The sequence below is a fragment of the Macrosteles quadrilineatus genome, unplaced genomic scaffold (genome assembly GCF_028750875.1).
Source record: "Macrosteles quadrilineatus isolate MER2022 unplaced genomic scaffold, UCM_ALF_1.0 Scaffold_9__3_contigs__length_116548681, whole genome shotgun sequence".
Taxonomy (NCBI): domain Eukaryota; kingdom Metazoa; phylum Arthropoda; class Insecta; order Hemiptera; family Cicadellidae; genus Macrosteles; species Macrosteles quadrilineatus.
Genome location: NW_026542602.1, coordinates 25,345,538 through 25,489,716, shown reverse-complemented (window position 1 = coordinate 25,489,716; position 144,179 = coordinate 25,345,538). Strand labels below are relative to the sequence as shown.

Genomic DNA, 144,179 nt, shown 5'->3' with positions numbered 1-144,179 from the left:
GTTTTTGTGACTTGTCTCGAGATTCAACTATAACCTTAAATATTATTTTGAAAAGACAACAGGAACTGTACAATCAACCCTGTTCTAAAGCTCACAATGTTTGTTTTTTTTTTTACAAAAAGAACCCACTATCCTTTTAAGCGGTTAAGATTCAATAAGTGTGATTTTTACAAACTAGTATCAATATCGCATGATTTCAAAACAACACTTCATAATGATGTATATTTTTATTTAACAGTAAAACAGTTTTAAAGTTCTAAGATCAAGATTGTTTGTCTTCAATAAAGAAAAGATGTTAACTTGAAAACTAGGGCAAGCTAACGTCCCTGCAGCCACTTAAGTATGACAGGGTGAAATAAAAGTATATTAGAGTACGATTTTACATGTTTGTCTTTTCAAGGTGGTAAATCTTAACGATCATAGATACCTGAAATTTTTTTATGTAAATTAGTGATATTTAGGTTTTTTATGTTAATATTATACGATAAAACGTAAACTTTGTACTAAATTTATCCCTACCAATGAACTATTTTCAAATAGTCAACAATCATTACGCTTGTTACATGTAGAAAGTAATTTATTTAAATCAATAGTAAACAACAGTTTACCCTAGCATTTTAGCTTAACAATACGATTATGTATTAAACATATTCTTTTTCTATTGCACACTCGTATGAATGATAATTTACGCGTGTGTTATGCCATATTATTATTATAGGCATATCAATCAGGAAAACTTTTTAAATCTATCTAATAGGCAAGCATGTTTCTTTAAAACCTTTTTTCTCAGCTCGTGTGCATCGCAGGGAAAATCTACGCATACTGTTGGAAAGATATTTTCCTGTAGATGTGCAGAATGCCTTTAAAAGTTAAAATAGGCTAACAAATAAGCACAAAAATTAATTTGAAAACTTCAAAAAACTAACATGGACCATATGGGTTGACATGATGGTGACGAAATAACAACAAAATGTAAACAGAAAATCAAAACAAATGGAAGAAATTCCAATCACATGTTTTATTTACAGTGTGGGGAGAAAATAGAGAAGTCTGTACATTAATTATTTTTGGTCGAGTTTCGACCACAGGACGATCACTAATTACGTTTAATACAGACAGCCTCAGTGTTTATGTAAAATATAGCCAAAGTATTTTTGGTCTTGTACTGACTTATTGTTACGTAGTGCAAAAAGCTTCCATCTCTATAAAATAAGATTGTATTGTGATGAAAATAAATGTATTCATATTCCCGGATACATATTACAATGTAAGATTTCAATCTCAAGTAACTAGATGGCGCTGGTGAATACAGAACTACAATCAACTGAAGAGCTTTCGTCTCATGTTTCATTGATGACAAAGTTCTTATCTTCTCCTAAGAAAATTTCAAGAAGGAATCTGATGATATACAGGATGTTTGGTGACTCTCTACCAACCTTTTAAAGTATAAGTTCTGGGATTATAACACATTTACATTATTCGTACGTCAATGAATACTCACAGACCCACCATTGTCTTTTTTTCAAACTTTGTCTATTTTCAATTACCGTGAGACTTAAAACTTTAAAATTTGCAATAATATTATCATCAGTTTCACTAGTTCATAAAAGAAATTTTAAGAATTTCCAATGTAAAAATTTAAAATGGTGCCATTTTTCAAGAACTATAGAACCGTAAATCTTATTAAAGAAACATAAGAGTTCTGTTTTGTAGTAGATATAAAGTCAAACGTAATGACACATCAACATTGAAAATACAATAAAAAATAACTAAGATTAGACATGTTCGTGGTGCGCACCTTTTTGCACTTATGACACTTCTCATATTTGTTAGGTAGTTGTCAAATAGTTGCAGACGTATATCCAGCGTACATTAAACACCAATAGGCGCGCACCAACAAAAATAACATATCTTGGTTATCTATCTGTGAGTTGAATTTAAAGAGTAAGGAGCCGAAAGCAACAGTAACAGAAGCTTAACTAGAGTTCCAAATTTATTAGTGGTTTTGTTTTATGCAGTTTCTTTAATTAGACTCGTTTTAAATGTAGCTCAATGCAAAAACTAATTTTTTGACACTCTTGTAAATCATATAACAAAGCCATAAAATGAAATTTATGGCATTTGTTTTTTTGAAAGGTAAGTTTAGCCATTAAAACTACGATCCTGCTTAAAACCATATTTTAGTAGCATTCAAACTCTTTATGTGAATATTTTAATAACTATTATATTTATTTAAGACTAGTCTTCTAGAATAGGTTTATCTTTGGAAATCATAGGTTTGGTTTTATAATATTACATACAGTATATACTATTTATACAACCTATGAACCTTGATTATTTGGAAATATTTCGTTGAGAGAAAAAAAGTAAGAACAATAGTTCACATTTAATTGTATCAACTTTAATCAAATTAATAACATAAAAAACTGTATTGTTACTAATATAAATAATTATACTATAGTTTGTTTTATTAAATTAAATATGTGTTTTGTATTTGAGAAAATTACCCATTACTATCTTGAGCTGTTTGGATTGTACATTTTGTAATATTTACCCTTTTTTAATAATTACTTTATTAGGTAAATAGTTTACGTAAGTGTGACCTATAGTTGTCTGTTATGGCCTGTACGGTTGTTTCATAACAAACAATAATAACCGTAATGTCTCATAATTGTTCAGTTTTCCCCCTATTAGACTACTGCATTCCTTTTCTCCTTTCATGGTCGGAACGGACTGGCCTTGCAGACTTGTCCACGAAAAAAGATCAGCAAAATTGTAAACATATCATGATACTTTGTCGTGCGTTTAGAAAATAACACGTTAGAATGATAGGTTGAACTACAATACTTTTTTAAATGCCGTAAAAGTGTAGAATGTAATACTTTAAATGCAGTGCAGCTCACTATATTCCTTTAACTTTATTCAGTAGCCAATTAATTTATTAATAGATAACTATTTTTACTGTGTGTTATTTCCATTACAAGTTAAGCCAAACTTGTGTTTTATTCATGGTAGTTAGACAAACGTGTAAGAATCAATAGGAATTGATCGTCCATAGTTGTAAGGAGGATCAGTGGTCCAGTTGGTAGCACGAGTGCACGACGGACTGTGATACTGTTCCAACACAGCGATGTCCTGGGATTGCGTCCTGCGCCGCCACTTACATGTCAGTACAGTTAGTTCTCATAGTTAGTTCTATTACATAAATTTAATAACACACACTGTGCTGATTAAGAAATCGTCTATTTGACATTATAAGTGAGGGAAGATGTTGTAGTAAAATGTAAAATACCATTTCAATATTCCGTGATAGTTTTGGTAATTCTCTCAATAAAAATTGACTAGTAGCAGATTTATGTTAATACCCCCGCCACAGCAAGCTTGCAGACTTAGCGAATTTCGAGACCTACGGTAATAGCTACTTCCTTATAGGGAAATTCGCTGAAAGCAGGGTAATAGGTACTGTACAAATTATCTTAAGCTAATTTTCCTTTTTTATTTTATTACTATTCCATTTGTGAATTACGTATAACAACCTATTGGTTGTACTAAGTATAATACAAAACTTTGCCTTATTTCTTCACATTCAAGAAATTAAGACTTAAGTCTTATATTTAAGATAAGAATATAATTGAGCCTCAAAACAATCCTCATGAGCCCAATGACGCTACAAAGTTTATTTATGAATCTAAAAAACCTTTTGTCACTTAACGTAGCAAACTTCGTGGAAGGTGGGGTTATTGAAACACTCATTATGTATAACATAATTGAGCATTGTACAACTATTTTTATCAGATAATTTACGAAAGATCAATGAATCAAATAAGCCAAGCGGGCAGACATGGAACTGATTGTATCAAAAGCAATCCCACAGCCAATGAACATCTCTACAACCGTATCCTATCACTGAAATTGGTTGAACCTTCTCCTGAATTGTGGATATGACCTCAGCAGAAATACAAGAGAACACGAGAATATTTAATCCATTGTGGTCAATACCCTTGACGATAGAAAATGTTTAATTTGAGATAACCCTTAAGTTAATCCCTTTCAGTGTCCATCTTTTAATTGTCCTTAACTTTTTTAGCTTATTTCTCACTTCCATAAAGTTTTCTTTTTTACAAGCATTACTTTAAGGGAAGCCTAGCGTTGTTTTTTTTTTTTTTTTTTAAGCAATGAAACTAATTTATTATATAAGGCTCATTCAATGATAATTTATAATAAAATTTCTCTTTATTCGGTTTTTGTCCGTTGTATAATGACCCATAAAAAACGTGTAACTATTCAAATTATTTGTATATAGAAATAGAATTTAATTATTCTTACAACTAAATTTGATACGTAAAAAAAATTTTTATGTACAAATGAAAATGTAATTATCAGCAGTATTCGCTAATACATTAATTTTAAAGTCAGGAGCTTTTGTCCCTCACGAAAAACTTGGTGATCAACTGACAAATCGGCAATTAAAAAGTTTCCAGTCGAAGATGAGTGGCGTTGCAACAAAAATAACATCAACGCTAAAGTAACTTTCTTTGAAGATCCCACTTCGGTGGTACAGATCACAAACCTTTATAAATGCCACGATTTGCAGGGGGGATGTATTAACGTGTATATGAGTTTTAAACTCTACACATTACTTATTTGCTAAGTATAAAAAAGGTTGTATCCTTTAATTTGAGGGTAATACTTAAGAAATGAATGATTCCCAATGTAGTGTAATGGTGGGTTAACCTCAGGGCTCCCATGAGGCATACTGACATCTGCTTTGTGTGACGTAAGTCAGGGATTTAACTCAGCATTGGCTTGTAAAACCCAACTTTATTAATAGCCCATAACTAATATAAAAAATGCTAAGATTAGCAATAACTATAAGACAGAGTTAACTAGAACAGGGGGAATTTAGTGTAAAACAGAAACCTCAATTTGAACAACGACTCTAAACCCCAATTTTAGCTCAACTAAACCCAAGGCCTTAGGCTCCGGCTCCCCCAACTAAGCAAAACTCCCAGATCAAGTACAAGTACACCGACCTACTCAAAGCCACAGCCTTCTGCAGGTCAGAACGAACAGATCTTTTTTAACAACACTTCCAGTCTAATCACACACCATTGTCAACAACTTTATCTTCACAATATTTTATTTCTCTTATTCTAGTAGTATCAAATCCATACATACATACATAATATCATTGACTATACGCAGAATAGTCAAGAAATATAGTCAAGAATATAGAAAATAGTCAAGAATTTACCATGGAATTATTTTAAGCCAAGAAAATATATGATTCCAGGGCCATCCTACCAGAGTGACTAGTGTATTAAATAGTAGGTTAAATATTAATTAAAAACCATGCAGTATCATAGTAAACAGCTCAATGATATATCTCAACAGATTGGACCATATTTTTTGGCATCAAATCTTTACATTACATGAAAGAAGTCTAAGTCAATGATAATAGGTAAGAAGTGCACATGGCCCTCGTGTTTGTCATTTATCGTAGGATTTGAAGTTATTAATACATTTATTTTTGGTTATATTTAGTTATTAGTATTTTGACGCCAATTTGTAGATATAATGTGTAAAAATAAAAGTGTAATCAAAGATATAGTAAATTGACGTAAAACGTAGTCTTGAGAATTGCGGGGACAATAAAATAAGCAGTTGGTAGCCCTGTCATAAAACCGGCGACCAATCCAACAGCTGGCCGAGGACATAAAACAGCTGATTGACAAGAGCACTTATAAACAGCTGGCACTCACTTACATTGGTCTCTCGCACTGCAGTACTTTATTGATATAAAGCTACCTGTTTTGATATATATATTTTACTTAGTTATTATTTATTTGGTCTATGCTCTATAAATCTTAATCAATTACAATGCCGTAATGCTATTGATCATAGTGTTTTAGGTAGGTATAGGTAATCCTGCCACAGTAAACCAGCAGACTAAGTAAATTTCCATTTCACTCGTTATTTTAACTGGAATAATTCCTTAATATTATAAAATCTATTCTCTTTTTTAATTATTGAGTTGAATAAGTAGCCTACTTCAGTTAGCTAATACAACTAAGATAATGAAGTGTTTTTACATTGTATCTAATCTATATATCCATGTATAGGCCTATTATAATTTCTAAAGTGCTTTTTTGTCAGTAAGCCAAAACTTCCTTATTTCTTCATCAGTTTTCTTAAATGAGTTGTCTTTTAAAGCTTTTTTACCCACTATAGGCTACGAGACAAATATACAAATCACTCATTTTTCTGTAGTTTTTCGTAAAAACGATCTATTATATCATTTTGCAAGTAAATTAAACTGGAAATTTGTATTTACGTTATATTCGATCAGCTGAGTCATGTGAATTAAATTAATCAAAACAAACGAATATTTATTTCTAAAATCAGAATGTGTTGTTTATGCTTCACCCATGACGACAAACAAACTTAGTAAACTATGTGCGTTTTACGATAAATAAACCCAGAGATAAAATCAGATTATACACTTTAAAGAAGTCTAAACAATAACAACTCAAAAGTAAGTACAGCATGGATTCTTTAGTTTTTATATTTCTTTATTTGCTATATAGCCTTCATTTTGACACTCCTACCAACCATTCTATGTATATTTAATAATTCCATCTTTAACCATCACCTCTTATCTATTTCTGTAATACAGGTTTCAATTAATGGTTATGTTGTGTTGAATTTGTTACTGACAGGAAACGTTTTTATCAGTTTTTATTCGGTTCTTTTCTTAAGGGACGTAGAACGCTCTGTTGTATCCATTACAGTGGTTTTCAACTCGTTAAGCCCTTTAGGTTCGTTACCTCATAAACTCATGCTAAACAGAACTCTATTATTATGTTGATGAGAAACCTAAGCATAGTCCAAGATTGGTTGTAGCTCACTTGGGCACCTACACTATCAAAGCGAAGTTTGCTGACTCCGGTCAATATGGCATACTACGCAATAGTCCATAATCCTTTTAAACTGACTAATAAGGATTTTTCCTTAAAAAGCTACCTTTACCGTGATATAAAATAAGGCACATGGACAGACGCTAACGAAGGAAGGATTGCACGTACCAGACCCAGCTTTTTACACATTCAGTTTTTGTGGCTTTGTCAAGGGTACACTTTTTCAGTGATAACGATGTCTGTGTAAAAACAAAGCAATCAAAACAAAAATCGTATATGGCCATATTATTACTTACATAGTGTTCAAATAGGTCCTGTAAACATGTATAACGTAAATAACTTAAAATTATATTTTGAAAAGGTCAATTATCTAAAATGTAAGCCCCATCTATTCCTAAAGTAAGGACCCATATTTAAATCAATGATCCACTTACTATGCAGAATTAACTGTATGTTGTATACCTCTGAATAAGCGGAATTTGAGAAGGATTCAGTGCAAATACTCCGCACGGGTCGGCTAGTATATCTAAATAGCTCAGTATAAAATGAATAAAATTACAAAAATCAATAAAAGAATATATCTACAGTATAAACAAGCAAACCACAAAAATGTATTTATTCTCCTTAGTAATACCATGGGAACTTTAAATTTACAGTTTTTATATTATTTTTCTCTGGAAATTATTTGTTTAAAAACTTTAAACGATAAACAAAAAATATTAATTTTAGAAACATTAATATGTACTAAATATTGTTCTTCAAAAGCTTATTGAGACGACTTCAACAAGTGATTACGTGTAACAGCCCATCCAATAGTGATTAATATTTTAAAGCCATACAATCACATATTGCCATGCTGTAATAGAGAACACTGGTATAGTGGAAGGTCAGTATACAACAAAGCATATCAGGGACAACCTACAAATTGTTATGGTGACAAGTACAAGGCCGAAATACATCTTTGATGTTAGTTACTCCTTCTGTCATGATATATAAGCGATGTATCCTTTGACAAGCTCTGTGTGTCATCTAATATCCTCTGGTTAACTTTCGTGAATTGCTATCTTACTGGGCATTCGGATTTGGATGTCCTTACTCAATACAAGCACTTGTCTTACATAATAAAACCAAAATAAATTGTTCATTTAAGTTATTAAATTTATTAATATATTCCTTATTTTTTCTGACGACATGAATTTCTGATGACCGAGCATATCTCAAAGTGCAGTGTAATATCTTGCCTTTGCAATATTTTATTTATTTTGGATGTTCTGAGTCATTGTTTACAATAATCTAGAAAATCTCTGAAATGGATATTTTGATACTTTGCTTAATATACTAGTTTTACACAAGGTCTTATGTTTTATACAGTATTGAAATCATACTTTGATATAGTACTCACAATGGTAGGTAATACGTTTTGTTTGGGTTTGTTTTCAAGTTTAGTGTTCACTTGTTTAAATAAATCATAATCCGTATTATATTCCAGTTTCTCACAATATAATTGTTGAACTTTCTTCAATTGAAACGTATATTATCTAAAATATTTATAATTACCTCAGTTTTTATCATCAAACTCTAACAGGGGCATTATTCATTGATAAATTAAATGCGTCGAAACTAATTTACCAAACCTGGTAAATTAGCTTGTATGGTAAAAGAAACTTGTATTTTGGGTGGTCTAAATAGCACAGAAATATTCACATGCATTTAAAAACACACAGAAAACCATTACTAAATATACTTGTACAGGGATTTGATCAACTTATTAAATAACACATCCTAACCTGGCCCAATGCATAATAAGGTGTCATTATAAAGTTAGCACAATATTTATTAAAAATTAGTTCTAATCTTTAAACTACTTTTACAAGTGTAACAGTGTATTATAGTGATAACTTGCGAATTGACATTTATTTAGTAAGATAATGGTCTATGAGTGGTTGTATACAATTCATACTATAGCACTTATAGGGATGGAACTGCGAAATTTCAGAAAACAAGGCGTTCCAAATGAAACCCAAAAAGAAGGATTGTTTCGTAACAATAACTTTAGATTTATTAATCATGAAATGGACATACGTTCAAGAAAGCTATCAAGCTAAGATGAATTGAAGTTACTACAACTGAAATAAAATTGAATGCAATAAACCTAGCAAGGTACTTTAGAAATAGTCCATAAACTTGGACAAGAAGCTATCAAACTGTTTACAAACAAGTCGTTTAGGTCAGGGTTTTTATTTAATTTATATAAGGATTTATTCCTATAGTAAACGAAAGTGTAATAAAGTAAAGTGGGTCGTGTAAATTGGAAAATCGGCAAATCACAGCTACTGTAATAGCTGCCTTTTGGTTTCTGATTACTTGCTGTTTCTATAATTTAGAATAATTATTCTTCTCCTAAAAATCCTTCCTTCCTAAAATTTCGTCCTTATATTAGAGATTGGTGCAATGGACTTAAAACCAAGGACACATAGTTAGTTGAGGTTTGAAATGAACTGTCACCCAATATTTTTGTGTATGCTAGCTGTAGGTCGGAGTCCTAACCTTATAATATTAAAGTATTATTACTTTTTCCTGAAAACATTTCATTTACAACAAGGATAAGAGAAAAATATCTACATTACTTCTCCAGTTTGGGGGATTTAGTTGTTATGTTCTAGCTACTTCCTTAACAGTGGTACACAGAAACTATTGACTGCTTGAGAAGACTTTTTTAAAGGCACACTACGCATTTCAGTTTAATAACTTTAATTAGTTAGAAAATGACTGTATCAACCACGATCATCAATTGGGAAGGTGGTGACAGTTATCTTTTTAAAGGCAGTTTAAGTAATATAAAGTTAGACTATAAAATAATTTCCAGTTGTCTAACGCATTGTTCTATTGCGCTATTTGTTCTTTTGCGCACAGCATGGTCTTACTGCTTACAACATGTTCGTAGTATTGCTAAATGAACAGCAAACCTTACATTAAATTGTTTCAACTAACTAATTCAACTAAGAAATTTTACAATCAGCTAAATGGTGAAAAAGGCCCTTCTGAGTCTGTTTAAATCGCTGGACATGTGCGAACGCAATCAGTTTACGAGTGGCCGTGTCAATCAGCTGTTTATGTTCCCGCCAGCTGTAGGGTTGGTTTCCGCTTTATGGCGGGACTGCCAACTACGCCTTTATTGTTTCAACAAGTCTGCTGTGCGGTAAAAGTCATGCGTCCTTTAAGACAACTTGATTAGATTTATACGTGTATATATTTGCATTGACTGTTTGTTTAATGATCGACTATATTTATCAGTTTAACAAATAATAAAAATAGGAGATGATTAAGTTATGGCTTTAAATGTATTCTTCATATCACAAATAATCGTAGTCGATAATTTTGTTTTGTATGTTTAACAATATTTATTTATTTTTGTATAATTCTTCACACTGCAGACCATGCATGAAATCATATATAAAATTTTACCATATTTTATCTTCAATGTATACCATACACGTCGGACACTGTATTTTTATAACTGTATTCTATGGTTCGATAGTCTGTGACTCTATGTAGGAGCAAGATATAAAGTCAATGGTAGGAGGCGCTGGTCACTGAATCTAATCACATTTAACAGATATCAATCATAATTTTTTTGTCAAACTTAATACTGTTCTTAGGGAATATAGCTTTCATTATATCTATTCTTATAACTTGAAATCACAACATATAAAAATAATCTACAGAAAACAAATCATTGAAAACTCCTAGATCCACAATACCGTTTTTTAGGGTTGACATATAGATTTAAGGCAATATATAACTTTTTATATTTATTAGATTTGTATATTGCTCTTACTAATCAGTTGCAATTTTTAAAGGACTAAGTAGTTAGGCCAACCTCAATTATTATTAGGCACACCAACCGTGGAGCCAAATGAGCCTAGTTAGTGACATAAGTGTCCTTAGGCCTCCTAATGGTCCTTGCTAGGACACTCCTGACTCACCTTAAATTCACTTTAGTTTATGGCGAAGTGATATGTTTGATACATTAATACTATGAACTGGAATAACGTTTTTCATTCCTTACGGTAGTAATTTATATCTTTGAAATTTACTCTCCTGGTTTCGTAATATTTCTATAATGTTATTATAAGGTGTATAGCCTACATGATGTTTAACGAACAGTGGAAGGTGAATAGTTATTTGTGCAACTAGTGAGCAAAGTGAGCAATTGACTCACTCGAGAGAAATACCTACTCACGAGCCGTAGGCGAGTAAGGAAAGGTTTTTCGAGTAAGGCAATTGCACTTTGCACTCGAGTTGCCTATTATATTATTCCTACAGTTACCATAAAACAAAACAAATTGGTAAAGAAACGTGACGTATTTTTACACAGAAGTAAACTTTTAATATTACATTTCATGATACAACAGTACAACAGCTGACCAGCTGATTTACAGCCACTGCTGCCAACGTATTTCGCGCGCATACGAACTTGTCTGCATGTTACGCACTCACTATTTCGTGCCTTCACGTTGCAAATCTAGAGTGAGTGAGACAAAGTAATTGGAGTGAGACAATGTTAACATTGTCTCACTGATGAGCGAATTGGCCACTTTGCTTTCTCAAATCAGTGAGAGAACATGTACATTGTTAGGTAACTGTAGGAAAAAGTAGATTTTTCTCTGCAAACTCTGCTTTAATTATAATTCTGTAGTTTTTTTACTGAAATTTTACACACTGCAATACGAACACAGTCTCTTTTGAAATTAAAGCATTCATGACATTAGTTTGAATTAAAAATTGTTTTGAATTTTCAATTCATCTTTATAGAAAGCATGTGACCAAATTTTGTGTGTGAAAATCTGTTTACAATCACATAAAAGTTAAATATGATAATTATAAAGAGATTGTTTTAAGGTCTGTCCATTAGTACCTCCACCCCTTAAAAAAATTAATTTATGAAAATATTTATCTAGCAGTAGCTATAGGGCTTAAAACTGTCATTAGCTTTACTTAATAAAAGATTAATTGAAATAAAATGTATTACCCAAAATATTTTTTTACATTACTGAAGTACGATTTTAAGAAAGATGAAATATCATTTACCTTAAGCTAGAGATAAATGAAACGCGTTTTTTTATAAAACTACGTATAAAACTTAGACTTAGTAAACTATAAAACTGTTTCCCCTTCAATGTCAAGAAGCCTTATCTTGTATGGCAAGATTTTGTTGTGACACTTTATCTCTGTATTAAACCCCTCTTCTGCAAACCATAAAACCAGACAACTTTATTCCTCTGGCGACCCGAATAAGCGACTAAGTCCCCGTCAAGTAGATGCCAAGTTGACGATACATTGTTTTGTGTAACTCCAGCATTATTGGCTTAGTTGGTTAACATTAAGTCAAGGTGGCTCATGGTATCCGTATTTATACAAAATGGTTGTGTAAATACGTTTACTTCTTCTACCAAACAGAACAGTTTGAGAACAAGTTCTCAGTAGTCAATTTAACACCGTGCAGTAAAATATCAGTTTATATTATAGCAGGCATTGTTTCACAATGCTTAAAGGTCTATTCACACTCGTAAGTTTCAGCGCGTCACAGTTCAGTCACACCAGTCACGTCACAGGGAAACCAGGATTTTCTTTTGCGCTATCTACACTCATCAGGCGCAGTTCCGACGCAGGCCCGTCATTCACATTGTGGGAGTCAGTTTAGTTCTGATTTTTTCCCATCGAACAACCTTTATGACCCTCCCTGTAGCAGAAAACCTAGTTACTCTTTAAACCTAATTTTATTTAAATAGATTTAAATGCAAATTAAATCAGGCAAATGGAAATTCGCTTCGTCTGCAGTTTTGCTTATATATTTTGTTATTTAACCTATTCTAAAGTAAATAATTTTTAATCTGGATTACTTTTATAGATTGAACTTGCATATTGTTCGTATTTCACAGCATTCCTTGAGTGATTATTAAAACTTTCAATACATAGTCTACCAGTAAACGGTAGTCTAAACACTTTACACAAAAACCGTTAGTAAAAAGGTTATAAAATCTATTTTTAGTCTGCTTGTAGTTTAGTCAACCAAATACATATATTACAACAAAAAAAGACAGACTAAATCAAATCGTGAGATATTCCCCTTTGATAGATCTAAAAGCAGCACACAAAGTGGATTTTCATGGGGTCATAAGTATTTCTCACCACAACTTGAAAACATGCTTGTGTTGTAAGAGTTGTTAAATTTTATCTCAACTCAAACCCCATCTTCGGAAAACTCATAAAACAAGACGATCTATTCCTACCTGACCTAAATCTGTGAATCACTGAATCTGTTATATATTATTTAATATGCAGTAAAGCAAAAAATTAAAAAATCGGGCATGGTTTACATTTCAATTTCACGATATTTTATATGTGTAAATCATATGTTAAACCCTCATGTCAATCAACTGAAGTTTGCAAAAGTCCATGATGTTTGGCAAGATAAACAGCGAAAACAATAAGTAATACCCCCGCCGCAGCAAACCTGCAGACTAAGCGAATTTCCATTTACCTGGATTTCTACTAAAATATTCCCTAGAAATTGTCAGATTTATTTCCTATTAAAAAAACCATTAATTTAGTTAGTATTTAGGTTTGCTGCTACAGGGAAGATATTGAGGTGTGTTTGTTTTATTGCAATGTCGATAGCTTAGTAGAAAATAAACCGAATTTCCAAATTTGGTTAAAATATCAATAAAAATAACAAGCAAACTACAACAGTTTATTTATTCTCCTTGAGAATAACATGGGAATTTTAAATTTACAATTTTCGTAATTATATTCGTAACCGTTGGGCATACAACAACGCTTTAATATACAAAATTATTTCTTTTATTAAGCTCTACAAAATGGTTTGGAAAGGAGTTATGAAATTTTGTTTTTATTTGGGTCAAAAATGGGGAAAATCAATTTTTACCACATAAAACACTCCACGAACTCGTTTGTATAAACGTAGGTTTACATGTTTGCAAGTATTTAACCTTCTTAACCCCCTTTCTTACCCCTTCTTAATTTTTATATGTGTAGGTACAAATATAAAAATCCACAAGAGAGGTCTGAGAAAACTGTGTAGGCCTTTACACATTAATCTTTCAACGTATTTGTTTCCAAGGAAACAAAGGAACTGAAATTTAAGAAAAATATTTGTAAAGGCATAAGCCCCCTTCCCTGAGCCATAAACTAAGACAACACTATGTCCAGGAAGTCGTCAGACCGTAAGTACTCTTGAACTTGTTATTTTTCCCCAAAGTCTTAAATGTAACTCATTTGGTAAATGGTAAATAATTTTTGTAAACCCTTCGATATTTGTAAACTGTTAAGATTTACTGTAACGGTAATATTTTTGCGGAGTTAGGTATTTTTTTTACCAAACTGAATATTAGGTATACGAGGATCAATTTTCCTAACTTAAAATAGTAAAATAGTATAAAGTAGGTAACTAATAAAAGTTGTGATATAGGGATATTTTCATGATGATTCCTATATTTGAAAACTGCCTTTAAGCCGGATTTTCCAAGACGCAGAAGAGGAGCGCGGAGAGCGGAAAAGCAATTAACATGGTGTTCCGCTCCGCTTCTGGGAAAGCAGTAACATTACCTAAGACATGAGGAGTCCGCTCTCCGCGCCTAGGAAATCAAAGCTTTAGCAAATATAGAATATATCAGATTATAATTTTAATGTTAATATTGAACTAGGGCGTTCACGAAGGCGTCGCTAATAGGATTGTAAAAGGGTCGTGCGGGTCCAGCTGGTAATGGCCCTGCAGGTCAGTTTGGGCTGCCTCAAGTTATGGTGGCAAGAAATATAACACTTTAGCTTGTTCAAAATCCTACTAATATTATAAATGAGGAAGTTTGGATGTATGTTTGTGACAAGTAAACGCGAAAAATACTGGTCGGATTGGGCTGAAATTTGGTATGATGATAGCTCACATTCCCGATTAACATATAGACGCATTCTTATCTTAAAAGTCCTTTCGGGCTCCGCCCCAGTGGTTCTGGAGTTTCCCATGTTAACCTTATGAGTAATCGTATTTAAAAGGAATAAAAGAATTTTGTCTGCTGTTTCAACTACACAAGTTGGTTCTGTGATATTGAATAGCATTAAAAAGCTACAAGGTTTACCAACAGGGTGCAGTACTATAATTTTTTACATTTGTGACAACAGCTATCCTATTAAGGCCACAAAGGTAAAATGTTGTTTTTTAAATGGCTTATGTGTAACTATTTTATCAAGAGATGAAAAAATCAAAATGTTTCTATTTCGTGTTCTCTTCCCGTTACAAAGCACGGGTACAACAGCTAGTTAACTATAAGTGAATAGCTCAATAACTTTTGTTAAGGTATTGGATATTGCTTTGCTTATTGAATGAAGTCAAGAAATTGACAACTAAAGTTTGCGATCGGCCGATCCTTTTCAGATATATGCGATTTTATCTTCCTTTTTTATTATTTTAGATCCATAAAAAATTGCGTGGACATTAACGGTTTGTTATCAATTATGAAGATAAAAAGGGTTTACATTTAGGGAATTCCTAATTCAATTAATGATTGAATAACTCAAGCGTGTTTTTTCCTGAAACTAAATCAAAATTGATTTAGCTTCATTGTTTCTTCTATCTTGTCCCTTCCAGCATCCCGTTGGATCAGATTATGCTAAAGGTGCAAATTATAATTAGAGATTGATAATCTAGGCGCTGAGCCTGAAGAATGATTATGCAAAATGCTGGTATAAAACACATTAAACAAATTCTCTCATTTTGAAAATTGCTAAAGCAAATCCCTTATTATTTTGGTTTAAATAAGTTGCCATGGTTTTCATTTCAATGATTTTAAAACCTGAAAAAATTGCGGTCTGGATGGAATCTTAACAACGTTTTCATTTCTTGTAATCAAAAGTAAAAATTAATATCAATAGAAATACAGTACAGTTAGCACACTAAAAAGGATGAGGAACAATTAGTGGAATAACTGATCTGCGTTGTAAACCACTAAGAATCGACTGATCCCGTAAAAGTCCGAGTAGACGACTGGACGACCATCTTCCTCCGAGCTTTACCACTGACAGGTATCTCTTCATGAGTTTCAGCAGACCGGGTAACATTTAGTATGTTAAACCTCATTAATTGCACTGTGAGATCATATCTAATAAGGTTTACTTACAACTTATAAAGAAACCGTTTTCATACCTGTACCTACGGTCATGAAACTCTGGCAATTTTTGTTTGTTCTAGGACGCTAGGCATGACCCCGGGATTATTTTTAACATTACTTCAGGCTAGACCTAGTGGTTGGTTTGTCTCTTAGATAAAATCCATGGTGGGATTTGAACCCGGGACGGGCTAAAGTCCCACGCTCTAGATCAGCTCGCTCCCCGGCTATTTTGAATAAGAATATGCAGGGTGTCCACAGAAAATTTGTCATTGATTTCCATGACTTTCCATGACCATCCATGACCATTTATTTAACATTGATTTCCATGACTCACGAACTTTACTCGAAAATTATAATGTAACATACACACACAAAATACTGCCTAGACAAGTTATTTCAGAGAAAATACTGAAATATGTATTAACAGATAGCAATGGAGTAATACATTTTGTAAATACCCCCGCCGCAGCAAACCTGCAGACTAAGCGAATTTCCATTTGCCTGATTGGATTTAGACTAAAATGTCTCCTTAAAAATATCACATTTATTCCCTACTTAAATAGAATCAGTTTAACACATACTTAGGTTTGCTGCAACAGGGAGGGTAAAAGTGTTTTTTTATGCAAATGTTAATAGTTAGTAAGAAATAAAAACATTTTCCAAATTTGGGCAAAATATGTTAATAAACAAGCACACTACAACGGTTTACTTATTCTCCATAAGAATAACATGGGAATTTTAAATTAACAATTTTTTGGAATTTTCTCCGTAACCATTAGGCGCATTATAATGCTTCAATATACTAAATTATTTGTTTTTTTAAGCTCTACAAAATAGTTTGGAAAGAAATTTCAAAATTTTATGTTTTTTGGGTCAAAAATAGGAAAAACTCATTTTACCCCATAAAAGCCCCCATAAACCCCTGTTCCCATGGTCCGATCATGCTGGTTCGCGAACTCGTTCGAATAAACGTAGGTTTACACGTTTGTACCAAATTTCATCAAAATCGGATCATTTTTGCTTGAGTTATCGCGCTAACGGACACACACACATATATATATATATATATATAATAATCAAAATACCACAGTACCCTAAAAATATTTTATTTTATATTACTTACATGTTTCAGACATTAATGCCATGATCACAGTATAGTATATAACCTATTAGTTTCTTTTATTTACAAACATTATTAGATATTTCTTATTAAAGAACAGGTGATAATTTTTATATTAAGGGAAGGAGGTGTTTTCTTTAAGATGTATAATTTCATTGAATATTACGTTTTGATTTTGAATTTGTGTCAAGTTTAGTAAATTGTCTTTGTCATTAATATGATGAGTATAAATATAAAAGTCTTCCTTTGTATTCATTTTTTCACCTTTATTTTCAATATCCAGAATGTGCATATTTTTATTCATTTCTGAGTATGTATGGTCGGTCTGAAGTATATGTTCGGCGTATGAGGATTTTTGTGTTGTCATATTGTTTGATCTGATTGCCTGTATATGCTCTTTGTATCTGACTTCAAATGTTCGACCTGTTTGACCAATATAGTATTTTTCACAGTTGTTACATGATAATTTGTAAATTCCTGATTTCTTATATACATTTGGTGGGTTGGGTATCGGATTTGTTCTTTTTTGTATTATGTTAAAAGCGTTATTCCTTGTTTTATAACTTAGTTTAAATTTTGAGTTCGGTAATGTCTTTCTTAAGGTTTTGTTTAAGGAAGAGCTGAATGGAATACATATAAATTCTTTCTTTACGTTTTCTTGTTCTTCTATTTTCATTCTTTTTGTTTTTTCATTTTTTATTAATTTTTCAATCATTTTTTCTTTGTATCCATTTGTTCCTGCAATTCTTTTTATAGTTTTCTTTTCTATTTCAAAGTTGTCTTTAGACATTGGTATGTTAAGTAGTCTAAATACCATTGATTTGAATGTAGAAATTTTGTGTTGCCAAGGATGGTTTGACTCAAATGGAATGATTAGGTCAGTTTGGGTAGGTTTCCTATATATATTGAAATTATGTCGATCGTTTTCTTTAGTAATTGTTATGTCTAAGAAATTTATCTTCTTTTCTTGTGTCTCCATCGTAAATTTAATTGTTGGGGAGATAGAATTTAAGTATTTCAAAAAATCTTGATATGAGTCTTTATTGCCGTTGTATAAGCATAATATATCATCGACATATCTATACCAATAGATTATATCTTGTTTAAATGGATTTTCGTCGTTTATGATTTTTGATGATTCTAGATGCTGCATATATATGTTTGCTAGAATACCAGAAAGTGGAGAACCCATAGCCAATCCTTCTAATTGTTTGAAAATTTTGCCATTGAATTCAAAATAGCTTTGATTGATTGCTACTCTAATATAAATATAATACTCCTTCTCTTAATATAAAAATTATCACCTGTTCTTTAATAAGAAATATCTAATAATGTTTGTAAATAAAAGAAACTAATAGGTTATATACTATACTGTGATCATGGCATTAATGTCTGAAACATGTAAGTAATATAAAATAAAATGTTTTTAGGGTACTGTGGTATTTTGATTTGCTTAGTAACATTTAAAGTAGCCCTCATTGATGTATACAATAACAAAATATATATATATGAATTTGAACGGATGGTGTTTTTGGCCTCTAGGGACCTCAAAACGAAAAAAAAATCGGTCCCGGGTCCAGGTCTTACCATGAGTACTACGGTAATAGCTTATTCCCTATATGGGAAATTCGCTAAAATATGGTATTCAAAATATGGAAGGAAAAAAGAAACCCCAATCTACTCCGTCTCCATAGCTGGCCAAGTTCACTGTCCACTTTCCTTTTTCCTGGGTCTGACTTAGGGGAGGTACAAATGAGGCATTTAGTTCAAAATTCCTCCGTGAGCAGCGCTGTAGTAGAGAGCACTTTGGCAATGAAGGTTTACTAATCGCAAAAATAGTTCTGTTCATAAAATAAAACTATAAATGCCTCAAATTCAATTTTACTATTTTTTAATTATAAAATTAAACTATCATAACCTAACCGAACTAACCAAACTTGCTGATAAAGAAATAATATAACAAAAGTTTAGTAATCGGAAAAATAATTCTGGTTATCAAATAAAACTAGAAATTGCTCAATTAAAATTTTATAATGACTTAATAATAAAATTAAACTGTAATAACCAAACCAAACCAACCAAACTTGCTGATAATAAAAAAATCTTGGACAAAAAGTTAATGCCACCAGCGGGATTCGAACCCAGGACCTACAGTATATCAGCCCGGCACGCTAACCATTAGACCACCAAGGCCGTTGGCTGCTGAATGTTTTGTTACGGTAATGGCGTTCCCTCAGCTAATAAGAAGCCATCAGCTGTCATCGTAGCCTCTTCTATACCTCCCCTGAGTAAATACCCTTTTTCCTTACTGTATACTTGTTATTATTAATTTTTTATTGAGTTTACAGTGTTTCCAAAAATTAGCTTAACAAAAAAGACATAACTTAAGACAAATCAAAACATTATAACAATATTTGTATTGCAATTTGAGTTGTAATAATGAAGTTGTAACATTTTAATATACTGTACCTTCACTACTGTTGCAACAATATCCTACAAATATTAAATTAAATTATAAGATAAAGTAGGTACACAGATTGTATTGAACTATTACAAACTCGAAACTATCATAAACTAATACAAACACTGTAATAAATTGAAGTGTTGTGAATTTATGAAAAATACTGAAAAAAGCTACAATAGTTGGCGTTGCAGCCGACTAGAGTATTAAGTCTCGTCAAACCCATCCACCATTGGGAATTTCCATGACTTTCCATGACTTTTTGCCTATTTCCATGACTTTCTATGACCAGATTTTTTTCCATGACTTTCCCTGACTATCCCTGACTTTCCAGAAAGTGGACACCCTGGTATGTTACAAGCTACATCCGTTCCACAAATATTTGTGTATGGAAGTGGATAGAAAGGGTGTCAAAGATCGTAATGTCAGGAATGTGAGGCTAGACGGAGAGCCCACAGAGAAGTAAGGTACAGAGGAAACATGCTTATGGGACAACTGTGTGCTTTGGGCTCTGGTATGTTGGGGCGGAAATATACTTGTGACAAGCAAGGAAGAGCCCAAACGGCAAGCACTGTGTGAAAATTCCAATCCCACAGGGCATAGGGTCTTCCTCCACCGTGAGCATTGCAGTAAATGAGGGCAATCGAGGCAGTCGGGACATTGCTCTAGACACCAGCTCTAGAGCTAGCCACCACTTAAGTGTATCATGAAGTGTATCGTCTGTTTCTTACTTCTCTGTGGAGAGCCTCGCTACAATATCAACCGTGTTACTCTCAATGCTAGGTTTACGTTTTTACGAAGGGAAAAAAACAGGTGAAAAATAACAGATTATATGATAATTGTTGAAAATTCTGTCTCAATAAAACCAAAACGCAATTTATGAATTTATGTATAGTGTTTGTGATTTGTATCGCCTGCAAAAGCTAATGAGATAGAAATAATTTATAACATAAGACTTCTTACTATTAACAAATTTGGTACATATTTGTTTCCAGGGAAACAGGTTTAAAGGATTCTGAAATTAAATGAAAGATGCCTGACAGCTGTAAGTAAACTCTTCAATGGATATTACCTAAGACAGCGCTGTGAAAATTGTCAGATGGTGAGTAACGTTAACAGTGTGTCATATCATTTTCATCATGTAGTTTTGATCAAATCAAATTAGCCCGACTGGCGAGCACTGTGTGGAAATTCCTATCACACAGGGTACAGGGTTTTCCTCAACCGTGAGCATTTTAGTACATAAGGGCGAGGAGGCAGTGGGACTTTGCCGTAGACACCAGCACTAGAGCCAGCCAAGGGGGTACCATGAAGTTTATCCTATGTTTTTTTCTCTTCTGTTGAGAGCCTCGCTGCGATATCAACCGCGTTAATCTGCGTGCTAGGGGAAATATTACCATAGTACTATCTGTAACGGTAAAGCTATTTCTTTGATTACACATGAAGTAAGAGTACGATACCATTTGGTACAGCAATAAAAGATTATTATTTTGACAATTGATTCGGAGAAACTACTTCCGATAATCAAAGGTGTAAATAAAGACATAGTTTTTTAATGCCGCGTCCCCACCAAACATGTTTGTCGAACAGTGTTTGACGGACATTTGTGATGACCACCGAACACTGTTCCGGTGTTGGTTTGGTAGAGACGCCTTCTCAAACATTCTGAGCCTCATGGTGGGAGTAGTGGCATGAAGGTGATGATTTAATTCTAGAAAGAAGGTTGTTGCCCTTAAACTGTTATGAGGGTGAAAAATAACAGATTATAAGATAATCGTTAAAAATTCTATCTCAATTAAAACAAAAAGTAAGGGTTCTTTTAAACTATCTATAAGGGTTCGTGAATTAGCAGATGAGTAAGAAATCGATTTGTTACTATTAACTAATATGGTATTATTTGTTTCCAGGGAAACACTGGTTTGAAAGGATTCAGAAATTAAAAATGAAAGATGCCTGACAGCCAGCCGTAAGTAGTGTCTTCTACAGATATTACCTAAGACAGCGCTGTGAAAATCTTCATATTGTGAGTAACGTCAACAGTGTGTCATCTCATTTTCATCGTGCAGTTTTGATCAAATCATAGTAGTAGCCCGACAGTTTAAAGTACATATTAAAATTGTCACTACATTAATCTAAAAACATATCTGAAAACATTAATATAGCACAAGTATTGGGAGTATAAAAAAGTCTAATTTAATTTCCCACGATTAGGGTTGTATAAAAAAAGTAATTCTACATTTAAGCCTTGAACCAACACAGTTTGAATTCTAAGCATGAGAATTCCGCCAAAATCCTGTCAACTTCAAGAGTTTCAAAGTCTCTAAGCTCAATGGATGTTGCACGTAAGTAGTTATTATCATTTTGTATTTTAATTTAATATTATTGACATTAACTAGTGTATTCCTTTAAGATAACACGAGTACTGTACAGGAGGCATACAAATGTTTGTCTAGGAACCATTATAAATAACTATATTGAGTGATTGACTGATGGAGACTTCAGATCCCTTGCGATGATAGTGTTCTCCCCATAACGAAAGTATTCCAGACTCAAAGAACAAATCATGTCTAAGTACATAGTGAACATTTACTCTCCATTGCAACAATACTCAACTACTTGCCTTAAAACATTATCTAAACCTGTTGTTAACATAAAGGGATCAAGTTGAAACTTTGGTTGAAACACTGTTGCAATTGACAAAATAATATTGCAAATTTGTAAATAAAAAAAATGCACAAATCAAAAACTAATTTAATGAATTAATTCTATCTCTGTTTTTTTACAACCCCATATTAGTGGCAATTTTAGTTAATTTTATACACATCTTGAAACTTACTGACCATAATATTGATGTTCAGATGTTCCGGATTCCATGAAGAGAAGATGAAGTTTGCTTGGATCAAAAAAGAAGATGAAGTTTGCTTGGATCAAAAAAGAAGATGTATGGTTGTTTGTGTGTGTGAGAGTAAGGGGGTGGGTTTGATAGCTAGGGAATTCGTTGAAAACAAAAACGGACCAGAAAGATTTTTATGTTATCGTTTCATAGTTATTGAACAGGTCATTTGTACTTCCGACTACGACAGGGAGGGGAACTTGCTAGGCTAGCCAGGGAGAGGGAATAAAAAAAGTAGGTTAGAGGGGGGTTGTAAAGGGGGGAGGGTTTGAACATTTTACTTAGGGACGTGGGATGTATCATGGTAGGCTAGTCAGGGCCTGGGGTTATGGGGTGAAGTAGGCTAGAGGGGGGCATCGAAAGTCGGAAGTTCTAATGACCTGTGTATATACAAAGGCAAAAGATTTTAAAGAAATATGATTTTATCATGAAAAAGATTTTATGGGTTTAAGACATAGGGGAAAAGAAAATTGTTACTAAAATATTTTAATAACAGGTCCTTGGATCATCCATTTCAGACAGGGAGGGGGATAAAGTAGGCTAGACAGGGACGAGGGAACTTAAAAAAGTAGGTTATTGGGGGGTTTAAGGGGGGAGGGTTCATTTTTGAGTTAGGGAGTGGGAAGTATATTGGTAGGCTAGTCAGGGTCTGGGGTTATGGGGAAGTAGGCTAGAGGGGGGCATCGTGGTGATGGATGTTCTAATGACTTGATTCTTTTTGGAGGAATAATCCTGTTTATTTCTCTGGGAATAGTGGGAATAGCAGGGGGAGGGTGGTTCTAGGTCATCTCGATCTACATTTGAAGAGTCAAGACACTGGTAGAAGAGATGTTAGAAGAGGACGCCATTAGAAGATGATCGTTATGACAGTGGTGTGACAAGTCTGAAGTCAAGAAACTGAGAAAAGGATATCTGGAGCATTCCATGAGGTGTGTAAATATTTAAATTATATATATATTTAAATGGTCAAATATGCATAATCAGCACTATTAAGGTAAGTATTTTTCAGGAAGTTGGCTGGATTATTTGGCTAAACTGTGTTGGTTCAATGATAAATGTGTGCACTAGTAAGGGAAATATTGTGATTTAAAACACTTATTAGGTTTTTATGGAGGATAAGAAATTGTGTTTTTTACGTAGAATCTAATGATAAAAGGCAAAACAAATATTTAAATACGACAAGTGACAAGTTACGTTAAGAGGAAATTAATAAGTGTTTGCATTAGTACATTAACACATAGGTACCGGTGGAGAAATAATTTAAATTTTCACGGTATTTTACAAAACATTATTTTGACGGAAATGGATGACATTACTTGACAAACATGAATTTCTATTTCGTTTAAGATATAACTACAGTAGTGAGTTGTTTTCATCCCTCAGAGCCATCGGGTTCATTAATAAAATATCAGGAATAAAGAAGTCTTTGCCTTTTTTGTAATGGATACCAAAGCTGGAAGATAGCAACCTCATTTGAAACCTATCAAGATGGGCAGAACGACTGCGATGGGCTTATAATCACCAAGAATATTGAAGCGGTAAGTGATCAGTAATCAAGTCTAAAAGACCCTGACACAAATTGAGAAAGATATTTGCAAGCCCATGTTTATGACAAAGCCTCCTTTTCTATTTGATCATATCTCCATTCAACTTCACTGAGACTTTGAGAGATGAATCTAACTGGCCGCCAAATTCTGTTGAGCCATTGATCCAATACTCCACCAATCCCAAGGCCTAATGAATCTGCACAAATTCTTATAGGCAGCTCTGGGTCAAATGTGGCAAGCGACACATCATCAGTAGCTAAATTCTTGATGTTCTCGAATTACATCTGATGTTGATCAGTCCAAATCTATTCGTAATTTATATTAAGTAGAATTATAAGTGGAACTACGTGATTTAACAAATGAGGAATGAATTTCATGAGGTAGTTCACCATACCTAGAAAAGACTGCAGCTCCTTCACATTCCTTGGAGGTTGCGCAGCTTTAATCGCAGAAACTTCATGTTGATCAGGTTTTATTTGACCATTCTCAAACCTATGACCTAATAAATTCAATGACTTCACTTTAAACATATATTTGTTCTTGTTCCAAGTAATGCCTTTGTCTTGCATATTCTTAGTAGCATATCAAGTCTTTCATAAGGTAATTGACAACACCTTTCAGCCCCTCGATGGCCTTAATCATCTTTCTTTGGAAATGCTCCGGAGCTGAGGTAATTCCAAATGATAGTCTTCTAAAGTAAAAGTAACCGACTGGTTTGATGAAATTTTTGAGTTTCTAAGGTTTTTCATCAATCGCGACCTGCTAAAAACCGCTTTGAGCATCGAGCTTAGACATCACAGAGGCTTATCCTATATTTTCCCATATTTGCTGTTCATCTGCAGGGAAATTAAGCATTTCTCGGATGACAAACTTATTTAACTCCGTGTAATCAACACAAAGTCAAATAGCACCATCCTTTTTTGGTGCTACTACTCTAGGGGTACACCAGTCAATTCTGTCTGTGACAGGAACAATAATACCGGTCTTAATCATATTGTCTAGTTTAGCCTTAAGTTTAGCCTTTAAGAGTAGAGCTACCCGACAAGGGCTAGATACTGCAAACTGTTTGGCATCATCAGATAATTAAATGGTGTATTAATTACCTTTTACAACTCCCAAACCGTTGAAAACATTAGGGTACTAAGTCACCCACTCGACATCTGAGTCAACTTGATCCAACAACAACTCAACAATACCCCCGCCGCAGCAAACCTGCAGACTAAGCGAATTTCCATTTGACTAATTAGATTTACACTGAAATGTCTACTTAAAAATATAACATTTATTCCCGATTTAAATAGAATTAGTTTAACAAGTACGTAGGTTTGCTGCATCAGGGAGGGTAAAACTGTTTTTTTTTTTTTTTTGTAAAATGTTCATAGTTAGTAAGAAATGAAAACATTTTCCAAATTTGATCAAAATATGTTCATAAACAAGCAAACTACAACAGTTTACTTATTCTCCATAAGAATAACATGAGAATTTTAAATTTACAATTTTTTGGAATTTTCTCCGTAACCATTAGGCGCATAACAACGCTTCAATATACTAAATTATTTGCTTTTTAAGCTCTACAAAATGGTTTGTAAAGAAATTGCTAAATTTTGTGTTTTTTGGGTCAAAAATGGGAAACCCCAATTTTTACCCCATAAAACGCCCCGTAAACCCCCGTTTCCATGGGGTAGCGGATTTCTACCCCCGGATATTTACCCCCATGAAAAAACGCCTACGTCATTTTGACGTCACGAGGGGCGGGGCTTATACACGTTCGAGAAACAGCCCGCGACTGGAAATCTACCCCCGGACATCTACCCCCAGACATCTACCCCCGGACATCTACCCCCGGACATCTACCCCCGGACATCTACCCCCGGAAATCTACCCCCATTGGTCAGCTTTGCCGCGTATCGGCCAATATTCATTGTGTTGTATAATTGATTTTATAAATTGCTTTACCTTCTTATATCCAGTAGTAAACATGCGATATGTCGATGTCTGTTTTAACATTATCCATATTTATAATTCAATAAGTTGTAACAGTCCTTTTCAACCCGACGTACTTCACTGATTTTTACGATTGAGGTGTCTTTTAAAAGCTTAAGATCTAGTGCAGCACAAAATGGTAATTAAAAGGATATTTCGATTATGGCTTCAAAATGTTGACCCCTAAGCCTTTGATTTATTCCTAGATGGTGCTTCCAATGGTTGACCAACTTTTACACTATACAGTAACAGTTTAAAAGTGAAATGTGAGGAGTACTCATCAGATCAATTTTTAAGTCAGGTTGTGAAAACATGAATGATCGTCTGCAACTGTAAACAGGAGATGAAAAAGTTATGAAAATAATATAATATTGCGCACTTTTCACATGGTCAAGTGTTACATCGTACTGAACCATTGTTTTTACACACATTTCTTAAAGGATAAAGTGAATAAACTGTGGTGACCTTCCGGTTTATTCAATGTAGGCCTAGTAGGAATAATTGTTTAGTAAAACAAAACTCAGTTGTAAACTCAGGGTTGCCACCAGCCATGAAAACCTTGAAAAGCTTGAATTATACATGAATTCTTGTGACCATGAAAAAAGGCATGGATTATGCATGGATTTCTCCAACGGACCATGAATTTTCAAAATCAGGAATTATTCAACCAGTGCCATTAAATTCCAAATAAAAAATATTTCATATTTGAAAACAGTTCATCAAAACGAACACAATTAAAATACTACGTGGGGATGATTATTGGACATGTTCCACGATCAGAAATAATTGCTTAGTTCATTCAAAGTCATCCAAAGATGCTGATGTCAGGTGAGACTTCCTGAGGACTGTATTATGGTTTGAAAAATCATTAACCCCCGCGTATGAAAAAGGGGAATGGGGACTTAAATCACAAAAACAGAAGTTTACATGCACGGAATTGAAACAGGGTGCGCAATAAAACAGTATTTCTGACTCTGGCACCTGATTTTCTTGGCTTTTTGGATAAAACCATCATATCTTAGTAAATTGTGGAATAAGATAAACCAGAATGCACATTTTTATGATATTCTTGAAGGGGATAAAACAGGACTTTTTTGGCCGGGTGAGTGGGATCTTTGTTTTATTCCGGTGGAAAGACTGAGTTAGACCTAGACTTAATATATTTTACAATTATTCTCCAATATCTCATATAGTATAGCTGGATCTGTTTTGTTTTCAACTTTGTTTTGAATGTTTATAAATCACTCTAAAAAAGTTCTATATTAAGTATGAAAGGTTATTCAAAAGAAACTGCCTCTTTAACACCAGTTTATGAAATCAGCAAAACTCAATTGTGTTGATATTGTATAAGCGCATCGACCATGAATTTTTTTAAACTACCAATGAAAACCATGAATTCTGCATGAATTTTATCATCCTATTATGGTGGCAACCCTGAAACTGTTAAATTGAGAAAGAGGATCAATAAAAGTCAGGTGTATAATGGTAAATTTTTCATCATCTAGTAAAAAAAATAGTTTCTAAGATTTAAATGCGTACTAAGAAAGGATTTAAAGTATTTTCTCTTAAATACCTAAAATAAGACAATTCAGTTGTAAACTGTTAAATTGAGAAAGAGGATCAATAAAAAGTCAGGTGTATAATGGTAAATTTTTCATATCACCTAGTAGTAAAAAAAATTATATATATACGCCTAAATACCCCCATTGCAGCACATTCGCATATTCAGAGCATGTATAAAGTCTTATTGGAAAATCCTGCCTTAAAACAAAACTTGTCAACTTATGTCCATAAATAAGTGTTCAAAAGATTCATTCATAAGAATACCAAATAGGAAGTGAATAAGCAGGTTTCATGTTAGTAAAATGTTAAAATGAGGCATTTTAAGGTAGTATACAGAACAGAATTAGGTTAAACCCGTCGACACTGACGGTTACTTTCAAGGCTTATGCTAATTCATTTTATAACTGCGATAAATAGATTGAAGTAATACAAATTTTGAGCATTTAGCTCTTTTGATGAGTAATAAGTGTAAAAGCAATAATGACTATTGCGTTAGTTACAAAATATGGTTGATCATTCAATGAATAAAATATTTCCCATACCGTACGTCATAACAGTTATTATTACAATGTTAACCGGTTTCTCTTCTTTTGGAAGAACCTTTAAATAGTTTTAAAATCGTATTGGTCAATCTTTTGTGATAAACACTTCCGATCCGCGCTCATGCATGCGCTGTTAGCTGTTACTGTATGTGAAAGTTTGTCAACCATTTAAATCACTGTCTGGAAATGAATCAAATGCTTAAGGGTCACACTTTTGAAGCCCTTTATCAACATATGGTTTTAAATACCATTTTGCGTTGAGCTGAATCTTAAGATTTAAAATTAGACCTCAATCATAAATATCAGTGAAGTAGTTCGGGTGAAAAAGGGCTGTTACAACTTATTTTATTAGGAAGATAGATAATGTTAAACAAGGCAATGACATATCACATGCTTAATACTAGATATTAGAGGGTAATGATTAACCGAAGAGACGTTGATTTACATAAAACAATTAATAAAATCAATTACAACAATAAATATTGGCCGATACGTGGCAGAGTTGACCACTGGGGGTAGATTTCCGGGGGTAGATGTCCGGGGGTAGATGTCTGGGGGTAGATGTCCGGGGGTAGATTTCCAGTCGCGGGCTGTTTCTCGACCGTGTATAGGCCCCGCCCCTCGTGACGTCAAAATGACGTAGGCGTTTTTTCATGGGGGTAAATATCCGGGGGTAGAAATCCGGCGACCCGTTTCCATGGTCCGATCATGCTGGATCGCGAACTCGATCGAATAAACGTAGGTTTACACGTTTGTACCAAATTTCATCAAAATCGGATCATTTTTGCCCGAGTTATCGTGCTGACGGACACATATATATATATACTAGCTGTACCCGCGGGCTTTGCCCCGTTTAACTTCATACTTGAGCTCGTTCGCATGGCTCAATCACGTCCTGGTTGAAGTTCGTTCGCTACGCTCACTCACCTTTAGGTTGGAGCTCGTTCGCTGCGCTCACACGTCCTGGTTGAAGTTCGTTCGCTACGCTCACTCACCTTTACGGTTGGAGCTCGTTCGCTGCGCTCAATTGCCTTCAGGTTAGCTCGTTCGCTACGCTACCTCGCCTCCGGGTTGAAGTTCGTTCGCTACGCTCACTCACCTTTTGGTTTCAAATTAGCTGTTGTCAAATATTTAAAAAAATAATAGTGCTGCACTCTGTTGGTAATCCTTGTAACTTAAATGCTATTGAATATCATAGAACAGAACCAACTTGTTTAATTGAAACAGCTGTTATGATTCATTAATTCCATTTAAATATGAGTACTCATTAGGTTAACATGGGAAACTCCAGAGCCACTGGGGCGGAGCCCGAGAGTCCGATCAGAATAAAAACCACTTAGTTTTCCTATTTAATGCCTAAAGAATCAGTGTACCAAATTTCAGCCTCCTAGGTAAGTGGGAAGTGGGAGAATTAGTGATGAGTGAGTGAGTGAGTCAGTCAGTCAGTCAGTCAGTCAGTCAGTCAGTGAGGGCTTTGCCTTTTATATATATAGATAGATATATGAATTTGAACGGATGGTGTTTTTGGCCTCTAGGGACCTCAAAACGAAAAAAAATCGGTCCCGCGTCCAGGTCTTACCATGAGTACTACGGTAATAGCTTATTCCCTATATGGGAAATTCGCTAATAAAAGGAAAATATGAGCATAACGCAATGCAAACACACCCTCTTACCTATTTATCAAACGTATATATCAGTAAACAAAAACTGTAAGCTTTTTTATCTTTTTTGGTAGCATTTAATAGAGATTTACATTTGCTATTTTGTAAAAACTGTTTACTGACGTCGAAATGATCTCCAACCTTTGTAAGTATATTTTTGTGTTTTAATTAATGTGTTTATGTATATACATGAAACATAATATGCATTATATTTTACAATAGGGTAAAGAAGCGTTAAAGTTTAATTGTAATGCAAAGCAAAATTGGTACAAATATCAACTATACTCACGTTTATAAGGGTTTACTTTCAAGAAACCGACAGTATTCAAGTACCTTTTTTGATAAATGTTAGTTGTTTGTAACTGCTATATTTTAAATAGAATAACTAAATTACGGACATGTTGATTCTTTACTTTACGTACATTTTAATCAAATTTGTAAACTAACATGTCTCTTCTTGTCTCGTCGAATCCTGGAACCAATATAACATTTACACAATTTAAAAGTAAGGTTACTTACTACACTGGAGGTATGTTTTTGGATGAATTGTAAATATTTATACTTTTAACTGATACATTATTAGGTGGCTAAGATGATCAAAAATATATTGTTTCACCTCTTAAGCGCATGTTGTACAAACAAAAAGTCTACAAATATCTGTAGTGGTGTATATTTTTCTGTTTATTTCTTTATTAAACCACTGGTCCCGAGTAAAGAATCCTTTTCAATCGTAACCAGTCAACATCCTCAGGGTTGTAAAGATTCGTGATAAAAACATGCACAGGAATAGAAGGATATGAAACCCTGTTTTAAATGTTAGTAAAATAACAATAATAATAATAGTGGACCCTGTTGTTGCCACCAGATGGCGAGTCATGACTCCACACGACAAAACATACAATCGCATTCCATTTTAAATCAATAGTTTTCATACAATTGCAATCCCGATGGACCATTTTTAAATAAGAGTTATTGTTATTATTTTGACAATGTAAACAGGGAACCAATCTAACTGGAAACATTCCGCAGAGCTACAAAGTACTGCAGTGTTAGTCCCCTTAGGACTACTGGTTTGGTTGCTACAACATAATTCATCAGTTTACCTTTATTTAGCTGTGCTCTGGGCTATATTTACCTTAAGCTACACATGTATTAAGAAGCAACTGTGTATAAACCTAATTTAGATATATGCTGAGATGTGTAATACCAAACTTTTCAATGTTTCCATTCTTCAATTACCAAGATAAATCCTGAAAACAGAGATATTTCCAACTCGCGAGACAAAAGTTGACTCGGCATTATCTTCCTATAGCAAATCGGCTTTACACCCGACAAAGGCAGTGTTAATCTTTTTACCAACAGTCAAGAGGTTTCTTGCCTCCCTAAGATTAATGAACAAGTTTTGATCAAAGATGCAACTACAGTGAGTACAAAGTTACTTCTTTGTGCTCCTCGCTGAACGTGTAGCCTGTTTCCCAACTTAAGGCCTTTACGCTTTATTAGTAAAAACGTCACTTTTCTGATGCTTGGTGTATAAGAAAAGATTAAGTGTCTGCTCAGCATATCTTTTAGTATATTTTTAATTGATCTGAATTTTTAGACTTATAAATTATGGACACACTGTTTTCTGACTAAATACAATGTGTAAGATTTTAAAAATTCAACAATTTTTCCAAATAGATTTTGTTGCATGTGGCAATATAGTATTAATATCATCATCCTATTCAGCGAATACTGTAGCTACAAAATTATAGTTTTTATTGAAATTACCAGTTTGCCAGTTACCTTAAAGTTAATATTGTGTACTTTATACCCCTACCTTGTAGCCAATTAGGTAGTATACTTTAATTTAGGATGAATCTAATTTAAGCTGGTAGTAGAAGTGAGATAAATTAAAAGACAAAGTAGGCCAAAGATGCATTTATTTTACGGATGTCAAATTTCTCAAAATACACTTTCCAAATGAAACTAAATATCCAGTTGTTACTTCCAAAAATTATACTAAATAATAAAATAGTGGAAAGATCTTACTTTAAACAGAGACACTGGTTTAATGGTCAGAACAGGCACTAGCAGATACCATGCAAACTAGAAGTGGTGCAAAAAGCTACTGGACCAATCATAAGAAGGTGAACAAGAAGTGGTAGTACCAAGAAGTGGTTGATTTCTGTCTGAAAACATCACACAAACCCAATAAAAACTATTCTCTATAAATTCTAATAATTAAAAGTAGATTTAAGATCTTTACAACTTCTTGTGAAAATGTGCTTCTCCTAGAACAAAACTCAACAGGTCTGTATAAACTTTACTTGTTTTCTTTTCTTGTGAAATGCATTAAAATTGATTTGAAAACTATTCATTCCTTTTCATCTTTTTCCAAAAGTGATTTCTACAAAGCTATATACAATAATCAGCTAAAATCTTATTACTAAACAATATTAAAACTACTTACAATTTTCTACAGCAACCACAACTTAGATGACCATATTTCCAGTGAACTTAAACTGACAAAGTTGAACCTAGTTATCACTAACCACTACCAACCCTACAAAACTAAATCTTTTAAACTGCTGGACACTCTTTCTTAATCTTTCCTAGCCAATGATTAAATAATATTGATTTTGTTTTGTTATTTCAAATAAAAACTAACTACCATCGGTACAGAATTTCCCCTCCTTAACTTGAAATTACAAAAACAAAATTATACACTCTTTCTCAAAATTAATATTTACATTTCCTTTTAAAACAACAACTCTACAAAGGAAAATAAACAAACCTTTTAAAACAAATAATAAAACTCTAACTCCGTTTGACATTTCAACTGGCGCTACCTATCAACAAATTCTACAAACACTAACTCCTAGTTCAAATAGCCTCCACACGTTTACAGCACCTTACAGAACCTTCTACTCAAAACAACAACTTCTATTTACACAATTTTTCATTTTGAACCATTTCATTTTCCTATGACAATTCAAATATTATCAATCTTATTTACAAAATTTTTGCCTTAAAATAAAACCTTTCTTTAAAACCCCCAATTACTTAAGCGATCTTAAACAAGCCTATTTAAATCTCTTTTGAACTCTTCACATCCGCTCACAGTTCACTGACCCCTCCCAACATCAACTCCAGACAAGACAAATAACTTTCACTTCTCCAGTTTAGTTTAGTTATGTCGTTTGCGTGTGCTGTGTTTTTCTTTAGTTTTCCCTTAATTTATTTATCCCAGTGTGTTATATTCCCTGTTTTTATGTTCCCTCGTGTGTTTCGTGTGAAGTGTTTTGTGTTCTGTGTTATTTTCCCTGTTTACAAGTGCAAAATTAATCAAAATGTTATTGTGCGTCCTTTAGTAAAAATCCCACTCATACACTACGTTCAGACTCCATTTTAGATTCATACAGATTCATACTACCTTTTGCTGCCACAAATACTCACACATTCACCAATACATACACATTTATACACTCTCTTACTAAAAACACTTTAAAACTTTGAAAAATTCTTAAGAACCTAAAACAACTCCCACAGTACTAATTTACAAAATTTCAAATTCCCTCTTAGCTTGCTAAAATCCCTTAACTAATTAATATTTCAACTAAACAAATCTAACTTCTACTTTACAGACATTTCATAAAGACCAATTTAGCTTCAGTCTTCCGTAATCTTCCATTTAATTCCATTTTTCACATTTCCTCTTCCATCAATACATTGGTTACTTTTGGTCCTCTTCACTACTTAACTCTTCTTTAAATCAATTATATGAATTTTCTTCACGTCTTCTAACTTGCTAGGATTTTGTACTAGTACTGTTGAATCACTCAGAAAATAGCGTATTACGTAAGGTCCAACGTATCTAGGTGCTAACTTCTTGCTGAATTTATTCGCTGCATTACTTAAATAATGTGTCTTGATGTACACTTCCATATTCAACTTAAATGGATGGTTTCTCCGAGGATAGCTATATCTCTCCCTTCTTTGATTTCTGGCAATGCTTCTTCTGACGTTATTTATGGCTTTCTCCAAATTTTCCCTCCTTTGATCAGGAGTTAACTTCTCCGAAATAATGTCATTAACATTCCATAAGTTTGTCAGTGCATTGTTACAAGGATGGGCAAACATTAAACCAAAAGCAGTCGATTTAGTCGAACTATTTACAGCAGTATTCAAACTTGTGGCAATCAGTCCCAGATTTGAATCCCATTTATCATGTTGATTACCATAAAAACTCCGTAAAGCATTATTAGTCTCCCTCAAATATCGTTCCGACAAATTTCCGTTTGCTCTGTACGCAGCTAGCTTTCTGTGTTCCACATAGTTATTGAACATGAATTTCTTAAATTCCTTGGATGTAAAATAACTCGCATTATCAGACACAAGTATTCGGGGTACTGAGAAACTATCAAAAATTATCTTCAATTTTTCTATGATGAATTTTGTCTTGCAATCCTTCAGAGGGTACAACCATACAAAACGGGTAAATGCATCAACCACAATTAAAATGTACTGATTGAGTTTATTTGATCGGGGAAATGGTCCAGCTAGGTCAATAAACACTGTGTTTAGAGCTTGAGTTACAGGAACAGATATCAGTCGACCTTCAAACTTACGTTGTTCCGACTTAGACATCAGACAGATCTTACATTCACGGACTTTACCTTTTACGAATTCATTTAATTCAGGATGGTGAAAACTTTCATTTACTTTACTTTGAGTCCTAAAAATTCCCATATGACCACCAATTAATGAGTTGTGATAGAATGCGAATATTACACTAAACAGTTTCTTGGGCAAATAAATCTTCTTTTTAAACAATAAAACTTCATTTTTCAGGGTATAATTTTCATTATTAGTCTTATTCTTGATGCTTTCAATGATTTTCTTACACTCTTCATCGCTCTCTTGATGTACTTTAATGTCCTTAAGATCCAATGGTATTTCATTTAACACATTACAAAAATAGACTTCATTGTTGATATTGCTTAACAGATTAGTTTCGTGAATTTCCGTCTCACTCTCTTTCTCTCCACTAAACATACGTGATAACGCATCAGCTATTATATTCTCCGAACCTTTTACATGTTCAACTGTGAATGGAAGACTAAACAACCTTTCAAACCATCTAGACAATCTTCCACGGCTTTTTCGAGATTTGAGCATGAAACTAAGACCTTGACAATCAGTAACTAATTTAAAACTTCTTACTTCCAAGAATTGATGCCATTTCTCTACACACAATATTACACTATAAGCTTCCTTTTCGTAAGTGCTATAACGCATCTCAGTAGGTGTGAATTTCTTCGAATAGTAAGCAATAGGCATTAAATTCCCCTCCTCATTTCTTTGCAATAAAACACCAGCAGCTGCAAGGTCGCTTGCGTCGGTATGCAACTCGAATTCTTTAGAAAAATCGGCCATTTGTAGTATAGGCGGATTTGCTATCTTACTCTTTAAGTTTTCAAATGCATTTTGACACTCCTCATTCCACTTAAATTTTACACCTTTCTTTTTCAGCGCAAACAGAGGTAAACATATTTCAGCATATTTAGGAATATATCTAGACCAATAACCACACATTCCTATAAACTGTCGCACTTGCCTCACAGTTTTTGGAGCAGGAAATTTCATTAATGAGTTAGTTCGCTCGGGATCTATAGTAATGCTATCTTGTTTAATAATATGTCCTAAAAAACTTATTTCCTTACAAAAGAATTTGACTTTTTGTGGATTTACTGTAAGTCCGTGTTGTCCTAATCTCTTAATCACTTCTGTAACATGCTCAATATGGTTTCTCTTATCAGGGCTATATACAACAATATCATCACAAAAGTTAATCATATACTGAAATTTGATGTCATTAAATATTTTGTCCAAATAATGTGATAGTACGCTACTGCCTATTTTCAATCCAAATGGAATTCTCTTCATACGAAATTTACCAAAAATTGTACTAAAAGATGTTAAATCTCTGGATTCTAAAGCTATGGGACATTGTAAAAATGCTTTGTTTAAATCTATGACTGTAAAATATCTAGCTCCTTTTAGATGCTGATACATATTCTGCATATCTCCTAGCGGGTAATCTACATTGATTAACTTCTTATTGAGTTCAGAGTAGTTAATTACAAGTCTGTCATCTTGAGTCAAAAATGCAGGGGCGCTATAGGGACTAGTGGAAACTTCCGCGACATCTTGTTTTATCCAGTCATCAATTATAGCTTTCATCTTCTCTACTTTGGGTGGACTTAAAAAATAAGGGCGGATACTAACTGGTTTATCATCCGTCACTTTAAGCTCAATTTCCAAATCAAGTGCTGATCCTATCTTATCCGTAAAAACAGTAGGAAAATTCTTAATTAACTTCTCAGCTTCTTCACACATTTCAACATCTCCTACTTTAATACTACTTAAGCTTAATTCACTCAGGTTTGTACTTGGAATTAACTTAATTTCATCTTCAGGTTTAAATGTAAAATAACCCATTTGTCGATCCATATTTAGGTTTAACTTGCTTGCACACATAAAAGGGTATCCTAAAATCATGTCAAAATATTTTAACTCAACCACTAAAAATGTTTGTTTCCAGGTAAATGATTTTATCTTAATCAAAGTTTCACATTGCTTATTTATGTTCAAAGGTTCATTGTTTGCAGCAACTATGGTTCCCTGCCAAGTATTTTCACTCATAATTAATTTATTTCCCAATAATCTATTGTACAAATCCAAGCTTATAAAGTTTTGACTAGCTCCAGTGTCTAACAAAGCTCCCACATTTAATTTGTTTCCTAAATCCACAGAAATACAGGGCAAATGTGTTACAGTTTTAGCTTTTACTTTCTTTAATCCAGGTGAATTTATTTTATTAAAATCCTTAACAACTCTTCTCAGTTCAGACTTAAAATTGGGACTATGAGAACTATATACAGGTTTATTATTTCCGAATTCTTTCTTGCCGTCCGGAAAAACAGATTTGTAGTCTAGGCTACGTGTTTTTCCTGGCTTAACTAGTTTTTTGGATCTGGTCTGTAACAATTACGAGCAATATGACCTACTCTTTGACATTTGAAACAAACAGGCCTCTCATTGTTACGATTTGAGTAGTGACTTTTAGGTCGTTGAACTCCTGGGTTAGGTTTATCCATCCTAGGCTTATCATCAGTTGATAGATAAGGCTTGCTAACACTACTATTACTAACTGGAAAACCTTGATTTCTGAGGTAATCATTGTATGTTACATTATTTAAACTTATACAAAGATGATCTAAGTCTAAAAATGTTTCAGGGTTCTTCTCAAATATTAGTTTGTTGCGCAAATCAGGATGTATTCCATTCTTAATAAAACTAACAAGTTGACTCTCAGTTAAATCACACTTTAATACCTGGTGGTTTATTTTTATTTCATGCACATATATAGACAAAGGTTCAAGGTGTTTTTGAGGTCGAAAAATTAAATCTTGTTTCAGCTTTTCCCTTAAGGTGATTGGCAAAAATGTAGTGATTATATTAGCATGCAACAAATCAATTGATTTTGATTCCCTTTTGAATTCTAATATTTTATTCACTAATGGTGCTGTAGAATAAATTGGTAGAATCTCATACAAATCTTGCTCAGATAAAGAAGTTTCATTACGGACAGTAACTAGGTTTCTCAAAAACTGCAACAATGTGTTTGTTTCTAAACCATTACACACAGGAAAATTTTTTAAATAAATTTCCAATGGGTTTGACAACTTTGTAAAAAGGCTACTAGGACTTAGGCTACTATTTACACCTGTACATGAGTTTGGTTGATTATTTATGACTTGACCCGGCACATTTTGTTGAAAACAATCCATTTCTACTTTTTGAGGTGTTGATGAAGTGAAGTTTTCCGTTGGTGGAACTACCGATTTAGACTGATTTAATTTTTCCCCAATTATTTCATTCTCAACTATAGAGTTATTCAGCTCCTCTTCAAAATCCCCCATCTCCTGGTCTGAGAAGGTATGCATTGTTTTAAATTGCTCAAAACTATTTAAGATTTGCTGATTTAATTTGTCTAAACTAACTTTCTTATCTGGATCCAGCTTACATTGTAATAGATTAGTAGTCCGGTTTTGTACATGCACTAGTTTAGCCTTGATTTTAGCTATTTTGAGTTTAGTCACATTTTCCCTACACTGTTCAATTAGAGAATCAATTTGTTCACACTTTTCCCCAATTATAGTTATTTCCCCAGATAAAGTGTATGAACCTTTTAAATTTGTTAAATCGGTATTCTGGTTAATACAAGATCTTAAAGTTTTTCTTAAAGAGTCTACATCACTATCACTCGTTTCTTCCCCTCTTATTCTTATCTCGTACAGAAGTTCTTCTTTGTTTAGATAATTTAAATTGTATTTTGACATCTTGAAAATTTTCAGCCTCTACTTGTTTGCCGTAATTCTTCTAACATAGGCATAATCCTCAATAATCATGTAGGCCTATGTATTTCTCACTTTTACCAGCTTCTAATTTTAAATGATTCATGAGCAGAGTCGCGCACTTGTATACCCCTACCTTGTAGCCAATTAGGTAGTATACTTTAATTTAGGATGAATCTAATTTAAGCTGGTAGTAGAAGTGAGATAAATTAAAAGACAAAGTAGGCCAAAGATGCATTTATTTTACGGATGTCAAATTTCTCAAAATACACTTTCCAAATGAAACTAAATATCCAGTTGTTACTTCCAAAAATTATACTAAATAATAAAATAGTGGAAAGATCTTACTTTAAACAGAGACACTGGTTTAATGGTCAGAACAGGCACTAGCAGATACCATGCAAACTAGAAGTGGTGCAAAAAGCTACTGGACCAATCATAAGAAGGTGAACAAGAAGTGGTAGTACCAAGAAGTGGTTGATTTCTGTCTGAAAACATCACACAAACCCAATAAAAACTATTCTCTATAAATTCTAATAATTAAAAGTAGATTTAAGATCTTTACAACTTCTTGTGAAAATGTGCTTCTCCTAGAACAAAACTCAACAGGTCTGTATAAACTTTACTTGTTTTCTTTTCTTGTGAAATGCATTAAAATTGATTTGAAAACTATTCATTCCTTTTCATCTTTTTCCAAAAGTGATTTCTACAAAGCTATATACAATAATCAGCTAAAATCTTATTACTAAACAATATTAAAACTACTTACAATTTTCTACAGCAACCACAACTTAGATGACCATATTTCCAGTGAACTTAAACTGACAAAGTTGAACCTAGTTATCACTAACCACTACCAACCCTACAAAACTAAATCTTTTAAACTGCTGGACACTCTTTCTTAATCTTTCCTAGCCAATGATTAAATAATATTGATTTTGTTTTGTTATTTCAAATAAAAACTAACTACCATCGGTACAACTTTTAAAGTATTTATTTGAGTTTAACATTAATTGGACACTAAACATGAACTTAGGTAGAGCGTAAATTATTACGATCATTTTCAGTAGTCAGATAACATGTTATACGTATATTTTTGTATTTGTCTTTAACCATATAGACCGGCTAAAAAGATAGTAATTAAGTAGCAAAGTTAAATTTAACTTCACTTAAAATAAACCATTCTTATTTTCTAAAAACCTCAAATTATTGTTGCATAATTCTTGAAAATCAAACCGAAGCACAATTATCTCGGATAATCACTTTAAAGGGATCTGGCTAAACTCGCTTTCAATTTCTATTGGCTAAGGAAACCTCTAATCCGAGGGACAAAAGATGATTGATGAGATCTGTTTGACCGAGAACAATCGCGCCGGGACCATCAATTCTGGCGATTGCTGCGATTAGCCACCTTCTTAAATCAATTAGGCCCTAACGCTTCTGAGGTCTGTGCTCCAGTCAGTAGGTGACCTTGAGAAGTGGGAGGTCGACCGGCGTTGCCTCACTGGGACCACGTGCCGGGCGAAGACCTTCCGCCAACATGCTACAGAGAGGAATAATCCATTGACCTTTGGTTAGTGATGTAGACATCTCATCCTTGGACCAGCTGTGGCCGAATTCTTATCCTGGTAAAATACTGTTGGATTGCCTCTCAGAGTGGCTACCGATGAAATTTAACTTTTATAACCTCAATTTAACCTTTTAAAACTGGAGTATATACATGCTATCATATGGTCAAGATTTGGCGTATTTTTGTTTAAAAAGAATATACTAACAATAATCCATTCACAAAATACGTTACACTGTCAATTTTATTGTCTCGGTGAGAGTTAAGACCAGATGCAATACTGGACAATAAATTGTATTTCCGATTTGGTTTTTAGTGGAAGAATATTAGGAAAATCGACCTAACAAATTCGGACTAAGTGGAAACTTTGCACAGTTGTTAAGTAAGCGTAAATAAATAAAATATCAAAAGTCCCCATAAATCTTGTCTGTGCTTCAGCCGCTATCTTGGAAAATGGCGGCCAATTTTCACTTTTTTGAGAATATTTCACAAACTATTGGTATTAGAGAATCTTCGTAAATACAAAAGTTAAAGAACGTCTAAAAATACGTCTTTTTTATATTTGAAGGTTTGCTCTAACTCTAACGGTTATTGAGATAAATAATAAAAGTTAGTATTAAATTTCAAATTCCAATGCTATTCTTATTGAGGAAAATAAAATTGTTACAGTTTGCTTATTAATGGATATATTTTGATCACACTTGGCAAATTTATTTATTTTATACTAAGCTATTAATATTTAACCTAAATACTCACTTTAGTATCCTCCCTATAGCAGTAAACCTAGTACTAATTAAATTTAAAGTTATTTAAATAGGGAATATATCTTACATTTTTAGGATATATATTTTAGTAAAAATCCAGTCAAGCAAATGTATATTCATTTCTTACTCATATTAGCAATCATTTTTTCTTATTAGTATTATGATTTAAAGCCCACTTACTATCTTGTCACTACTATGTAACTACTCAAAACTTATTAGTACATATTTACTCCCGGTATATTTTTTTTTGTCGGTAAATATTAGGAAATTGAACCTTAAAATCCGGACGAAATTGAAATTTTGCACAGTTAATATAAGCACAGTAAGCCTAGTTGATGAAAATGGCAAAAGTCCCCACAAACTCCGGCTGTGTCTCAGCCGCATTTAGTCCGGATTTTAAGGTTGAATTTCCTAATATTCACTGACAAAATAATTACACCGGGAAGTAGGCATACCATGTAAGTAGTTATGTAGTAGTGAAAATATATTGAGTGGGTTTTAAACTTTAATACTAATAAGGAAAAACTATTGTTAATAGGTCAAAAAATAAATTTCCATTTGCCTGACTGGATCATTACTAAAATACTTCCTAAAAATGTAAGATAGATTCCCTATTTAAATACGGTAGGTAACTTTAAATTTAATGAGTACTAGGTTTACTGCTATGTGGAGAGTAATAAAGCGTTTATTTATGTTAAATATATAGCTTAGTATGAAATAAATAAATTTGCCAAATTTGATCAATGTATATCCATAAATGAGCAAACTGCAGCAACTTTATTTTCCTCCATAAGAATTAACATGGGAATTTTAAATTCAATACTTACTTTTATTATTTATCTCAATAACCGTTAGAGATAGAGCAAACCTTCAAATGTAAAAAAGATGTATTTTTAGACGTCCTTTAACTTTTATATTTACGAAAATTCTCTAATACCAATAGTTTATGAAATATTGTCAAAAAAGTGAAAATTGGCCGCCATTTTCCAAGATAGCGGCTGAAGCACAGACAGGATTTATGGGGACTTTTGATATTTTATTTATTTAGGCTTACTAAACAACTGTGCAAAGTTTCCACTTAGTCCGAATTTGTTAGGTCGAATGGCTTTTATATCCCTAAAATTCTTGGACTATTTGTATTCCACAGAAATGATCAATTTACTTTCGTGCATTCTGTTAGTGCCTCAATTTCTATAAGTTTATTTTCTTTAAATGCCTTCAGATTTAACTTCACATTATATCTACCATTATAAATGTTCAAAGTCTAAATGCTAAAAAATATAAAGTCTAATCTCTGCTAGATGCTGTGGGAAAAATAAAGTGTTGAAGAGTTAACAGAATATAAATATTTTATTTTGCACCAATTGGCAGTTTTAGATGAGGAGTAGTATTGTCAATAAAATAGTGCATTAATTATTCTGGAGCTGCAAGATTAGATTGAGTAATCTTCTAGCTTGTTTATTGAGTTTGAATCGATTGAAACTTTTTAAATGTCTCATAAATGTACCATTGGAATGCTACATTTATGAGACGAATATTTGAGTTGCACTAAAAAACCAGTACTATAGTCACCACACGGCTTTGAAAATAGCATATTTCCAGGGGAGGACCCCCAGACCCCCCCCCTGCTAGTGTGGAGCACCCCCGTTAGCTCCCCTTTGACAAAGTCCTAGAACCACAACTGTTTACATAACAATTATATGAATTTTTCAGACAATATGAAATAACAATGATAATTTTTATATTAACGGTGATGTCTTTACTCTTGTACGGTTGTAGAAAGTACGGACATTTTTTAGTTATATTTATTAATAAAAACACTAAAAAGCAAAAATCCAAATCACCTAATAGAATTGAAATAAACTTTAGAAAAACTTTAGTTCTATAACTTCAGTTTTAGTCGATTATCGAGTAAAATTGCTTTTACTTCAAATTGCACCCAATTCGGAAAATGATTTAGGGATTCATGGAAGCGTTCGAAACAATCCGAGAAGTAATCAAATCTTTCCACTCCATTATCCAAAATACTTTGATGTGATTTACGAAAGGATATTGGAAACCAATGGTGAACCGTATGTAGCTTCATCATCTCATTGCGTGGTTTGTATTTGTTATTGCTATGGAGGATTATGTGATCAGTTGCGCTTCGTATTTACGATACATATAAGTTAAATTTGTTAGTATGGTAAAATGTTAGTGTTTGTGAGAGCTAAGTAAGTCACAAATCCAATTTTAAAACTCATATAGTCGTAGGCCTACTCATCTTTTAAAAGATTTAATACCAAATATGTTTTTTCATAGCTTATCCATAGTACTATGGGAAGATCCACTTTAGGGCGGGTTAAATGAGAAGATTAAGTGTAGAACGCCTATTCTGAAAGCGCGGGTTCAATTCCCACCAATCAACAATGACCTTTATCCAAATGAAAATACCAGGTTCAGGAGGTTTTGGAGTTAGCATTAAGCTGTAGCTTATTTCCAAAAATCAAGTCAACAAAACAACTATGGCTCTCAGGAAAAGAGTTCTTTCTCTCTTTTAGAGATAAATCCTTACTAATTGTTGTGTAAGCCTAAAAAGGCTTCTTCAATAAAGTGGACTGTAAATGAAGGATAATGAATTTAATTTCGTTTACAAAAAAATACGGACTTTTAGTTAATTAGACACGATCAAGCTAATATACACACGAAGTTCTGAGTCAAAGGTCTGGTAAAGTTTGGTCATACCATTTTGCTTCATTTGTAGTTCGATTGAGAAGATGTCCAAAATATGTTCACACAATTTAGTATGCGCTCAGTTTAATCAAACTAAGTTAGGTTATTTACATACACAATAGAAAAAGTTAATTTCAATAAAATCAAAATAGAAAAAAAATGAAAGATGCTACACAAACAACAAGAAATTAGGAAGGTAATGGAACTTTTTTAAAGGGAATGTTTATATTATTAATTTGTTTCGTCGTATCGCGTGTTGCGGCCATATGGATTGTGAAATCTGTTCTCTCACACACACTGTCATAAAGATCAGCTGGTCTGCTAATGAATACTGAACAATGATCCATAAGATAATTAATTACAAAAAAATGTTTCGTAAAATACGAAAATACGATATGTAAGCGTTACTAGGGTTTTACACATGTAAAATTACATTATATCCTAAATCGATACTAATAGGTATTTAACAGAATAACACCTTGCTTAATTGTGTAAAAAAACTAAATACTAAATCCACTTTTAGTATTTAACGAAGCTTGTTCATGAAGTATCCTTGTTAAAAAAAATTAAATACTAAACCAGAAAGGATAGAATAATTAAATAACAGTTTTAATCTGTTGAGCCTCTCTTATGGCAATCTATTATCAATAGATTAATGCAGATAACTACAGTTCTAAATAAATTTCTAAAAGTATTCACGTATGTTAATTAAATTACATTTTGGATCCATCACTTGCAGTGAATGTTTTCAGAAAGAAACTGATACGAAAAATTTAACTTAAAAGAGTTACAGCAATACCTACTCCGTAACGTCTTTCTCTGACAATTCAATCGTACTGATTTCTGTTTACAAGAGAAACTGTAAACCGGCTAACTCTCAGTGACACTCTTCTCTTGGTGGAGGGGTAATGGAGTTGGGGGGGGGGGGTGTACAACAGATTGACTGTTGTCAATACATCATCCGTCGGACTGTCATGGATTGATGTTTTAGCTTAAAAACTGCGAAAATCTGAGAGGTTAAAAGATTTCTTCGGGACCACTTAGCGAAAAGGTTTTCAGTCCACGTTATTGATCTTCTTTAAAATTTGTAACAAAGATTGGTAAAGTTTACAACCTCTTTTATCTACGAGTTTAATAAACGTCATATACTGGACGTTGCTGCGTGGAACTTCTTTATTATGTGGTGGAACTTATAGAAGATTAATCGTGAGAGGTGAAGCTCATTGGAACAAGCTGTGTAGCTTAGTGGTTATAGTCCTCGCCTAGTGTTCAGAAGAGAGAGGTCACTAGCTTTTTGATGTTTCAAAACTTCTACCAATTGCCCTTCAATATTGGGCCTTTGTTATTGCTCCTGAACAATGAAATAGCTGGTCTTATTTAGTAACAAAGCTAAGGTACAAAGACCGTCTCACTCCATCACTCTACAGTCACATTTCAGTCATATTCTGCTTAAAATATGTAACTAAGTGAGCTTAGCTGTACAAGATTGATGTTAAACAATTAATTGTTAAAATAGTAACATTATAAATTATTATTACGATAAATAATGCATTAACTCGCGCTGTCTCTGTTGTTAAGCATAGCAGTGTCGCACACTGACTATCTACCTCAACCTGTATGAGTAGTAGCATATTAAGTTACAGGGAAGTTACAGGAAGAAGGTGTTTGTGAACGAGTATGACAGTTCCCGAGAAATTTTACTGAAAAAACGTGCTTTATTATCTTTCTTGTAGCAGCAAACCTAAGTACTCATTAAGCCATTACTCATTACTCATTACTCATTACTCATTACTGTTATTTAAATAGGGATTACATCTGACAATTTAACGATAAATTAAAGTGTGAATCAAATGAGAATGAAAATTCTTTTGTTCCGCAGGTATGTGATTCAGGTATTTATATTCCAACCTGCATATGAAATATTTTTTACGCCACACTAGATTATTTTGACGAACTTCCCACGCAAGGATTTAGTCCAGAAAACAGCTGTTTGCCACCAGCTTATTCAAATGGGGTTTCATTGCGTACTACTGTGCTGCAATGAGTTTTGCCGGACACCAATCAGCTGATTATACTGTATTTAGGTGGCAGTGAGTGGTTATAAACAAAAACATAACCTCTCTTAGAGGTTATGACTAGTGATTTTTAGCCCTTTAGTTGGTGGAAATATATAAGTATTTGTACGGATTTAGTAGTATGGCGTAAACTATCGTACGTAACTCGTCCAAAATGTGTGTACCGGACTCGTATGGTAATCCCGTACTCGACTTCGTCTCGCACGGGAACGACCACACTCGTCCGGTAAACACTTATTTTCAGGACTATTAACGTAATATACTATTTTTATTTATGCTCCTTGACAAGATCAATCAATTGTACGTGTTTGCCAAAACATCAATAAAAGTCTCGTGTGTTACTGGAAGTTGTTCCATAAGTGAGAAAGTATTTGTATTATGTGGTTTTACACCTTCACATTTCAAATTTCTTATCATGTGTATGGGTCTGGTGTTATGTATTATTGGGTCAATGATCTACTTACATAACACTATTTTGACAAAGTTTAGTCTCTCAGGTAATCCTCATATTTTGTTAGCCGAAAACCAACCGCACAAAAACTAGTTATAGAAAGTAAAAATATACTTAGATGAGGTGATTGTACTAGCTCAAAATTAGCTATGTATTATTGCATCAGAGGTCAAGAAAGAATAATGGGACAACCTAATATACTTCATGATGGTTTAGATTACTTAAGTGTCGAGGGATCCCTCTTTATTAATAAAATTACAACGGTTTCTGATTGGTATTGTTTCATCTTCAGTTGTCACAGACAGGGTATCAATCAAATGACATCCAGCCTATGGCATCTGTCATAAAAATTCACAATATAAGCGAAATAAGGATCTTAGAAGTATAAAACCAATTATTCAACAGCTTAGTAATCTTAAAACTGTTTGATTATTTCAGTCATCCAGAGGCTAATTTACCATAAAAAGGTCTTCTAATTTCAATTTTCGACTCCGAATATCGTTTCTCCTTTACTCGTACCTCAGCTTACTCACAAGTCTTAGCAAGGCGTTTTGTTTGGATATTCTATGAATGTACACGTTAGACGTTTGATTTCAATTCCCTTCAGTTGTATAGACATCACTTTGAATCAAAGTAACAGCCTGCCTTATCTACCTAACTGCATGTTACTTCTCTCGCGTGCATTTGGCGTATAATTTGACAATGTATATGCCAGTATTCAGCAAGGCCTCGGCGAATTTGCACATCATCACGTTGATTTGTAAAATAATTACAGTCTAATTGTTTCCAGGTGATAAACAGGTCGAAGGCCATTCGCTGCTCTATGAGGCGTCACTTACCATCTCGGGCATTGCGGCGATTCAGATTATGTCTTCAGTCAGCAACTGCCAACACATCACTGCAAGTACAGATTACGTACAGTCATTGACTTCCTGGACATCATTGCGTTTCATGTCTTCATGTCTAGTAAATACATCTGTTCCTTTCACTTCGTTCTCAGGGATCAGCTCCATTGTCCCAATCCTGGTCTTGTTTTATCTAAAGTAAACCTAGTGATACAGTAGATGATATCATCAGTCCAATGGCAATGGCCAATATGGGTTGAATCTAACTAGCTTGAGAAGGTAGAGTGACCTGAGATTAACAAAATGTATTTTGTCATTGATCTCTGCGCATCACAGTGAATAAAGATTATGTCCACAGTCATTGACTAAATGCCTACCCGAGGATTACTGTAGTTCCAGATTATTTATATAGTCAATAACTTAATAGACATCACTACAAGTACCAAATCACGACAATAGTGATTACTATCGAAAGTAACTCTCGGAGCATCACTGGAAGTAGTAGCATGATCATATCTCGTCTATGGATTGTTTCTAGGCCACTTGGTAAGAACAAAATACTGGATGTTGAATTTTCCTCTGTGGATCTTTACCAGTACAAAATCATGCTAACTTGATATGTATCATTAACTTTGGTTGATGAGGTACTTCGTGATCAAGATTCTAAATATTCTTATTCCACAATCAACATTTGTGCACAGCATCCAAGATCGATTGATGTAATCGAAACATCGCCTTAGGACATGTTAGATCATTTTGCACTCCCATAACTGGAATACAATGGTTGCGATGGGACATTGTTTTTGTTTCTTGCTCGATTCAAATGCCGTAACAACATTTTACATATAGGCTATTGTGTGCCAAGGTCATCAACAACGGTTTTTGCTGCAAAGCTGTTTTGATACTACGAGTACATGTTTTAATTGACATACATATTACTTATGTTGTATTCTGTTCAACCGTTTATTTCTTTAATCGTACAATAGTGTCTTCTAATTTTAAAACTCAAATACTGTTACATTTTTTTCATCCACAGATTATTTTAAGCATCTATCCTGCATAATCTTTTTAAATAGAAATTTAAAATATAGTAATTTTGTATACTAAGATTTTTTTTCTTTGAATTTAAATACACAAAGACGCTCAAATTATATTTCTTTTTGGTGAATTCTACTCTAAAGGTTTTTTTTTATTTGTCTACTAAGAAAATAGCGTTGGATTAATAAATAAATAATTACAATTTGGTTAAGAATCTTTTGTTCTCAGAATCAAATGAGCAGAATTGAGATTTAAAGGCGTTCATTAATCTTCTGGATCCAAGCATAACATTTTAGATTTTTTTCAACTGATTTGAAAATTTAAAAAAGTTTGGCCTTATGGGTTGCTAAGTAACTATGTTGGTTGAACAAAATAACAAGGAAAAAGTAAAAAAAGTCTTGTAAGATGTGTTTATAACAAGCCATCCACGGTATACTAGCAAACTATAATAAACAGTACAAAGGGAAAACAGCAGTTGTTAACTATTGAGCAATTATTACACTGAAAAGTAGTTCCGATCAAATACTGAATATTTTACTTGGCTCTCTCCTACCAAAACTAAACACTATGAGGCAATTAATTGTTAGCAAACTTTGATTTAACAGTGGAATGACAATTTAATATTATTATATTTATTTTATGTAAAATGTCAGCTGTTTTAACTTACAACCTGTCAAAACAATGTTTATGAAAGTATAGGATATTATAAACTAGTGAATTTTACCACCAACTGTAAAATAAATTAGTTTATTATGGATTGTGAAGTAAAAATTTCCTTCATAAGAAATTGAAATTCCACTGAGCCTTAGATAAATAAAAACTGAAATAATTTGTAAATACAGCGTGAGTTTCCTTTATATTGCTTTTACAATAATGTAAACTATACTGAGCCATGTCTCGGTCCTTGGGTACTTAAATATAAACAGAGGGAATAATACATCGTTTTTAAATTTATCAAGGGGATCAATCAATATTTAGGTGTATATCTCTACTTCGAAACTTATGACATCCAAGGAGCGTGTCTCAGTAGATTTGTATAAAGTGAAATAAACTATATGTCAGCCTATTTCATAGTATATCTTTTTGTAAACTATCATTCCAGTCATGGTGGTTTTCATATTCACCGGAAATAAACAAATAAATACAAAAATGTACAGACAAACTTTAAAAAACCTCTATTGTTTCATGATTCTGTAAATGAATATGGTCTGCATTAAAATTGAAGGAGAACTCAGAGAAGTGGTTTATTGAAAGGGCTATGTAAACTGGTGACGGACTGGCAAGCTTTCTCATGTGTACTTTGTTGAAAGAATACACATCCCGTGTCCACAAGGCGACAGTGTAGACAAACATGGTCCTGTGTAGGATTACGTACCTAAGCGATATCACCTTTCACTTAATATCTAATAATGTTTCACTCAGTTCTCTACCTCTGGCATAAAAGGTTTGCATTTCTGCAGTTCATAGTATCAAATGTTTCCGTTGATCTAAAGATTGCTATGGATTACCAGCTATAAAATTATAGTTTGGCAAAACTTATTTAAGCTCCTTACTTATTGTTGTACGTGTTAGTATTTATTGTGTATTAAAATATCTTTCAGCTTCAGGATCGAACTTCGATTGTCATTGGATCGTAATTATTCAGATGACAAAAAATCATTCCAAAACAATCCACAAATTGCTAACCCTTTTCGAAGTTGTGTTACTAAACACACCAGTTCACGGAGTAATTCCTGGACAGTTTCCAGTAATAGAAACTAGTTACTGTAGGGGCATTGCGTGCGGTGACAGTTCGAAGTGAAGAAAGAGTGAAATCCGCCGATGGAAACCTGCGGAAGTCTAAGTCATTTGTTCATATTTTTCAACTTATACAATAGTTTTAACAGATTGTTCAACATAACAGCTGATTTAACAACTTATGTAATTGGTTCTTTTGCAACCACGAACATTTGCATAAACAAACATGTGATTAATAGTATATTTCGCACCTAGGGCCGAAAACGAGGTTTTTCCGGCTCGAGATAGTTTTAAGTTTGAGACGAAGTCGAGAACTTAAATCGATCGAGAGCTGCAAAACCATTTTCGGTCCGTGGTACGAATACTATTTTTCACCACACTACTACTATTCACAATAATAATAATGAACTGATAGTCAACGAAACTTTAAGGTTATGTGAAGAGGTAATTTCAGGAATCGGCAAAAATAATAATAAACAGTTGCTAGGCAACGGTGAAAATAAATCAATTCTATTTCAATGCTATGGATACTGTTTGTGTAATTAATATGCAAGCAGACAGCTGATTTTGCGGCCCCGGGATGTAAAAACCTGCTCGGTCCCCAAATTACGATGACAGCTGGCATGACCAGCAAAACGTAACTTTCAGCCACCAATTAACGTATGTAATACAGCCAAAAAAATCATAGTGTGGTGAAAAAAATTTTAAATTGAAATCCACAAGCTCGTCTCAGTCCACATTGAGACAAGTCAACTCGCGCATACACTACTCAATACGATGGTGGTCTACCATTGTGTTGTTTTTTTGCGTTGGCGCAAAAAGGCTTTTCCAAAGTCTTCTGTGAGAAAAAAAAGCATCCATATGTATTTCCATTACACCAAACCTAATAAACTAAACTAGCTTACTTTTTTCATTTCAAGGTATTTGCCATGGATAGATCATTACAATTAAATCTTTACAGTGCAGTATACAATACCTGTTTAAATAATTACAGTAGCTCCAAAATAAAACGTTTTTCTCTTCTGTTGCATAATAGGGGAACCCAACAACTACTTACTGATGAAGTTTGAAATTACAATTGTGTACAGATTCCGAACAAATCATTTTCAAGGATAACAAATTCGAATATTAAAACATAAGTTTACTGTGATTTCTAATTGCTTTTGTACAGTAACAAAACATATAATCAATTAAACCGAGTGTGGAACTTTCTCCCCAATTAAATTTGCAGATATATAACAATACATGAAAGTCCGGAATCATTTATTTTATATTGCAGCAAAACAATTCATTGGCAATTACACGAGCGCTACGTGTAAATTACATTAGCGTTAATCCGCAATAATACCCTTTCTAAAACCCGCATTTTACAACGTGTGGATTTATAGCATTGGACCTCTCATGCTGAAAATTATAGTTATTGATTTGCACTGGCGCAATACATAGTAAGTGGATTCTCGAGAACTGTTCGGAAATTCCATACTTAACTTTTGAAAACGCTTGCTAAAAAATCAGGAATGCAATTTTTTAAGGTCAAAATGTGAAATTATAACCCAAACGGAACAAACAATTGGTTGAAATATGCATGTTAATTCGATTGAAATGTCTAAAACCAGTCTTTCCAATAGCGACAAGGGGAGTATTGGATAAAAAGTGTTGGATTCATTACAATTACTCACCCAATCAAAATTATATTCTAAGACTTTGGCTAATGAAACAAGGTTTACTTTGAAATATCAAGTACGGTTCCGTACTGGGACGTGGCTGATGTATTGGTTAGACCACAGCCACAGGTTGCAATTCTGTTCTGGCTGGAGGCCCGGGTTAAGTATATTGGCTTTTGCCTATGTGATATTGCCGGGACCAGACGATTCTGTGCCTAGCACAAACTGCGGGTATAGATATCAATAACACAAAGATAAGTCTAGCATGAGAGGTAAGAAGTCCCTGTCTTCACAATAATTGTCTTCAGATAATAATGTCTCTTCACAATAATTGTCTTCAGATAATAATGTCTCTTCACAATTTTTGTCTTCAGATAATAATGTCTTTTCACGATAATCTAAATGACAAGTCTTTGCTCTGTGTATTCAACATAATGTTTTTCTTTTGAACTGTATTTTTTAATTTTTTTAATAAGCAAGTGAATTGCTTACAAGCATGTTTTATGGTATTGTTGTTTAAAATTTTGATGATATTTCGTAGCCTTCTTATCAAAACATGAGACTAAAGTCAAAATTTATTATTTCGATAAAAATATGAGGTAGTGGTTTCATGGCAAAATGAGTTTTCCTAAGGCTGTGACATGGTGAACTTTATGGGGTAAAATTGGGGGTTTCCATTTCTTGCCCTCAAAACATTATGCGATTCGTTTCAAACTATTCTTTAGAGCTTAAATACCAAAAAAAGTATATTGAAGCGTTGTTGCATGCGTTAGGGTTATGGAAAAAATTGCCACGTTATTCTTATGGAGAAAACCTCTGTCTGTCTGTCTGTGTGTAGTCTTCTGTTGCAGAAAACCTCAGTCCTCTTAAAAACTAATGTCGTTTTAACACGAAATAAGTCTGCCAAATTTAAAGGAGTACTTTAGTACCTAGGCAGGTAAATGGAGATTCGTATTGTCTGCAGCTGTTTACTTTTGATGTTATGTGTACTTAGCCCGGCAAGTTATGTATTTGAACACGCTCTTTAACTTGCAGTATGCCGGAACAAGAATATAGACACATTTTCCTTGATTATAAATTAGCTTCTTGTAAATCAAACTAATTATAATCACCATAAAATCAATTTCAGCAATGCTGTGTCATTGGAGGGGATGCACGCCTGTTTGCCCTTCCATTCTCGATGTCAACAGAATCTCGCAGTCAGTGCGCTCGCCTGGCCTGAGCAAGTTGCCAGCAACATTCCCGAAACGTCAACTTTCGCGCAATATTGTTTACTTTCAGTATCTGTTTTGTAGTTCGTTTCTAGCTGAAACATTATTACCGGTGAGTAAAACCTAGCAATACAAATACTAATTAAAATGTTTTTTGAAATTCAAACTGTATAATGGTTTTAATTTTAAATTACAATTTACGAAGAATGATGTGTTATTTTATTTTACAGTAATAAACCATTTCAAATATTGAATTTGTCACAGTATATGGATTAAAATATTTAAAGGTTTAAAGAAACGACACATTAAATCTGTTTCTAATTTCAATACCATTATATGTTTTTAATAAAAAGGTGTACTTAATCGTTATTTTTCTAAATATAAAACAAGCTGAGCAAGAACTAAATATTTTCAAAATATTTTTATCTTAAATAGGTTTATAAAACATGCTTTAAAAAGGGAAATCCGATAGGATAGATATTTTCAAAACAATTAATTTATGACGTATTCGACAAGTTCTACGTCTCATTCAACAAGCGAACGATAAAACCAATATTTCTTAGAAACAAGACGAAGTTTATGACATTTGATATATTTTATTGAATTCCTATTTAACAACATCTAAGTTTACGGTCGATACCTGATATGAGCATTATTTTAACTACTATAGCAAGGCATGTCCATTTCATACAGTTTAAACCTGTACAGCCATTAACAAATTTGTAATTGAAAATTAAAAAAAAAACTGCCTATATGTAAAACAAATAAGCTACATTATGTCACCAATACAATAATAATTGTATGGAAATCATCTAATTACATTGCTAATAATAATGCTGGGTCGTGAACTTTTTAACATTTTAAAACTAATTGTGTATATTGTTATGTATAACAATATATATTGTTAAATGTATATTGTTTTTCTTTGTCAACTGTCTTCTTTCTTAGTTATTTTTTTATTTGTCAGTACGGGTTATTTGCAATCAATGAATTGTTTTTGATTATGTAAAATGAGACCTTTACAATTGGGTTATCTCCCCCAATGAACGTGTTGTCAGGTAGGTAAAACCAACGAACTATAGTTCGTTGGGTAAAACTTGTGATAGATTTTAAAGCTCAAAACTACAGAATGAAACAAATGCATCTTAATGACTCCAAATAAAAGTATTATTTTGCAGGCCTGAAGCCCGAAGGTAGATATCTCACGTGTACCAAAACTAATATCGCAATGCCAAAACCAAGTGTTTCGAAACCACCAATTATCCTATTTCTGTCGTTCAGTAGAGTGGTTATTAAGAGGTGTGACAAGGTAAACAGCTGAGGATTGGTCTCATTCTCTGCAGCCGACAGAGTAGAAGTATCGGTAATCACCAATCAAGCTCACTTTTACGATCTTTGTCAATTGAAGTAAAAACCAAATCAATTTACGAGCCATAACCCACTTCGAGGCAGAAAACACACTCATCTTAATGACGTCGTCAAATCACCAAGCTAGTAAATTATTTAAACTATTTAGTAAATTAATTAAAATTAGTTAAAAAATTAATTAAAAATTAGTTAGTTAAAAATTTGTTAAAAATTTAGTTATATTAGTTAAAATTAGTTGGTAAAATTAGTTAGTAAATTATTTTTGAGAATAACTACTATAAAACAGCTAAGCAGCTATTGTTATTCATATGTACCGGTACAATATTATGAAACTCTGGAAGATACATAGCTCAAAACTAGACCCAGCTGTCCTTGATCTTGATCAACTATTAAAAAAGTCCATACACAGTTCGGACTGATCTTAGTTAGCAACACAGCTAAGGTACGCATCTCGATTACTCCACAGTCACCTTTCATTCGTACGTTAGTTTAGTCCCCATAACAATATTCTTAAGTGATACTTACTATCAACATATACATTATTTTTCAACAAAGAATATTTACTACCGGTAAAAAAAGAACAAGTGTTTTAATAACCAAAGCGACTTGCTACAATATGACAATTATTGTTCATACGACCCTAACTTCACGAAGATAACTTCGTAGTCTTACTTTTGACTGTAGAGTTCTTCTTGCGAGGTTGCAAAACCGAGCCCTAAGGTTTGTCTTCAATCTGAGGAAGTTTGATCATATCTGCCTATCGCAAACAGGCTAAGGTGCTCTCTTTGGAAAAACAATGTTTTCTACAAACTGTTTTGATTGTTCATAAGACACTGTCTTCTAATTTGCCTCCCTATTTGAAAAGGAAACTTGTGCCTCGAACATCGGTTAGGAAACACTGTACTAGACAGGACGGCTTGCTTGAAATGCCGAGAGTGCGGCGTGAGACAGGAAAAAAGGGGTTCTCATACTTTGGACCCCAGGAATACAATACCCTTCCAAGAAATATGAAAAGTCTGTCATGTAATTCTTTTAAGGCCAGATTAAAGTTAGTTTAGTTTCGCCTACTGTTTGTACCGTTTGTAATTATTGTGTAAATGTATTGTGACTTGAGTTGTCTTAAAAACCAGTTTTGACTGAAGACCGCTTTAAATAAAGGCATTTTATTATTATTATTATTTTAAGCAACATAAAGCAGTGCTCAATTGTAAAATTTCATTATTGCAAAGCTATTTTTTTAACCCTTAGTCCCTTAGTCTGAGTCAGTCAGGTCATAATATTTTATACATTTTTATTATTTAAAAATTATTCTTAAAGAGCATTGAATGTTTTATCACAATGTTACTAAGATCTGATAATTTTACTTGATTAATCACAGGGGCTCTAAAAATAAGAAATTAAGTGTTCTCTGGGAATATTTTCTAAAAAGGAGGTACAGTATTGATATTCTTTAATTTATCTAAGTCTAAGTGCATTTCAATCATTATGAAACTACAAATTTTCATACAAACACTCCTTGTTCACATATATTAGTATTTACAATAAGAATATTAAAAAGTAACTCTGAGACTTTCATGCAAAATGCATAAAATACTAACAATATAAAGAATAAAAGCAGTATGATTGAATTATAGTAAAATTGGTCACCTTAAATTAAATCTAACCTTAATTTCAAAATTTCAATATATAAAAATCAACGGTCCATTCTTTATAAGTACACTCAGTTTTTTTATTGTCATGTTTGGCAACTTATTTCCAAATAATTTTGTATATATTGATGAATGAGATATTTTAAATGCAATGAAATAGTGGTTCATGTCTTCAAGGCTAATAACAACACACAGGCTTACCATTACATCAGATTTATTTATAAACATTTATATCAATTATACGAAGAATATTACCTCAAAACCATTTCCTTTACTGTCAAAATATGGTTACTAGTATTTTTAATGCACAATGAACAAATCAATTGTTTGAGTGTGTTAGTTAACGTACAATATGCCAATATACCATCAACCAGTGAAACAAGAGAAATGTCCCAATGATGTGTTATGTTATCCCTTCACCGGAACCATAGTCTCATCCTGTGTTGCCACAAGTCATATAATGGCGCAAGAAGAATGTCAATCAATCGGTTATGGAGATTTCATGCACAAATGTACTCGTCCAATTAAAGAATGTTACTGGTGGAACATTTTAACTTTAATTTTAAGTGAGATACTATGTTTATTACACGCAAATAATGCTTTCTAATGAATATTAGTAAATATATTAAAGTACTAATTTCTTAAAGCTTCAAGATTTTCAAATTCCAGTTTACAAGTTTTATATCTGATATATCCATCAATTATAGCATTGACATGTCTTGAATGAGCACAAATGTACCATGTATATTTTTATTTACAAAGTAATCTCATTCAAATGCATCTTGCACTACTAAATCGTATGTCCTAGTCTAAGAAATTTTATGTCCTAATCCTGATCTTACATTCCTTTGGGCATTTTAAGTTATTCTGAGGTGAGGCTTTAAAAGTAGAATCGGAAGTAAATATTGATAGGTTTCCATGACATTATACTGTATATTTCAAAACCTGCAGTGGTTGTGTACTGATATTTACACTACCATGACATCTGAAATGAGCAAACAAGAATATTTCATCTACTAAATACAACAAGTAAATTTGTTTTTCGACTGGTCAAAAAATAGATAAATATCTAAAATATGGCATTATGGATATTTTAAAACACACTTGATTTTCACCACCGTATATTGTTTCTAATCATGAGTAATAACGTAATAATTAAACACTTGTAAACAAAATATACAGCATATAAACTCTTCCAAAAAATGTTGTTAATTTGTATGAATTTAAAGTTGTATAGTTAAGAGTAAGTTTACCTTCTTACGACGCATTACGGTTGGTTATTTTCTTTGTCAGCGACTAATATAAATGCCATTATCGAGGATAGCATATCTTGTTATTAATCTTTCATCCATCGAGGACGATACTAAGTGTGTTTATGTGTGTGGCGAGTATGTCAATTAATAACTTTAAATAATGGAGTACTAATTGAGATCACCACTAATGATTGTCTTTAGTGTCCTCTAGTGGCTTCTGGTATTTTACTAGTGTTGTTGGACGTTACTACGGAGTCCCATTAGCCGAGACAATTAGTCCACTAGTACAAGTTGAAGCCACTAATATCCCTCCAGAGTCTAGAGCAGTGGAGGGTTTGTTAGCAGAGGAGTGTAGTGGCAAAACGTGTATACAACCGAATTAAAACCGCATTTCAATGAAATAGATAAAAATGAAAATAATCTGGGACATTTTGCATAATCCTACTTATGACATATTACTTATAAAAATTTTTAAGCGAATGGACATAGCACACAAACTTCATATAGTGAGCAATTTTATATTGTAGAAAATATTGTAATCCATCAGTACATAACTAGAGAAACATTTCAAAAATAGTCTTAACAACCAAACAGTCACGATTTACTTAAAATTGGTGGGTGCTTAAAATTGTATTTACTTTTAGAACTGTTATTTGTCATGCGAAAAAAATTTTATTTGTTGCAAAAGTAAATAAACCCTTGTTTTTCTTATTTTTACACGAATAATGCAAACATTCAAAATTATTAAGTGCTTATTAAGTATTTTGCGTATTGAACGGGTCATATTAGACATTAAATTTCCAAGTGTAGTTAAAAAATGAAGTTTATTGGCTACCTGAATTTTTAAGTAGGCCTATAATGTTTACCTAAATTTCCTTTAATACTTAAACTTCGTAAGTTTAAGCTTTGTAATACATTTATACCTGCCAAGTATTTATAAGGTGAAAACAAATGAAACAAACATGTTAATTTAACTTATAGATGAAGGTTATTTACTGAGCAAGCAACGAAACTACCAATACAAAGTTTATTATTGATCTATTAAGTAGTTTTACAAGGTTAATTCGCAATGCTCAACTTTCATTTTTAGACTCATCTTTTTTGCAAGTATGCAAAATGTAACATGAACACAGTCAACAATTTCATCGTTATAAAAAATCTACATTCGGACCGGAGAAGTATATTTCCCTGAGGAAATAAGAGGAAAATAAAAGACATGTCCTCTTTACAGCCTGCATTGCCTGATCTGGCAACTCAGTTGGCCTGTTTGCCTGGCAGGCTGGGTAATCAGGTCTGGGGAGGTAGAATGTCAACTTACAGACAACCTCCAATGATTAAACTCCTTCTTTCCACAACAATTGAAATCTACATAAAGGTTTGCTTTAGTTTACGGTAAAGTTAGAAATATTATACACGGAAGGTTTAAATATGAATTCAACGTAAAATTATATAATATGAGTCATTTACATGTATTTGGGGTTCTTTAATCAAGTTGATGGATATCTAGTTTTGGTTAACAAGTGCCGAAATATATTCTCACCATATATGCAGTTAGTATATTTGTATTTTATGACTGATCAAACATCACAATAATTTATTTTTTGTGCTTTGAAGTATTGAAACAAATCTTTTTAAGATCTAACTAATCTAAAAATTGGTTCGAAATCAGGATTACCTTAAAATAAAATTGCATTTGGTAGTTATTTTCACTTAATCTCTTAATTGTTATTTTATAAGCTAAATAATTTCAAATAATATTAAAATAAATGGAAATTTCAAATACAATCTTATGTGTTTCTTATGTTTGTGTATCTTTCCAAATAATATATTTTGAAAGTTTTTTCCTTAGGAAATCAAAATATTTTCCTTTCGAAATCACTTATCCATTGTTGATCAGAGTTGAGAAAATCCCTGTATAAAAATTAATAATTGCTTTAAGGTCAAATAGACCCTTAAACCCCTTAAAAGTTGCTTTGGTTTTAGATCAAATATTGGTCTAATAGAAAATCAAGGAGAAAATAAGGAGAGTTCATTTTAGGTGTAAGCATGAATTTGACTTGTATCACTTGTGAACGATAAAAAGAAATATTGCAAGTCCCTCCGCACTTGGAAGTGTATTGCACATTAAACTTGTAAATATTCGTCTTCTGTAACATTAAGGCGGGAACTTGATGAAATTCCCTCCAAAACTCGCGGACTGTCCCGGGTACCGCAAAGCCGCCCCGAGCATGAATAATGCGTAGTTCTATTATAATTTAACTTTGTTAGCAACACAACAACCCCCAGAACAAGATTATTAGGTATACATATTTATCACCCATCAACCCCATGGACTTAAAATCTAATATTATAAAACTATGCAGCATAGCAAGTTAATTGCCGTTCCAATGAGTCTTCTGTTGCCGGGACCGTTCGGTGACTATGATGGCGTTTTATTTATTTATTGTGTTAAGTTGTTTTTTTTTTTTTTTTAGAGCATATCCACTATGGGGAATAAGCAATTTATTTTCATTAGATAGGTGGCACAGCATTATTTTGATGTCCCCACCCTGTTGCTTTGGTTTTGACATTGTTCAAATATTGGTTTTTTTTTTACTTTAACAATTAAAACGTTAAACTTTTACTACACCCATCAATGTAATATTTAAAACGTAGGCTTGGAAAAATAATTGTTTATATTTGAGCGTTGTTGTATACGGTCAAAGGTTACGGGGAAAACTAAAAAACTACACATTTAAAATTACCATTTTATTTTATGAAGAAAACGTTAACTTCTTCATGAAGAAAAGAAACGTTAACTGTTTTACTTTATTCACCTAATTGACTTATTTTATACCATACTATTATCATGGCACACATTGTTTTCTCTCCCTGTAGCAGCAAACCTCGGTACTCTTAAAATTAATATTATTTCAATAAAGAATAAATCTTACAAATTTTTATAAATGTTTCATTTTATCCAACAAATTGAAATTCGCTTAGTCTGCAGATTTACTGTGTCAAGATAATATTTTCTTCCATTTCATGTAGATTTTTTCCTTTTTCAAACTTTTACAAAGTTGAGTTTGTAACTAAACTAATCAGCAACATTTTGCTGTTGAATATTGGAACCACATACGTAGATGAGGCACCTCTTTTTGTCATCAAATAAATCCAAGCCTTTTAAATAGTTGTTACTATTTAGTTTTAATATTATTATTTTGCAATTTCCAAAAAAATATGGTATAAAATCGATCTAACTAGTGAATAAACTTGTAATAGATTTAAAGATAATATATAAAAAATTATTAACTTTGTATTGGTTGTTTAAAATTTTTAAATATTCATACCAAAATTATTTCGTTAACGTGATGTATGAATTTAGCCTCTAATCATAAAATATAAGATTATTTATTTCGTTAATAAATTTCAAACGAAATAGTAAAACCACTTTATCGATAAAATATAGGTAAAGCAATAAAATTTGTTTATTTATGTATATCAGTAACACTAAAACAAGCGTTACTGCAAACCACCTGTCGACCAATCGGAGAGTAATCAGGAAAACTACGATTAAATTGCCTTTAAACACCCTTTGGGAAATTTCCAGGAATTTCAGTGACCTCAAACTCTACCACTGTGTATAATGTGTCAAAAGCTTCTCATTTTATAAATGAATGTGCAATGTCGGTGATATAGTTAGTATTACATCGACTACATGATTATTTCAATAGTAATCATGCAATATAACACGGGTTCAAAGCAAAGCGGATTAGAGATGTTTTAAATGATCATTAGGTTAACTTAATCCATATGGATAGAATAGAATATAATTACAGTTCTTCTATGCAATTTTTAAAGTGATTAGGTTTGTTTGCGTTTCAGAGTTTTAAAATCCAAAACTAGTCTTATCTCAATTTCTGTCTTCCTGTTTTATGTCTGAATTCCTCTCTGGAATTGTGTTTGTAGGGCAAAAATGTCAAAATACGCGGCCTACTCCAAGAGATCTAGAGTACAGAACACGATTCAAACATTTTCCTGTGTTCACTGGTTTAGTGGAAATGTAAAATTAAAAAAAATTTAAGCTATTAAAACATGACCTAACCAAATAAATAAAATAACAAAAGTCCAAGCCCAATTTTGTGCGATTCTTTTTTGCCTCATTATTTAGTAATGTTTACTATAGTCATTTATTGAATTCCAAATATCTGTTTATAGAATTCTTCACCTATGAACAGTTTTTCGGATAAATATTCTTTCTTCAAACTGTCACTGATATGATATTAAAAGGTGTTATATTTACCATAGGACCACATTTCAGGTAGTTGCTTGGACAGGAACTAATGTGTAACACTTCGCTGCATCGATGTAAAGAGTGAACTCACGCCAGTGAAAGTGCATTTCTTACGTATAATTAGAAGAACTTATCAAGAGTAAATCGGGATATCCAACAAATTAAAAAGAATATAAGTCCTACTACTTATTTGATCCACCCTAGTATGAAGCTTTAGTGATTTCTCTTATAGCAAACAACATTGTTATATTTAAAAAACATTGACTTCAACTTAACAGAATATCTAGTTCCATTCATGGCCAAAGCTATTGTACGAGTATACTCACCTACTTACTTGCTACCAAGAAAATACCAGAAAGCTAAACCTCTGCAATCATTTAGATACATAACTCAAAGTTGAGTAAAGGAGGAACGTGTTCGATTCCCGGCACACCCACAAAACATGTTGGTTTTGGAAAGCTCGCTCTAAAAACAATTAAATACACTGCAAATTTCTCCCTGAAAAGTTGGCAACGATGTAGATAACAAGAAAAAATTAACTTATTTGACCTTATTTAGACATTTGAGTCGGGTAAAAGAATAGAAATTTTTTTAAACAGTTGTTTTGAATTTACTAAAACGATGGATAGGATATTTTCCAGTACTGTATACTGTAATTTAGTTAGACCAAACAGCGGAAAGGGAAATAAGCCGGTAGGACACACCAGCTATGTGCAACTTTGTTATTATCCTAAACACAAGTATTTGATACATATGTCAACAAAACTAATAATAATTAATAGTCAGAATTAGGTACGAGATTATGTTTACCTTGGTTGATATTGTTGTATGTTTAAGACCTATAGGCCATGCGTATTTTTGTGTGTAAACGCAATAATTGATTCCACACGACTCAAAAGATTCAATTTATTGTAATTATAATTGCTTGATTTAGTGTGGATAGAAAAATCGTTCGTCCTCTAATGTATATTAGTAACGGTATTTAATTAAACTTTCTGTAAGCCTAACACTTTATAAATTAGACAGAAACTTTATAAAAGTTTTGACACAAAATCATTAATTTCAGTAGAGATAAGGACAGGATGATAGATGTTCGGCTTGTGATGCTCACCTGCTTCTTTCATGGCCATTACAATCTGTTAATGACAACGGTTTGGCTTTGGCCTCCTTTAGCTTTTTAAGTTTGAAAATAAAGATGTTTTTACATCAGTAAAGGGGTTTTGAAATACCTCTAAACATACCTAAAAAACTAACGTTTTAAGATGCTGCAAAAAATGCGATAATTATAGTAATTAGCTTTTCGATGATAAATAAACATGATATTGCTATCACACGAAGGAATCAAATGCTAACAAATATTCTCTTAAACGGGGTCCTGTCCGAAACTACAGTTTGTTGCTCGCACTAAAGGCAAATACTGATTCTGAGTCCACCCTATCTCATTGTGGGAAACTGTAGGGAAGAATATTTCCGAAACCCCCTCGCTACTGGTGGAACCCGAGTGGTGGTTTAGCAACCCTGCGAAACTGACTCTTAAAATCCGCTCTCATGATGGTGGTGGTTTAGGTATATTTAGGTGGTCATAAAACTCGTAACGGCTAAATATTTCCCCTATAACCACTCGGCAACTAAGTTACAGGGTTCAGCATAAAAAGTTAACATAGCTTTTTCATACACTAGGAAAAACTGTAATCAAACATAAATTTAATATATAGGCTATACAGGGTCTACAGAAAAGACCTTAGATAGCACTGTCGATTCACCCAAAATCTTATATCTCATATCTTTACCTACATTAATGAATCTTATTATAAACTAAAATATTCAGAAACTTATGAAAACAATAAAACATCATTGAGTGTACTTGTGCTTTAAATTGGGTGATAAACTTCCCTATGTTGAGGCTGGAGAAGTGGTTGAGGGAGGGTTATAAACAACGAGACTACAATGGCGCTATAAACTTTAATGGCTAGTGTTGCCATTAACATGATATCGTCGGGGGCCCTTTTCATACAAACCCCTATATTGACATAAGTTATCGTTAACCCTCATCCCTTGCCATACGTGCAAGTAGCAATGATGTCACAGGATGGAAAAACGTGCAATATTTGTGCAAGGGGTTTTATTACTTTCAGAATTATTGTGAAAAATAAGCGAGGTATGATTTTTTCGTTGTCATCTGTCTAGCTAAAATAGCTTTTTTAGGAATAGCAAAAAAACAAGGCTATACAGATACACACGTAAATGGAACGTTCTTCTGTAGCTAACTAAAAAATATGCAAAAATGTTTTTAAGAATTCATTCTGTGAAACTTGCGAGCATTTCAAGTGCGCTAGTGATGTTTGTACGATCAATTTTCGATTTAATAATTACAATTAAAATTACTAGTTCTTTTTTTATCCACACAAATCCACACGCTCCCTTGGAGAAATTCATTATCTATGATTGTGATATAGTAATAAGAGACCAACTAATTTATTGACGTTGTCCTACGTGATAAGAAATTAAACAGTCACACTTGATAATAATTGCTATCTCTATTAGGATAATTTACAATTCAATAACACAAATATCAATATTAATTTATTTGTAAATAATATAATTGACTAACTCACGCTTTTGAAAACTTGCAACTTTTTTTTAATTCATCATGTATTTTATTATTAGAAAATGATTATTTATAGTTGAAGTAGAATTAATAATATAGATAAATAAGGTATTTAAATCTTAGATAGGCTATATAGTAGATATTTTTTTGGTTTAGCTTGGTATCTTTGTCAGTTTATTGATCAGTTAAACGTTATTTATTTCTAACATACGAGTTTTATATATATTAGTTCGAAGATTCCCAGTTATCTATACTTATTTAATTATATTTAAAACTATTACCATTGACAATATACTACATAAATGCTATAATTACTATTGTTGTACCACGAGGGCGTGTGGTGGTGTTTAAGAATGTTTGTTTTTTGTTGTTGCGATTTTCGAGGCATAAAATATAAATAAGTTTTATTTCCTTATAAGAACGAACAAAAGATTTTTGATCGATTAAAAGTATTACTCTATTAAATTTTAAATATATCTTAACAATTTTACTATTTGTTCAGGTATAATTTAAGATATGTCGAAGAATTCAAACATTGAACGGACATCAAGATATCACATCCACGACCAGTTGGTCTATAAAGCGGGATTTGGGAAACTGGTTGCATTAATGGTGGCGCAAGTTGGGCCAATGTCAAGGTCGGAGGGAACTGGTTCACCGCACGACCTTGGCCAACCGTAGAGGTCATTCACTGTAGCAGATGTTACACAACCGAGGCCGGCCACTAGCGGCACCAGCTGCTGTTTGTTTACATTTGTATACGTTTTGAAACACCTACTGAAGCTGGTTGAAAATTAAAGTTGTGCCTAGTCTACGTAGATCAAGGACTATTGAAACTTATGATTTTTTGTTCTTTTGAATTACACTGTAGCACTGTGGGTTGAAGGTAGCAACGGTAAGTATGTATTCATGCAGTGGTGACGTGAGGAGTTCTTATTATATAACTTGAATTAAAATACTACACTATAATTAACATTTTACTCCTTTCACGTAGATAGTAGTTTTACTTCGATTTTAATTATTTATATATACGCGAGACTTTTCTGCGGAAAGCCGACTTGAGTAAGTTTGAATATGTACAACGGCTCCGTCCGATAACCCTAAATATCAAAACCATCAGTTGTTAATAAATTATATCTTCATCAAACTGTTTATTTATGTTTACTGTGAAGATAATCAAATAAACCTTACAACCGGTGTGCTTGTCTGTTGGTCTGTAATTCCATTCCAGTTGGACGCATTTCAAACTGACAGGCTCACTCTGTACCCGCCAACTAGAAGTAATTCGATTTAGCAATGCTTTGCCACCAGCAGGCGAAAAAATTTCTGTTCGACTGGGTTTTCATCTTTCATTCAGAAAACCTGATCATTAGATTATCACTTTTCCCTTTGAAAATCGCTTCATGTGAAATTCTTCCAAACACATTAATTATCTCTGTCTGCAAAATATTTTATTAGTAAAATTTATTAAAAATGAAATGACATATAATTTATTTAATTTTGTTTACAACGTAGACCTGGATTATTTTATTATCATGGTTGGAAATTAAAGGAAATTTTCTAAATATACTGCATTTATGTAGTACTAGAATTGTGTTGATAAAAAATTAGATTTTACTATATTAAGAGGGTGGGTCCTAAAAATGATAACTGACAAAAGAGATCAAGGTGTTCACACTGGCTTATATCAGTATTTTTCAATGCCATGAGTTGAAACTCAAATACAGTATACCAGAGAACGTTCTGCATTTTATACATGCATTTCATAGTCTTGAAGTTTAGTTATTTTAAATTAATAAAAACCTCAGGGGTTGACTATTCAGCATTCCGAAACTGCACGTAAATGATTCTTGGGAATACTTACAAGATTGAAAAGCGCTAGCTATGAACTCTATATACTTAATACAATAAGTGGTTTCCTGCAACATTCCTATTTCGGCCGTCTTACTAAATTGGTTTATACTGTTTTAAAACATTTTAAAGATTATGTTCTAGCGGAAAGACGAGTGGTAACTAAAACAGTAACTTTTAGGGCTTCGCCCCCTAGCTTTCGATTCATTTCTGGAGTTCAGATTCAAAGATCCAATGATGCCGGGCAACGAAGCAAGTCATTTTACGCCCCAGTTATGAAATATACAATAAATATAAAATAGCTTAGACTAATTTTATTCCCTCCTATTTTAAAACCTTTATCACTCAGAATGGTATCAATCTTCACTTTGTTCAAAAATCGGCTAAAAGTTATTTAATTTTTCAACCATTATATTATTCTTATACGTATAATCTTGTACTAATCCCCGCCAAAACCTATACTCATCTCTACGTATGATATTGTGAAACTGTGAGGAACGTTAAATAATTAAATCGTTAGTTCATAAAGATTATAAAAATTAAGTTAAGATAGAAAAATGAAGTTAAGATTGAAATCTGTTCCCATACCAAGAGATTGACAACGTCCTTGCAAGAAACCAGAGTAAAAAGATTATAGCAACAATCTTTCCACTAGGAATGTGCTCCGTCGGTTCTCTGGTCAAGAATGAAGCAAACTCCAGATACGGAGGCAATTTCAGAGATCCCCATCCGTAGGTACGTTGAAATGCTGACGACTTTGTATAGCTATCCTTAGCTGTTGTGGAACAGTCGAATGCGTTTGTTAAAAGAAATAATTTTTTTTAACACACATTTTACGTTTCAGGGTACTTAAGACAAATTCTCAAAATATGCTAGCACTTTAAATTTTAAATTTAGTGGAGCTGTTTATAGAATGTAAGTTGGTAACTTTCAAGGGAAAATATAGCATGTATGACACTTGCGTTTTCTTAAATAAGGGTTTAAGTTTTAATTCAATCTAAAAAATTGAATAAATTGTATTAGTTTAGTTTGTGTATATTAAAATATTGTAATTGAATGCAAACATTCAAACCTCAGAATAATAATATTTTCTCCAAGGGTTTTGTCCCAGATGTGAAAATATCCAACAAACCCTAACTAAATATTATTTATTTTTTAATATTTACAGTAAAATCTTAACACGAAGCTAAATCGTTTTGGAAAAGTTTTCAGCAGTGTTATATTACTATTTAATTGATCCGTTTATTTTAATTATTTCTCTTCATTAACTTAACAAACTCTACAAACGTATTAGGTACTACAAATTCAAGAGGGCGCTTATAGTTCTAGAATGCAGGTTAAGTTTATTAACAAGCAAACTAGTAAACTAATGTGGAATAAACTTCTCTTAATCATCTTGAACTCCATTCTACGTGCTTGACTTGAGGAACTTAGTAATACATTTCTCTAAGTAAGTTTATCACACTTCCAACTTTATATAATACAAATTAAATCATTACCAGAAATGTTGAGAATTTCAACAATTTATCATGGAGATTCTAGTTAAAATAAACCAAAATAGAATTAATAATATGCTTAGTATTGTGATTTAGAGTGAATGGTTGTTAACATAATTTACTCATTGATCGATAGATCATATTCACTTAGTTAATAAAGAAAGTTAGTGAAATAAATGTCACCATTAAATAAAATCCCGGCAAGGTCACATAAATACCTTACTTTAAAATGTTTGTACATATTTTTACAGTAGTGAAGGTTTTATATTAACTATTTATTTTGGAATGTTTTGAATTTTCGATGTTAATAAATGCATTAGTACCGGTAACACGTAATCAATGTTCAACATGTATTGTGATTCCTTTTATGTGCCTCAGTTTAAATAATCTGTTGGTTTGGCTGGAGAAGTTTTGTTTTGTTTTGGAAGCTTACTGTTCTCGCTACAAACTCGCAAACCAGCTGGTTATATATTTTTGAAATGTTTACCTTAGAGGTCGGACTTGGATCTCAAGCCTCCAAAATTGTAGATTTTGGTTTGCTTATGTGGAAACAAATGAAGGTCGTTCAGGTGAGAAGAACTTATTCTGCAATGGAGAACTCTTTCATAAGGTTACAAGACAGTAACAACAGTTAATACATATATGTACGTCTGAGAAATGTATCGGATAGAAGAAATGTGATAATTAATATTTCCATTATATTGTTAATCAGTGTTTCGATTAGTGAAGAAAGCTATGATTTATGGTCGCATTATATTGACATTACGATATTAAAATGTCCGAAACTGAATAAAACTGATCTTTCTCATTTCAACTTTACGACTTATAAACGCAAAACGCACAATAAAGAAAATAAATGAGAGGAGAAAAGTAAATTCGTTAACCATAAACATTTTTTATTGCTGATATTAGTAGTATTCATCATTCTAAACTCGAAGAATTTCATTTTACTGCGTTGTCATTTTGGAAGACATATTTTCATTTATGCCTCGCTTGTAAAGAATTTTATTGCTACTAAAGTATGTCAAAGGAATGATTTCTTTCATTTTATTTTATACGTGAATTATTTGCTGTAAATAACACCCTGTGTAAATTAAATGCTCTCTGTTTTACATAATTTTTATTAACTTATTTGGCAAATCTTTGGTATCTATTAAATTAATCCTTTGTAAACTTCTATCCAGTTAAATAACACATTATACAGATATTGTGTAAAGTTTCTATATCGGATTTAAAGCAGGAAAATTGATAAATTATAAAATGCATGTATTCTTCATAGTTTGAGTTTTATATTACATCAAACAAATTTAATTTGTATACTTAGAGGTGTTCCTTTAATCATTTAATTTTTACTTTCATAATTAATTTTTCTCATTAAGCATAAAAATTTGTTAAATTAGTCTCAACTTAAACGCCTTACATTCGTCAAACCCATAAGTGGACTTTCTTTTGGTTATAAGTGTACCCTAAAAAAACATTAAAAATGCTAATAGTATGAAAACGCAAAATAACTTAAACGTTACGTATCAACTCTCTTTTGACATGTGAATGTTGGATTGGATTTGATAGGAGTGATTGGAGTTGAAGTTCGCGAGTCACATCAGACAACCTGTTATGTACTGACTGCCACAGCGGCTCACTGAGTCAATCAGTCATTCCGTCTGTTGATGTCAATTCTCCTTTGATCGTCAATCATTGACATTGGCAGTGAACGCTTTGATCTACGGTTTACATGTTGTAAATTGCAGCATCTCTGTGTGATTAGGTTATTTAATGGGATTACATCCTATTGCAACTTGATCTTATTTATTGTCTTTTGAACTGACTTGATTTAGGGTCAAGCATGGGTATTATCTTTGATTTAAAGCTGTCCTATCAAATTACCATTTTACCAACTCCAACGTTTTGTTATGTATGCAAGATGTATAGATTTGATATAGGTTTGGTGCAGGGAGTTATCCTAGCCCGAGACCCATCCTGTTTCCTAACAGATTCTCTTCAGCTATATTTGACTTCCCATCACTGGTTCAGCGTTCACAAATAAGTCATTACTGGTTTCGATATTTAATAATAATTGCTATAGAACCATCAGAACAGCCCAGTCTCGTTCAAATCTTACAATATGTGTACCTGAAAGACGTACAAGAGGAAAAAAAGGTTAATAGCTATTGATAACAGCGATGTTACGACGGGGTTGTACTGTTTTTAAGCAAACATTATTTCCTGACTTCTTGTGAACCGATCCCCAACGAGTTTCCTATCGGGGAAGGCATGAACACAATGAGTTATTTCAAAGTATATTCTACAACTAACTAAAACTACAATTTAATCGCTGGTTTAAGGTTGCGTTAATTTACTAGATGAAAAAGGTAGTTTACTAGAATGTATGTATTAAAGATCCTGAAATGTTTTTTGTCTACTATATACAGTAGAGTGTCTAACCTTGAAGTGAGAATCATGCAGGGGTTATTTTGAAAAGAAGAGAGTTGACAAAATTTTTTTTAATATTAGGCCTATATAATATGCAGATTTACATTGGTGCAATGGTTTCTGTGCCATAAATTGTATTTCTTAACAATGTTATAACATAATACATAAATTTTACCATTAGGAAGTACAAAATAATGCGGACAAGACGTATAAACTATTCTTTACCATGGCTTAGGGGCAAATGTAAGCAAATGTGAAGATTTTTCAGTTTAAACTAGCTACCAAACTTATTTCTTTCTAAAAAATAGAATAAAATAAAAACGCAAATGTAAAATACCCAAAACCTGTTATGAATACTAAAGCTCGTGGTCATGAACATTCATCCCATTCCTATCAATGTTCAATAAATGTTTGAAAAATACATGCCACAAAGTTTTCTTTCCATTTCACGTGAAAGTATTTTGGTATGCGCATTACTTCTCTTGTTTGGTATTTTGCGCAAATAAAATATTCGTATTTACAACCAATTATTTAACAAATCAATAGATCCTAAAATAATGTATAAATCTATACATGTAAAAGTAGGTGTGGGTTTGTTTGTATGTTTGTATATTTGACAGTAATAATCTTAGACACCGCTGGACCGATGGCCACGAAACTTGGTACATAGGTATGGAATTTCATGTTATATGTTTATACACCATCAATTTTGTGATCCGTCCAAACAGCTCCACCTCAGTGGCTCTGGAGTTTCGCCATGTTGACCTTATGAATACTTATATTTAAATGGAATTAAAGAATCGTAACAGCTGTTTCAACAAAACAATTTTTTCTGTGATGTTCAATAGCATTAAAATGTTCAGAATATATGGATTTTTTACAGTTTTATGTTTATGTAGCCAGTTAATACTGATAGTAAATTCATAAAAGTCTATCTACAAACAGCAGAACTAGGGATAATAATAATTGTTCTCTTTAGCGTTCTCAAGCTGCTTGCCATTATTTTCAAGAAACTAAAATTTGTCTCTTCTGCATCTTGACCCCGTTGCAAGGCACGGGTAGTGGCTAGTATACTTTTAAAATCCATCGAACGGATTTAATCTATTTTATTAAAAAAATTGTGTTAAAAACTTCTTAATTCTACAATATTTGCACAATCTATAAACGATCCCTTCATCTTTTTATCACTAACATTTTCCTCGTCCCCAAATAGGATTCTCGTAAATTACTTTTACTTTAAACGTAAACAAAGTTGTTTGAGTCACTCGACGTTCCAAATTAAACCAATCCTGTATATCAAGTAAATGACATTCTGTATAATCAGCTGTTTGTAATCAAGGCATCGTCAAAGACCTCTGGAGAGAGTGTGTTTGACAGGATCTAAAGCTTTATAGGTCTCTGACTGTGAGCGTGGAGTAATATACCTCGACAAATTATACTTGCTACCTAATACGCATATATTGCAATATCAATCAAGTTCGCTTAGTCTAATTGATTTATTTAAAATTAGAAAAGTTAAGTTTAGTAACCCAAATAAAATTATATTCATTGTAATTTGTGTTTTTAACCAATTGAATGCAATTTACAACATTGTATCTGTTTTGGTCGGGCTATTGTATTCTGGTTATTTGATCCACTGATGTCTTATCCACTCTACTCTAACTAAAAATGAAAATCCAAGAAAAATGATGAGTACCTTTTATTTAATATGTTTCAAAGTTGAGGTTAATAGTATCAAAAACACACAATTATAACTGTTACATTATGAAAATAAATATTTAATTATCTATGGATTAGTAAATCGGACTTAGATAAGCGTGAAACATTGTCATGGTCTCATGTTCTGCATAATTCAGACCACGAAAAAGATTGAACGAATAGTGTTTTGGCCTCTGGGGTCATCAAAATGAAAAAGTGAATCGGTACCGGGCTTAGGTCTTACCATCCCAGATACGGTAAAAGCTAATTCCCTATAGGAAGATTTGTTGAAAAATTGGGTTTTCTGGGTCGAATTATTAAAATTATTAGCTATAGTGCAACGTATGTGTCTGAAATTATATCAATAAACATAATTAAGTTTTCAATCAGATAAACTCTAATAATTTCTAATTGAGATTGTTACATGCAGTATGTTATACTAATCTAATGATTTTGTTGATGTTTTTACAGTTTTAAAAAAGAGTTACCCAGAGAAAGTTTTGAAAAAACTTACTAGTTTAACTTTGTTATTTCCAGCCTACTGTTCTACTCGATGAGTTATTAATAAAATCCATACGAACCAGATTGAATTAAAATGCATCTAGTTGAAAATGAATTCCGTTTCACAACTTAAGATTACCCTGGCAATGCATTTCCAAGTTATCGATTTGAATTTTAAAGACCACATTAATCTTACTCCAAGACAAGTCTTGAAAAGTCGCGTTCTTCTTTGTTAAAGTTAGACAGGATCTAAGTTCTCGAGGGTTTGTGACTTACTAAAAATAACGATTTTAAGTTCTTGGTGATGACATTTAAAATTTTCATTTTTATTAATAAACTACATATGATATATCTTTATAGATTCATTATTGTAAGATGTTTAAGATATAGCAATGATTTTTAGACTCGACGTAGTAGCACTTAAATTTGGACCCAAACTGTAAGTTGTTATTGGTATATTACGATTAGTACGACAAACAAATTGTTGTACCGGTAATGTATTTTTTATAATTTTGTGTTTGTGTTTATGTCGGTGGCAAAGTTTATGGATATAATTTATAGATAAAGCATACTCCCTTAGTCGATTTCTCGTCCTTATAGATCAGCTGAAGACAATTTTATTGTTAGTTTCGTCATCTGCACTGTAGTGGTCATGTTTTGTTTACAATTTGTTTCTTGATATTTTAGTAATTTCAACCCTCGTTTAGCCAAATAAAACGATCTAATCATAAACAGTAATTTGCCCCTTAGTTATATAACCAAACAGTAAAGCACATATCAAGAAATTAGCCCTATAATAATATAAACAAAATCTCGTCGACACTAGCTATCAGTGTCACCGGACCTAAACAAGACACGAAAACGAGCTTCAAAATTTACAATGATATGAGAAGTCTATATGATATAATGTTCGTGGTCAGTAATTTCTAAACAGAATATTACCCAAACTACCGAATTGTCTAAGAAACTTACATAGAAAAAGCTAAAGTAAATTTATAGAAGGAGTCTGAAATTCACAATTAGTTTTCACTTGTCCTGTCAAAATTTACATACAGATGTGTGACATGACATATTTGGACGATCACGTGGTTGACACAAGCGTAACGATTCCAGTTTTGGTCTTGCCCAATACCGGTCGAGCTTGCGCAAAGTGAAACTTGCCAAGTAAAAAGTTGCGACAAAAAGTGGCCTCAAGCAATCAGAGCATTCCATACTTTGTTGACATTCCCCTCGTTCTCGCGAGCGACTCCAAGGAGATTCCTCTAGATTCCGTCATTCTCAATTACAGTAGAGTCTCGATTATTCAATATTCGGTCACTCGTCCCTCCGTGAGTCCAGATGACACGGCTTGTTTTAGGCATTTGCATTTCCACTTGTGGTGCATCCATTTGCACTTTGTGATTGTTTTACCACGCAGAATTCTACCACATTGACTAAAGAAAGATACTACACTGTTCGTCAACTCCGCGTTACTGCTTACTTCTTTGCTGTTTCTTGCGTATAACAAATACAATTTAACTTGCTTATAATCAATGTCTTTATCACTTCAAAAAATGAATTCCATTGCATTGCAATCATTAGAAATTAGGCCTTTAATATTTTACGTTTAAACAACCAAAAGGTGAGGTGTACAGTTCTTTTAAGTAGGGCTTGCAAACATTTGCCTCCTGGTTTGGGAAACGATTCAGGAAATTTTAATACTACATGTATATGTTTCTAGTCTCCAGATATCATTGTTTTTTGTCTACAGGTGTATTCCTGGTACTATGTGTGTCTGATCTCCTAATATAATTTGTTTTCCACCTACAGATGTTCTCCTGGTACTACATGTCGTATTTTTGCCTACATTACATATTTTTGCGTGTCTCCTGATAACATCGTCTCTGCCTACAGCTGATCTCCTGATCCCCACAGCAGGATGACGGAAGGTATACTGGAGTGGTATGCTGACCAGACGGTGCTGGTGACTGGTGGCACTGGATTTATGGGCAAAGTTCTCCTGGAGAAGCTGCTCAGAGCTTGTCCAGACATCAAGCGCATCTACATATTGTGTCGTGCCAAGAGGGGCTTTTCACCAACTACAAGAGTATCAGAAATAACTAAGCTTCCTGTGAGTAAGAGTTTATATTTATATATCAGCGAATGTAACACGCATTTCCGATGTCAAAGCATACACTAAACGGACTAAGGACTATAGGCTAATAAATAGAGACTAGAATCATCATAACAACAGTAAAATTTGTCAACATTTTAGCCTGTTCCAAATAAAAGAAAATTGTAATCATTTTTAACATTTTTTATAAATTAGTAGTTTTTGTATCGAGACATTGCTATTGATTTGCTATATCAAATGAAGATGTTGCATAGAAATAACTGCAATCCAAACATCTGACCTGCAAGCAAACCTCATCTGTTAAATAACAATGCTGTAAAGGTGTAAAGTGTATGACTACACTCATCTTACTAGGTATATCGTGAATTGTCTGATAGTTTGTTTTAACTGTAGCCATGCGTCTACACAGTCAAACGGACAATCAATTTTACTTAAAGAAGCGTATTACAAAAAGTTACACATTATTTATAAAATATAAATCAGTCCAAATCTGACCATGGTAATCAAAGTATTTTCTATTCTCATAGTTATGGATCAAAGATACCGCATTCAATTACTTTATTTGTATTATTCGGACATGTACTCATAGCTCTTGCATAAATAAAAATATTATAGTTATATTTAAGAATTATTTTTCTAAGTGCTGACGGGATCACGTCTTACAGATTTCATTAAATATTCTATAGCGAATCCAACAAAATAGTATCTTGATCTTAAAGACTGTTGAAGAAGCAAGTCGCTATCTTAATGTCGTCTGACGCCTCCAGTTCCGGTGAGAGCAAACAAACTTGAAAGGTATCAGGGGACTCTTACTTCTGTAGGTTAAACGTTAAACTTAGCCCATCTAATATACTGTATAGATAGTTGTTATCACGTCTTGTAACAATTACAATGCGAGCACCCTTTTTTAATACAATTATTGTAATTTTATGTAAAACATTTGAAGGACCATATGCCTACATCTGTAAAAAAAAAAACAATTTATTTTAGAGATTTTTGTATGCACTGCTAGACAGATATGCAAATTAAACGTATAGGTACGCACGTACAGTAACGCACAGGTATTAATGGTATTATGTATATTTACAACATATTAAATACAAGTTTTCTTAGCTAAATAAATTGTTATTGGATTTATCACAGTCCTTGACACTAGGTTCAACGAATGGTAGCTTTGATATTGGTTAAGATCAGCTTGTTTTGTAGACCTGATAGTTAATTATAATCCTAAAGATAGAGGACAGTGGGTTCAAGTTTGCAAATTGCTAAAATGCTACAAAACGGTAACTGGAATTCAATCCGTAAATGTAGACTATGAGTAAAGAATCTATCTAGTGAGTTAGAAACATCTCGATGTTTTAAAGATATCAAATACAAAATATTTAGTAACAATAAATTCTAGCCTTAAATTCGAACTGAACTGACATCAAACACTAAAGAGCACTAAAAAAATCAAAAAAGGACTGTGTACCAGCGGAGAACAAATACAAAACTTTCTAGAACCACAGATAAATAAGATAATATCTTACTTCTCTGTGCTAGAAACGAAAACATGCCATTTTTAATTAATTATTTAAAAAATAGAAAAATGAATTATGGAACAGTAAACGCCAAGATTCTTGCGTGATTTCTCAGATAACACGCAGCCTAGTTAGTGTTAATACAAGCGAAATATACACTGGTAAATGCCGAAGTAAAACATTAACTGTGTTTTATCAGCCCTCTGAGTCGAGGGTAAATTTAGCTCTGCCATGTTGGCAATTCGTCATGCGGTTGACAAGTTTCACAAAGCTCACACAATAACGATGTGCCAATATTTGTTCACTAAATTCCCACATTGCCCCAACCTTGTTGAGCACAGATTTTTTCCACCATTCAACATCGTGCTTTGCCCGTTTTTGTAAATTACTGTACTATAATTATATTCCTTAATATCAAATAGCATTATTTTAACAGGTATAAAAAACACCAGATAATTTGTATTGAAAACTTCTACGGTCAGAGTAGGTTGTGAAATCTGGATCCTCTGGAGATGATTCTGTCGTCGAAGGTATTCGCTCACGTTTTGGGCTGCATAGCACTAATCCTCCTTCTTCGACACAAACTACAATTAAACTCAAGATTTGAATAGTAGTTTGTCCTAAAGATATATTGCTGTCGAGACCAAGAGCAGATTTAATGTCCATACAATATATTTACTGAATAATATTACACAATTGTTACACTCTAGCTATTCGACCGTCTTCGCAAGGAGAACCCGGCGGTCCTCCGCAAGCTGGTGGCGGTGGAGGGAGACCTGACGGCGGTGGACCTAGGTCTTCGCCCTGACCTGAAGACTCAACTGCTGCGGGAAGTCACCGTGGTGTTCAACGGGGCGGCGTCCCTGAGGCTGGAGTGGGGACTCAAGGCAGCCATAGAGAGTAACACCCTGGGAACACTGAGGGTGCTCGAACTGGCCGAGCAGATGAGTAACCTACAGGTAACTAAAGTTCAAATTAATTTAAGTAGTTATTTGGACGAATTGTCGGAACGATTCCTTTATGTTAATCTCTAATTTTAATTATCTGTTGGCTTGTTCAGCCAGCCTAAAACAAGGTTTAAGCTGATAAAACCTTAAAGTACTTCCGTTGGTTTGTCATTATAAAACCTAAAATTAAAAACTGAGATCTCTTTTGAAAGCTGCATCGAATAAACTCTAGAGGTCTAGCTTGCCCATTTTTTTACTTAGCAAGCCACCTGAGAGAGCCATTGATTATGAGTTACTGTAATTACAGCTGACAATCACTGGGTTCAAATTTGCACCTCTCGTCATATAGGAACCGTCTTGTGAAATACTGAATACTAAAAAAATGCGATGTATTTCCGTGCTGTATTAACTCTAAACCGTATCGAGTACATCAAGACATCTTCTTTTTTCCTGTATTCGAAATATCTTGAGTGCCAATGGCTTTAGACACATTCTAATGGTCATACTGTCTGATTGTTTGAGCGCACTGAAAAACATGTTTCTTATAATCCTAAACCAGCAGAGGTGTCTGGTAACCCTAACGTTTAAGTTGCAGCGTAAATGTTGAACTTTGGCTTAGTGGATGAGTATTTTTTGCAGTTACAGTTGAGGTACTTTTCCTTTTGAAACTTATTTTAATATACATGTTAAAAATATAAACCTGGGGAAATGGTGGTTGTAATAGAAAACTAATCAATGGAAGTCCTCCAACGCGTTTAGTAACGGAGAGTCCTTATTGATTTAATGATAATCAATACCTTTATAATGAGGGATTTTATATTTTACCTTTACGCTCATGCGGTCATTTGGTCATAAAATGAACGTAAGGTCGGCTAGGTTAGGTCAGATGGTTGACGCTCGGATGGTTGAGTATATTGTGGTCTCTTCGGACAAGCAACAAAGATAATTTAAGCTGACAACTCTCTTATCTTAAAATAAAATATGAAATAAACCGATATAGAAATCCGCCTTAATATAGCTGAATCGAAGGAAGTCACCTATTGAATCACTTAGCTCACTCCAATCAACTGAAAAATCCACCAGGGGGAGACATCAAAAGGCAATCATTGACTCTGCCCACAATCTATAGATTCATAGAACTACTTAATAATGAGATTTCAATGCCATATTTGGCTATAAATACATTACTACAGTATCAAGTGTTAGTTCCACTGCCTAGTCAAAACTTTTTCCAGTTTTAGAACATGAAAGAGAAGTGGATTTATGCTACCGAATAATGCGATGCCTTAATTTTTAGGTTTTGTTATGTACACCAACCTTCCACTTTGTATTCATACTAAAACAGAACAAAAGTTAGTACACAGTAATAGTACAGGAATAACTTTTCTTGAAATAACCAAAAAATATTTACATACCAAAACAATTAATATTATAATCTCTGTTTACATAGAAAACCATTGATGCAATAAAAAAATATTTTACGATTGAAGTAGAAAACCCAACAATATTCAGGGCTTTCTCAATATGTTGTAGGTAATTTTCTAAGAAGGTATAAAATTCTCACCGAAATACATAATTTTGGTTTTGCATACAGAGTGCATTTGTTAGTTTAATCAAATGATAACACTTGATAATTAAATAACGTTTTACAATTTTTACCGGATTTATATTTTGCCCAAGGAAAATCCCAAATTATACAGTGTAGCAAACTAGACTTACAAATTTGTTTAAAACTAATAACCTGCAAATAAATTCGATAAAGCTATTTTAACAACAAAATGCCTCATCAGCAAAATGTTTTAGTTGTTTATTTTTAAATATGATATTTGTTAATTACAATTAACATTTTCGTGAATAATTAAAGTAAGGACGTATAAATAGTCCAGGAGCTGAGGGGGTTTGAGCATGCATGAAAGTAGTACGCAATGTTATTGCTGATTATTGTAATATGGACTGTGGTGATCAAAATTACGTATGTCGCCTATTTCAAAAGTGGTCGATAAGGTGGGGGGGGGGGGCAAACATGGCGGTTTGCGCTATGCGTTAAAACGCTGATAGTTCGTAAACGGTAAAAGATAGAACATCGGTTAAAACGTCGTTGGAATTTTAAAAATGTGGACAACAATAATGGTTATTGGGTCCGAGGTCGTATCTCTATAAACAAACAAGTTATTGTATAAAATATGTAAAAATGGACTTTTCGTGTAGTTTTTTAACCGAAAGTAGAATTAATTTGTGAGTGTCGCAAAGAAGTAATATCAAATATCTTTGCTGATAGTTGTAATATGGACTGTGGTGATAAAAGATACGCATGTCGCCTACTTTTCAGGTGGTCGAGAACTTGTGGGGAGGGGGGCAAAGATGGCGGAACGCGCTATGCATCGAGACGACTGTAGCTCGAGAACGGTACGAGATAGGACATCGGTTAAAACGTAGTTTTAATCCAAAAAATATTACCAATAGAAAAGGTCATTGGGTAAAAAGTTGTATCTTAACTAATAAAAAAGTTATAACAATTATAAGTTTAACAAAATCTACATCGTACAGCTATTTTTTTCGAAAATCGTATGGATTGTTGATAAATAATAGTGTAATTCCTTAATTACTCGGCTATATATTAACTAGATGCATTTTCTTATAAGAAAAAAATATATTATTACGAATACATTTGGTTTAAAATGTAAAACAAGGCCTCCAAACTACATATAATACTTGGGGTTTCGCCGCAATCAAATGCATAATACAGACTACCACTACAAATCCAATTTTAATTATTATAAAGTTGTAGGTTATTATAATATGATTATGTAACAGATTCTTATTCAGTTATGCCAGTTATTCAGTTCTTATTAACAGTTGCGCCGATATCAGCAGCACTGCGCAGCAATTATGACGCAACCTATCGGACGAACCCCAAGGCGTTTGGAGGCCGTGTTTTACATTTTAAACCAAATGTATTCGTAATAATATATTTTTTTCTTATAAGAAAATGCATCTAGTTAATATATAGCCGAGTAATTAAGGAATTACACTATTATTTATCAACAATCCATACGATTTTCGAAAAAAATAGCTGTACGATGTAGATTTTGTTAAACTTATAATTGTTATAACTTTTTTATTAGTTAAGATACAACTTTTTACCCAATGACCTTTTCTATTGGTAATATTTTTTGGATTAAAACTACGTTTTAACCGATGTCCTATCTCGTACCGTTCTCGAGCTACAGTCGTCTCGATGCATAGCGCGTTCCGCCATCTTTGCCCCCCTCCCCACAAGTTCTCGACCACCTGAAAAGTAGGCGACATGCGTATTTTTTATCACCACAGTCCATATTACAACTATTAGCAAAGATATTTGATATTACTTCTTTGCGACACTCACAAATTAATTCTACTTTCGGTTAAAAAACTACACGAAAAGTCCATTTTTACATATTTTATACAATAACTTGTTTGTTTATAGAGATACGACCTCGGACCCAATAACCATTATTGTTGTCCACATTTTTAGAATTCCAACGACGTTTTAACCGATGTTCTATCTTTTACCGTTTTCGAACTATCAGCGTTTTAACGCATAGCGCAAACCGCCATGTATGCCCCCTCCCCCCACCTTATCGACCACTTTTGAAATAGGCGACATACGTAATTTTGATCACCACAGTCCATATTACAATAATCAGCAATAACATTGCGTACTACTTTCATGCATGCTCAAACCCCCTCAGCTCCTGGACTAAAAGTAGTTTGTGAAAGATTTAAAACTTATATCAAGCACAGTGTAATACTGAAACTGTGTATCATAATCTAGAGGGTCATAAACCAACGAGCTCATGGTGTGAACTCGTAACAGAGCAAGTTATTACTTTGTTAAAGAATCATTACACATTATTAAATGACGGCCATATAATGCATCTCTTTTGAAAGAGAATCCATACAAAAAATTATACTATTACCATATAAAAATTTAATTTTATATTATCCATGGGTTTTCTTCGCTGTAAACGATTACATAATTTCTCTAATAAAAGCCATAGACATATAAAAAAATTTAATATAGTGTAACTGTACGTTTGGCCGATGTTGAAATTTTATAGCTTCAACCAAGTAAGTTTTTTTAATTCCCAAAGAAAACACATACATAATGCATATTACGACCACAAAATAATATACAACACGATAAAAAAAAATGAAAACCCCTGTTACTACGCTCTTATTATCAGTCTGTACAATCCAAGCTAGAGAAAACTACGACACCCGACGGATTGAAAAAGTCTATGTTACCTTAAAACTAAAATAATTATCCTTCGTAATTTTCAACTTATAGACACATTAACATATCACAGTTGGAATTAGAAATTAAATATATAACATTTTAAAATGTAATGTTAATGAGTTATATAACATTTATAACATAAAACAATATAACATTTTTATTGCTATTTGTACAACCACGCAACATTTAAGTATTAAATGTGTAAATACCTTATTACATTTTACGTTATACAAGATTATGATTTATGGAAAGTAATTTTGTAAAAAAAGTGGTCATTTTCTATTTTCTATTTTTAATTTACAAGTTTTATTGGAAAAATAAAAATAATGATATTTTAAAAAATTTTTAAGACACATACAAAAATGTATTAAGCTATATCTATCGTTATTGGTCAATTACTCGTATTACCGAGTTAACCAAATACATAGTTTAATGTATACCATTTGTTTATAATTAGCCAGTATTACTTAATTTGTTCATGAAATGGAATAGAAGTCTATACTTATTCAAATTCAGCTAGTTTTTGAATTTTCTTGATCAGTGGAAAAAGTGTTAAGTGTCTCATGCCTTAAGAGACTAAGTTTAAATTGATTCTTAGTTTATATAAAATACTCGTTCATTAAAACCCAATCTTCATTCAAGAACACGGACCTTATTTTGCATTAATCAAAGTTTGTCTTTTATAAGTATATAACAAGTGAACAGCTTCCACAACTTGTAGATAGACCAGGTAAGTAAATTCATTATTTTGGTTATTGAAAGAAAATATCTCTGTCTACTAATCTATGGAAAATTGGAAGATAAAATACTAGAATTGTACTTCAATGTATTACTAAGATAAGTGCTGGATTTCTTCTCCCTAAATAAGGGGGCCAGAAATATCTATTACGTTTGTAGTATTAACACTCACTTGCTGTAAGATAAAAATTTTTTATCCAAGAATCTCCAGCATAGTTGATCAAATTTGCTAAACCTTGAAAATAATTGTAATGGGTTGTTTTTCTTTGAAGTTTCTGTAGAAAACAGTTATAAAATAACCCTCCAGTCCTTAATAGTGTACAGAACCTTGAGTTACAGGCAAAAAACAGCGCATGATGTATCTACTTATATTATCTTGGAAATCAAATTGGATAAGTTCCTTTGCCCTAAATTTCATCACTGGAGATGGACTTATGTAAGTTTTGGGTTGAAACTAAAACATATACTTTTAAAACATGTACCTCATTTGTATAACGTTACCTCCAGTTTTATTCAATGGGTAAGATCAATTGTTTATGTTTGATGTATATCTTTGTACACCGATAGTTCTAAATGTTGATCTGTACCGATCAGATTATTTTAATGTGTGATTAAACGTTCAATTTCGATGCAATTTTAAATTGAATTTATTTTACAAACATCTACATTAAAAACAGATATAAAGTGCGCATTCATTTACACAATTCAGACACTGAACTTAAATATTAAGACAGTGGTTAATATTTAAAACAAAATATTTAATAATGATTCCATATTTTTACTATGAACACGTATATAGCCTACAATCTGCAATGGGACAATCTTCCGATGCCCATAGGGAAGCTCTCCATTTTTATAGCAACAAACGTTAGCTCAAAGTGTAAAAGTTTCATTTCCGGTTCTACACCTAACAACTTCCGGTGGGTAAAATGGGTTTTCAAAGCTCCTCTTCTGATGATCAACCTAATCTCACGTAGATTTTACATTTATAAATCTAGAAACTGGGTTTGTTTGGCTAAGAGTCACTTATGAATAAACTATTATAACAAATTAAAAGTAAACGCTCACCCGAAATGTTTACCATAAAACTTATATACTTGATTTTTTAAGCCTAGTATTTAACGTTTTTCTATTAAAACTATACGTCTTATTTAAAATTAACTAATTTAAGAAAGCAGCATTATAAACAAAACGTAATGTGTCCCTATGTTTTATTTACATTTGTATCCAAAGAAATTGAACATAAATAATATAATATAATAAATAATATATAGTGGGGTCGTTTAAATGTTATATAGTTGATAAAGTTGAATGGTTATAAGTAAGTTCAATTAGTAGGATGTGCAGAATAGTATGCTCTCTCAATATCGAAACCTGATAGAAATCTTATTCAACGGTTTAGTTAATTAATTGGCCTGCCATACCATATCTAGTTTGGACTCGATTGGGACAAATGCCGCAGTTCAAACTTTATTAGTATATGGAACTGTTTAATTAGCCTTTACTTTTTATAAAATCCTCATCACAATGAGCAACAGCTAAAGCTTAGTAATTCTGTGCAAGCTTAACAAAACTTAACAATAAAAGTGCTTAGTCATAAAAGTGTTCAAATATGTCCACAGATATAAATTCTAACTAAAATTGTGCATCAGGTTTCTTCACTTTTTTCTAATCGACTAATAATGCTTTACATCATCCAAAAACAAATAACACCGTTAAGTGCTATAATAAACAACTAGGTGAACCCGTGCGAATTCACACGAAAAAAAAATTAGGATATTATAGCAACGTCGTTAGAAGTTGCGTCGTTGTATCGACGTTGGTCTTGGGCTCGATCGTTGACTATATGAATTATTCTAAGTTCTTTTTTCTGTTCAATATAGGAATATTTTGCAGAACGGAGCTAATCATGCTGAAAACTTGCGCGTATGGATTAATATCAACCAAATGATGAGTCAAAATGTGCATGAGTTCAGTGCTGCAAGAGCCATTATTAGCTTTGTTTAGCATTCTTCCTTTAACAGTGGTTTCGACGTCCATAGATATAAATTTGGGCATATGTGGGATGCTCCCCTTCTGACGGTTGTAAGGTGCCAATTGATTGTTAAATTGTGTCGTGCACCTTATACATGAAAGGCCCTTCACCGTTGTGTTCTTCAATTTTAGCTCGAGTGCTGACCATTGCGAGCGCATTTAGATAACGATCTAATGTTATCTTTGTAGTTTCAAGTGATTTGCTCCATTAAGGCTCTGAATATAACAGATTTCTGGATATGGTGGTAAATTCACTTTTCCTTTATGGCAGCAGGATGAAAATCCTTCACCTCGTCCTTCTTTAAAATGTAGCGCACCACATTTCTGACATTTTAATGCCATCTCGCCAAGTGAATGCTGCTGAATTCTTGTATTTGTCAGTGTAATTTTGTACGTTGCGACTAACTGTTCCAGCTCCTCGTCTGGTCTCCTTACGTTTTTCATAGCTTGCCGTATGTTGACTCGCCGTGTCCGACCAGCAATATTTCTTTGTCGTCGGGTCCTTGGCATGTTTAAACGAAAATATAATGTAAATCTTTTCTCCCGTCGTGTTCTATAGGTAACATTCCGTTGTCGGCTTTCTAATATTTTTCAAAACATGCAAACTGTCTACATTTCAAAACCAAACAAAACAGCTGGGATTTAATTTTTGTTCATCTAATGTATTGACATCTGTTTCATAATAACATTCAAATCAATCACAATGTTATCCTTATGGAAGGAACTTTGAGGGCAGCCCACGCCCTTAAAAAGATATATTTCGAAAATCTAAAGCCAGTTTGCACATCTACACACCCAGACGAAGATTTCGGTATGTAAAATGTGAAAAGCCTTATTGTTCACAAAGTTTCATGTAGCGTATTAAATATATGGATTAGAATATAGTAATACGTTTAACAATTTGTGAAGTGTTCTTCGTGTTCTACCTTAAATAGTTTGAAAACAAATAGTGATTCATTTACATTGTATTGCACGTTAGTGAGCAGCCTATCATCTATTATAGCATTATAACACCTGATTTACTGTTCCATTATATTGCAATGAATATATTACAAAGAATCTCTGTAAGAATAATGCTCAAAGAACTTTAAAACCACCACAAAAACTATGTTCTTTATTTAAAGTGAAAGCTTTCGAAATCAATATCAAACTAAAAATATACACCATTTGGTTCAATGAACGTATATAATTTACAAGTAGGTTACAAAATTATGCAAATTGCGAGTTTACATATTTTCTCATTTTAAATATCAACCACCTAAGCAGTAAGCCGCTATTTCTGATTATTTCTGAAATTACTTTTTAAACCAAACTAATTAGGTACGAAATATTACACTACAGGTTTTACCTCTTGCATACTACATTCTCTACAGCATTAAAATTACTTTAGTTCAAGTGCCAAAAATTGCCACCCGTTGTGACATATATGTCTACCTGAAAATGTATATAGAAAATATTTTCAAATTACAATTTCTATAAATCCCAAAAGTAAGTCAGATAGCGTATTGTAACAAGCCCTAAATGTGTAACCTGTTCGACGTCAAAGTACTACATTTTGATTGGGTTGGGTGGAGGTCTGCGTTTTGTGGGTAAGTCCCAGACTTGTGCGGTCATTAATGACTTAACATTGGACACTTAATTAAACTTGGACTTACCAAAGACCAAGATGGATCAGTATATATTCTGGGTCAAGTGACCGTTGTAACTTCTACCTTTACTCAATTGTCACCTGACTATCATTTTGAAATTTCCTCATTCCATGCAATAGCAAAACACATAACCAATAGATTTAAAAAATATTAAAAAACACTAAAAGGGTAAAGTGCATCTAAAATTCTTTGTCATTATTTTCGCTTATACGAAAATTATTCATGGTATATATTTGGTTATTTATCGTAGGTTGATTTTTTTGTGGCAATCATGATTTTTAACGTGTAATTAACAAAAAAAAACTTGTAACAAAATACAGGGTGTCCGGTCATAAGTGTTGAATACATCAAAACCATACGGAAATATATCAGCAAGCATGTGTCTTGATCAATGCCGTAAAATTAAATGGCATTTAGAACTAAATACAAACATGGAATATAAGGGTAAGGTAAGAGGAAGGTTAAATCAAACAATTAAACAGAATACACATCATGCAAATTCAAAACTATATAATCAAAGCTGTAAACGAAGGGTAGTTATAATATCAACAACAATAAATAATAAACCAATTGTTATCATTGGTTAACCTCTAGCTCAATAAAACTTAGAACGGTTTCTAGACTATTTATGTTGTTTAAATTTTATTAGTTTTTGTGTATATAATGACAAATACATAATTAATTTTAGTAATAATAATACAGGAATACAAGCAAAAATGTCCTATAATACGTTTTATTACATATTACCAATGCATAATTGCAGATCCATAAACCGATCCCTAATGATATTTTTGAAATTTTTAAGTATGGTCTGTATATGTAAACATACTCCGACATCTAAAACACCGGTTGAACACATTTCTCCCTCAGATATTTCTTATTCAAAGACTCCTTTTGTGTATTCGTCATATTTGACCTTTTTCAATCTGAAATGGAAAGCATTTTCCATTATTTACTTTCCTTTGCCTCTTTATTTCACAAGACATCGTTTCAAAAGGGAACAACGTGAAAACTGTAGTTAGTACATTAAATGTAATATTAATTATATTGCATAGTAATTGCAAAAAATACAGCGTTATGTCACCGTTTTTAACATTAGAATTCCTTTTAGATATAATTTCATTTCCAAATCAAGAGAACCTTCTATTGAGTATGCTACTTTCGAAATTATAATGGTTCTCCTCTTGATTCTCGATGTAAATATTACAACTCATTGTAAGAGAAATGTAAATTTTAATTATATCATTATCTCTCTAACCTGTTTGTGAAACTGATTCATGCATGTTTGATATGGTAAAAATACACTTCTCTAAAACAAATAACACTTTGTAATATACATCTAAATACCATGTTAACTTTGTCCTGTAAGTTTTTTTTTTATCAAACATGATGAAGTGATTAATTAAAGCAAGCAAACAAGCTCAGACAATGATATATTACTCAGAAAATGCTGATACTAAAGATAAATGTGCTGCTGATGGCTTCTTAATTTGTTGGTTTGTGTTTCGCATCAGTCTCCTTTTTTGTTTTTGTTCTTTTGCAACAAATCTTTTGCTTGAAAGTAAGGGTGTTTTTGAAGAAAGTATTTAATCAAGAAGCTATGCATTCTAAATTTAACAATATAATAGGCAACGTCCAGTTGACTTAGAAAGGCATTATAAGTACCAAACAGGTTAATTATAAAATGAATACAACGAGTAAAATTATATCAACTCAGTATTGGAATCAGGAGTATGGTCTCTGTGTTTTATCTTGAAATACGGCAAAATATTTAAAAAATATTGATTATACATATTGTGTATATTCTACACCGATTTCATGATCGTTTAAAACACAATGCTTTGAACTTTCTTTGACGATCGTGTACGTTGTTTTTGTAATTTATTCATAAATAAAAATATGTCTATGCCGAATAAACAGTAACCCCAGATAGACATTTGTTTTATTTCTATGAACTTTAAAAACTCTTTCAAAATACTTTTTATGTGTTAAATTCTATTTTATATGGATTATTGTTTTAAAATACGACAGTAATCGTGTCATGTGATTTTACAGGCATTCGTCCACCTGTCTACAGCGTTTTGTCACTGCGAGTATGATACTTTAGAGGAGACGACCTACCCCTCCCCCGCCAACCCCCATGATATAATCCGCATCTGTCAGTGGATGGACGACACTACTCTGGAGCTGATAACTGCAAGGTAGGACGGAACTCATAGAACAACATACATAAAGTAAAAAAGACACTAGGCCTATATTAGTTTGTCTTCTCCGTGACGTAACCAATAAGCAGTGTCAGTGTTCGTTAGTGGCCGTGTGAAGATTTATCAAGGAATTGTATCAAACCCCCTTTCATCCGCAGTACAAAGAGTTTAAGTGTGCACCTGTGCTTGCCAACTTCCATATAGATGTTATGATCAAGCAATTGCTATTAAAAAATTCAGTGGAGATATAAAGTTTCAAATACTGTAGGTCGAGATGTTCTTGAGCTTATTATATATCTTTAACAACTTTTTCTTGGATAGTTCCTAAATCTAAGTGCCTCATAGCTCACACATGCATTTACATAGTTATTTAAGCATCAGCAGTAGATGTATAACGCCGATTGATCATCATGAGAGTACGAGGGAGTACGAGGCTGACGTAATGGTATACATGAGGTCAATCAGGGTTATCAGGTGGAGCGCGTATCAGTTGGAGAGTATTATTAGAGAGTATCAGTTGGTCGAGAGTATCAGTTGGTCGAGAGTATCAGTTGGTCGAGAGTATCAGTTGGTCGAGAGTATCAGTTGGTCGAGAGTATCAGTTGGACGAGAGTTTTGGTTGGACGAGAGTATCAGTTGGTCGAGAGTATTAGTTGGACGAGAGTTTTGGTTAGACGAGAGTTTCGGTTGGACGAGAGTATTATTTGGACGAGAGTATCAGTTGGACGAGAGTATTATTTGGACGAGAGTTTTGGTTAGACGAGAGTTTCGGTTGGACGAGAGTATTATTTGGACGAGAGTATCAGTTGGACGAGAGTATTATTTGGACGAGAGTATCAGTTGTTCGAAAGTATCAGTTGGACGAGAGTTTCGATTGGACGAGAGTATCAGTTGGACGAGTGTTTCTGTTGGACGAGAGTATCAGTTGGACGAGAGTATCGTCAGTGATAGTTAGCTTTAGTTAAATATAAACAATGAATTAAATGGGAAACGCTGCACCGACTGATCGTAGTCGTAATATCTTTAAGTGTTCCAAACTTATTTTCAAGCGTACACGGATCACGTGCATCTACTTGTAGTATCCAAGTCAATGGTATATCCGCTTCACATGAATGAGAAATCTACTTGCAGTATCCGAACGCAATGGTGCATTTGAATCACAAATTGTCTGCTTGCAGTATCAAAACTCAATGATACATTCGGTACATGTGAATAGAATGTCTTATTCCAAGATCCAAAGTCTAAGGGGTACCCAAAGGGTATATTTTGTTGACATATAGAATGGTTATTTGGAGTACCTAATAAAGTCAATTGTGCATTAGCCTAATTCTGGCAACAAAAATATTGGTTATTCATTTTGTAGTAAATTATGCTTAATGAAGATGTAATTTGAACTCGTCTGATTACAATAAAATTATGTGATAATAATATACATGACCTCAATCAGTGTTATCAGGTGGAGAGGTTATCAATTTGAACTCGTCTGATTACAATAAAATTATGTGATAATAATATACATGACCTCAATCAGCGTTATCAGGTGGAGAGGTTATCAGTTGGATGTCAGTAATATCGTCAGTAATAGTTCTTTGCTTCTCTTGGTAAGTACATACTAGAGTTAGCTTCTTTTATATTACAAGTTCTAACTTAGATTATTGCTAGTATCTAATAGTATCAGATAACTTCTATTTCAGACTATTGATAGAAGGTCTATTAAATAGTTAATGGTTATATTTTACGGACTTTGTGACTTTACACATTATAATTTTCTTACAGTTGTTATAAATCATACATTAGTCTTTCAAACACCGTACTACACGTTTTTAGGTTAGGTACAAACATTGAAGAAAGCGCAATTTGTATTTCAGGATTAGTTTTGTCAAATGACATGGAGGCTTCTAATTTACTATGGTGAAGGTCTACCAATTGAAAAAATAGATCTGTTCATAAAATAAATGTATAAATGACTGAAATTCAATTTTATAATGTTTTAATTATAAAATTAAACTGTCATACCTAACCAAACTTGCTGATAATAAAAAAATCTTGAATGAAGGTTTACTAATCGACAAAATATTTCTGATCATAAACTAAAATTATAAATGCCTCAAATTCAATTTTAATTTTTAAATTGTAAAATTAAACTGTCATAACCTAACCAAACAAAACCAAACTTGCTGATGATAAAAAAAAATCTAATGAAGGTTTTATCGAAAAATAGTTCTGTTCGTAAAATAAAACTATAAATGGCTTAAATTTAATTTTATAATGTTTTAATTATACAATTAAACTGTCATAACCTAACCAAACCAACCAAACTTGCTGATAATGAAAACAATTTAGACAAGAAATCTGTGTCACCAGTGGGATTTGAACCTGGCACCTTCAGATTATCAGCCCCTCACGCTGAAATAGCATTTAATCATTTTAAAACAAAAGCCACTCTAATTTTTACCATTTCAGATTTATATCTTCCAATAGATGGTTACCATGACTGTGCTAAATTTTGAGCGGATCGCTTTAGCCATTCAGAAGTTATTTGTAAAACAAAGAGTAGTATAAGAGCTTTGCTTGCTTCGCTCAATATTGATTTCAAAGAGCACATAAGTTTGTTGCAACAGAAAAGATAATGGGATATTTTTATTAAACATTCAATGGTACATTTGGTGCATGTGAATGGAATGTCATTTTGTAGTAAATTATGCTCAATGAAGAAGTAATTTGAACTCGTCAGATTATAATAAAACCATGTGATAATAATATACATGACGTCAATAAGCGTTATCAGGTGAAGAGGTTATCAGTTGGACGGGAGTATCGTCAGTAATAGTTCTGTGCTTCTCCTGGTAAGTAGATATATACTAGAGTTAGCTTCTTTAATATTCCAAGTTCTAAATTAGATTATTGCTAGTATCAGCTAAGTTCTATTTTACACTATTGATAGTATCCATTTTTTACCTACCTAAACATTGTGCTCAGTATTCTTTAGCTGTTGGCCAAATTTCATATCAATTGGTCAATCCATTACATTCTGATGCTCTTACAAAGAAGTTACAAAGTGAGGGAAAGTGAGCTTCGCTCAATAAATTTACCTTTACATTTCTCACCTGAGCTTTTTGAAAGCCTACAGGGCAGAGTCTTAGAGTAATATTGAAGCGGGAATAGTTCTAATCAAAACACAGGTTGACTACTTTTTACTATAAACTAAAAATTATTACAATAGCTCCAAACCTGCCTATATTGTAATTGTATTCCTGTTTTCATCAAATATATCTAGAAAAATACTCTCATAAGCATAGTTCAAAATTTAGAATAACAGTAGAGCCAAGGTTGATATGGCAATGGTTGTAGAATTATGCTTATCTCCTACATCAATGAATATTTTCTTTTATTATTGACTTACCTTATTTTATGTGTTTGAACCAGCTGCGAGGAATTATACGATCAAATACATTTCAAAGTTATACTTGTTTACATTTAGACATCTAACCATTTTAACCATCTACATTTTACCAGTATTTTTAAATATATTTTTTTTATTGTAGTTATTCTCGAATTGGCTTTTTCTTTCAACTAAATTATTACCAATTAACTGTCATGTCATGTTTCATAAATATCTATTTTTTTTTCAATTTCTAATATTTATTTCCTGATAGCGGAAATCTCTCACGCACGGGCAGTAGCCTATGTGAGAGGCATTTCATATTTAATTACTAAGTCAGTATATTATTATAACCATTGCATAACTATAAAATTGATACTGACAAAGTATTGTAACAATGTATTACTTACTGAAATAAAAAATGATTTTGATTTGATTTGATTTGATCTAGAGTTCGCTCTTTGTTGCCTTGGGGACTAATCCCTTTTAAATCTCACCTTAAAACCACGATCACCTTTAATCCATTTGGCGTGGTAGAATTGGCATCACCGAAAGTGGTGCTGTTTATTGCCAGTTGTTTTATCAGCTAAAATGACAGACAGGGGATGCCCTCTCATAAGATTGAAAATAAAACATATAGTGATCTAAATTAAAATAAAATTAATTGAAAATATATTTCTGTATATTACAAATTGAGTCAATGCTTTTAAAGCCCAGTAACCAAGCTTTCGTATTCTTAACAAATATACAAATATTTTTAGAAATAGTTTTAAATCTGGAAGCTTAGAAAAGTTTCAACCAGGCTATATGGCAACCAAACGTTGTCACTAATGTAAATAGTAAAATATTTCGAGCAAGCATATTTTTAAAATAAAGCTCATGCGGACAAAAAAAAAACTGTATTTATGAAATTAATTTTAGATGAACCTTATTTAACGGTGAGACGTATAAATGAGTGCGTGTATGCTGTCACATTAGCTTCCTCCAAACAAAATGGCACTACTGAGTGTTATCACTACGAATGCTGCGGTCTGGATTTAATTTGTATTGCGGTCTGTCTGGTGGTTGTATCAGAACTTTAAAAGCCCACGGAGCAGAATTCTAGTTCAGTATCGAGGCGAGAATGGTACTGTAAGTATCATCAGCTTAGCTGTATTAGTTTTGAATTCAAGCCCAGTCTGTTCAGTAAATTTTGTGTTTAGCGCGTACGAACGCCCACACACACACACACGCACGCACACACACACAGACAGACACCACATCTTCAATAGTATAGATTGATTGTAAAAAAAATATATATATATATATTTCGTTAATGCCTTTTTAATTGTATATTATAGATATATGAAATGGAGTTAATTAAGATCCTATGCTGTTTCTGTAAGAAGATCATTTCCAAATCAAATATATCCTATCATGAAAAAATATGTCGAAACAATCCAAAAAGAGCTAATACTCGATATAAACTGAAGATGTGTGATGGTTGTAATAAATATATCACGAGTCAAAATTTCAAACGGCATTTGGAATCATGCATGAAACAGGAACAAACTTCAGATTTATCAAGACCTAGTACAAGTGGAATTGGTGGTGTAAAACGAAAACGGCTTTTACCTGATGATGCTTCGTCTGATGAAACTAATATTAACATTCAAACTCCTAGAAAAAGGGCCAGTATTGACTATAAAAGAAAATGTCCCCAGTGTGATAAATTTATAAGAAACTCAAACATGAGTTATCATTTAAAAATTCACACAGAAACTAAACTAGTTACAAAGCGTGGTGGCGGTGTCATTAATGATGACGGGCCGACCCCTGCACGGCGACCACGGTTTGATATTCAACCAACGCAAGACAAAAGATCGGTTTTCAATATATTACATGGCGCTGCTTTTTTAGCGATGAACACCATTGTTAACCTTGTAAAAGGACCATCTACTGGTACATATGTACCTCCACCTGAAGAAAAAGAAATAGAACTTTCACGAACTGCGTTCAACGGGCGTTTAAATGTCTATACCATAGAAAATAAATATAATATGAAAGATCCGGGTCTGTTTTTGAATAGGTTAAAGCAAATTGTTGTTAAAAAAATAGAGGAACATAAGGATAAGGCTGAAGTTAAAACGCGAATGGTATTGTATTTGGATTATAAAAAAGCAGAAGTAATTGAAGAGTTTAATTTTAAAACTAAATATTCACCAATCCTTTCGAGTACGGATGTATCAGGTTATTATGACTTTACTAAAGACATGTTATTAAAGGAAATGGAAGAATTTCAAGGCCGTGGTTCTGGGTGGACGCTAAATAGCATTGATGAGTTGGAAATTCATATACACAGCTATAAGCCACTTCGTGGAGGTTCTAGTTATATACCCCTACCAAAAGAAATTGCAGAGAAGAAAGCTATAGTTAACGTAAAAAATACTGATCAAAAATGTTTTCTGTGGTCAATTCTAGCAGCGCTGCACCCTGTTAGTGATAATCCAAATAGACTAAGTAAATATAAACAATACGAACACGAATTTGATGATGCATTGAAGGACATTCATTTCCCTGTCCCTGTATCAGCAAGTGTTTTATCAAAATTTGAAAAAAGATCTGCGGTATCTGTTAATATTTATGCTTGTGATTACTTGGGAGATATTAAAGAAAGAGATGACTTTGAAGATTATCCAAAGAAACAGAGAAAAAACAAGATTAAAAATATATATGATATTTACCCTTTATACATAACAAATAATGAAAAACAGGGGCGTCATGTAAATCTCTTATATTTGAAAGATGAAAATAAAAACACTCATTATTGTTGGATTAAAAGTATGAGCAGGTTAGTAGGTAGTCAGTTATCAAAACATGGACACACAAAATTTATTTGTAATCGCTGCCAACAATCCTTTGGTACTGAAGACTTATTAAATGAACATAAAAATATCTGCAAAGAACCGATAAATGACGAAATCAACTCTTTGATATGTAATCGTTGTTTGGCAGAATTTGAAAGTGAACCAACACTTATTAAACACCGAGAATACTGTATCAGTCATGAACCTGTTAAAATTGTAATGCCGCAAGAAAATGAACATGGGATCCCTCCGAGTGTATTTTTTAAAAATCAATATAGAAAAATGAAAGTTCCGTTTGTGGGCTATGCAGATTTTGAGTGCATATTAAAACCGATATCAGATGAAGTGGAACATCCAAAGAAAATGTGTACTTATAAACCTTGCACAAAAAAATCCTGTGTATATCATAAGAAATCCTATACTAAAAAATACCAATCACACGAGGTTGCTAGTTTTTCTTTATACATAACAACTGCGGATAGTTATGAAGTTCCGTTTGATTTATATCATGAGAGTTTAGGTCCTGATACATCGAAAGTTTTTGTGGAAACCGTTGTTAAAATGTCTAAAGACTTGCAGCACTTGTACAGTAAAGAAGCTGCTAAACCGATGATATTAACAGAGGATGATATAACAGTGGTTGAAAACAGTACTTGCTGTCATATTTGTGGAAAAGAGTTTAAAGGAAATAACACGGATAAACGTGTTCTTGATCATAATCATTTATCCGGCAAATTCAGAGGTGTTGCGCATAATTCTTGTAATTTGAACTTTAAAAAGCCTCACTTTATACCGATATTTATTCACAACCTGAGCAACTATGATGCGCATCTGTTTATTAAACTATTAGGCTTTGAACAGGATAAAATTGCAGTCTTGGCTACAAATGAAGAACGCTACATATCTTTTGAACTTAAAGTAGAAAATGGCGTCAACTTGAGATTTTTGGACTCATTTAGATTCATGGCCTCAAGCCTAGATAGTTTGACAAAGAACCTCGCAAAAGAAAAATTTACCCATACATCGAAATATTTTGATAAAGACAAAATAGACTTGGTTTTGAGAAAGGGAATTTTCCCCTATGATTTTATGGATAGTATGGACAAATTTGGCCGTAAGACTCTACCTCCTAAGGAATCGTTTTATAATATATTGAATAAATCACATGTTGAAGATCAAGACTACGAGCATGCCTGTAAAGTGTGGGACAGTTTTAACGTCCAAAGCATGAAAGAATATACATTATTATACAATAAAACCGACACTTTGTTACTAGCTGACGTTATGGAAAACTTTCGCGACGTTTGCATGAACACTTATAAACTGGATCCTGCATGGTATTTTACATCTCCCGGATTAGCTTGGGATGCCATGTTGAAAAAAACCGGTGTTAACCTTGAATTACTGACTGATACTGACATGGAACTGATGATCACAAAAGGGATTCGTGGTGGAATTTCTCAGTGCTCTCACAGATACGCCAAGGCAAATAATAAATATTTAAAATCTTATGACCCTGAAAAGCCTAATGAATACCTTATTTACCTAGATGTTAACAACCTATATGGATGGGGAATGTCAAAGGTTATGCCTAAAAGCGGGTTTAAATGGTGTGATAGTGCACAATTACGTCACATTGAAGAAGAAATCAAAAATAATAGCATGATAAGTGACGAGGCACATATTGGTTATATTTTTGAAGTCGATCTAGAGTATCCTAAGGAGCTACATGATACACATAAAGACCTTCCATTAGCACCAGAAAACATCTGTCCTCCTGGATCCAATCAGAAAAAGCTATTAACTACATTGTATGATAAAGAGAAGTACGTGGTACATTATCAAAATTTGCAGCTTTACCTTTCATTAGGAATGAAGCTCAAGAAGATACATCGAGGCATCGAGTTTTATCAGTCGGCGTGGTTAAAAGAGTATATAGATCTGAACACAGACATGCGAACGAAAGCCACCAACGAATTTGAGAAGGACTTTTATAAGCTCATGAATAACAGTGTTTTTGGAAAGACAATGGAAAACATACGTAAACACGTAGATATACGTCTGGCTACACATGATAAACAAATAGACAAACTTGTGGCGAGACCTAGCTTTAAATCGGTAACGATTTTTGCCGAACGATTGGCGGCTGTACATATGGCCAAGACGAGATTATACTTTAACAAACCAATTTATGTTGGTATGTCGATATTGGACATCTCCAAGATTGCTGTTTATGATTTCCACTACAATGTTATCCGACGTAAATATGGTGATAATGCAAGATTACAGTATGAAGACACGGACAGTCTTACATATAACATGAAGACAAATAATATATATGATGATATGAAAAACATGATTGATCATTTTGACACTAGTGACTACAAAGTGGACAATCCTTACGGAATGCCTCTTGTAAATAAAAAAGTTATTGGAAAATGGAAAGATGAACTGGCAGGTGTAGTTATGAGAGAATTTGTTGGGTTAAGATCAAAAATGTACGCATATGAAGACGAGGGAAATAAAACCGCGAAAAAATCCAAAGGAATAAAAAAGTCTGTTGTAAGAAACGAACTCACAATTGATGATTACAAGAAGTGCTTATTTGACCATGAAGAAAAATACAAAACAATGAATGTTATAAGAAGTAAACATCATGACTTATATTCAATCACCCAGTGCAAAAAGGCTCTATCACCACACGATGATATACGGTATATTTGTGAAGACGGTATAGAAACACTTCCGTGGGGACATTATAATGTACCAAAGAGGGAAGTAATAAATATTGAAATCAATGCAGCTTTGGATTTGGATTAAAAAATGAATTGTTTGCTCCTCTGTTTTTAAATAACCAATATCACTTTAAAATCATCATTGACATAAAAAATATTCTTATCAAAAGACCCCAATTTTGTTGCTTAATATGTTTTTATATAATATCTTAGGAAGCGTTTCTAAAACTTGTTTAAAACATTTCATGAGTATAAAAACTAACTCAACAGCTATATTGATTATTAAAAAAAAATTCAAGATGCCCAAGAAGATTTCAGAGTACTGTACAGTAAATTGACGATTGATTATAACTTGAAAAAAGGAAATTTGTTATTAAAATACTTTTCTCTGTTCAATTGCACTGACATATTACATAATATTAAAGAGAGTTTTATCTTGTACAGTTCATAATACAACTTTTCTAAATATAATTTAATAGAAATTCAGTTAGAAAACAAAATATAGATGTAAAGACTTGTTATAATTGATTATTGTAAACATACACTCAATATGTTAAAATGGTTATAGTACTGATTTTATATTATTCTGGATTGCCAAAGAGCAGATACTTATTTACAATCTCCAATATGACAATAAACCAGATATGACAATGAACCAGATATGACAATAAACCAGATATGACAATGAACCAGATATGGCAATAAACCAGATATGACAAACCAATATGACAATGTTTGCTCAGATTGAAGTGAAAGTTTTGTCTAGAGATGCTGTTAATCTTCAGTAAAGAATGGTTGTTTTTTTTTTTTCTTTGTTGGTTGTTCGCCCCACTAGAGCGATTCAAGTGCCTATCTCTAATGGGGACTTCTCCAAAACAAAAAAAAAAGAAGTACTCTGTTGCAGGTGAGAACTTTGACGTAGTAACAGAGCTTTCCACTAATCCTCACCGGCACTTGTTAATTTAGTTCCTTCAATCATTATGATAATTTAAAAAGCAGGTACTGACATTTTGACATTTTTCTTTATACTCCTAATCAAGTTTATTTTCATAATCGTAAATAAATCTTTCTATTAGTGTTTGTGTTTGCTAAACATCTCCCAAATATAGACATTTCACGCAATACATCCCCAGAAAACAGCCAGTAAGAAAATTGTGATGTCCTTATCAATATTTGCTGATACATGCAGATTATATCCATTGGCAAACCTAAACCATTGATTCTATTCAGCATAGGCTAGTGTATATAGCGATAAAATCTCTATACATAGCTTGTATCAGTCAGTACATCATTAGGTACATGGTGTTCATTCCTAATCAATGATTCAAAATTATTATTATTTACTTTCATTTTCCTGATATTACTGGATATTTTTCAAATGGAATAATTTATTTATTATTGGTGGATCTTTCTAATAAATACACTTAGTACAATTTATATGTTAAATAAAAGACAACAACTCAACTATTGTGTTTTACAAATAAATGGTACCAGCAATTTGGCGTATACTTTCTCCCATAAGCTTTTCAACAATTTTTTTTTTCATGAGTAAGCGGCGGGAGTAACTCTGATAATTTTGTTGGAAAAATCACAAAAGTTGCAATAACTTTTGAACCGTAATTATTACAGTAATAGGGGTTGTATTATTTTGTTTAGAACTATAAGGACCATAACACATTAAATGTAATCAAAACCAGGTTTTTCCAAATCAGATTTTTGTAATTTTATAGGATTTTTTATGAGAAAATAACATAATTTACAATAACTTTTGAATCGTAATTTTTCGAAAATGTGATGTTAACCATTTTTTTTTAAATCTAAAGGACTATAACATGGTAAATTTTGATGAAAATCGTTCAGGCCATTTTCGGGAAAATCTGTTTTTCCCTTGTTTTATGGTTTTTTATAGGAAAATCATCATTAAAATTTCAAATAAAAAAAAAATAAAAAAGCCTGCAGATACTACAGATTAGCAACTACATACCAAATATCATAAAAATTGGGCTACAAGTGTAGTCTGTAGCTCTGTACACATCCACACAAACAGACAAACACACACAGATATCACTTAAAAACCTCCTTTTGGGTTTAAGGGGACCTATAATGGGTATATCCACTCAAAACTTTAACTCGGAAACGTTGACGAAAATAATACTTTTTTCATACGACCATACTCTCTGGATGGGGAGGGGGGGGGGGTAAAAATAAGACTATTTGAAATAACTATTAACTCGCAAACGCTTGTCTCTTGTCATTAATGTTAAATGTAGATTGTTTCCCATTTGTGAGGAGTAAAGTGTACATTTTTCAGGCGGGTGTCAAAATAATTGGGTAAATGATAGTTTATCCACAGTATATAAACACTATAAACAGTCGTTTAAAACTACTGAGTGATATTAAAAATAGCATATATTAGTGTCGTTAAATAGAAATGCTCAGGATAGACACATATTTTTAGATTGTATTTCATATATGCAAGTTAAACAGTTTATACTTAAAGTACTGTTTACAAATTGAATTTAACTCTGAGTGGATAGCATCAGTTGCGGGCAAGACTTGCTGTCAGATCGTGGTATCGCAAAAAACTTGCGATAGTGATAGCTACGCGTGCATCATCAATTAATTTGAGTCAGATAACAGTTTGGATATCTAATTTATATGTCAATTAGTGGTTTACAATCTAAAGCAAATTAAATCGATTTAAGATGAAATTCTAATATAAGCATTTATATTTTAATCTATAAAAGCTGAACCAATGCTTGGATAATACATTTTTGATGGACAATTGTGAGTGCAAAACAAAATTATTATCCTCAAATTTTTTACCTAAAGTTATTTTCTATCTCAAAAGGTTTTCAAGTAAAATCTGTTTCGAGTCAAAACTGTAAAAAAGTACTTTTTCCTACAGTCACCCGACAAAGTTGGCTTCCTTGTACTGTTTATAGTACAGAAAGCTGCTAATTGCTGCATATTTATACTTTGCCGTACGGTTTATACTTTGTCGTACGGTTTATACTTTGCCACACATCAGGATTCCAACGAAACAACACAAAACAGCGTGGTTCTATTATGCACGTAATCCGTGTACGCTTGGAAATAGGTTGGCAACACTTAAAGATAATAATACTATGAGCAGCTGATTGACTATTATAACTACGATTTAACCTGTTATTTCGTGTTTATCGTTTCGGTATTTCTGAACTTTCTGGACTTTTCTTTTAAACGTTTTTAAAACATTCCTACGATCTTAATAAACAAGAAAATACCTTTAAAGCATTTTTTTAGGCGCGGAAACCACTTCAAATTACAAAAACATACGGAACTATATTCTCATATCGCGGAGCACATTTCTTGCCGAGGAAAAATAGCGGAGTGATACGGACCGCGGGTACTACTTTCTCCAGGGCACCCACCATTTGTGCTGCCAGCTGAACCTAAAAACGTGTTGTATAGTGTTTGAAAGACTAATTATTTATATACTTTATAGTGACTGTAGGAAAAATATAATGTGTAACACGAGTGAAAAAGGCCTTTGCTGCACTCGAGATCATTCCGCACTCGCCTGCGGCTCGTGCGTAATCATTGCTCTCGTGAGCAGCAAAGTGCCACTTTCACCACTAGTTACACAAATAACTATTTCCTCACGTTAGCACCTTAAAACTAGACAGTTCCCTTTAAACAAAGTTTACCAAACGTTGTATTTCATTAAATGACAGCATATTTTAACAAACAAAAATACATAAATCAATGAAACATGGTTAAGAAATAGGCACGAACGCCTAAAGTACACACTTTATTACATTTTATGAGTCATTACATAAATGTTACTACAGTACTACCAAAACACGTACTGAATTGAACCCATAACCTTATAAAACATTGGAAATGTTCAATTGTAACACTTTATTTTTTTGTATTAGCCGTTACCGTTAGACTATCTGTTGTAAAAGAGGTAAAATGGTGAAAGCTTTCGTTAAAAGTTGATTAAGACAGGAATCATAGCAAACCTGTGTACTAGTGTACTCATCCAATTCCCGGCAGATTTTCACCAAGAGAAGATTGTAACAGCCGATCAGATTTTCTTTTAGCTTATTTCAAAACAAAATATTATGTTTTTTCTTCGCAGTGGTGAGTTGCATCATTGACTATTGGTTAATGAAGAAGACATCCCGTTTATATGGACCTTTTTTAGCAAATTTCCCTACAGGGAAGTAGCTATTGCCGTAGGTCTTATGGTAAGACCTGGGTCTGGGACCGATTTACTTTTTCATTTTGATGTCCCTAGAGGTTTTATATATGTATATAGATATAGATATACGTCCATGAACGTGATAACTTGTTAAAATTTGTCCATTTTTTATGAAACTGGGCTTGAAGGTATTCTTGTGGAGAATAAGTAAGTTGTTGTGCTTTGATTGTTTACGGTTATGTATTTTGATCAAACTTGGCAAATAAACTTATTTTATACAGAGCTATTAATCTTATACTAAAAAAAAAATAATAACTTTATTACCCTCCCTAAACAGAAAAGCTGGGTATTTTTTTTTATATAATGCTATTTAAATAGATTTAATTGGAAATCCAATCGAGCAAATAGAAATTCGCTTAGTCTGCAGGTTTGTTGCGATAGAGGTATTTATTTTAAAAAAAGAACGTAGCTGAGTGAGCCAGTCACAGAAAGTGCTAGTGTCTCTATTGTTTAACTTTTTTTTTTTTTTTTTTTTTTGCTGACCAGGTTGATGGTTCATAGCAGTTTCTATAGCTCACCATAACTAATATCCTTGGTTAGATTTGGTAAGAAAGTTTGTGGATTCGGAAGAATTTAGTAACTTAGATCAGCGCAATCTGTTAGTGGCTCACAAATTTAACATAGGGATAGAATGTTTAAAGATTATATCCTTTTGCTAAAGTATCGTATAAAATGTCTAATAATGTACTAATTGATGAGAATAACTTCCCAAAACTGTCTGCTATGAACTCAGGTAAAAAATACAAATGTAAGAAGTTTATTGTGTATTTTAAAGCAGCATTATGCAACATGAAATCCTTAATTTTGTTACATGATGTCGGAATACCAATATGTAGAGTAATGTAATATTGGTCCAGAAAATAATGAAAAGAAGGGACAACAAAACTCAACAATACATAGCGTAAGATCAATTTAGGAGCATGTGGAAACAGTGACACAGCACATCATGTAACAAAATTAAGGATTTCATGTTGCATAATGCTGCTTTAAAATACACAATAAACTTCTTTTCAATAGAGCAATGAGAAAACTATCCTGTAACGATAGACAATTTTGTTGGAAGTGTATTGTGAAAGGAGATAGAACAGGAATAGTATTTTTTTAATAAAAACATTATGTAGTTTGTTCTAGAGAGAGAGTAGCAAAGTCACAACTTTAACGAGTTCTTACCAGTAAAAACACCAAAAGTAAGTCGGGTGAAGCCGATATGAAAATAGTTTAGGAAAGATGCGGACAGGAAAACTAGGGGACACGGAAAGTTAGGGACAAATAGGGGTGTGACCTGGGGGTAATGTACTAACTGATTCAGGCCTAATCAACTTGGTTTGCTAGTTTTTTTTTTTTTTTTTTTTTTTTACATAATTATTTTGGATAAGTTCGCTATATATTATGGAAAAATATAAAATTATTCTTTGCAATAACATTACTAAATAAAATATAATGACACATTGTTAAGATATGCTAAGAACCATCACAAGTTTAAATTTTGAATATACTTGTGATTTTGTACATACTATAATCTTTATGAAAAATTGTATTTTTGTTTCCACACTGCAATGGTATGTCTGGTTATTTTTATGTCTGATGGACTCGTATTCGTCTTAATTTATGATTCGCTGTAATTTTTGTTAGAGACGCTTAAGAATACAATTTCCACAATCTAGTTTCGAAAAATTACAACACTGATCAAGATTGAATATCTTGCCATATATCAACGAAAATGTAGTTCACGACGCCCTGGCTGGATCCACCACTAAATTAACCCCTTTTTTATTTTACTACTACGACTACAGCTTAATTTTATATTTTTATAAATGTTATATTTTATAAAGTTATATACATACTTGAATAATAATTTATCAATTAATCAATTATTATTTTAATCTACTCGTACTCCGTAACTAATAACCCTACAAAGACACTTCAATATACTAAATTTGATGTTTTTATAAGCTCTTCAAAAGCTATAATTCAAACAAGGTGACAAACTGAAGGAGATATACAATTATATGTAAGTACAACTAGAGACATAGGTACATCTACAATAAATTAATTAGTCAGAGTCGTTCTCAGAGCTTATAGAGCCTCTATTTGCCTAACCCTCGGCTCACAACCTTATTTGTCTCCATATTTCCGGACACCATAGGAAAAGGAGATGATTGATGAAGGTTTACTAAAAGAAATGATAGAAATGGCTGAAAGTAATATTCCCTATTTCAAGATGGTCACATCGTTGTTGATTAAGAGTAAAGCCGCACCACCCATACTAAAAGAACCAATTTGTACCAATATATTTTTTCAACTAGTTGAAAACTGACTGCTTAATACAGTAGTATCATAATTTTAATAAATAATTCAATAAAAATGTGTCTATAGTATTTTTTTACAATAAATATTTATAAATGTCATACCAAAATTTTTATTCTTTCACTTTCTGCAACAATAAAATCTGCAACAATGAAAATTGACCTATATCATTGGTAAACTAATTAGTGTCGTATTATGATGGGCGGGATATCAGTGCTGACCTCTGGCTTTGCGAGATAGCAGGCTCTGGTGTGTTTGTTATTACTATTGATTGATATGTTAAGGTATTGAGTTATAGCTTTCGGTAAAACATAATGGTTTAAGTGGAAAATAACTGTTTTGAAAATATTATGATGGAAAACTTATTTTTATAAGCATGTTTGAGAATGAGATCATGATATATAAAATTTTCTCGTGGGAAATCCTCACAATTCTTAGAAATCTTTAAACTCAACCTCTAAATTTAATTGAATTCAAACCTTATAGCAAATAATAAGCTATTACCGTGTATCTCATGGTAAGAACTTGACCCGAGACAGATTTACTTTTTCATTTTGAGGTCCCCCAGAGAGTCAAAGTCACCATCCGTTCAAACTCATTTATATGTGTATATATGTGAGTAGTAACGCAATAATTCGAGTAAAAATTATCGGATTTTGATTAAATTTGGTACAAACATAAATACCTACATTTGTTCAAACGAGTTCATAAACCAGCATAATCGGACTGTAGGAACGAGGGTTTGTGGGGCTTTTATGGGTTAAAAATAGGGTTTTCCCATTTTTGACCAAAGTCACCATCCGTTCAAATTCATTAATAAGTGTGTATATATGAGTAATAGTGCAATAACTCGAGTAAAAATTATCAGATTTTGATTAAATTTCGTACAAACATAAATACCTGCATTAATTTAAAAGAGTTCATGAACCAGCATAATCGGACTGTGAGGACAAGGGTTTGTGGGACTTTTATAGGGTAAGAAAAAGGTTTTTCCATTTTTGAACATAAAAAAATATGTAAAGTTAGAAAAATTTCAAACCACTTTGTTAAGCTTAAAAATGAGTTTTCTTGGTTATGGATATATTTCAACCAAACATGACCATTTCGTTTAATTCATAATAAGCTACCAACATTTTAAAATAAAAAATGCCCCATTATCTTTTTTGTACCAGCAAACTTAGCCTATGTACCTTACTCATTTAAATTTATGTTATTGAGCAGAGCAAAAAAAGCTCTTATACTACACTTTTGTTTAAAAATACTCCTTCTAAATGACTAAAGCAATCCACTCAAAATTTAGTACAGTCATGGTAACCATCTAATGGAAGATATAAATCTGAAATGGTACAAAGCTCAGTAAAGGGTTTTTGTTTTAAGATGTTTAAATTACCAAACAAATTTAAACCTTGAGAAATTTAACATAGACCTTGAAGGTTTAATGATCGCCATAACAATACTTGCAAGATACATAAAAAGGTAAACAAAAGAACCTTAGACCCTAATATATATTCGTCAAGAATCATCAAGAACGATCAAATTATTATAATTGAGAATAATTTACTACAAAATGAATAACCAATAGCTTGGTTGCCAGAATTAGGCTAATGCACCCTCGACTTTAGTTAGGTACTCCAAATAGCCACTCTATTTATGTCAACAAAATATACCCTGACATTCCATTCCCATGTACCATATGTACCATTGAGTTTGGATACTGCATGCAGACAATTCATGATTCAAATGCATCATTGTGTTTGGGTAATGCAAGTAGATTTCTCATTTATGTTAAACATATGTACCATTGACTTGACTTTGGAAAAGTATTGCATTAATATGCTATCTCCGCTGAATATAAATAGGAATATATCTGACAGTTTCAAGGGACTATTTTACTATAAATCCTGTCAGGTGAATGGAAATTTGCTTAGTCTTCAGGTATGCATGATGAATAAAAAAGGATAGACACAGCTGTTAATTAATAGCCCATACAGCTAATGGTGACGAAGGGACCTACAGTTTATAGTGGAATCCAAACCACTTATTTTTTTCCTTGGTATATACAAATTGGTCTAATTATCAGGATAGTACTGCGGATAGTCGTAGTACTCACCCGTGCGGACGCTACAAGTGGAGGTCTCATTTGATGAGAAACAAATTGATTTACTACAAGTTTACATCCAATTTACGTTAACCAGGTATATCATTAATCCACATTAGGGAGTATCGCATCCACGGTGCACGCCTATAAATTTCCACATTTCGTATTATCTTGTGTATATATATATATAAAATAATCTTCGTATTATATATAAAAACCAATATTATCTTGGTTGCCAGAAATAGGCTAATGCACCATTGACTTTAGTTAGGTACTCCAAATAGCCATGCAAAATTTGCTTAGTCTTCAGGTTTGGTGTAGTAGGGGTATTATAGCTCTCATGATGGTCAATCAGCAACCCTCTCCACCTGGCAGCTCCGATTGACGTCATGTATATTACTATCACATTATTTTATTTTATCATGCACGTGATCCGTGTACGCTTGAAAATAAGTTGGCAACGCTTAAGGATATTACGACTACGATCAGTCGGTGCGGCGTTTCCCATTTCGTCCATTGTTTGTATTTAACCTAAGCTAACTATCACTGACGATACTCTCGTCCAAATGATACTCTCGTCCAAATGATACTATCGTCCAACTGATACTCTCGTCCAAATGATACTATCGTCCAACTGATACTCTCGTCCAAATGATACTATCGTCCAACTGATACTCTCGTCCAAATGATACTATCGTCCAACTGATACTCTCGTCCAAATGATACTCTCGTCCAACTGATACTCTCGTCCAAATGATACTATCGTCCAACTTATACTCTCGTCCAACTGATACTCTCGCCCAACCAAAACTCTCGTCCAACCGATACTCTCGTCCAACCAAAACTCTCGTCCAACTGATACTCACGACCAACTGATACTCTCGTCCAACTGATACTCTCCAACTGATACGCTCTCCGCCTGATAACCCTGATTGACCTCATGTATACATCAGCCAACCCTGCCTGGGCCTCTCATACCTCTTCTGAAAGCATATTTTATCTAACAAAAATAGATGAATCAATAAAATATGGTTAAAAAATATGTACAAGTGCTTAAAGTACAAACTTTACTACATTTTAGGAGTCATTGCATATTACAGTACTGAATGAAACCCGTAACCTTTTAAAACACATTTACATTATTTACCTTATATTCACATTGGAAATTTTCTCTTGTAAAACTTTATTTCTTTGTATCAGCTGTTACCGTTAGACTAGGCTATCTGTTGTAAAAAGATGTAAAATGGTGATAGCTTTTGTTAAAAGTTGATTAATACAGGGATCATAGAAAACCTGTATCCTAGTGTACTCATCCAATTTCCAGCAGATTTTGACCAAGAGAAGATTTGTAACGGCTGATCAGATTTTCTTTTAAGCATTTGCTCATTTTAAACAAAATATTAAGTTTTTTCTTCACAATAAGGAGTTGCATCAATGACTATTAGTTACTGAAGAAGAGATCCCATTTATATGGACCTTTAGCGAATTTCCCTACAGGGAAGTAGCTATTACCGTAGGTCTTATAGCAAGACCTGGGCCTGCGACCAATTTACTTTTTCATTCTGATGCCCCCTCCCCAGAGGTTTTATATATGTTTTAGATATGTCCGTGAACGTTATAACTTGAGTAATATTTGTCCATTTTTAAAGAAACTGTGGTGTAAGGCAGGATAAACTTGAACATAGACGAATAGTCTACTTGGGAATTATTTTTCCTGTAAATACACAATTTGTATTACATGTAACATTTATTTAGGAATGAAGAGATTTTGACTTGAATTGATTTGAATGATTTGGTGAACCAGTATGGTCGGACAACGGTTTTACTGGGTGTCTTATAGGGCAAAAATTAGATTTTTTCCATTTTTGACCCTCAAAACAAAAGACATTTCCAATTCCCCTGAGTACCATTTTTAGAGCTAAAATACAAATAATTTAGTATATTGCAGGGTTTTTTACCGTTTTCGGTCAACGACGTAATTTTAAAAAATCGTAAATTTAAAATGATCATACTATTTTTGTGGAGAATAACTAACCTGTTGTGTTTTTTTAATTGTTTACGGTTATGTATTTTGTTTAAACTTGGAAAATAACTTATTTGATACAGAGCTATAAAAAAAACAATTTTATTATCTTCCCTATAGCAGAAAACCTAGGTATTTGTTTAACATAATGCTATTTAAATAGATTTAATTGAAAATTCAATCGGGCAAATGGAAATTTGATAAGTCTGCAGGTTTGCTGCAATAGAGGTATTCACTAAAAAAGAACGTAGCTGGGTGAGCCAGTCACAGAATGTGCTAGTGTCTAAAATTCTATTGTTTACCTTATTTATTTGTTTCTGACCAGGTTGATGGATCATAGTAGTTCTATTGCACACCATAAGTAATGTCTTTGGTTAGACTTGCTAAGAAAGTTTGTGTATTTAAAAGATTTTAGTAACTTAGATCAGCGCAATCTGTTGGTGGCTCACATAAACTACAACAATTTTAATAAAATATTTGGCTACAAATTTAACATGAAGATAGAATGTCTAAAGGTTGCATCCTTTTTATAAAACGTCTAATAATGTACTACAGCTTGATGAGAATAACTTCCCACAACTATCTGCTATGAACTCAGGTAAACAATTTAAATGCAATATCAGTAGTCCAGGAAATAATGAAAAGAAGGGACAACAAAACTCAACAATAGCGTAGCCTAATAACAAATCAGGAGCATGATGAGACAGTGACACAGCACATCATGTCACAAAATAAAGGATTTCGTGTTGCATAATGATACTTTAAAATACACTACAACTTCTTTTCAATCGAGCTATGAGAAAAAATATCCTGTAACGATGGAAAATTTTATTGGAAGTGTATTGTGAAAAGAGATAGGATAGGAATAGTATTACAACTTCAACGAGTTCTTACCAGTAAAACCCCCAAAAGTAAGTCGGGTGAAGCCAATGGGAAAATAGTTTAGGAAAGATGCGGACAGGAAAACTTGGGGGGGGGGGGACACGGAGAGTTAGGAACAAATAAGGTGTGGCCTAGGGGTCATGTACTAATTGATTCAGGCCTAATTTCCTAGGTTTCCTAGATTCTTTTTTATACATTATAAGTTTATATGCAATGGAAAAATATAAAATTCTTATATGCAACAACATTACTGAATAAAATATAATGACACATTGTTAAGATATGCTGACGTAATTAACCATTACAAGTTTAAAATTTGAATATGTTTGCGATTTTGTACGTACTATAATATTTATTAACAATTTTATTATTGTTTCTATACTGCAATGGATTATAGTATGTCTGGTTATTTTTATGTCTGATGAACTCTTATTTTATCTTAATTTCTGATAAGCTGTCATTTTTGTTAGGAACTCTTTAAGAAGACAATTTCCGAAACCTAGTCTTGGAAAGTTACAGCACTGATCAAGATTGAATATCTTGCCATATATCGACGAAAATGTAGTTCACAACCCCCCTGGCTTGATCTACCACTGGATTAAACCCTTTTTAATACTATCTTTTATACTACAACTACTACAGCTTTATTTTGTATTTTTATAAATGTTATATTTTTTAAATTTATATGTGCTTAAATAATCATTTAAATTTATTATTATTTGAATTTACTCCGTGAACCTTACAAAGACTTCAATATAATAAATTTGTTGTTTTTATAAGTTCTACAAAAGTATTTATCTAAAAAAGGTAACAAATTGAAGGGGATATACAATCAGATTTAAGTACAACTACGATAAGATAATTAGTCGATTTAAAGAGTCGTTCTCAGAGCTTATAGAGCCTATGTTTGCCTCCTCCTCGGCTCACAATCCTATTTGTCCTCATATTTCCAGACACCATGGGAAAAGGAGATGATTGATCAAGATTTACTGAAAAAAGTGTTAGAAATGGCTGAAAGTAATATTTCCTATTTTAAGACGGTTGCATCTCTATTGAGGGGTAAAGCCACGCCCATACTAAAAACCTATTTGTACAGATTTATTTTTTTCAACTAGTTCAGTACTGACTGCTTAATGCAGTAGTATCATAATTTTAAGAAAGAATTAAATAAAAATGTGTCTATAGTATTTTTTTACAATATAATGTTTATAAATCTGTTACAAACATTTTAATTCTATCGCTGTCTGCAACAATAAAATCTGCAACTACATATGAATATTGACCTATGTCATTGGTAAACTAATTAGCGTCGTATTATGAGGGGCGGGATATCAGTACTGACCTCTGGCTTTGCGAGATAGCAGGCTCTGGTATGTTTGTTATAACTATTAATATGTTAAGGCATTAAGTTATAACTTTCGGAAAAAAGAATAGTTTGAGGATAAAATAACAGTTTTGAAAATATTATGATGGAAAGCATATTAAATATTTCATAAGCATATTTGAAAATGAGATCATAATATACACAATTTTCTCTCATGGGAAATCCTCACAGTTCTTAAAAATCTCTAAACTCAACCACTGAATTTAATTGCATTCAAACCTTTTACAAATTTCCTTTATAGGGAACTAGCAGAGTACCTGTCCTTCGTACGGGGTTGGCATAAAAGTATAAAATACTTATTGCAGTTATACTCAAGCTTTTTGTTTGCAATATGGGAGGACACATTTTGATAAAATTTGCTTCTTTAAATTTACGGTACACTATATTATTACACATCTACCATACCCATAATGTTCGACAACTTCGCGTAAACAATAAAGAAAAATAAATTTTCAAAAATTCACAAAATATAAAAAAATATTCATTAAATTAAAAACATAAACATAACTGTAAAAAATCCTACTTTGACAGTTCTCATTGCATATCACAGTTTTTTTTGTTGCTGATTATTAGCTGTTTTCATAAATGCAAAAATAATTACTGTGCTGCACCCTGTTGGTAAATCTTATAACTTTTAATGCTTTTGCAATCAACTTTTTTTTAGTTGAAACAGCTGACTAAATTCTTTAATTCCCTTTAAATATGAATACTCATAAGGTTCCATGGGAAACTACAGAGCCACTGGGGCAGAGCCCGAAAGGATTTTTGAGATAAGAATACGCCTATATGTTAATCGGGAATGTAAGCTATCATCATACCAAATTTCAGCCCAATCCGTCCATTAGTTTGAACTAATGGACCATGCGTCCATGCGTGATTGAACTTCAAACAAATAAACACACAAACTTTCACATTTGTATAATATTAGTAAGATAAGATAAGCTACTACCGTATATCTCATGGTAAGAACTTGACCCAGGACCGATATTTTTTTTTTTTTTTGAGGTCCATAGAGAGCCAAAGTCACCATTCGTTTAAATTCATTTATATGTGTATATATAAGTGTAATAGCGGGATAACTCGAGTTAAAATGATCAGATTTTGATAAATTTTGGTACAAACATAAATACCTACGTGTATTCGAACGAGTTCACGAACCAGCATAATTAGACTGTGGGAACAGGGGTTTGTGAGGCTTTAATGGGGTAAAAGTAGGATTATTCCAATTTTTTCCCTAAAAACGTAAAATTTGACAATTTTCAAACCACTTTATAAAGCTTAAGAATGAGTTTGCTTGGTTATAGATATATTTCAACCAAACTTAGCAATTTTGTTTATCCTATACTAAGCTACCAACATTTAAAATTAAAATGCTCCGTAATCTTTTTTGTAACAGCAAACTTATGTACTCATTAAAATTAATGTTATTAAGCAAAGCATGCAAAGCTCTTATACTACACTCCTGCTTTGTTTTACATATACTCCTTCTAAATAGCTAAAGCAATCCACCCAAAATTTGGTACAGTCATGGTAACATTCTATTGGAATATATAAATCTGAAATGGTACAAATCGGAGTACAAGTTTTTTGTTTAAAAATGGTTAAATTACTACGCAAATTTTAATAATTAGACATTTAACATGGATCTTAAGGGTTTATTGATCGCCATAATAATTTTGCAAGATAAATAAATGCTAAACAAATGAATCTTAGACCCTAACATATATTAGTCAAGAATTATCAACTAATACTCTTTTCCAACTGATGCTCTCGTCTCCAACCAAAACACTCGTCCAACTGATACTCTCATCCAACCGAAACTTTCATCCAACTGGTACTCTCAACCAACTGATAGTCTAGTCCAAATGATACTCTCGTCCAACCAAAACTCTTGTCCAACTGATACTCTCGACCAACTGATACTCTCGTCCAAATTATACTCTCGTCCAACCAAAACTCTCGTCCAACTGATACTCTCGTCCAACAGATACCCTCGTCCAAATGATACTCTCGTCCAACCAAAACTCTCGTCCAACTGATACTCTCGACTAACTGATACTCTCGACTAACTGATACTCTCGACCAACTGATACTCTCGTCCAAATGATACTCTCGTCCAAACAAAACTCTCGTCCAACAGATACTCTCGACTAACTGATACTCTCGACTAACTGATACTCTCGACCAACTGATACTCTCGACTAACTGATACTCTCGACCAACTGATACTCTCCAAAAGATACTCTCCAACTGATACGCGCTCCACCTGATAACCCTGATTGACCTCATGTATACCATTACGTCAGCCTCGTACTCCCTCGTACTCTCATGATGATCAATCGGCGTTATACATCTACTATCAGCGCCTATAGGTCGGCCGCTTAGAAAACGACCTGCGCACTAATGCTAAACCAATGCTGGAGGAGGTCGTTTTCTAAGCGGCCGACCTATAGGTTGATATTCTCAATATTTTCCAGACCTTATGTTTTTATTTTGTACGTTACCTCTGTGTGCCAACGGCTGCAGTTTCCCTTCCACAATCGCACTATTCTTTGTCCAGAAGTATTTATATGCACTGCTTTATAATATACTAGCTGCCGTACCCATACTTCGCAACAGGAAGAGAAAAACAGTTTCCTAATCATTGTCATAGATTTAGAATACGTAATGAGATGATAAAGTTTTAAAATAAATAATTCAACACAGATGTGTATATATTTAATTTCTTTGGATCAGCCGTCTGTAAATTGTGAAATCACCATTTGGTAGGTATTTTTGTTTACATTGAAATGTCAAAGCAAAGATAAACATAATGAGTTCTCGCATTCTGCCATGGAATCCAATCAGTATTTACTTTTGAAAACTTCACCTCAAAACTTTGGACATCCACGGGGCGAAGCCCGAGGGTAACTCAAGGAAGTGAATAGGCCTATGCCGTTCCTAGATATATATTTTACCTTGTGGTTAATCTTGGCTATATTGGTTTAGTATTTTAGTCGTGACAGCCACCCATACAGAAACCCAAACAGACAGACAGACAGACAGACAGATAGACAGTAGACAGACAGACACCACCAATTTTACTATAGTAAGGATAGCCTAATTTTAGTAATGTGTTCGCTAATGTGTTTTAATGGTCAACACACTTGTATTTGAATAAAGTAGTCGAAAAATACAATAACCCCTATTTAACGTATCAAGCAAAGCAAGGTGTTTCACTAAAACGCTATAAGAATCCGGGATATCAATAACTGACATTCACACCTATTGTGAACCCACAACATGACTGTCGTAGATTAGTGGTCCTTCACGCTACTTCTGAGGAACCTAATTAGGCCTACCAACCCTTAAAACACAGATAATTAACTATGTCGTTTGTTGATAGTTTTATCATTATTAATCGTATAAAACTTATATCTTTTAATTTAATCAATTAAGAAATTGTTCAATCCTTGTTTTGACGCTCTAAATGTATACATATTCAAATTCGGCATAATCAATGTACTCAACAATTACCACAGAACAGAAATACATTTAAAAGGCTCATTAGCTGGCAGTAAAACCATTCCGATATCATCATCCTTTGATAGTAAGTTAATTTAGGGTAATTAAAGTTTGATGAAGTTTAATTCACAAATTAAAATAATCTTGACGAGAAGTAACTTCTAAAAAGGGAAAATTATGATAACAAATCAGAGCTGCGTGCTGAGATCTCATAAACAACTGGGAAAGCTAGAGAATTAAAACAAATTCCCGCGTCATCAGTCATGTGTTTATCTCAGCTGTTCTTTTATTTCAGCCCTTCAACAATATATCACTGCGGGATGATTTGTTAGCATTGTTGTTCTCTTGTAAAATATTGTAGCATACGATTACTTAAAATTGCTTGTTAATTTTATTCTTGGTGTGTAGCAAACTTTTCGTCCCATCAGGAATTCAATTATGAGTCTATACAACGTTTATTCTTGCTTTATCACAGTATTTTTTGTAATAGACTATCCATCGGGTTAGAATATTTACCCTTAAAAGGTTTAACAGAATACGTGCCACCAAATAGGTCTTGCAATAACTCATAGTTTAAAATAAATAATTCTCTAATTTGTGTACTACATCTTTTGGTTTTCAAGTAAAATTCTTTAACACGTAATCTGAATTCCTAAAGTTGTATTCAGTACAACTTTATTTTATTTAGTGTGAACATAAATAAGAAAACAAATATTAGGTAACTATTTACATACTTACCAAATAAAATAAATTTTAACATCAGGCTCATAAGGTCCTTTGTACTACACAACAAAGCAAGTTTTAAATTTAATACAACTTACGTCATCAACACCTTTACACTGCTTCGCTTTCTGTCAAAGCAATTGATGCAGGCCCTATGGTCCAAAATTACGCACGTCTTGAGGAAAACATATTGGTGGTTAGAAAACTGCTAAATATAGATACTGTTGGCATACAATCAAATAAGAGAAGTATTAGCATACCTCCCATATTAAAAAATACAACCAATGGATTGGTTCAAACGAAGGAAATTACTTAAAACGTCAAATTTCATATCCCAAAAGTCTACCTTCAATGAAAACTTATATTTCCTACTTCTCATTGTTTTACAAAACCAGCGTAAAGTGTTTACAGTGTACTAAATGAAAACACAGTCCTTATTTCAGCTAAGTGACGACGATATTCTCCCTATACTCGAGAATATTCTATCATCCTGACACTGCCTTGGCCTACAGATAGATCAGTGATTTGGATTTGATTATTCATGATTTGTGGAGAAGCCATACGCAATTAGTACCTAGCTTGAGGTTGAGTATATCAAACCAACGCCAGACTTATCCTAGACTTACATTTGACAGTGTTTGCTTATAATATTAGCTTATATATTGGGGACCTATGCAAATGCGCATTTTAACAGATGTCAAACTTGTATATGATGCAAAACGAATAATGAAATCAATACCGTTTTATCTCTATGGGATTACAACTTCTAAATTACAATAAATAAACTTTTTGATTGCATATCTAACCCGTATAGTCTGGTTTACCTGACCTAATCAGGCGATGAGATTAAACTAAATTACAGTACTCTCACTTAAAAATATTATGAAGAAATTCACAGGACCTATAAAAATAGATCGAACTGTGGGGATGAACCCCTAAACGAAATTCCCTTCTAAGTTACCATTCGTCCCTCCATTTAATCATAACCACAATACAAACAATAATATGCTTATAAATATTCGTTACGCAAGTCTTCTTCAAAAACATAGTTTTGACGCTCCTAAACTGCAACTAAAAATAACAAACTAACAAAGATCGTATTTAAGTACCATGGTAACGTAATGATCCAAAGTCAACACACAAGACCTGTGATACCATCCAGGGTAACATCCTGTCCACAGATTTGGGAAGTGTAAAATCAAATTGGCAATCTCGTTTTACGCCCCGAGGTCACAAATACTGAGCCTGAGTCTACACGAGGGTTGTTTATGTTCAGTGGCCACTTGGGGCAGCTTGTGTGTCAACGAGAGAAACTGATGGGGCGGTTCACGTTTGCACAGTCAGTTACAGTTTTAAATTAACATAAGAACACTTATTTGCTAGTAATGCACTACGTACCATTATAACTGAAAATAACTTAACATTTGAATAGTATTCGAAAGGGTGTTTTACTAATTATACCGGGTATCCAAAACCACCCATACACCCCTTTCAAAACGATGGAAACCATTTCTTACAAACAAAAAATAATACAGAACTAGCTAAATTGGACACGGTCTACCAAATGGTGATAATTTCAAATCCAAAATCAAACCGGAAGTGGCTTTTTCAGACCGGAAGTTGACTTTTTTAAATGTAAACTACCAATTTTGATTACAGAATTGGATTATACGTTGAAAAATACATAACTTTTGTCTAAAAACTTTTTTGAAAAAACTTGTTTTCTACCTCTAATGCCCCATTAAAGTCAATAATTTTTTATCATTCATCTGTCAAAGTTACTCGAAACAATAATAGAGAAAAACAAATAACAAAGATTACATAAAGACATGTGATAAATAGTATCAGCTGTTCATTGTAAACACCTTAGCAATTGAGTTAAAGCTGGCCTACAATTTGCTTAATTTCATTTTATTTTAAAAATAAATCATTTGTTTTTACATTTAAGGAGTCATAAGAATTAAACTTAGCAATGTGTAGACAAGCTGTTACTCAATTGCTAAGGCGTTTAAAATAAACAGCTAATTCTATTAATCATATGTCTTTATGTAATCTTTGTTATTTGTTTTTCTTTATTATTGTTTCGAGTAACTTTGACACATGAATGACCAAAATTTATTGACTTTAATGGGGGATTAGAGGTAGAAAACAAGTGTTTCAAAATATGTTTCATGTTTGTGACAAAAGTTATGTATTTTTCAACGTAGAATCCGATTCTGTAATCAAAATTGGTAGTTTACATTTAAAAAAGTCAACTTCCGGTCTGAAAAAGCCACTTCCGGTGTGATTTTGGATTTGAAATTATCACCATTTGGTAGACCGTGCCCAATTTAGCTAGTTCTGTATTATTTTTTGTTTGTAAGAAAAGGTTTCCATCGTTTTGAAAGGGGTGTACGGGTGGTTTTGGACACCCGGTATACAGTATACCCAAATGCCATCCAGCAAAAGAATTTAAAGACAATCAAGTAACAAGATATTATTTTCAAACAAATTTGATGTGTTATCAATGTTAACACTCCTGTCGTTAACAATGATGCCTAAAGGCCAATGGAATTGCTTTAGTTACGAAGTTTTCTCTTACTTCGGCGCGAGAGGGCGGGTTCAATATAAGTAACATTTTAAAGATTTGGTCCACTTTTACTCTTAATAATTGAAAGTCAAATCATTTATACTTTAATTATTTCATTCAAAATGCCTTGAAACTAAGAAACTTTAATTAACTCGTGGTTAGATCCATTACCTACTAGCGTGTCTTGCAACGGGGTCAGTATACAAAAAGTACTGTAGTGTGTACTGTAAACGAAAAGCTATCACAATACAGGTGATACAAAACTTGTCAATAGTGTAATTTTCTAACATTTTTAACGATATATTTTAGTGAAAATATGATCTAGAAAATGGATACGGTATTCACTTAGTCTGCAGGTTTGCTGCGGTAAAAGAATTTTAAAAAACATTGTATTTAAAAATATTTCTCAGAAGACTTAGGATAACAGCTGAGGTTGATACAGTAATAGAATCTTAACTTAATTTACAATGAATAATTTATTTTATCAATGACGTAAAATCAAGTGCATTTGACAGTTCTGCTTGTTTACCCTATAACATTATGAGTGCTTCTTCCTCTATGATGCAATGTTTAAAAATCAATATTTACATCTAAAACTCTCACCTCAGAACTTTGAAAGCCCGCGGGGCAGAGTCCTAGGTCAATATCAAAGGCGGAACAGTTCTATATGTATCCTCGGAGCTAAAGCTTTATTTTTGCCCAGTCGATTCAGTAGTTTTTGAGTTCGGCTCTTACGAACACACAGACAGACACCACCTCTTTTTTATAATAGTATATGCTATTTACTAATGTTTAAGTCACAGTTATGCTGAAATACTCAAATGTACATAATTTATATACACACGTATGAACAATAGTCACATTTTATAATACTACAATGTAAAAAGAAACCGTGTGTTGTAGCTACTAACAATCTATGGTGTAAGCTCTAAGTAACATGAGAAATCACCCTGTTAAAAACTATCACAATATTTACATATTACATGATAAATACCATTTGTAAAACCAATTCAGCTCAGACGTTCTGGTTTATCCGCACGATATAGAACATATGGGAGTCAGTGATTTGGAATTATGACGTGTGCAGGCTCATCCATCTGAATAAACTTTATCGCCATTAAAGTAATGTGCTTATGCGAATCACTTAACTTTGCTCGGTCATTCAATAAACACTCAATACTTTGAGATGGGATAACTCACTTAAATAGAATAACCTATTTCATATATTTATGAATTTGACTTTATGTCCTTATTAGTGTGTTAAGTAAGTAGGCTAGGGTTTAAAGCCTGCTCTGTGCTGGCCGTGTGTAAGTACAACCTTTGTACAACTAATTTAGCAATAGGTTTTACATGTCAAAATAAAACAAATAAATGGAATTATTCTTTTTACCTCATCGTTTTGTTAGTGAGATACCCATAGTTTTTATTTAAAATTAATATTCTTGGAAATATAGAACATATAAATACATGCGTTTTTGTCTAATGGGATTAAAGTGAAATATAATTTAACAAAGCTGTAAATCCCGTATCTTGCAATAAGCATTGCTAGACTAATTACTAAAGAACAAAACTGTAATCAGCCAAGGTGCAAGAACGAATTAAATCTCTTATTACTGGCAGATATAAAATGTGAGAGCTTACATGATCAATCAAACTCCTAAATTGTATAAGGTGAAGTTTAATAATGATTAAAAGAACCCTCTGATTTAGCGAATGAAACTGGATTTTTGTATGAAAATGTGGATGGATATTCAAAGTACGATGTTGGAACAGAGATTTGTGAAATGGTTGCCATAAAGCTGTATATGACTATTTATCTTGACAAAACAGCTCGGTGACCAAGTACTCGGTCAAAGATGTATGAGAATTTTTTAATCTGATATTTGATTTAGTTTACATTCTTTAAAAAGAGTGTTTAAATGACATCTTGTGTTGTTTAACAGGTTACTTGGACCACACCCCAACTGCTACACATACTCTAAGAGATTAGCTGAGAGCCTTGTGAGCGAGTTTGGGACCCGCATACCTTGTGCTATTGCTCGTCCTTCTATAGGTATGTTTTTTAATTTTTACTGTAATGGAAAAGATATGAAAATAATATGATATCTGTATTTTTTTCTTTCATAATGAGACCACGTAACCTTTTATTCTGACATTTTAAAGAATGTGTATAAATTATACTCATTGAACTGAAAAATAAGAGGCCGGAACCTAAACGTAACGGTTTAGTGATTTTTCAGATCTATTAAGGTTTGTTATTAGTTAATCTTTGTTTTAAGGGGATAAAGTACTTTGTTTTCAAAATCATTAATAAGGATTATATTTTGTTTGTGTTTCTAAAATGTTGTTAAATAGTATAAAGATAGTATTTAAGTGTTAACTTGATAATTTAGATAAAACAATAAATGAACTAAAATTAATTACGACTTGGTTTACTCTAAAGTAATACTGTAATACACACTTTTATGATGTATCAGCATAACTGAGGACCTACATTCTCTTCTTCTGTTTCCCAAAGGAGGGGGAATTCACCCCTACTGTTTACAATTATTGTGTACATTAATTTGTGTAACCCAAGACTTAAAACGCAATGGGTCAAGTCAAATTTAAATTGATTTATCTTTGTATCAGATTTATTGTTACAATTCCGCTAACATTCTTAAAATTTGAGGGTTTCTTGTTGCTAAATTCAACTAGTAATTAAGAAATTTCGTTGTAGAATGGATAATGGTGTGTAAAATACCAGGGACAACAACTTAAATGTGAAACTAACACTTTCAGGCAAGTCACCAAAGTAAGTTCTATTTTGATACCACAAATGCAACTTTGTCATAAAATAAGTAAGAAATTGCCGAGTGATTTTAGTTTCAATAACCCATTGATTATTTTGCGCCTGGTATGTAGGAAAGAAAATATAATGTGCTAAGATAGACGAAAGTTGAAAGTCTAATTGCTAAACTATCATTATAGAGATAATCTTCATCTGATGTGAGCCACAAACTGTCGCAATGCTGCAGAACCGAATCAGCAGTAAGGAGAATCGAGAACATCCTATGTGATCAGCATTTAGTATGGTGCAGCTTACCCAAGAGTGCATCAGCATATTGTAACAGTCGCGGTTGAGGCATTGCTTAAATAATAACATTAAAAACTTATATGTCGTCTCAAGGTCTATTGTTATTGATAATTTAACTTTCTTAATTAATTTGTCTACATTTATTTGTCCTTTATGGAATCTACGGTATTTAATACTTAAAAATAAAAAGTCCATTTTTCAATTTTGTGGCATAAAGGTTGCCTCTATTTTTATTATTTTGCTATTAGGGAGAATATTAAACATTTTCGATGCAAAAAAATTATGATTTGGTAAAAGATTTGTTGTTTGACCGACATTGATTAATTTTAATTTAACAGTTAACACCCCTGTTACAATGTTACAGTGACTCCCGCTTACCGAGAGCCCGTGCCGGGATGGGTGGACAACCTCAACGGCCCCGTGGGTGTGATGGTCGGCGCTGGCAAGGGTGTCATCAGATCCATGTTGTGTGGGGAAGATAACAGAGCAGAGGTCATCCCCGTGGATGTCGCCATCAACGCAGTTATCACCATAGCTCACAAGCGAGCTACGCACAAGTATTTTATTTAGTTGTATTCCATTTGAGAACACTTACTTTCAAAAAGGGAAGGTGGCGTTGTTATTTTATTCCAAGACAGGGTAGAAGCTCCCCATAGTTTCGGTGGTTCCCACCAAAAACATAAGGGAGGGAAACCCCCAAGAAAACATAGTTATCGCTGTGGCATTAATTTTTTCAACTGAATTTTAACAAGCTCAAATTAAAAGGTTTAATTTTATGTAAAAAGTACAATAATACATTTTTGTATTATTGTTGATAACTCACCACTTCTATAATCTAGACATTTTTGAGTTTGGAAAGCAATTAGTCTCTAAAACCTTAATACGTTTAGCTAAAAACAGTTTAATTTAAAATTTAAATTTGTAATCGCCCTAAATGGGTATAGCATATGGCTTCATCAACAGTGGCCATGTTATGTATGATTACGTTCTCACTTCATAATTGGTAGCAGAAACTAAAACGAACAACCTTTTTAAATACATTTCTATAACCAAATTCATACAATTTTCTAACAACAGTTTCTGAATATCTTTATATTTCACAGCATGTTTGACATATTATTTCCTTAATAAGTTTTGTTATCCTTTCTCATTGTACGTTGTTTGTGTAAGTGTTTTCCTAGTTGAAACAACACTAAAACAAACAACACTATTAACTGTCAAACTCTCCTTCTACTCCATTATTTCGTTTCTCCTCAGGACCGATCTAGCAGACCAAGTACCAGCCTTCAACATATCCTGTGGTGACGTAGTACCCATGACTTGGGGCGAGGTACTCAAGAGGGGTAAACACTACGCCTACGAGTACCCCTTCAATAGCGGCCTGTGGTACCCCAACGGAACCATACGCACAAACCGCTTCGTGCACAACCTCATTGTCTTCTTCCTTCAGATTCTCCCCGCCTACTTCATTGACTTCGTGATGATTCTGATCAGGCAGAAGCGGTTGTAAGTACTTTGCTGGATTTCAAAGTAAGTTTTTTTTTTTGTGATTTATAAAAGAGGCTAAGAATCGTTCTGGATGCTTTCCAATACAAATATTATTTAAATTATGATACTACCGGTTTAAACTGATGGAATGCTGAAGAAAACTGTGAGAGTTTGAGAGATAACCAACATCAGGTTCAGTGAAGTATTACTAACCCTTGGCTTAATCTGGTAGCCTAATTAAATCTAATGTTTAGAGTTTTCCATGGCAATTAGATTCTTTGGCTTTTCTTTAAAGGGACGGATTTGATCTGTCCTTGGTACTATCAAACATACATTTTTTTAGTAAGAATCATTTGACAGCCCAGTGGGTTCAGGATCGAACTAATAACCTTCAGATTCAGATACTATAACCAGTCTGTTCCATAAAGGGGTCGAAAACCACACAAAACACAATGAACGAATAAATAACTGCAAAAGTTATGTTCGTGTATGCAATTTACATACTTTCATAGATATGGAATATGGTTTACTATGTAAGGCTAAGTTGTTACATATTAATATAAATCAATAGAGATACTATGGTTTTTATTTTCTATTAATATTCCTTCACTTAATACGTGATTGTATTCTCATCAACCAGAGAAAATTACAATCAAGGTTCGTTAAATATGTCAATAAATATAACATAGGTATTTTGAAGGCTTTTTTTACTTAAATTTAGTATTTCATCCGTGAAAGTATTTAATTATTTAAAAAGAAACTAGAAAGCTGAGTGGATATAGTGTTCTACTAGCTACTAGGTAAACCTGGTATTTGTAGCTCTTGATGGTTCAGAACTCCCATCAACCCCTATCATGATCAAACTGATAAATTGTACTGGCTAAAGAACAAGCCGATGTTCATCGGTTAGTATCTATCATCATTTGCATTCAACGCTTTTCCCCACCATCGCCTTCAAATATACGCACCCTTTTTGTAACGTCATTTTAATATAAAGCACTTTATATTTTAAGGGTATTTTAAATCGTAAATGATTTCACCCCACACTGGTTGCTTACTCTCCCCAGTATGGTTCGTGTCCAGAAGCGCATCTCTGTAGGGATGGAAGTTCTGCAATACTTCACGATGCGCAACTGGCATTTCCGCGTGGATCGGACCAGAGCTCTGACGGAGGATATGAACCAACGAGACAGAGAGATCTTCTACCTGGCCAACATGACGTACCACATAGACGAGTACCTAGTCAACATACTGCTGGGGGCGAGACAATACTGTATGAAGGAGCCTCTTAGTAGTCTGCCTACGGCGAGGAAACATCTCACCTGGTGAGTAGAGGAGGTATTGTGATGATAGAACCTATTAGTTAACCTATAGCACAATGCCGTGACACAATCAAATGTATAAGTCAATGATTGTACATCTTTGAAAATCTACGCTGATTATGTCTAAGTGCATTTTATTGGAATATTTTAAGATAAAATTGTTTTGGGACTCATGGGGGAATAAATTTCAAAATCTTGTAAACAAATACAGGGTGTCCCGGAACTCTCTACCAATATTTTAGGGCATTCCCTAAAATACATCCATGCATGGGCATTGTTCCTGGGTAAGAAACATACCTAAATATCATATTTAAATTGTCCGGAAGTCCTTAGTTACTCACACAGCCACCATTTTGTTTTTTTCAGTTATTAATTTTTTTCTAAAGAATGGTTAAACATACGAAATGGAAACTTTGAACAAACATTATAGACAACTAGACAAAGCTACAAAAAATTATGACGATTTTTCAATTTCATAAAACAAAATGGCGGCCATTTAAAATTTTGTTTCTTAATTAACTCAAAAACCCTTGATTTTATAAAAATTTTAAATGGCCGGCATTTTGTTTTGTGAATTAGAAAAATCGTCATAATTTTTTTGTAGCTTTGTCTAGTTGTCACAAATGTTTGTGCAAAGTTTCCATTTCGTATGTTTAACCATTCTTTAGAAAAAAATTAATAACTGAAAAAAACAAAATGGCGCTGAGTGAGTAACTAAGGACTTCCGGACAATTTAAATATGCTATTTAGGTATGTTTCTTACCTAGGAGCAATGCCCTAAAATATTGGTAGAGAGTTCCGGGACACCCTGTATAATAAAATGCATCTTTAAAACTGTTTGATATATTGACACTCTTAGTTTCAAGACGTTAGATACGTATAAAAGATTTTACATTGGCTCTCTATTTCGGCCAGTTACACCGGTATGTTTTGTAGCAACCCTGGTTGACACAGGGCTTGAAATGGACATTAAGCTAAGTGCTAAGCTAACATGGTGATTGCAGGCAACTACTAGTGTACTACTAGTTTGGTACTGCTAAGTACATTATGACCAGTTGATTGGTATTAGGCATTTAGTAGTGGAGGATATCAAAATGTATGTACGATTCTCGAAATAATAATCCATTTATTCATAATATCAAAACACTGAATTGATCATTTTATGGTATTTTCTTTATAATGTTACAGATATTATTTGATATTTGTTGGTTATTTGTTAAAGGGTCGAGCTACTTAAATATTAAAATAGTTCAATTGTTGTTGTTTGAATATGAACGCTGATTTTTGCAAATGTTTATTTTCCATACGATAAAAGTAGCATTTGAGGATAACACAAAAGGTAAACTATGGTTGAAATTAACACTCGGCTAGCACAGTTACGGCAGCATTGTCCAGAACGCCACAGTTAGCCTATTAGTTCAAAGAATAATTTGACTCAACTATTTAGTACCATGAAAATTGGTTGAGCAAAAAGCTAATCTAGTTAGTTAAATGTTCCTAAATATTTCATTAGAACATCAACAAACAGGGAGGAGGGACCTTATAGTAATTTATGAAATCTTGTATTGTTGCTTATCTGTAGTCTGAAATTATTATGAATGTGAATTCTATAAGGGGCTATAGTTTGGTCGTAAGGTTCATTCTACTTTGGCTTTTGTATAAATAGACTCACTTACTTACTAACTCCCATCCTTTGATACCCTAGAAGGGTTTCAGTCTCGCTAACAATTGCTCGTCATCTTTCCCGGTCACATGCCTACAAATGTATAAATAACATGTATACTAATAAGAAGCCTGACATAATGTGTGTGTCAGGTTGTTCTGGCTGGACTGCCTAGTCAAGGCCGTTCTGGGGCTGCTAGCTGCTTGGTTCCTGGTGGGCTGGGTGTCTGTGGCTCGATCTCTACTGGACTATTCTGCCACACATCTACAGAGACTGCCGTTCCTCAAAGCCTTAGTCCCACAGGCTAGTCCCTGAAAACATACGACAGTCAGCACTCCCTAGGTCTCAGGTTCTTGACAAGACCATAAGCCAATTCTAAACGTCATAATCTTTTTCATTTTTCTGTGTTTGAAGGTGTACCAAAGTACCATAAGTGATTAAAATTAATAATCACTAACTAATCGTCTCCTTGTAGCGATAAAAACATGTTATAATGGGAGAGTGTCTAAAAGAACAAATCTGTAAAAGGTTATTTTTGCTTCAAATTAGGTAGTGTATTTGCTATTGCTCACTGGTGAATAGCTACACAAATTGTCTTGCTAATTTCAGTTGGTTTTTCTTTTGCGCTTTAGTGTCACGATGACTGTAGTAGAATGTTTATTTTCACACTATCGAAACGTGTGTTCATATGTTCGCGCAATAAAAATCATACACAATTGAAAAACTAATAACTGTTCGGCATTCAGTGGAGATGCTGTTAAAAAAGTATCATGATCCAACGACTATGCACGTAATTCTACATTATGAACAATACAAAGCTTTGTATTGTTTAGTTGATGAATTAGTCTAACCCAGTTTGAATATTAAACGCAGCATTTGTACCGAACTAAAATTGTTAAGGTACATTTTAAGAATCATCTTGTTTCTCATAACAAACATAGGAGAACATACAACCATGATGGGGAACATTGTGGTAGTACAAACCTCTCGTGATTTCATATGTATATAGGTCACAGGAAGAGAACTATTTTAAGTTTAAGATTTTGTTTAGACATTTATGGATAACTAGTGGTCGTCCTGTGGTCGAAACTCGACCAAAAATAATTAATGTACAGACTTCTCTATTTTCTCCCCACACTGTAAAAAAAACATGTGATTGGAATTTCTTCCATTTGTTTTGATTTTCTGTTTACATTTTGTTGTTATTTCGTCACCATCATGGCAACCCATATGGTCCATGTTAATTTTTTGAAGTTTTCAAAATCATTTTTTGTTCTTATTTGTTAGCCTATTTTAATTTTTAAAAGCATTCTGCACATCTACAGGAAAATATATTTCCAGCAGTATGCGTAGATTTTCCCTGTGATGCACACGAGCTGAGAAAAAAGGTTTTAAAGAAACATGCTTGCCTATTAATATATAGATAGATATGCCGAATGTCATTGGCCTTGATAACCCTAAATATTGTTGTCATTATGTCACACCTACGAGACTGTATCACAATTAGTTGTAGTATGAATATTTGTAGGATTTAGGTTGGGGATAATACTATTAACTCGGCACCACAATGACACCGCAGCCAACATGGGAATGTAATCGACAAACTGCTGCAGCGTGTGTTACTGTATTTAGAATGTGTGGTGCTGTACAGCATTAGCTGTTGCAACAATAAAGTGTTTTGAATGTTTTGGTCTTTTATTTACTCAGTTTATAGATAGCACATACATAATCCCCCCTCTGTAGGATAAACCAATATGTTGATTGAGTAATAAATACAAAATGTGTATACTTAAACCAATATTTTAACCTAATTTCATAGATTATATCAGATTAATTTACATAAAAACTATATGTGTTCTTCGGCATAGCACGTGATATTAATTTTACGGAAAGTAGTTGAAAGTAAATCTTATAACACTTCAAATGTATGTTTACACTTAATAAAAACAGTTAATATACGTATAAAGACACTATACTGTCAGTTGTCTTGCTATATTTGTTTTAAGCATTTATAAAGTAGTTAAAGGCGTATTTTTAGTGGAATGTTATTGTTAGCGACTTACGGTATTTACTTTACTGATTTGCATATTTGTTTATTTTGATCTTTATGCTTGTTTTCCTTAAAAATGTATAAGAAAATCATCTACTGTTTATTGCTAGTTGGATGTTGTTAATGAATTACGTATTTTTTTACTCTTTTGTTACCTATTGTACTGTCTAAGTGTTAAATCATATTTTAAAGTTGTAATTTAAGCAACTTGAGCAACTGATTTAGGTAAGTACTGAATCCGTCATCTTAAAATACCGTAATACTACTGCATTATTGATCCCATGTTTAAAGAAAATTATACTGTTATCAAAATTTAATGTCCGTTGAAAATATAGTTAAAATAAAATAAAAGATAGTAAGTGGTAGTAATTACCACAATCACACAGATATATTGGTAATCGCCATATCTTCGCTGTGTTCTCTCCTCGTGGCGGGCACAGGCAGAACAACTATTAAGTGTAAATATAATATGTTTCAAGTGTTATTATACTATTTTCAGCCGATTTCTGTAAAAACTATTAAAACCCTCATATGGGTTGGATATGAGGTTGGAATTTCAAAAACGATTTCAAGGCTGTGGTCCGAAATTTTTCAGCTGAACTCACATTAAACATTTGTTTGAGTAGATAAAAAGTCAATGGTAGGACCTAACAATAACATGCATCTTATTGTAAGAAAACCTTTCTGCTAAAGATCTATAATGATCATATATTAAAATACAGATGACCAGAGAGCGCGTTTAGGCAATATAAGCCCTGCAGGTCTCGTAGAGCCCTATACAGGGTAGAGCCATTATTTACATGACAATATTGACATTGTGTTGGGCCGCTGCAATATTCTGCTGATGCTATTGTCTGTTGCCGATATTTGAATAAAAATCTCCAACAGTCATTGACAACTTTACATGATATAAGCAAACATAATAACTAAACTATAACGTATGCAAAGGTTATTGGTAAAGTGCGGGAATTGAACCTACTTTGACTACTTTTTTTTAGTAGTCTAGGACGGATGGTTTTTGTTATAACCATCACGGCTGTGAGCCACGTACTCCATTTATTGACAGTGAATCCACTCGATAACTAAATAACGCGAGCCTATTTTAATGTTCGCCAATCCATTCCATTGTTGCAATGAGTTAGTTGAGCTTAGTGGTTAGAGCGCGGGACTTCGTTCCCTGAGGTCCTGGGTTCAAAGTCCACCAAATCACCCATGGATTTTATCTAGATATTGCCACAACCCCTAGGTCTAGCCTGAAGTAATTTGAAAAATAATCCCGGGCTCGTGCCTAGCGTCCTTGGAAAGAAAACTTTTAGGCCTAGTCCCTCTGCTAGCGTAAGCAGGCTATAGTATAAGTTATTGAACCTTAATGTTATACAAACCAAATATTTTATTCTTATAATACTAAGTTAAATAAATGATTATACTCATAAATATAGTACATTCAACAATAACAATAAGTATTTGAAATAAGTGCCTCCACACGAGTTTTTAATTTTGATATACTTTGATAGTTTTTAACCTCCTGAATTAAAATGCAATTATTTTTAAACGGGAATTGACATTACTAGATGATAAAACTGTTCAAATATACGACTTTTGGAGGTATGTTATTGGCGTTAGGCCTACTAGAAATGGTCACCTTACCATAACTAGAATAAGCTACTATTTACTGGGGTGCTAAGTGAAGGTGAGATGAAGATAAGAATAAGAACATCGTTGATTAAAAATAAAAATTATCGTTGACTAGGGACACTCATACGTGTGATTAGATTAAGTAAGGAAAAGTTTGGGTTATAATGTTGGATTATAATGAGTTGTTAGTTTATGATTACTCCAGACTGTTTTTGTACAATTAAAACCCTGAGAAGAAACACTGCAGAAAGTCTTCAAAAACGCAGTTAATTTGCCAAAATGGAAGTATGGAAAATCTCTTTTCAGTGTTAAGTGCAATTACTGTTTAAGTATAATTTTTTTTTATTTTACAGGTAAATAAATTGGTTAATTTCCTTAAATCTGACTTGTGCTGTAGGTAATTATTGTTTTGCTCACATTTAATGAACTTTGAATTTTTATATATGTAATACTAGATGTTGACCCGTGCTTTGCAACGGGAAGAGGACACAAAATAGAAACATTTTAATGTTTACATCTGTTGCATATAATTTTTACACATTCACCAACGCTTTAAGGAACAAAATTAAACTTTTATGGCCTTAATAGAAATGTTTAATTTTTGACTTTTAAATCTGGATACCACCATTTTGGTTTTGATTAATTTTAAATCTTGTGTAGGCTGATATGAGAAAAACTGACCAAATCCTCGAATAAAACTTTGAAATACATGATTTACCTTCATCTCCCTTAATTGCATATCTTTTAATTTATTATTAAAATTTTAAATTTCAATTTTGAAGTTGCAAAAATACTAATTACTGTATTAAATTTAAATGGACATTTTTTAGATTGCTTTCTTCTTTATATTTAATCAAAAATCCTTCCATCTTCAGTTTCTTCGCTCTCAATAAATTATTAGCAAAACTAAGTCGGCTGTTATAAACTTTAGAAATATTGCTGTGCCTTATCAATAGTCTTTTGAAATATTAAAGAAACTATATCTATAGGTACTATAAACAATTTTTAAACAAATTATTTGGCATTAAAGACAGCAGACAAAACTAATATGATTATCAAAGCATCAAAAAAACAATGTGATGTGCAAGTTATGTTAAGTTAATCTAACACATGTTAAGCAGTTCGAATTTTTTTAAAGTAGCCTCCAAATTCATACAAAACATCAATACATTTTAATTTCCATACTGTTTCCATTAAAACATATCAATAACATTATTTTCATAACTAAGACGCTTTAAAAAATCCAAAGCAGAGCCGGAGTTGATACAGCAACGGTTATAGCATTTTTTTTTAATTATTGACATAGTTTTAGAATAAATAATCCATTATAAAAGGTTAGATTAAAATAAACCTACCTCATAGTTATGGAAAATATTATATTTAGTTTCTTTGTGTCAGCTGTCTGAAATTGCGAAATATGCAGTTTAGTAGTTCTTCTTGTTTACATTTAAATGTCAAAGCAAATGTAAACAAACATTGTTTAGTGTTCTCATCGCAGCCATGGAGACCAATCAATATTTACTTTTAAAATGTTCACCTCAGAACTTTTCAAACCAAAGGGGTAAAGCCTACGGTCACTATCGAAATGTGAATAGTCCTATAATGGTCCTTGGTATGATAGCTATATTTTTGTAAAATTAAGCCCAGTTGGTTCAGTAGTTTTTTTTTTTTTTTTTTGCACCTATTAGTAATACACATACAGACATACACCATTAGATTGTTGTATAATAGTATAGATTGTAATTGGGTTTTACATTTTTTAAATAGTACGTTGAATAATTAAGGGCAATCATGTTTAGCAAATGCTGTTAATGAAGTCTTTTTGTTTTAAAATAAATGTCAAGATCTCTTTTTAGTAGGCATTTAAAGTGTACTATCCAACGATACCAATTTCAAAAAGGTCTTATAAAAAATAACTGAAATATCTTGATTTTTTGTCTGAAAATGAGGAAGAATAGGGCAAAGCTATAGGTTTGGCTTATTTTACAACTGAAAACCGTAATATTTAATATATCTTTTTTTCTATCTTTTTGAACTTAGTGTGGTTTGATATGAAAATTTTAATGCTTCTAATAAAGTTGTTCAAAATATTTTGTTCTTAAAATCAGGAATTTTCTTAGTAATTTAAATTTTTTAAATTAAAATGGCCGCCATTTTCAAATTTGAAGTTGGATTAATTTGTTTTCTAACATGAGTCTCTTCTATCTTAACATACATACCAAGTGTCATAAAGATTGGTTGACAAAATCCAAAGAAAAATATGTTATGTAAAAAATAGAAAATGAATGACCATCCAAGTGATTTTGAGGAAATGTTATTCTTTATTTTGACCCATAAATCCATTGGTCTGAGGTAGGTTGTTTACTTACGGTACACCGTGTATATAGTCGTTTTTGTAGATGTATCCAGAGATCTTACATCTTAATAAGACCTACCATATAAGTTTTTCTTAGGGGGGGGGGTGCCGGAATGTTGTTACACTAGAAAAATGTCTAGAACCGGCCCGGCACAGCGAAGTGTACTTGTCAGCTACAGAGCTGGAAATGGTGTAATTCTGCTCACAAATGATTCCAGCAACGATCACATAAGACCGATTGGTCTTATGTGATCGTTGGATTCCAGTAAGTGGCGAGGAGCCTCGTTGAGACGTACAAGCCAACTGTGGATTTATATGCAAAAACGGCACTTAAAAACTGCCCTCGTACTATTGACCAATGAGGCAACCCGTTTCAACGTCATATAAAAGTAAATTGATAAACAACTAAGCCTTCAATAAAAGATATTGCCATTAAAAATAAATGAAAAACTAAGTTCGTGAAGAAAGTTAATCAATATGTGTCTGCTAATACAATATATTTGTTTAAATCGTAAAATGTTGAAGCTGCAAATAAATTGGAATTCAACAAGATTCAAGACATGTGTAATACAGTTCAATACATAATACAGAGTTTACATAAAAGAGTAAGGAGAAGGAACCAAACATCCTCCTGGGATATCAGAGTCACTTCGTTTGTAAAGGCTCTTTGCCTCTTGTAACGTGATTTTCTATCGGTGTTTCCAACTGGCGTGCAGAGATCAAAGAATGCCAATAAATATTTAAATACGTGTATACTTACTCGAACATTACACCCCGTTGGTGCACAAATGTATAGAAGAATACACATATAACAATATTAAAAACGAATAATTCAACTGAGTTGACTGAGAGCTATCTATGAGAAATTAATTTATATTTCTAATAGGCGATGTTCTACAATTCTAAGCAAATACTTCGGGATCGAGTTGCCGATTGTGTTTAAAATTAAAGAGAAGCATGGACAACAAGCAATATGCCACAGAAGGCAATATAGCCACATACTAATGCCATAAGTAGCTATATAACGTCCAATATCTATTTAGACGCAACACGTTTATGAATACTCAAATTATTTATAATGCATTATTTCTTATAGGTTGAAACGGGTCCAATTTAAGTAACCAAAATGGTATCAAATGACTATTTTGAGAATTTTCTGCATTCAAATTTTGTAAGCGAATTATCCATATAGATCAGCTATTACCATATGTCTTCTGTTAATACCTGGGACCCGAGACCGATCTATTTTACGTGTTGATGTCTCCAGAGGCCAAATGTGCGTGTGTATACAGTGTGTGTGTCCGTTAGCAAGATAATATGAGCAAAAATCATCCGATTTCGATTAAATTTGGTACAAACATGTAAAACTACTTTTATTCAAACCTGTTCGCGAATTAGCATGTTCGGACTATAGGTACGAGGTTTTATGGGACAACAATTTGGTTTTAACAATTTTACACTTGAAATCTTTTTTCAAATTTTTCTACAAACAATACTAAGAGATACAGTTATTGGTTACGGAGATAATTTAAAATTCCTACATAATTCTTATGGAGAATAAGTAAACTGTTGTAGTTTGCTTGTTTAAGGATATATATTTAAGGATATATATTTAATAAAACTTTAATTATTTTATAGGAAGCTATTAATATTTTACTAAAACACACTTTATTTTCCTCCCTGTAGCAGCAAACCTAGGTAATCGTTAAACTAATTTTATTTGAAAAGATGTGAGATTCTATCAGGCAAATTAAATCCGCTTAGTCTGCAGGTTCGCTGCGGAGGGAGTATTTGTTATTACTTTGTATTTAAGTAGATATTAGAAAGTTAAAGATACGCCAAAACTTCAAGCTATAAACTTCAAGTTTTAAGATCCAACAAAGTTTACGTAATTTTTAGGCTTACCAAAATATTAATGATAGTGTACCTTTTAACTATCACTCATTTTATAATGCAGTTCCACATCTTTGGCTGTTTTTGGAGAGAGATTTTCAATAAATAAACAATTAATTATCTCCACCTTAAAAATGTATAGTTTATGAGTACTTGAAAGATTAACCTAAATCTCAAGACGGTCTGATTTTTTTATACTAAAGGGTAATTCCATACCTTAACAACTCAGTTAAAATAAAAAAATTGCATTTGTTTAAAAAATGAATCTAACAAACTTAATTATTTTTGGTATTAAAATAATATTACGACCTATTTTGAAGAGCACAACCATTCTTAGGAAAGACACTCCAGCTTCTAAAGAAATAAACATGCACTTTATTCGAGAACTAGGGCAAGGAACCGCTTTATAAGGTCTTAAGTTCAATGTCATTAAATGACGGTGAATATGTGGCTCTGATTTGCATTTTCTTGGTTTTCAGTTTGCTCGGACACAAAAAGCAAATGGCAGTAGCCAGCAACACTGAGCATTTAAATATTATTTAAACTATTGTGTTGAGGTTGAATGTATGCTTTCAAATTTCAAATATATTTCAAATTAAATATTCTTTTATTTTTAACCCCTATAATAGCTGACATATATAAACGACAAATACTCCCTCTACAGCAAGCCTGCAGATTGCCCGATTGGATTTTCACTAAAATATGCCCGTAAACATTTCAGATTTATTTTCTATTCAAATATTATGATGTTTATGTTCGTAACCAAGCAAACCGTAACATTTTTTTTGTTTTTCCCAATAATCATGACACGGAAATTTAAGATTTACACTTCTTTTCTATGTAGCCTTCAATCAACACACAGTAAAAAAATTTGTTAGCTCTACTCAATGGATGTGATGAAAATTGGGTGGTTGTATGTCTAAGGGTCAACATTAAAAATCAATCTTCTGAAAACCCTATAACACCCAGTTTCCTTACCCGATCTAGCTGGTTCACATACTCGTTTAACATGTACATTTGAAACACATGTACATTTTTAAATGCATTACACTAAACGTTCATGCCGAATTTAGTAACCTACTACAGTATAACTCTGCCAGGATAACATATTTTCCTTAATATCATTATCAACAAGATAATTTCATCCGATATCATTGGAATAAAATATGGTAAAAAATAAATGAGTTGTTTATATACGACCTTACTTACAAATACAAAATGAATAAAAAATCAAAATAAAATACCATCACATAGTTGAGAAAGGAAAGAAAGACTCCCAAGCCTATCGGCACAGGGATCTTTTGTTAAGACCAAGAGTTTAAACATAATAACACTGTATAATCTCTCTTTAAAAATTCTCGATTTTCAAAACCATTAGCAAATGTTGTATTACCCCAGTCACTATTTATATTTACTTTGAAGATAATCAAATAAACCTAAAAATCAGCAACTGTGTCTGTTGGTCTGTAATTCCATTCCAGTTAGACGCATTTCAAACTGACAGGCTCACTCTGTACCCGCCAACTAGAAGTAACTCGATTTAGCAATGCTCTGCCACCAGCAGGGGAAAAAATTCTGTTTGGCTGGGTTTTCGTCTTTCATTCAATAAAACAAATAACCAAATGATAAATTTTATCTTTGCAAAGCATGTAAGTGTAAAATTCTTCATATCATGTTGAAATAACATGGATGTAGTACGAAAAGTTTATTCTGTAAGCCATAATAAATATCTACCTTAACGTTGAACCAGCTTTGGATATTCTTTTTATTACCAAGATTTGTTGAAACATTCAACATTCATTTGAACATGATTATGGAATTCAATATAAAAAATCAAACAATGGTATCGGTAAGTATATTTGTTAAGTTGAAGAGTGTACGAGTCTTGACTTGCGAAACTCTGTAGCACAACTCTGGTGCTACACTGTTACAAAGTTAAAAGTGACTTAGGGTTTAAAATAAATCATACGAAATTACTAGATAATTTTAAGTCCAACAATAATACCAAGTAAAAATTTTTATCCATGTTGGCATCAACCTATGCAGTATAATTACTTCGGTGTATTAAACTAATGATATTCACAATGAAATCGCACACATGCTCACTTAAAGCCGATAGCAAAGAAAATAAAAAACACCATAAATTATTTGTAACGTTTCTGATACGTGAAAAATATGTTTCTATGGGTGTTCATTAAGTTACCATACTAATTCGTAGTAATTACGGAATACATAATCATCACAGCGTGCTTGAAGTATGCTATACGTTTTGAGAATGTGAACAGACCAATGGTAAAAGAAAAAATAGTGTGTTATTCAAGTACATATTACTTTGCAGTTTATTTGGTTTTGCCCACAAGACATGTAATAGTACAGAATATTGCCACAGTATAACTTTACGACTCTTTTAAGAACGCAGAACTCACAATAAAGAAAACGAATGAGGTTAAAAAGCAAATGCGTTAACCATAACATTTTTATAACTAGTATTAGTACTATTCATCATCCTAAACTTGACGAATTTTGTTTTACTGCGTTGGTATTATGGGAGAATGTTTTATTGTTTATGCATCTACAGAGTGAAATAAAGTCCCGGGACGGTTAAATATTTCAAAAGGTAATAAAGTTATAGCTTCAAACTTGGCACAATGTTACTGGACATTAAAATCATTGTAAAACAGTGATAAACTACCTCCTCAGACGGGTTGTCTACAAGGAGTCAGAAGAGCATACAAATTAAACTCAATGCTAAGTACTTATTAAAATGGTACCCTGTTTTGGAAAAGTTAAGTGAAAATACTATACATCGTGTTTGTATTGTTTTTATAATACTTGCAAAGGTTTTGTAAAACCCATTGATATTTGGGTGAAATTTGAAATGCTAGCTTAGATTTACTTATAATTTGAATAATTAGTGGCATACAATTTGTATACTTTTCACAAGTAGTTAGAATTAGGCAACGTATTTTAATAAGTTTCAAGACGATGTCTTTTGGGTGGTGATTGAAGGTTTTACATATAATTAAAAATTATTACTGCACTAACTTTAAGGTTGGGCAAAAAAGGTAGGTGTACCTATATTATTTTCATCCATGAATAATTAAATCCATTATCAACAAACTTGACCGTCTGCAAGTTTCATACGTCCAACACCCTTGGAGTAGGTTGATCGTTTAAAGCGAAGCTGCGGAAACCCATTTCACCCACCGGAAGTTGTTAGGTGCAGAACCGGAAATGAAACTTTTACACTTTGAGCTAACATTTGTTGCTATAAAAACTGAGATTGTTATTCCAAAATAAACCCTCAAAGCAAAAGTTGTTTCCATTATAATTCATATAAACTATATAAACCGTATTTGTAATATAAGTTATTGTGCTGTAATACCCAACTTTTATTGTTTACCTAAAGGGTCAGCTACGAAAACTATTTATTGAAACCAAAGCAAAGAAATCAACCCGAAATTATTACACTAATTAATGTCCCGTAGATAATTAGAATTTTCAAAAATTATTTTTACGGAGCAAAGATAATTTTTTATATTCTATTTGATAACTTTATCTGGTAAATATTACATTAGGGGAAAATTTTCGAAAATATAACAGGTTACGTACCTATTAAAAAAATAAAAATAAAATCAAATTGGAAATTTTCGAAATGCAATATCTTATGTCGTTAAGGTATGCTAAAATATATTTTCTATGTGTTTGCAAATGTTTAAATTACCAAGGAAATCTACGAAAATAATCTCTATGCATGGAAAACCAATAAAGTTATTATTAACATACACAATAGTGTTGAAATGGTAAATAGTCAATCGTAATGCATAAACTACTGTATACAATATAATAAATATGTGTATTTGTTAAAAATCCATCAGTAAGCTCTTCTTTGTCTTTTGGATGGGTTGAAATTGTTTTGTACCAAATTATACACAAGAAATCATGAATACAATAAATATTATAAAGAATTATGCAAGTGAGGTATGAAATAAATTAAGTATGTTAGTATTTAAGTAAATTGGGTGCAACCGAAGACCGATATCATTCAATGGATTAAGCTACGAACCATTATTGATTCATTCATCAATACCGGTATTTAGCTTTGGATTGGGCCATTAGTAAATAGCCATTGACTCATGGTAATCCAGGGATTAATAACTTGTTGTGGTCGCAAACAGTATCATAGAAACCTGGACATAATGAACCACCAATAAGTAAAAACCTTTGTAATAATAGAGATTTCTTTAAAAGTTAACTGAAACTTTCAACAGACATTAACTAAAACAATATGCACCAAACATCAAAAACAAAACAAACCCACAGAAAACATTTGGAAGAAATTATTTTGTTCCAATATACCTGGTGAGTGTACCTGTGAATGATCCCCCATTGAATGGCCGTTACGTAAAAAAAAATTATATTAGGCCTTTTGTTTTGCCTAGTCTATCACAGTTAAAATCAACTATGGAACCTGGTTGTCTACTCTGTTTTATGATTAAAGAAAGTGACACTCCGTTTTGTAGCATAAACAAAATTAAGTGTTCCAACCAGTGCTTCTTCAAGCTACCGATTATGGCGTCTCGGTCAAACAATGTTGGTTCTTTTTTATTGTTCTTTGGTTATTGATGGAAACTAGAATCAGTAATTCACAGTCTTCACTGATTTTAGATGGAATTCCTAACCATCAGTTATTTAAACAGCCGGTCATTTACTGGGTCATATATTAGGGTATAGCCAGTGAATTACCAATATGGTATTCACTAGATTTCATTAACTAGATTTCGATGAATTGTCATTCAAACTTTTGGAAACGATTCTTTCTGATAGATTAAGTGTAATAAAACACACTTCGAACACCAAATGTTATGAGAAATCATGTGGATCCACTATAACTAAAATTCGGCGACAAATTAAATGTACCGGTAATTTATTAGATGAAAAGTGGTCATGCATCTTTATCTTAACGACACTGAAATCGTTATTTCTAAAATGTACAGAGGGTCCAGCTTCAACGTGAAAATACTGAATGGGTGGTTTGATTTGGTAAAAAAAAGCGGAATTAATACAATTTTAAATGTTAAATAATATGCTGTCATTCACTGGTGCAATGATTTATGTGCAATAAATTTAATTTATATTATGGTTTTTTATGAATGTTAGCGAAAAAAGTAACCAACGTAATTTTAATGATATACATAAATATCTAAAAATATGTAAATGTTAATCAGCTGAATGTAGTCTATAACCAAAGTTCACATGCAACACGGTAATTCAGCTTTAGATTGTGCCATTGGTGAACATCCCAACAACATCCCCAAACAACCTATTCCATGATAGCATGGATATAATGAACTTGAAATGTTTGAAACATCTTTAATTTAAAATTGTTCTTTTTTAACACAAAGACTAACATATCAAACGGCTGATCCGGTTACACAAACAGTAATAATATTTCAGTTAAAAAAATTACTGTATATCCAATGAGCAGGTTTTTTTATTGGCCACCTTTTGGGGGCTAATTACGGTTAATTTAGTAACTAGAATTTCACTTGAAACGAAAGGAATTGATCTACCTCCAGAAACTGAGTAGATATTAACACAAGAAACGTTGGAAAAGTCCAAATAATAATAGTAAAATTTCATAACCATCGTCATAATCAATTTTAAATTTATTTTTTGTTATGTTGAACAGAAGTTTTTCCATTTAAATATTGAACCAGTAATAGTATATTACGTTACTAGTCCTGAAAATAGGTGACTCGTATGGTAATCCCGCACTCGACTTCGTCTCCCACGGGAACGACCACACTCGTCAAGTAATCACATTTTGGACGAGAGGTACGAGATTTTATGCCATACTACTTAACAAAAAAAAATACTTATACATTCCCACCGAATATATGGCTAACAATTACTACTCATAACCTCTAAGAGAGGTAATGTTTTGCTCATAACCACTCATTGCCAAATATAATCAGCTGGTTGGTGTCCGATAAAACCTCATTACACTACAGTAGTGCGTAATGAAGCCCCATTTGATTTAAGCTGGGGGCAAACAGCTGTTTTCTGAACTAAATCCTTGCATTCGTTAAAACATTGTAGTGGGGTGTAAAATATCTTACATTTTGAACTAGGACATAGAAATATCCGACTCAGCTCAGCATTAGCATACATATTATTCTCCAAAACGAACAAAGTAGGCTCATATGTATGCATTTCCTTTATATCGAATCCTATGACCTAGCAAGTATCATGTATTTCTTGCTTTTATATAAGCAGATCAAGTGGTTTCACTGTACAGTGACGGTAATTTTCTTTAATCATATCAGTACGACTTTAGCACAAGTACTTTAAGGTGAGGGTAGGAAAGGTAGTGCAAGTTTCAGAGCATAGCGAGTACAATGATTACTATAGCGCCTTGGTCATATGGTTTTTAATTACCAGTTACAATATGACCTTTGGAGAAGTATTACACATTAGTTAAATCTAAAATTTCTGAATTATTATAAAAAAGATTAGGGAAAAAGATTTAGTTTAGTATTTAATAAAGTAATTGGAAAACTGAGTTTTCTATTTTCTGGAGGTCTTTCTATACGAACTTAAAGGGACAAATATTATGTGATAGGCTGTAATTGTCGTATAAAATCTTGTCCAATACGAATAGGGATGTGGGTGGCTCTTCTATAACTACGAGTATATTGTGTTTCTCGTGCTCTTGGCAATGGTGTGATTATTACAAAGAACAAACCACTGTAAAACCCATTTAGTCTATAAAAATCTTGCAACTTTATTTGGATAAAAAATTTACAAATGTATTATTTCAGAGTATAAATTATTTGCTTGGACTAACCAAAATTATTATCTAAATATTACTTAACATTCTCTTAATATGAATTGCTTGGACTTTTCATAAAAGGTAAGCAGTGAACTTAAGGTGTAAGTACAAACTGCTTGTTAACTACAAAAAAAATTTTCTTTGAGTAGAAACTTTAAATTTGGTTTTAGCAAACACTTATTAATTTCAATGGAGAATACGTCAAGGTACGCCAAAGTTTAATTGTAAAGTGGATTATTAAAATAAGTACATTAGTTAAATAAACGTATTAAACTAATCCACCTACAAACTATAAGGTAAGGTTTTAATAAGGAACAAATGAGTAGCATTTCATCTGTTTCGTGGTGTTAACTAGTTTGGCAAGTTAATATTTCCTTTGCTCACAATTATCACCGTGAAACTTTTTGTACCATAATTGAATGTATTGTGTCTTCAAATGTATTATTCCGTATTTCCACTATGAAGAAATTATACAGACGTGTATAATACGTGTTTAGCCGTACCATTATATCCTACGGTATTTATTCATTTCTATGACCAGTTTCTGAGATGGAACTATTATATTTAATAAATTTGTAAACGGTGTCTCATTTTGTACAAACAAGTGTTGTTAATACTTCGCTTGCAGTTCTAACATACAATGGCTGATTTATATACAAGAACGACCATCCTATTAGCTCATACAATAGACCTTTGTGTACGGAGGGTCCAATAGCTTTTGGATTAAAACGAACAAACTCAGTATAGTCCAGTCAATGAATGATCCAAAAGTAGGTGTAGAGTGCGTGAGCAGGTAACTAAGCGATTCCTTCAGAAACTTGTTCAGGGGGCTTAGGGTGTTAACATACCAAAAGTCCTGACTCCTAGGTGGTGAGCCAGGGGGTGGAGGGGGGGAAAAGGGGGGGGAAAAAGGTACGCATTTTGGGTTTTTTGATTATATCTCGAAAACTATCAACTTTTTGTATACTATAGTAAATTATAAAATTGAAGAAGATTAAATTTTCTACAAGAAAAGTATATAATGTGTTTATTTTGGTTCAACAGATTACGAGTTATAACTTATTTAATTGATATCTTATTAAAATACTCCTTCCATAAGAAATACATGTAAATTAGTATGCGAAATGGGGCGAATCCTATCCGCCCAAAGGAAATATAACTGATATTCTGGAAATCTCGACAAAATTTCCAGTAATTTGACACTTTAATCATGAAATTTTGTCAAAAATTAAAGCGAGGGTCAGCGTTTAAAAATGGGACGATTTAAGGTTTTTTTTTATATTTCCAATAAAAAAAACACCAAAACTCGACATTTTGTTACCTCGCCCTCGCCTTAATTTTGGATCAATTTTAATGATTAAAGTGTCAAATTACTGGAAATTTTGTCAAGATTTCCAGAATATCAGTTATATTTCCTTTGGGCGGATAGGATTCGCCCCATTTCGCATACTAATTTACATGTATTTCTTATGGAAGGAGTATTTTAATAAGATATCAATTAAATAAGTTATAACTCGTAATCTGTTGAACCAAAATAAACACATTATATACTTTTCTTGTAGAAAATTTAATCTTCTTCAATTTTATAATTTACTATAATATACAAAAAGTTGATAGTTTTCGAGATATAATCAAAAAACCCAAAATGCGTACCTTTCTCCCCCCCTTTTTCCCCCCTCCACCCCCTGGCTCACCACCTAGGAGTCAGGACTTTTGGTATGTTAACACCCTAAGCCCCCTGAACAAGTTTCTGAAGGAATCGCTTAGTTACCTGCTCACGCACTCTACACCTCATTCCTTGACTGGACTAGTATTAGACCACACATTGAATTTTAAAGCAAATATTTGTATTATTAAAATCCTTTTGCGTTAGATCTTTCTCTTGGTAAACAATGAGTTTTATGCAGTACCGCCATTCCTCATAAAAAATATTGAGTTGTAATTATTTTTATTTTTCCTTAATGTGTATGTTTATTAGGATTGTTTAACATGGAATTAAAGAAACTTTAGGAAGTTAAGGCGAATTAGTTTAACACTTTTGTAATTTGAAATTTTACAAAATGTATTATTTGCTTAGAGTAATGCAACATCATTCAAACAAATTAATTTTAACATAAAAAATCACTGCTAACACGTTAAAGTATACAGAATAATATATTGTACCTACTCTGGTTGAGTACTGTAACTGTTTTATAAGCTTCAACTGACAAAATAATCTTTGTTTTTTAACTACAAAGCAAATTAACACTCTAGCCTATAGCCAGGTGCCTTAGTTTATTACGAATTGCAATTTAGGTTCACAATAAAACATATATTTGCACTTGGTGTTATTGCCATAACACATTAAAGCTAACCTATAGTTTGTATCTGTATCATTACAGTATCAATACGTACGCCTATTACAGTTACACATAGTTAATGCACATAAATATTTATGATCAATACCCTTTCCGTTCTAATATTCGTGCAATATTTAATATGTTTGAACCATCTGTGTGGAAATGTGAAATCAAAATTCATTTGACAGTTCTGCTTGTTTACTTTTAAACTTTGTGGTTTTTTTCTTGTTCTTTGTTACCATGGAGACCAGTCAATATTTACTTTTAAAACTCTCACCCCAGAACTTTAAAAGCCCGCGGGGCAGATTCCTAGGTCAATATCGAATCGGGAATAGTTCTATATGTATCCTCGGATGGGTAGCTTTATTTTGTCCAATTTGAGTTCAGTAGTTCAGGGGATTTTGAGTTTATCTCATACAAACACACACAGACAGATATACACCACCTCTTCTTTATAATAGTATGGATCACAAATACAAGTAAAGATAATTTATTGCATGATAGTCATCCTTTCTTGTTTGAGAATTATGGTAAAGGAGATAAGAACTTTGTCATCAATGAAACATGAGACGAAAGCTCTTCAGTTGATTGTTGTTCTGTATTCACCAGCGCCATCTAGTTACTCGAGATTGAAATCTTACATTGTGATACATATATCTCAAAATCTGAATCAATTCATTTATCTATAACAAGCTTTGCAGCTTTTTAGTTTTGTCATCTTCTTATTCCATGTTTTGTTTTTTGTTTTAACAAACTAATTTCTTACAATAAAATTGCAATTCACATAAAAAGTATCTTTTTACAAACCGGTATAGCATTTTAAGGAAATCTTTATTGGAATACTCTTAAATGTTAACTAAGTAATGCACCTTGATTATGCAATTAATACGGATTAAATCTATATAGTTTGGTTTTTTTTATGAAGTTCATAGAATACATCCCACTATTATATATATCAATCATACAACATTTTAGTAAACCCAATTACAAATCAACCCCGTGTGTGTTTTCAATTACGCAATTCAATATAACGTTTGCTAAGATCGTGTATTAAAGCAGCTATTCACAGAAGCATTGTCTCATTGTACAATAGGCCGAGCGGTCGTGCCTGTGGTAAATAAATCAAATCTTGTGGCGTGATTACCACCGTCCTTGCATTATTGGTTTTGAAACTGGGACCCTTTACAAAATAGAGAAAATATACATTATCAATAAATATTTCAAGTAAGTATAATAAAATATTTGCTTCATTTATAACTCTTTGATTGTTTTAACATGTGTATAATGGGTTTATTTTTACAAGAGATTAGTCAAAGTTGATTCATACCTAGAGGTCCGGCAGAAAGTCCAGTCTTTGGTAAAACATTTTGCCGTCACATGTTGGTTTGGAGCAAATCGCGAGCTCGATATATACCTAAAACAAAAGGTCTTGGGTGAGGAAAATAGCCTTTAAATTAAGGGTTAAATCACTCCACTGAAAGCGATCTTTTATTTATTTATGTTATGTAATTAATGAAGGCAAATATCTTCAAAAATACTGTGCGTAAAACGTTCTAGAGAAAATCAAAGACGCAAGAATATGTAAGTTAAAAGTTCTGTGGAGAGCAGAAACGCAATCTGCAGAGCTGTAAACCATTGGTTTACTACGTCATAACTGTGTCTGAGTTATAAATAACGGTTCGTTATGAAGCCATTCATCTCGAGCCAATAACTTTTCAAACCACCTTTTTATTTTGTAATATTTTTATTGGATTGCAGGACTGATAATGCACCATGATGATAAAGGAATATTAAAATCAGTCTTACGCTTACATTTGTTCAAAATAGACATTTAAGTTCTTCTGGCATTTACCTGTACCATTCCTTACACTTCAAAATCATAAAATCTTGACGCACAGCAAACACCACCATTTATATTATTTGCTTGGTCACAGAATTGTTTTTCATTTTTCATCTCTCTCCTGTTTCATGAATAAAGGGTCCAATTGTTTCAGCAAAAGGACTAAATTGACTTACTTTGGATATCAAACCACTCCCAGATGTATCTTGTTGTGAAGTAGTTAATAGGCTCTCTGTATATTTGACGGTAGATGAGTTGATGTTATAGCCTGTTTACGTTATTTGTGTTGCAACAAGTTTCAAGAGGAAAAGAAAACCTAAAAGTAATTGGTGTCGGCATTGGCTACTGAAAAAAAAAAAACAGTTATCTCATGTGGAGTTGCTAAAGGAGTTGAGGAACGAACCCTCTGACTGGAGGAACTACTTAAGAATGACTGAGGACACCTACAACGATTTATTGAACATGGTTTCTCCACATATAAAAAAACACCATAATTAGAAAGGCAGCATCTCCCCATGAAAGACTCAGTGCAACTTTACGATTCCTTGCAACTGGTAGAAGTTTCAAAGACTTGGAATTCACAACCCTCATTTCTAAAACATCCCTCTGCAAAATAATACCTGAAACATGCAAGTTGATGACAATTGGCCTGTCTGCAGACGGGTTATTTTCTTTATATTTGTTGATTAATTCTACATTGGCCTCAACTCTTTTAAAAAGTCACGAGAGGCTTGACTTATGTCTGACATAGTGACAATTGTGACACAAAACAGTAAAAATATACTACACTACTCTACACAGTACAAATATACCACAGAGGTTAAAACAACAGTATTATACAGTACAATTACACAACAGTTAACTGGACCAACGCGACATCGGAAGGTCTACAGGCTGCAAAGATGACTGAGTCACCGTTTACACGCAACGACTTGTCGCTACGATCTACAGAAAATCGCTACGATCTAAAGAAATTGTTGGAAATTTCCACCAACCTTCCAACCTCACTCCAACTCAGACAAAACGTAACGACTACCAGTTTACACGTTCCGTCTTGCATGAACGTTTTGTCGTTGCAGACAAATCGTTACGTTTTATCGTAGCGTGTAAACCCGGCTTAAGACCACAATGTAAGTTTGCCAAATGGTGTTACTAAAATGGAAAATGTTATTTTTTGTGTTTTACTAAAACTAAATTATCGTAATATTACTTTAAAGATGCAAATACCAGTGTTTTTCTGATAGAAATTTCACTTTATAGTAAAACTAGTTATTATTAATATTTACTGTTAATTACTTGTGTTCATCACACAAATGCAAATACCTCCGCCACAGCAAACCTGCAGACTAAGCGAATTTCCATTAATCTGATTGGATTCACACTAAAATGCCTCCATAAAAATAGCACATTTATTTCCTATTTAAATAGAATTAGTTTAACGAGTACTTAGGTTTGCTGCAACAGGGGGGGTAAAAAAGATTTTTTTATAAAATGATAATAGTTTAGTAAGAAATAAAAGTATTTTCCAAAATCGATCAAAATATGTTCATAAACAAGCAAACTACAACAGTTGACTTATTCTCCATAAGAATAACATGGGAATTTTAAAATTACAATTTTTTTGAATTTTCTCCGTAACAATTAGGCGCTTAGTAACGCTTCAATATACTCAATTATTTGTTTTTTTAAGCTCTACAAAATGGTTTAAAAATAAATTGTGAAATTTCGTGTTTTAATTAGGGTCAAAAATGGGAAAAACCTATTTTTACCCCATAAAACCCCCCATAAACCCCCGTTCCCATAGTCCGATCATGCTGGTTCGCGAACTCATTCAAGTTTATCCCGCCTTACACCTTCAAACCAAATTTTATCAAAATCGGACAAAAATTACTCAAGTTATCGTGCGGATGGACACATACAGGGTGATCAACTCAAGGAGGCCACCATTGGGATATTGGAAACGGTAAGAATTAGAGAAAACTTTAAATGGGGGACATTCCTTTATTTTTTGTGGCAATTAAAAATATAATT

At 32.8% G+C, this 144,179-nt stretch overlaps 1 protein-coding gene across 1 annotated transcript; it reads left to right on the top strand.

Moving 5' to 3' along the window:
• Positions 1-52,337: 52,337 nt before the first annotated feature.
• On the top strand, positions 52,338-124,858 carry LOC129002759 (putative fatty acyl-CoA reductase CG5065). The gene is made up of 9 exons (XM_054430798.1): positions 52,338-52,450; positions 73,359-73,575; positions 75,809-76,057; positions 86,801-86,946; positions 117,595-117,704; positions 119,092-119,284; positions 119,985-120,233; positions 121,283-121,540; positions 123,353-124,858. Exons 2-9 carry the CDS (start codon positions 73,384-73,386, stop codon positions 123,513-123,515), a joined length of 1,560 nt encoding a protein of 519 aa, XP_054286773.1. The 5' UTR covers positions 52,338-52,450; positions 73,359-73,383; the 3' UTR covers positions 123,516-124,858.
• The last annotated feature ends 19,321 nt before the right edge of the window (positions 124,859-144,179 follow it).

What these genes read in the sequence shown, in the direction of transcription:
- LOC129002759 (XM_054430798.1), top strand. Translation starts at nt 73,384, where the DNA reads ATGACGGAAGGTATACTGGAGTGGTATGCTGACCAGACGGTGCTGGTG. An exon ending in TATTGCTCGTCCTTCTATAG is followed by an intron (nt 117,705 to 119,091) that starts GTATGTTTTTTA and finishes ACAATGTTACAG; the next exon opens with TGACTCCCGCTTACCGAGAG. An exon ending in CTGATCAGGCAGAAGCGGTT is followed by an intron (nt 120,234 to 121,282) that starts GTAAGTACTTTG and finishes TACTCTCCCCAG; the next exon opens with TATGGTTCGTGTCCAGAAGC.